Source organism: Ranitomeya variabilis, chromosome 3 (assembly GCF_051348905.1).
Source record: "Ranitomeya variabilis isolate aRanVar5 chromosome 3, aRanVar5.hap1, whole genome shotgun sequence".
Classification (NCBI taxonomy): domain Eukaryota; kingdom Metazoa; phylum Chordata; class Amphibia; order Anura; family Dendrobatidae; genus Ranitomeya; species Ranitomeya variabilis.
Window position 1 is genome coordinate 784379358 of NC_135234.1, and position 144179 is coordinate 784523536.

The following is a 144179-nucleotide window of genomic DNA, read 5'->3' on the forward strand; positions in this document are numbered from 1 at the left end:
AGAAGGTCTCCTTTTTGGGTTTTATTTTTTCTCCTTCTACTGTGGAGATGGACCCAATCAAGGTCCAGGCTATTCATGACTGGACTCAGCCCACGTCTGTTAAGAGTCTTCAGAAGTTCTTGGGTTTTGCTAATTTTTACCGTCGTTTCATCGCTAATTTTTCTAGCGTGGTTAAACCTTTGACGGATTTGACCAAGAAGGGTTCTGATGTGACTAATTGGTCTCCTGCGGCCGTGGAGGCCTTTCAGGAGCTGAAGCACCGGTTTTCTTCAGCTCCAGTCTTATGTCAGCCAGATGTCTCTCTTCCCTTCCAGGTCGCGGTTGATGCTTCTGAGATTGGAGCAGGGGCTGTCTTGTCGCAGAGAAGCTCTGATGGCTCTGTGATGTAGCCATGTGCTTTCTTTTCAAGAAAGTTTTCGCCTGCCGAGCGGAATTATGATGTTGGTAATCGGGAGTTGTTGGCTATGAAGTGGGCATTTGAGGAGTGGCGACATTGGCTCGAAGGAGCTAAACATTGTGTGGTGGTCTTGACTGATCACAAAAATCTGATTTACCTCGAATCTGCCAAGCGCCTGAATCCTAGACAGGCTCGTTGGTCGTTGTTTTTCTCCCGTTTCAACTTCGTGGTCTCATACCTGCCTGGTCCGAAGAACGTGAAAGCTGATGCACTTTCTAGGAGTTTTGTGCCTGACTCTCCGGGAGTTTCTGAGCCGGCTGGTATTCTCAGAGAGGGAGTGATTTTGTCTGCCATTTCCCCAGATTTGCGACAAGTGCTGCAGAAATTTCAGGCGGATAGACCTGACCGTTGTCCACCAGAGAGACTGTTTGTCCCGGATAGATGGACCAGCAAAGTTATTTCCGAGGTTCATTCTTCGGTGTTGGCGGGTCATCCTGGGATTTTTGGTACCAGAGATTTGGTGGCTAGGTCCTTCTGGTGGCCTTCCTTGTCGCGGGATGTGCGTTCCTTTGTGCAGTCTTGTGGGATTTGTGCTCGGGCTAAGCCTTGCTGTTCTCGTGCCAGCGGTTTGCTTTTGCCTTTGCCTGTTCCGAAAAGGCCTTGGACGCACATTTCCATGGATTTTATTTCGGATCTTCCAGTATCTCAGAAAATGTCTGTCATCTGGGTGGTGTGTGATCGTTTTTCCAAGATGGTCCATTTGGTGCCCTTGCCTAAGTTGCCTTCTTCCTCCGATTTGGTTCCTCTATTTTTTCAGAATGTGGTTCGCTTGCACGGCATTCCTGAAAATATTGTGTCTGATAGAGGATCCCAGTTTGTGTCCAGGTTTTGGCGGACTTTTTGTGCTAAGATGGGCATTGATTTGTCTTTTTCGTCGGCCTTCCATCCTCAGACTAATGGCCAAACCGAGCGAACTAATCAGATGTTGGAAACTTATTTGAGATGTTTTGTTTCTGCTGATCAGGATGATTGGGTGATTTTTTTGCCTTTGGCCGAGTTTGCCCTTAATAATCGGGCTAGTTCTGCTACTTTGGTTTCACCTTTTTTCTGCAATTCTGGTTTCCATCCTCGTTTTTCCTCGGGTCAGGTTGAGTCTTCTGACTGTCCTGGGGTGGATTCTGTGGTGGATAGGTTGCAGCAGATTTGGAACCATGTGGTGGACAATTTGAGGTTGTCACAGGAGAAGGCTCAGCGCTTTGCCAACCGCCGCCGCGGTGTGGGTCCCCGACTTCGTGTTGGGGATTTGGTGTGGCTGTCTTCTCGGTATGTTCCTATGAAGGTCTCCTCTCCTAAATTCAAGCCTCGCTTCATCGGTCCTTATAAGATCTTGGAAATCCTTAACCCGGTGTCTTTTCGTTTGGATCTCCCAGCATCGTTTGCCATTCATAATGTGTTCCATAGGTCTTTGTTGCGGAGGTATGTGGTACCTGTGGTTCCTTCTGTTGAGCCTCCTGCTCCGGTGCTGGTCGAGGGCGAATTGGAGTACGTGGTGGAGATTTTGGATTCTCGTATCTCTAGACGGAGGCTTCAGTATTTGGTTAAGTGGAAGGGCTATGGTCAGGAGGATAATTTCTGGGTTGTCGCCTCTGATGTTCATGCGGCCGATTTGGTTCGTGCCTTCCACGCGGCTCATCCTGATCACCCTGGGGGTCTTGATGAGGGTTCGGTGACCCCTCCTCAAGGGGGGGGTACTGTTGTGAACTCTATTTTTGGGCCCCCTCTAGTGGTCACAAGCGGTACTGTGTAGTGTTGTCTTTCTGCAGGTTGCAGCATCAGCTGGTTCGTTATCCTTGGTTGGTTTCTTATTTAGCTCACCTGGATACTCAGTTCCTTGCCTGCTATCAATGTATTCAGTGCTCTTCAGATTCCTTGTGTCTACCTTGCTCCCAGTCTCTCCAAGACAAGCTAAGTTTTTGTTTGATCATTTTTTGATTATCAGTGTTCATTATGTTTTTAGTCCAGCTCGCTAAAATGTGATTTCCTCGCTTGCTGGTTGCTCTAGGGGACTGAGTTTCTCCCCCCACACCGTGAGTTGGTGTGGGGGTTCTTGAAATCTCAGTGTGGATATTTTGTAAGGGTTTTTTACTGACCGCATAGATTCCCTTTTCTATTTTTTGCTATCTAGTATTAGTGGGCCTCATTTGCTGAATCTGCTTTCACCCCTGTGTATGTGCCTTCCTCTTACCTCACCGTTATTATCTGTTGGGGGCTTCTATATCTTTGGGGATTATTTCTCTGGAGGCAAGAGAGGTCTTTCTTTCTCTCTAGGGGTAGTTAGTTCCTCAGGCTGGCTCGAGACGTCTAGGATTTTTTACGCACGTTCACCGGCTACTTCTAGTGTGTTTGGATAGGTTCAGATTTGCGGTCAGTCCAGTTTGCCACCTCCCTAGAGCTTGTCCTACGTTTATTACTTAGCTGGAGTAATTTGTGATCCTCAACCACTAAGGATCATTACAGGGGTCCCTACATACATGACATGTACCTCTCGTGTACGAACACTGATCACAATTGGGATTTATCTTTTGTCAGACCCGGAGTCCTACCCCCACACCCCTCTACAATGACCTCACAGGGTCCATGTCATGAATCCCACTGATATGTCAGTGATCTCACCAATCTGTCACAGTTCACGGGAAAGATACCTTTATCATCCCCAGCACTCACACCAATTTGTCATGATCCGGGGTTGTTTGGTTGCCCCTGGTTCCTTCTGAAGGGGATTTATCTATATCCGACTTCCCAGTTCCGGTTTGGAACTTGCACCCCCCTGTGGTGACCTCATTTAGAGACTGAAACCTCCCCTTTACTTAGAATTATGAAAATTATTTTTATGCCTAGCTCGCTGTATGAATCTTGTATATGAAAGACATGATGATCAGAATGTGCTGCACATCATGGGGATTCTTTTAAGTGTAAACACGGAGTAATTACATGACCCGCTTGCGGAGAAATTCACGCTTTGCACTCGTTGCATTTAGCTGCTAGCGGTTTCAGTGAGTTATAGATCTATCGAGGGACATCCGGAATATATAATTCTTATATCTCTAGCCCAGATCGGTGCCCCTATATATCACTTTAATAGGGCAGTAGAAGCTCATGGTTTCCACACCAGTTTCAACCAGTAACAGGTGAGAGGGGGAATGAGTAGTTTAGGGAGACTAGTCTCCCCGCAGCATAGAACCATATAAATTCTTGTGGGAGGGGTGAAATGAGGGGTTTAGAATTCTCACACACACACAGGCAGCAGGCAGAGTGAGAAGGGGGAGTCGGAATGGCCCACAGCGTGTGTCTGCCATGGAACCCTCTGGAACTAAACTCACAATATGACATTTTTACATTATCGTGACAGTCCCGGTTGTGGGCTGGACTCAGCCCTTCATAATTTTAGGCAATCCCAATTTGTGTAATAACTCCTCATAAGATGACTGCAGAAGTTTGAGACCGATGTCATCTTTCTATCGGGATTTTAGTGACCAAACATAGCTTGTCTGCTGGTGGTTATATGGCCCTTATGGATTTGGGGCCCTTTGGTGTGGGTTATGACTGTGATAAGATATGTGTACGATTGCCTAGTTATCCCGGAGCTGACACTATACGTTTCATTATTATCGTATGGATAGAAATTCCGATATTCCATATTTTCTCCTGGAGACGTGCTGTCTGCGGTCTATTGTAAATGGTGTGAGATCTTATTTTGATCCACTTGGTTCCTAATTACCTTTCCTGTCTCTCTCTGTGGGCATAATAGACTTTCTTATAAGTTACCTGGACACAAAGGGAAATCCTTGCATTTTAATCAGTCTGCTTCTCATAGCTGTGTCACTGCCATTTTGCATAAAGACAGGTGTGATTGCTAGCTCACAGCTCCTCGTGACAAATGGTTTATAACAGAAAAAAAGGAAGATATGAGGGACAGAGAATTTGTAATATTTTCCATGACATGCACAAGTCTCCACACACCAACCTCAGTGATCAGAGGGGCAGGGGCGTAGCTAGAGCTTTTGCCGCCCGGGGCTGTTCCCGAGTTTGGCGCCCCCCCCCCCCCCCAGAATGTATGCGATTTTCACACTTAGTCATGTACCGACGAGCTCCTCGCCCTTAAGCTCCCAATGTTCAGTGAAAAACTGAGAGAAGCAGAAGAGAAGCTCGTTGTTACAGGACCATGAGTATGAAAATCGCATATGAGTGACGTGTCCATGTGTCGACGACTGGAACCTGCAGAGCTGAATCCTGACATCGCAGCTTCTGAATTCTCACAACTCATGCACTGCACACTTTTAGGATTCTCCCTGGCCGGTGGACAGTCATGTCAGCACAAGCATGCGATTTGTATACTTCTGACCACATTCCGACTAGACGTGCCTGGCCTCGCTCAGTTCATTTTCATAGAGTGAGGCCACACGTGTCTAGTCAGCACGTGACCGCATGTATGTAAATCGCCAGCACCAGAGAATCCTGACAGCGTGCAGTGCGCACTGTGAGAACTCAGAAGTCTGCAGTCACAAAGAATGACTGCAGACTCATCACAAACCTGGACATCCCCTTTAATGCTCCTAACATAAATAAAAACATGAGAGTTAGTCGGTATCACAAATAACATTTACATCCAGGTACCTGATAGATGACGTCGTCTCTGGAGTCGTTCTCCTTTTCTTCATCTTGTACAGACCCCATGATGAGTTTTCTCATCCACAGCCATCTCTGCAGACTTCCATCTTCTCCGTTCTTTTGCAGAAAATCTCCACATGATGCCCTTAAAGATACAAGTGTCATTATAATGCTCCTGAATGAAAAATTTCCCCTCACTATATTGTCTGCACAAAATATGACCCCCACACTGTCCCTCTTATGGTACATGCTCTTCACACTGACCTCTCCTTTCTATACCGGCCCCCTCTTCACACTGTCCTCTCACACTGTGTCCCCCCTATAGGGCCCAGTATTTATACTGTACTCTCTCATCACACTCCCCCTCCTTTGTATCATATCCCCTCCTGGCTGTGCCCTTACACTGTCCCCCATGATACGCATGCACACATCCCAACACCCTCACTCCCCGTACTCTGTCCACATACGTTTTTCACATCGCTACTCATACTGTGTCTGCATACATTCCCCTGTTTGACCCCAAGCTGTCTGCACCCATCCCCCATACTGTTTCCTCATATATGCCCCCCATCTCCCCCTTTGCTCTTCATTTTGTGTCCTCAGATCTCCCCCACACATTAAATCCCCCCATTCCCATGACAAATCTCCCCCCACACACATTCAATCCCCCATCTCCACTCACATTTAATCTCCCCCCACAATAAATCCCCCCCATCTCCACTCACAGTAAATCCCCAATCCAATAATATATCCCACTATCCCCACTCACATTAAATCCCCCCCAGTCACAGTAAATCCCCCCCACAATATATCCCCCCATCCCCACTCACATTAAATCCCCCCCACAATATATGCCCCCATCCCCACTCACAGTAAATCCCCCCCACAATATATGCCCCCCATCCCCTCACAGTAAATCCCCCCCACAATATATGCCCCCATCCCCACTCACAGTAAATCCCCCCCACAATATATGCCCCCATCCCCACTCACAGTAAATCCCCCCCCCACAATATATGCCCCCCATCCACTCACAGTAAATCCCCCCCCACAATATATGCCCCCCATCCACTCACAGTAAATCCCTCCCCCACAATATGTGCCCCCCATCCACTCACAGTAAATCCCCCCCCCCCCCCCAATGTATGCCCCCCATCCCCACTCACAGTAAATCCCCCCCTGCACCTTCGGTGTCTTCAGCTCCACTGGAGCACTTACCACTGCTCTATGTCTCCTGCTGGATCTGCATCTCCTGCTCTGCCGCGCAGGTGAGTGACGTCAGCAGCGTGATCACATGACCTGATCACGCTGCTGGCATCGCTCTGACCCGGCAGTCAGAGCTTCAATTGTACTCGCATCTCAGATACGAGTACAATTGAACACTGGGAGCCGGCGCACCGCAGCTTCTCTGTGCCGGCTGTCAGCTTGACAGTCGGCACAGAGAACAGCTGACTCCCAGTGCGGGGGGGGTGGCAGAATGCAGCCGCCGGGGGAGACACTGCGGACCGCCGCTTTAGGCGGCCCGACTGCGCCCCCCTGCCGGCTGCTCCCCCCTAGATACGCCACTGACTCACCCCCACATTGTGACGCCCCCCCGCACTGTGCCGCCCGGGGCGGACCGCCCCCCCCGCACCCCCCTTCCTACGCCACTGCAGAGGGGACAGAAGGACATGACACTTGTATCCAGTGTGGCACCAGATATATTGTCATACACCCATGAGGAGTCAATGACATTAGAACATTAGCACCGATCTCCGCACACCCCCTCAGTGATCAGAGGGGACAGGAGGACATGACACTTGTATCCAGTGTGGCACCAGACATATTGTCATACAACCATGAGGAGTCAATGACATTAGAACATTTGCACTGATCTCCGCACACCCCCTCAGTGATCAGCGGGGACAGGAGGACATGACACTTGTATCCAGCGTGGCACCAGATATATTGTCATACAACCATGAGGAGTCAATGACATTAGAACATTTGCACCAATCTCCGCACACCCCCTCAGTGATCAGAGGGGACAGGAGGACATGACACTTGTATCCAGTGTGGCACCAGACATATTGTCATACAACCATGAGGAGTCAATGACATTAGAACATTTGCACTGATCTCCGCACACCCCCTCAGTGATCAGCGGGGACAGGAGGACATGACACTTGTATCCAGCGTGGCACCAGATATATTGTCATACAACCATGAGGAGTCAATGACATTAGAACATTTGCACCAATCTCCGCACACCCCCTCAGTGATCAGAGGGGACAGGAGGACATGACACTTGTATCCAGTGTGGCACCAGACATATTGTCATACAACCATGAGGAGTCAATGACATTAGAACATTTGCACTGATCTCCGCACACCCCCTCAGTGATCAGCGGGGACAGGAGGACATGACACTTGTATCCAGCGTGGCACCAGATATATTGTCATACAACCATGAGGAGTCAATGACATTAGAACATTTGCACCAATCTCCGCACACCCCCTCAGTGATCAGAGGGGACAGGAGGACATGACACTTGTATCCAGTGTGACACCAGACATATTGTCATACACCCATGAGGAGTCAATGACATTAGAACATTAGCACCGATCTCCGCACACCCCCTCAGTGATCAGAGGGGACAGGAGGACATGACACTTGTATCCAGTGTGGCACCAGACATATTGTCATTATTCTGACTCATGGATATGTAGAACGCAGTGGTGCCTGGATAGGCCTTTCTTTTGGGTGCTTCCGTATTGACCTGTACTCACGTTCATACCGATTTATCAGATAGCTTAACTCAGCCACGATCTCATGTAAGAAGACTCCAGGAAAAGAGGATTGCTTTAACCGAAATTCTTGTATTATGATGAAAGTAGCAGGTAAAAAGGAATATTCAACAGAGTACATGCAGTAGGATGCATACAGATATGGTGATGATGACAAAATGGAGAATAAGGGCGTGAACAAACATACATCACAGGACTACAGTGAGAGAGTTGGGACAAAATACAGGGAAAAGCAAACTTCTGCCTAGAAAGAAGGATAAAACACAAACAATGCAAACATTGAATGATTTCCCAAGTCGTGGGACATGACACTCCCCGTCTGAAATCCTTGGATTTCACGATGTCCGTAATTCTTCGAAGTCGTTCGAACCTGAAAAAACAAGAGGAAGAAAATGTGCATGCAATAATAAAACATAAAAGATTTTTAAGTCCAACTCGTTGTTGTTGACCCGTAGATCACACCGAAAGATAAGTTAAAGTATATAAAACCCATCTTCAGATTGGGGAAGCCGCAAACATGCAAACTCTTCCACCAACCCAGAATCCAATGGGAATGTTAAGGGTTCAATCCAATGGAAAATGTCAACATTCAATAAACTGGGGAATGAGGAGGAATGCTCCCCGCCGTGAACAACGTCCAGGAGCATGTTCAGTTCATGTGATGTCCTCCTTTCGTAGAAGCAAAACACGAGTTCAGTGACCGGGCGGAAGAAGGTTCGGGTAGAGCCCCCTTTTGTCACCTTAACTTCTACCTTACGAGTCTTTCCGTCCTCACTGGGCAGGACCCTGGTGATAAGTCCCACTGGCCAGTCACCACGATGAGCCTCTCCGTCCCCCAAGAGAACAAGGTCTTCTCCCTGGACACTGGGACTGGGCGTCCGCCATCCGTGACGGCCTCGAAGCAAGTGCAAATATTTGGTCTTCCATCGATGCCAAAACACGTTAGCCAGGTGTTGTACTTGCCTCCACTGACGTCTGTAAATGTCCTTGTTATCGAAGTTCCCAGGTGGAACTGTAGCAGCTCCAATCTTCTGTGTGAGAAGTGTGGCTGGAGAAATATCAGAACCCAAGTTGAGGTCCTTTAGGTTTGTGGCGTGGTCCTCAGATGGAAACGCGTTCATTACGTCTTGTACAACTTCAGCAATTTCTACTGCCAATACCGCAGCGCAAAGCTCGAGTCTGGGTACAGAGTGTGCAGGCTTTGGAGTTAACTTGGCTTTACCCAGGATGAAACCACAGTGTACCTTGTTAGCTCCTAAGGTCATCAGATAAGCTACTGCGGCTATGGCTTCGGTAGATGCGTCAGAGAAAATATGAACTTCTCTTCTGATTGCAGTCAAAGGTGATCTTGGAGAATAACAACGTGGGACTTGGAGTTGCTCTAAGAACTTCAGAGACTTCTTCCACGCCTCCCACCTTTGCTGTTTCTGAGTTGGGAGCGGGGTGTCCCAATCCGTGTTCTCGGCCGTAAGCTGTCTTAACAGTATCTTGCCTTGAATAGTGATGGGTGCTACAAACCCGAGAGGATCATAGATGCTATTTATGACAGATAGGACTCCTCGTTTGGTAAAGGGTTTGTCATAGGGTGACACTTGGAAAGTGAAGGTGTCCCGTTTGATATCCCACAGTAGACCAAGGCTGCGCTGTGTTGGAGGAACATCGGAACCCAAGATGAGGTCCTTTAGGTTTGAGGCATGGTCCTCAGATGGAAACGCGTTCATTACCTCTTGACTGTTAGAGATAATCTTGTGGAGTCTGAGGTTTGATGTGGATAGCATTTCCTGTGTTCTGGAGAGTAGGTCAATTGCATCTTCGCTTGTGGGCAAGGACTTGAGCCCATCGTCCACGTAGAAGTTCTTCTCTACAAATTGCCGAGCATCGGAACCGTACTCTCTCTCACCTTCCTGGGCTGTCCGTCTCAGTCCATAGATCGCCACAGCAGGTGAGGGACTGTTGCCGAAGACATGGACCTTCATCCGGTAGTCTATGACCTGATTGTTGACGTTGTTGTCCTTGTGCCATAGGAACCTAAGATAGTTTCTGTTGTCTTCTTTCACAATGAAGCAATGAAACATCTGCTGAATGTCGGCCATTATGGCAACAGGTTCTTGTCTGAAGCGGATCAATACTCCAAGGAGGCTGTTGTTCAGGTTGGGCCCAGTTAGGAGCAGGTTATTGAGAGAGAGGCCTTCAAACTGAGCACTGGAGTCAAACACCACTCTGATCTGATTAGGCTTGCGAGGGTGATAGACACCAAAGGATGGAAGATACCAACATTCTTCTCCCTCCCTCAGTGGTGGCGCAGGTTCAGCATGATTTCTGTCAAAGATGTTCTGCATAAAGTCAATGAAATGCTTCTCCATCTCTGGTTTCCTCTTTAGGGTACGCTTTAAGGATGAGAACCTTGCAGTTGCTTGCTGCAGGTTGTTCGGCAACCTCACTCTTGGGAAACGAAAGGGTAAAGGAGCTACCCAACTGTTGGAGTCGTCTTGAACAAATTCTTTATCCATAACCTTTATAAATTCTTTATCTTCCCTTGTGGGTGCCAACTTGTTGTCATTACTTGTGGAATCGAACACTGATGACCCGAGGTTTTCTTCCCAGGACTGGAGTGTGTTCATGTTGTTGAAGGATTCCTGTTGCCACTTGATGTTGCTCACTTTCTCTTTCACCCAGTAGTGATGTGGGCATGGTTGGAAATGGGTGCTGCGACCATTTGACAAGATGTGTGTCTTGTAAGAGGAGATGTTGTTAGGTCTCTTCATCTTGTGTATGCAAACATTGCCTATGATTACCCAGCCTAGATCTAAGCGTTGGGCAAATGGTGCATCGTGTGGTCCATTAATTTGCTGACGCACCTTGTGCAGCCGGAGGATGTCTCTGCCTAGCAGAATCAGGATATCTGCACTGTTGTTGAGGGCTGGTATCTTGTTTGCTATCCCCTTGAGATGTTGGTGATGAAGAGCAGCCTCTGGCGTTGGGATCTCTTCTCGATTGGATGGAATCTGGTTGCACTCGACCAGTGTAGGTAACGGTATCTCGACGGTGTTCTCGAGAGATGTCGCTGTAAGACCACTGGCCCTTCTCCCATAAACCTCTGTAACACCACTGCAGGTACCTAAGGTGTAAGGGTAGGCATTTCCCTTTAAGTTAAACATATCAAAGAGTTCTGACCTTGCAAGTGATCGGTTGCTCTGATCATCCAGAAGGACGTACACCTTCACGGCTTTCTCTGGGTGACCGTTGGGATATACGTTCACCAGGCAAATCTTCGCACAGGACTTGTCCCAGAGGTCTTCTCCGCAGACTTCTGTGCATGAAGAAGATATTGTGGTATGGCTTGCAGTTTGAGCTGCGTCCTCCCCGCCATGGCTCGTGGTGGGGGAAGGAGTAAGTGTAGAGTCAGGACGGAATGGGTGGAGTGCTTGTACGTGGTCCTCACTGTCACACTCCATGCACTTAATTGTAGTTTTACAGTCTTTAGCAAGGTGTTCAGTAGAAGCACAACATCTGTAGCATACCCCGAACTTCTTTAGAAGCTCCTTGCGTTCTAGGAGCGGTTTCTTCCTGAAGCCGATGCACTTTTTTAAGGGATGTGGCTTCTTGTGGATGGGACATTCACGATTTGGGTTCTCTATCTTTTCACCTTTGTTACTCTTGTCTGGGGCTGGTGTTGGTAAGGGAAGAATATCCGTCTTCTTCACTGACACTGGACCCCTGCGGTTTCTGTCGTTCGAGCGTGCGCTGACGTATTTAGAAGGAGGTGAAGCTGGGCCACTGGATTCTTGGTAGGAAAAGCTTGGGTCGTTCTTGCGCTCTGCCACATCTTTTATAAACTCACAGAAGTAGGAGAACGGAGGAAATGACACTTGATGGTCTTTCTTGTATTTTGACCCTAGTGTAGTCCACTTTTCTTGTACGTTGTACGGTAGCTTGGAGATAATGGGATTTACTCCACGAGCAGTGTCCAGATAGCTGAGGCCAGGTAGGTGGGTGTCTGCCTTGGCCAGATGGAGCTCTAACAGCAAGTCACTGAGCTCCAGGAACTTTGAACTGTCTTTGCTTGATATCTTTGGAAAACTCTGTAGACGCTTGAACAGTGCGTCCTCTATGGCTTCTGGACTGCCAAAGTTTTTCTCTAGTCTTTCCCATGCAGCCATGAGACCAGCCATTGGATTACTGGTATGTACAGACCTGAGTCTCTTGACACGCTCTGTGGATTGTGGTCCTAGCCATCTGATTAGCAGGTCCAGCTCTTCGGCAGCAGTGATGCCAAGGTCACTAGTTACGGTTCTAAAGGCATTTTTCCAACCTCTGTAATTTTCAGGTTGGTCGTCAAACCTTGTGAGACCGGTTTTAGTAAGTTCGCGGCGAATCATGTACCTTGCGAAGTCGGACATGTCTGTTCTTTCTGACTTAGGATGCACGAATGTGGGCTGAGCGGTGTTGTACATAGGAGTGGAGACGTCTTGGCCTTGAAATGTGGGTAAGTATGGAGTGGCATATGCATTTAATCCAGCAACCGGTTTGGTGGGTATAGTCTCTGCTACATGCGGAGCTGGTACTGTGCGGTTGTCGAGAGTATAATGACCTGCCGGTATATTGGGTTGCGTGTAGATAATAGCCTGTGGAGTTTGATGAGATGCAGGGTCTTGGCGCATACTGGAATACGAAGGAAGTTCAAGTTTGGGAGCATTGTACTGACCTTGAGTGTAGGGTTCTGTAAGTGGATCGGCATCCTGGTGTCCTGGAGAAGCATGAACGCCATCAGGAGTGTTAGTGATGATCTGCTGTTCGCCATTTTGGCTTAGCACGTAGTCTCTTGTGCGTTCAATAGGGTCCTCCGCCTCCACTTCACACAAACTGATGCTGTCTCTTTGACTCCCACTGATAGCTCGCTCCAGGATCCTTAACTCCGCCATGGCTGTTGCATGCTCACATTCCTTCTCCAGAGCTTCCTTGCGTGCTGCATCCGCATCCATTTCTGCTCTCTTTTGTGCTGTGGCTGCCTCCATTTCTGCTCTCTTTTGTGCTGTGGCTGCCTCCATTTCTGCTCTCTTTTGTGCTGTGGCTGCATCCATTTCTGCTCTGGCTGCTTCTATTTCTGCTCTCTTTTGTGCTGTGGCTGCATCCATTTCTGCTCTCCTTTGCGCAAAGGTTGCTTGTATCTTAGACGTTTCTGCCTTAGCACGTGCCCTTATAAGCTGCTGGCTGAGAGTGGAATATTTTGATGAACTTGACCTAGATGAGCGTTTTGAGTGCTTAGACGATTTGGATGAGCGAGATGATGCATCTGGTGTCCGTGCAATTTTAGCCTCTATCTTGGTTTTAATGTCACGAACGGTGCAGTCCCTTTCAGAATTAAGCTGCTGGAAACTTTGCAATTCTTTTAAAGTCTCTGGCAGATTCAGTTTCTTCAGGAGAATAATGTATTGGTCAGTCTTCTCCATATACCTTTGGTATGCTGTGCATAATTGTTCTAGGACTCCCTCTAGTGGTAACTCATGAGAAGCAGGCCTTGATACAGTGTCTATGTGACTCAGCACTTTCTCCCACAGTGAAGACACATCACTATATACAACACATTTTTCAGTCTCTAAATTCTCCATGACTTTCCATGTAGGTTTAACTGTACGTTTTCCTCTTTCACTAGCTGGTGGATGGGGATCTAGGTCTCTTTCCTGTGTTTGTAAGTCTGGTAGGGACATTGTATACCTCGCTTCAGACATGATTTGTTTGCAGGCAGGATGAGTGGATGATGAGGGTTATACTTCTCACTGTTTATCTGCAGTGTGTGCTTCTATGCACGCTGGGGTCTGGCTGGGAACTGGGTTACTGTGTATCTGGGAAATGTCCTTTTCCACTGGGGTTCAGCACAGACCTTGAGTTACTGTCTCTGAAGGCAGGATATTCCTTTTTACTATTCTGACTCATGGATATGTAGAACGCAGTGGTGCCTGGATAGGCCTTTCTTTTGGGCGCTTCCGTATTGACCTGTACTCACGTTCATACCGATTTATCAGATAGCTTAACTCAGCCACGATCTCATGTAAGAAGACTCCAGGAAAAGAGGATTGCTTTAACCGAAATTCTTGTATTATGATGAAAGTAGCAGGTAAAAAGGAATATTCAACAGAGTACATGCAGTAGGATGCATACAGATATGGTGATGATGACAAAATGGAGAATAAGGGCGTGAACAAACATACATCACAGGACTACAGTGAGAGAGTTGGGACAAAATACAGGGAAAAGCAAACTTCTGCCTAGAAAGAAGGATAAAACACAAACAATGCAAACATTGAATGATTTCCCAAGTCGTGGGACATGACAGTCATACACCCATGAGGAGTCAATGACATTAGAACATTAGCACCGATCTCCGCACACCCCCTCAGTGATCAGAGGGGACAGGAGGACATGACACTTGTATCCAGTGTGGCACCAGACATATTGTCATACAACCATGAGGAGTCAATGACATTAGAACATTTGCACTGATCTCCGCACACCCCCTCAGTGATCAGCGGGGACAGGAGGACATGACACTTGTATCCAGCGTGGCACCAGATATATTGTCATACAACCATGAGGAGTCAATGACATTAGAACATTTGCACCAATCTCCGCACACCCCCTCAGTGATCAGAGGGGACAGGAGGACATGACACTTGTATCCAGTGTGGCACCAGACATATTGTCATACAACCATGAGGAGTCAATGACATTAGAACATTTGCACTGATCTCCGCACACCCCCTCAGTGATCAGAGGGGACAGGAGGACATGACACTTGTATCCAGTGTGACACCAGACATATTGTCATACACCCATGAGGAGTCAATGACATTAGAACATTAGCACCGATCTCCGCACACCCCCTCAGTGATCAGAGGGGACAGGAGGACATGACACTTGTATCCAGTGTGGCACCAGACATATTGTCATACACCCATGAGGAGTCAATGACATTAGAACATTAGCACCGATCTCCGCACACCCCCTCAGTGATCAGAGGGGACAGGAGGACATGACACTTGTATCCAGTGTGGCACCAGACATATTGTCATACAACCATGAGGAGTCAATGACATTAGAACATTTGCACTGATCTCCGCACACCCCCTCAGTGATCAGCGGGGACAGGAGGACATGACACTTGTATCCAGCGTGGCACCAGATATATTGTCATACAACCATGAGGAGTCAATGACATTAGAACATTTGCACCAATCTCCGCACACCCCCTCAGTGATCAGAGGGGACAGGAGGACATGACACTTGTATCCAGTGTGGCACCAGACATATTGTCATACAACCATGAGGAGTCAATGACATTAGAACATTTGCACTGATCTCCGCACACCCCCTCAGTGATCAGCGGGGACAGGAGGACATGACACTTGTATCCAGCGTGGCACCAGATATATTGTCATACAACCATGAGGAGTCAATGACATTAGAACATTTGCACCAATCTCCGCACACCCCCTCAGTGATCAGAGGGGACAGGAGGACATGACACTTGTATCCAGTGTGACACCAGACATATTGTCATACACCCATGAGGAGTCAATGACATTAGAACATTAGCACCGATCTCCGCACACCCCCTCAGTGATCAGAGGGGACAGGAGGACATGACACTTGTATCCAGTGTGGCACCAGACATATTGTCATACACCCATGAGGAGTCAATGACATTAGAACATTAGCACCGATCTCCGCACACCCCCTCAGTGATCAGAGGGGACAGGAGGACATGACACTTGTATCCAGTGTGGCACCAGACATATTGTCATACACCCATGAGGAGTCAATGACATTAGAACATTTGCACCGATCTCCGCACACCCCCTCAGTGATCAGAGGGGACAGAAGGACATGACACTTGTATCCAGTGTGGCACCAGATATATTGTCATACAACCATGAGGAGTCAATGACATTAGAACATTAGCACCGATCTCCGCACACCCCCTCAGTGATCAGAGGGGACAGGAGGACATGACACTTGTATCCAGTGTGGCACCAGATATATTGTCATACAACCATGAGGAGTCAATGACATTAGAACATTTGCACCGATCTCCGCACACCCCCTCAGTGATCAGAGGGGACAGAAGGACATGACACTTGTATCCAGTGTGACACCAGACATATTGTCATACACCCATGAGGAGACAATGACATTAGAACATTAGCACCGATCTCCGCACACCCCCTCAGTGATCAGAGGGGACAGGAGGACATGACACTTGTATCCAGTGTGGCACCAGATATATGGTCATACAACCATGAGGAGTCAATGACATTAGAACATTTGCACCAATCTCCGCACACCCCCTCAGTGATCAGAGGGGACAGGAGGACATGACACTTGTATCCAGTGTGACACCAGACATATTGTCATACACCCATGAGGAGTCAATGACATTAGAACATTAGCACCGATCTCCGCACACCCCCTCAGTGATCAGAGGGGACAGGAGGACATGACACTTGTATCCAGTGTGACACCAGACATATTGTCATACACCCATGAGGAGTCAATGACATTAGAACATTAGCACCGATCTCCGCACACCCCCTCAGTGATCAGAGGGGACAGGAGGACATGACACTTGTATCCAGTGTGGCACCAGATATATTGTCATACAACCATGAGGAGTCAATGACATTAGAACATTAGCACCGATCTCCGCACACCCCCTCAGTGATCAGAGGGGACAGGAGGACATGACACTTGTATCCAGTGTGGCACCAGATATATTGTCATACAACCATGAGGAGTCAATGACATTAGAACATTTGCACCAATCTCCGCACACCCCCTCAGTGATCAGAGGGGACAGGAGGACATGACACTTGTATCCAGTGTGACACCAGACATATTGTCATACACCCATGAGGAGTCAATGACATTAGAACATTAGCACCGATCTCCGCACACCCCCTCAGTGATCAGAGGGGACAGGAGGACATGACACTTGTATCCAGTGTGGCACCAGATATATTGTCATACAACCATGAGGAGTCAATGACATTAGAACATTAGCACCGATCTCCGCACACCCCCTCAGTGATCAGAGGGGACAGGAGGACATGACACTTGTATCCAGTGTGACACCAGACATATTGTCATACACCCATGAGGAGTCAATGACATTAGAACATTAGCACCGATCTCCGCACACCCCCTCAGTGATCAGAGGGGACAGGAGGACATGACACTTGTATCCAGTGTGGCACCAGATATATTGTCATACAACCATGAGGAGTCAATGACATTAGAACATTTGCACCGATCTCCGCACACCCCCTCAGTGATCAGAGGGGACAGAAGGACATGACACTTGTATCCAGTGTGACACCAGACATATTGTCATACAACCATGAGGAGTCAATGACATTAGAACATTTGCACCGATCTCCACACCCCCCCTCAGTGATCAGAGGGGACAGGAGGACATGACACTTGTATCCAGCGTGGCACCAGACATATTGTCATACACCCATGAGGAGACACGATCCTCCAGTACATTATCAGAAGCCCAGCGCTGTCACAGTTCCGCCCCTCAGAGTGCCTGAGATGCAGTTACTGACAGCTTGGCTGTCCAATCTGGTACAGGGGCATGCTGAAGCGGTCAGTAATTTGATCGACAGCATGACCATCCAGTTTGGTTCAGGGGCGTGCTGAGCTGTCGGTGTGTTTATTGACAGCTCGACTAGCCAATCTGTGACTGGGAGGCATCAGGCGTCTCAGGTGTTCACTATCCCGGGTAATTGCAATGCCTACTTAACTGAGCAGCTTCTCCCAGACCACTGCCACTCACATCTTGTGGTTTGTGCTTTGTGCTCTCCTGTGCCTTGTGTTCTATGTTTGATCTGTTGCCTGACCTTGGACTTTGTTCTGACCATCCTTCTGTTTAACCCCTTCAGCTCTGATCCGTTATCCTCCAAGTACTCTGACCTTGCAACATTATCTGATTACGCTTTTGCCTCTTCCTTCTGTTTACGACTTAAGGCCCCGTCTCACATAGCGAGATCGCTAGCGAGATCGCTGCTGAGTCACAAGTTTTGTGACGCAACAGCGACCTCCATAGCGATCTCGCTATGTGTGACACGTACCAGCGATCAGGCCCCTGCTGCGAGATCGCTGGTCGTGTCGGAATGGCCTGGACCTTTTTTTGGTCGTTGAGGCCCCGCTGACATTGCTGAATCGGTGTGTGTGACACCGATCCAGCGATGTCTTCACTGGTAACCAGGGTAAACATCGGGTTACTAAGCGCAGGGCCGCGCTTAGTAACCCGATGTTTACCCTGGTTACCAGCGTAAATGTAAAAAAAACCAAACAGTACATACTCGCCTTCTGATGTCCGTCAGGTCCCTTGCCGTCTGCTTCCTGCTCTCACTGACTGCCGGCCGTACAGTGAGAAGTGAGAGCACAGCAGTGACGTCACCGCTGCGCTCTGCTCTCAGTGTACGGCGGCTCAGTCAGAGCAGGAAGCAGACGGCAAGGGACCTGGACACCGAAAGGCGAGTATGTACTGTTTGTTTTTTTTTGGTAACCAGGGTAAACATCGGGTTACTAAGCGCGGCCCTGCGCTTAGTAACCCGATGTTTACCCTGGTTACCCGGGTGCTGCAGGGGGACTTCGGCATCGTTGAAGACAGTTTCAACGATGCCGAAGTCGTTCCCCTGATCGTTGGTCGCTGGAGAGAGCTGTCTGTGTGACAGCTCCCCAGCGACCACACAGCGACTTACCAACGATCACGGCCAGGTCGTATCGCTGGTCGTGATCGTTGGTAAATCGCTTAGTGAGACGGGGCCTTTACCCTCCTGGCATCAGACCTTGGACTCCCTGACAACTCTGACTCATGGCTTAGCCATGAGAAGTGACTAGCAACACAGGTACATTCCCCCATACATCATCAGAAGCTCAGCTCTCTGTACGATCAGTCACGTTGCCGCAGCACAATATCAGAAGCCCAGCGCGCTGTACAATGAGGATCATTCCCCGTGCTGTGGAGTCGGTGAGCCAAACCTCCAACTCCTTAATTCCCATGACACCGACTACAACTCCGACTGACTCCCTCACATGGCTCATGTTTAAGTTTAAGTGAGAATTTTTCTGTAGTAAAATGGTAGCATCAGGCTTTTAATCTTTATTATGATCCAATAATCAAGCCATTTAGATAGAACATAAAATATATTTATTGGAATACAACTTTAGAACAAAAAAACTTTGCATATTTACAATGCATTATTCACTCTGCAGTAAGTGGAAAAAAATAGTTTTCAACAAAAACGTACTGAATAGCATTTGTGCAGTCTATGCATTTGTTCTGAGAAATAGTATTTCCTTCATCAGATCCTCCTCCATAGATGACCTCAAATCTGACCTAATTATTTTAAGGCAGGAGAACGACCTCTCTACACTAACTTGGGTTGGTGGCAAAGCAGTAACCACATGGGCAACATCTCTAACAGTCTCAGGGTATAAAGGAATTGCCTCGTGCACAGTCAGTTTTGATTAATGATTGAACTCTTCTAGAGCAAGAGAAAAATTTTGCTGAAATATGGTCAATCTGTTTTCCATGGGAGTAGAATCTTTTTCCCTGCAGTAATGTTTTGCCTGCTCCATATCATCCAAATACTTGTCGAAATCAAACTTCTCATCTGATAAGGATGAAGGAACCGCTGCAGCAGCACTGGCAGGACCCAAGTCCTCTTGCTCTTGGCCGTCCTGTAGCCCATTCTTCCTAACTGCTACCTCAATCAGAGCTTCTTTTTCTTTAATAAGCTGTTGATCATCTAGCAATATATGACTCGGGTCCACATAAACAGCTGCCAGAAGAATGTTATTTTCTAATAGCAGTGTCTCTCTCTGTGTCTTTGAAGCAGCAATGCCATCTGCGATTAAACCTCCTCTTTGGGACAGGCAAAACATCAAGTTCTTCCACTCCTTTATAAAAATGCCAGGAGTTAAATCCTCAGCTTGTAACTTTTTAGTCATTGTAAATGGGTGATGAAGCAATTCCTTCAATTCAGTCACCCGTGTCCATTGACCTTCATGTAGTGTTACTTGAGGGTTGACCATATCTACAAGGAAGGGTTTCAGCTCAAGCCTTGGCTCAATCATTAAATAGATGCTGCTCCACCGAGTGGCTTGATCTACAATTGCCCATTTTCCAGCACGTCTCTTCAAGATGGAATCAATTTTAGCGGATCTGGCAGCAATAGTCAATTTCCTCACTTTGCTAATCAAAGTTCCAGCATGTCCCTCTTGCAGACTATCTCTTATTGCCAGATGCAGTGTGTGCACAACAAAGCGCATGTGATGAATAGGAAAGAGGTGTGAAGCAGCTTCAACAAGATCATCTAATTGTAAAGAATCATTTTGCTGTTCTTCTGTAGTAATATCTGTTTGTTCCTCTATTATGGGAACAGGACTGTGGCCTTCCATCTCCAACATACTGAATGTGAAATGTTCTTCTAGCTGCTGTTCACCTTCATTATTCTCATTCATTAGTTTAACTGTACTTATGTTTGAAGCATTATCAGTTACAATAGCAAGAACCTGTTCTTTTTTTAGTTCATAATTTTGCAGAACTTTTTCCACTAAGGTCTGGAGAAACTGGCTGCCGTGATGAGCTTTAGTATCTTTGCCAGGGTCTTAGTAACAATTTTTTGTTGTCACAAACATATAGAACGTTGATAGCAAAATAGTTCTCTCTGTGACGTGTGCATGCATCCATTTTAAGAAATACAAAGTGTCTCTTGAGAGTCTTTTTAAGATCTTCCTTTTGGTTAAGGGGTTCTTCAATCACTAATAATAATAATCTTTATTTATATAGTGGCAACATATTCCGCAGCGCTTTAAAGTTTCAAACAAGTCATAAGTAACAACGTTAATACATTACTGTAAAGCACAATAAGATGACCCTACTCATGAGAGCTTACAATCTACAATGAGGTGGAGGAGATACAAAGTACAGGAGCTTATTTACAATGATGTATTTACAATGATGGTCCAGCCATCTTCAGGGGTGGGGGATAGATGGGGATAGTGAATTGGGCTACACACACACACACTTACACATAAAATGACTTATTAGGCAACGTGATAGGCCGCTCTGAACAAATATGTTTTGAAGGCGAACCTAAAACTATGCAAATTGTGAATGGTCCTAATTTCTTGGGGTAGAGCATTCCAGAGAATTGGCGCAGCGCGGGAGAAGTCTTGGAGTTGGGAGTGGGAGGTACGGATTACTGCAAAGGTTAGTCAAAAGTCATTTGCAGAGCGCAGCGGTTGGTTAGGCCGATAGACAGAAATAAGGGAGATGTAAGGGGGTGCCGCACCAGTTTTATGACTGGCGAAGAGCGACTGCATCTGAATACCGATTAGCCAGGTAGATTATCTTGGCTGCTGCATTAAGAATAGACTGAAGAGTAGAAAGTCGAGTGAGAGGAAGGCCAATTAATAGAGCATTACAGTAGTCCAGGCGGAAGTGTATCAGGGCAGTGAGGGTTTTTGTTTCCATGGTGAGAAAAGGGCGGATTCTAGAGATGTTCTTTAGGTGTAAGCGGCATGAGCGGGCAAGAGATTGTATATGGGAAGCGAAGGAGAGATTGGTGTCAAACGTAACACCCAAACAGCGTGCCTGCTGCCAGGGTGTTATTATGGTGCCACCCACAGAGAGAGAAATGTCAGGTTTAGGGAGGTTAGTAGATGGTCGGAGCAGAAATTCAGTTTTGGAGAAGTTGAGTTTCAGATAGAGAGCGGACATGATGTTGGAGACTGCGGACAGTCAGTGGCGTTCTGTAGTACAGCAGGAGTAAGGTCAGGGGATGACATATATAGTTGTGTCATCGGCATAAAGATGGTACTGAAAGCCAAATCAATTGATGGTCTATCCAATTGGGGCCGTGTAGAGGGAGAAGAGAAGGGGGCCAAGGACTGAGCCCTGAGGTACCCTGACAGTGAATGAAGGGATGAAGTGGAACCAGAGAACAAAACACTGAAGGAGCGGTCAGATAGGAAGAGAACCAGGAGAAAGCAGTGTCCTTAATGCCAACAGTGTCAAAAGCTGCAGAGAGGTCGAGAAGAATGAGCAGAGAGTGGTCACCATTACACTTTGATGTCAGAAGGTCATTGGTCACTTTGATAAGTGCAGTTTCTGTCGAGTGTAGGGGGCAGAAGCCGGACTGTGAAGGGTCTAGGAGGGAGTGAGTGGAGAGGTAACGGGTTAGGCCGGAGTAGACCAGGCCCTCCAAGAGTGTAGAGATGAAGGGGAGGTTGGGGAAGGATCTGTAGTCATTTGTGTAGGATAGATCGAGAGAGGGTTTCTTTTGAAGTGCTGGTCTCTGGTTTCTTAGTGCTGCTGTGATCTTTTTCAGTCACAGCTTTGTAAACTTCTGGGTGACAGCATTGTAAAAGTCTATTTGGATTGGAATCTCTTGAAGGAGCATTTTTACCACTGCCTGAGTATGCACTGATTTTGGCATCACAGCATTTGTTTTCATCTGGGTCACTTATACACAGACACACAAAATGTTTATTATCTTGAGTCACTGTGAAATGCTCAAATACATCTGACTTCATAAGATGCTTCTTAGATATTTTGTAATTATGTAAATTCACTCTAAAAATGTTGTCCTGTAAAAAAAATAAAGTATATTGTAATTCTTGCAAGAGTAGGGAATCATGCATTGTATAATTTGGGATAGAAATAAAACAATCTTTGCATAAATCAGTAGGACAGATGATAAGTATAAAGTTTGTAAAATGTGTTGTTAAATAGCTTTACTCTTAACGTTCAATGTCAAGGCTTGTCTCAGGGTACAGCTCACTTAATGCTTCACGTCATATTTCTTCACAGTCTATGAAGAGGGGAGGAGAGAGGGAGCATGTTTGCGCTGAATCACATTCCAGAACACACACACACAAATATATATGTCCTAATCGATCCTGTTACTGTATTTCCGAATTTGAGATGTTAGAATATAAGGGGAAAAATGTTTTCTATGTATAGTGTATATAAGTCATCAGAGAAGCTAATTTCTCCAAACATGAGCTAAGAGGAAAAACAAACTAAAACATCAAGCATACAGAGACAACATATACTGGACTATTGATTTATGCACAGTTTATTGAAAGTTTAGATGTGCTTTAGGAAGTACTTACCTTCTTTAATCCTGCTTTCCTGTTCACTTCAAAAATTCTGATATGAATGCAGGCTTTCCTTCCCTGTGTTTATTTTTTCCCCTTATCTGTAGAGAAGGAGCTTCACAACTTATGAACATAAACTGCAGCAGATTCATCTCAGCTAAAAGTCTACACCTTAGATCATACAACAGGAACAGAATAGCCGGTCTCAGGGGCGCAAAAGGAGAACACAGACACCAGTTAAGGTAAAACCACAACGCGTTTCAACGGTGTATGCCGTCTTCTTCAGGTGGATATCAGATATTCCCCATTGAAACGCATTGTGGTTTTACCCTAACTGGTGTCCGTGTTCTCTTTTTGCACTCCTGAGACCGGCTATTCTGTTCCTGTTGTAAGTTTTTCTCCCCCGTTGTGGGGTATCTGGCTGGAGCTGCGGGGACCTGCGCACTTATTTCCTCCTCATTAGGACAGCCGCTAGCGCTCCTTCTACAAACCGCCATTTGTTGTTACAGACCTTAGATCAGGAATAGGACAGATATTTATAGGACATTTCATAACTTTCCCAAATTCTCATGAAAAAAAATATTCCCCACAAACAGCATTGAACGTCTGTGCCCAATTTATTATATATTTTAGGAGTCGGTCCATTTTATATCGACTCCAACTCCACGACTCCACAGCCCTGCTCATTCCCCTGTACATTATTAGAAGCACGTTCCCCGAGTACATTATAATAAGCCCAGCACACTGTACAAGGAGGCTTATTTCCCCATACATTATCAGAAGCCCAGTGCACTGTGTGATGAGATTAGTTTCCCCGTACATTATCAGAAGCCCAGCGCTCTGAACGATGAGGTGCATTCCCTCCATATATTATCAGAAGACCAGCACGCTGTACAATGAGGCACATTCCTCCCATACATTATCAGAAGCCGAGCGCTATACAATGAGGCATGTTCCCCTACATATCAGAAGCCCATATCTACCCTTCTCAATCAATTTTCTACTCAGCATGCCAAAACATGGACTTTCTATTTTGTGGCATATGTGTATTCCGTATTGGCAAAATCAGATGTCGTTTTGTTTTTTGCCTGATTAGCTATGAAGTATCACCTGATTTAGCAAGTTATGGGAAGGTTTTGGACATGGTGTGCCCTAAATATATTTTATTTGTGATGTCTTTATTCATTTTACTGTTATGATCTTATATGTTCATATGACATGTGATCTCACCTATATGAATCCATCTCCGGTGTAGCTGTGGTGCGCATGCGCTGCATGTGGTCCTTTTGTTCCTCATCGGAGCGGCGTCATTCTGGCCTCGCGCACGCGCCGTGGGTCCCTCTACCCGTGACGGCTGTGCGATGCATGACGCCTCCTCCGCGACCTGGGTATCGGCACCCCATGCGCCGTTAATACGGCTTTTCACTGGCTGGGTCGCACCATGTGATGTATCACATGCTCCACAGCCCGCCCTATTTGAAGGTCCTTGTTCTGCTCAGTGTCACTTCCCCTTGAAAAAGCTAATATATCGGAAGGCAAAACGCGCGTCGGAGGTTTCTGCTGGTGGGATCCGACCTGGTGTACATTGCCCTGTTACATTTTATTGGTAAGCGCCCTTTTCTCATTACTATTTTAGGCTGTGGGACACTTTTTACCCACGAGTTGATTAGTACTGTTCACTGAGGGTTGCTTGCCTTTCTAATGTGACGTATGATATATATAGTGGCAATTTCCACTGGGGGATACACACCTTCCTTTTAACCATCCTTTGATACTTTACTATGTATTGACTTGTTATGCACTTTATGCTTGTTAACTTAATAAAATTGATTAATTTTTTCGTTACCTCTACGCTCCGTTGGTACTCCTTTTTCGATCATATCAGAAGCCCAGTGCGCTATACGATGAGGCTCGTTCCACCCTACATATTATCAGAAGCTCAGCGCTGTGTACAATGAGGCACATTCCCCCTGTACATTATCGGAAGCCCAGTGTCATGGATCCCACCGCGCTGCCACCAATATTTCACGGATCCCACCGGCTATGTCAGGGATCCCACCAATATGTCACAGTTCACGGGGAAGATACCTTTATCATCCCAACCACTCACACCAATTTGTCACGAATCGGGGTTGTTTTGGTTGCCCCTGGGTCCTTCTGAAGGGGATTTACCTATATCCCACTTCCCAGTTCCGGTTTGGAACTTGCAGCTCTCTGGCACCCCCCTTACCCTCAGGTCAGTCAGGGTACTGCACCTAGGGTAATTAGTCGCCAGAAAGGCTGCCTGTTATGTACTGGCTATTGGGCTCACTGCAGTGAGGGTGATATAAATTACTCCCACTCAGGCGGGAACAATAATTATCAACGCCGCCGTTGCGACAAAGCCTCTCAAAAGCACAGAACAATGGGTCCGGAGTCAACCTAAATCAGTCGCGTAATTCACTTCAGAGGATGCGACAGTTCGTTTACAGCATGGGGAAGACAAGCTAGTAATTTTTATACTTTACTCCAAAAAGAGGTAGGCAGTGTTTACAAAGTATAAAAACATATAAAGAAGACATCATGTGTACAATACAATTACAAATAAAAGAAGGACTAAAATTTAAAAAAAAAAAAAACACTTACATAGCATTCAGATCATTTCATATCATCATGGCTGGCCTGTGCGCTTTGTAGGATGCACATATCTAGATGCATGTCACATCTATATAGCAGCAGGATGCCAGACACAAAGACACTGAAAAATCCTGCTTCAGTTATTTCCAAGCCTCAAGTCCAGGCACTCCCCCTGTGGTGACATCACTTAGGGGCTGAAACCTCCCCTTTACTTAGAATATGAAAACTGTTTTTACGCATATCTCGCTGTATGAATCTCATATGAAATACACCAGGTTCCCAAGGTGCACCACGTCGGGGCAATTCTTTTAAGTGTAAACCCGAAGTAATTACCTGAATTGCTTACTGAGAAATCCGCACTTTGCACTCGTTAGGTTTAGCTTATAGCGCTTTCAGTGAGTGATAGATCTATCGATGGATATCCGGAATATATAATTCTTATATGCCTAGCCCGGATCGGTGCCCCGATATATCCCGTTAATCGAACAAAGAAATGCCTGCAGATTGGAAGTGGCTATACCAGTTTTGGCTGGTATTGGTTGGGAGAAGGAAATAAGTAGTTTTCACAGAGTCTGGTATTTTCAGGGTAGAACTATAAAACTTCAGTGACTCTACTGAGGGTTTTGAGATACACACATAGGCAGCAGGCAGGGTGAGAAGAGGGGGGGGGGTCGAAATGGCCCACAGCATGTATGTAAAGCCATGTAACCTTCTGAAAAATATAGTTACTTACCGATAATGGTATTTCCCTGAGCCCATGAAGGCACCACAGAGAGGGCATCCGCCCATCAAGGACAGGAAACCTACAGATAAAAAGGCGGTACCTCTCTCCCGCATCAGTTGTTTTCAAATTCAAAAATTCAACATTACTCAAGTTTTAACAGATACCGCAGTTATTTCTTACATAGTAGAGTAATTTCCAACTAGTGTGCACACTCACACGTGAAGGGAGGGAATGTACGGGTGCAGTCATGGGCTCAGAGAAATCCCGCTATCGGTAAATAACTATATTTTTCTCTGTCCCCCATGACAGCACCACAGAGAGAATTGCGACTATACATTTAGGGAGGGACCACCACTTCCAGAACTCTTTCCCCAAAGGTAAGGTCCGAAGAAGAGACTAGGTCCAACTTATAGTGCTTAAAGAATGTAGAGGGGGGAAGACCAAGTAGCAGCTCTACATATCTGATCAATTGAAGCACCGGCTGTTTCCGCCCAGGAGGCTGTCACTGCTCTTGTTGAGTGAGCTCTAATTTTCTCTGGGGCGGACACCCCACTTGATGTATATGACAGGTTGTCGGCATCTGATCCATCTTGCTAATGTGCTTTTGGAGGCTTTTTTCCCCTTCCGAGAACCCTGAAAACATACAAGAGTTCTATCCTCCCTACACTCTCTAGTGGCCTCTAGGTGATGAATCAGGCATCTTCTAACATTTAATGTGTTTAAGGTTTTTTTCCCCCTCATTTTCGGGGTTAGGGCAAAAGGATAGAAGGGAAATCTCCTGTGATCTATGGAAACGAGAAGCTACTTTTGGAAGGTAGGCTGGGTCTGTTTTGAGAACAACCCTATCATCCAAGATCTGCGTGAAAGGGGGGCTAGATGATAAAGCCTGGATGTCACTGACCCTGCGCACTGAAGTAAGAACAACCAATAGGGATGTTTTGAGGGACAGGATTCTCAAGGTAGCATCCACCAAGGGTTCGAAGGGAGATTTATTTAGGGCAGTAAGGACTAAGTTTAAATCTCATTGTGGAGCATTCCGCAAAGGAAGGGGCCTAGACCTTTCTGCAGCTTTAATGAACATGGAAACCCATCGATTTCTTGCTAGATCGTAATTGAACAAAGCCTCTAAGGCTGCGACCTGGACCTTTAGGAAACTTGTGGCCAGACCTTGTTCCAACCTCTTCTGCAGGAACTCTAATATGGCTCTAAGAGGAACTCCCTCATTCACTTTAGAGCCTGAAGATGAAAGGAATTTTTTCCATACTTTACCGTACTGTTTGGTGTTTATCGGTTTCCTGCTTTGTAGAAGGGTTGATACCAGACCTGGCGAGATCCCTTTATCCCTTAGTAGCCCCCTTTCAAATTCCAGGCTGTCATGTGTAAATTTGCTACCTGTGGGTGCGCAACTGGTCCCTGGGAGAGGAAATTTGGATGATCTGGGAGCACCCAAGGGTCGGAGATGGACATCCTCATCACCCATGAAAACCAAATCCTCTATGGCCAGAAGGGGGCTATCAAGACTACACAAGCTCTGTCTTCCCGTATTTTCCTCAGGACAGCTGGTATTAGTGCGATTGGGGGAAATGCATATGCTAGCCGATAGTTGCATTCCTGATTCCATGGAACTAACGCGACAGGGTTCCCTAATGGAGTTATGGAGCAGAAGGTGTCCACCTTCCGAATCAGATTGTTGGCAAACAGATCTATGTCTGGTTTCCCTCATCTTTCTGAGATTTGATTGAATGCTGGTTGGCTTAATTCTCATTCTCCCTGTCTCAAGTGAGATCGACTCAGGAACTCTGCCCTGTAATTGTCCACCCTGTTATGGCTGGACCTGGTGGTTAGGAGCACCAGGAATGACCTGATAGTCAAAACTGCAAAATAGAGCGAGCTCTGGGAAGTGGGAGCTCTGCTGACTGCAGCCCTAATCTATTATCACACACACTAGAATTAGCCGTGGATCGTACCTGACTCTGCTTAGACGACTCTTCACAGCCTGAGAGGTAATTACCCCTAAAGAGAAATATAGCCTCACCTTGCCTCAGAGAAATTCCCCAAAGGAAAAGAGCAGCCCCCCACATATATTGACTGTGAGTTAAGAGGAAGGCACAAACACAGGAATGAGACAGGTTTCAGCAAAGGAGGCCCGACTTACTAAATAGACAGAAGATAGATAAAGGGATCTTTGCGGTCAGCACAAAAAACTACAAAAAGCCACGCAGAGTGAGCAAGAAACCCCCCGCGCCGACTCACGGCGCGGTAGGTGCCACTCTGCAACCCAGAGCTTCCAGCTAGCGAGACAATATCATGATAGCCAGCTGGACAAAACTTAGCAGGTACTCAGAAATATATTCAGCACACAAATGAACAACAAATGAGCTTATCAGGGACTTAGCTTCTGCTGAAGTAGACAGGTCATCAGGAGATCCAAGTGAGATCTGAACCAGTACAGATACATTGACAACTGGCATCAGGTAACGATCTGAGCAGAGTTAAATAGAGGAACCAGCCCAGTCTTAAACGATGCAGCTGAGGAAGCCACCTCCAGCCCAGCAGCTCCACTTTCAGCCACCAGAGGGAACCCACGGACAGAACTCACAGAAATATCATTCCTGACCACAGGAGGGAGCTCGAGAACAGAGTTCACAACACCACCCCTTTTATGTGAAGGGCCATCAAGGAAGATTGATTTTGGTACTTCCATGAGCGACTGTGATCGGGTACCCCCTTGGTGATTTAAATAGGCTACCACTACCCGATTGCCTGAGAATACCGACATGATGTGAGCGAAGGGAATTCAGGAATCTTAAGAGTGCAAATTTCACTGCCAGTAGCTCTTTCATATTGGAAGATGCTGCTCTCAGGTCGTCTGACCAGACCCCCTGTGCTATGAGATCGTTCAGATGGGCCCCCCAACCCCTGGGGCTTGTGTCCGTGGTCACTTTTGAGACCGGAACTACCCATGGGACATCTTGGGTCAAGTTGCTCATCTTCACCCACCGCTCTAGTGAGAGTGCTGTGTTTGATGATATACTGAACCGACCTTCTAAATTTCCTTCTAGTGAAATTTCCTCTGACAAAATCTGCCATTGAAGTTCCCTCGTGTGTAACTGAGCCCATTGAACCGCAGGGATGCATGCTGTCATGGACCCCAGGAGGGACATTGCGTCTCGTAAGGATATGGAGGGGAGATTCCTTGCTCAAGACACCAACCCCATCTTTTGGATTTTTTCTAAGGGTAGACGACACTCCTGATGGACAGAATCTAGTACGATGCCCAGATATTCTTGTACCTGGCTTGGTACTAATTTGGACTTTGTCAGGTTCAAAAGCCAGCCCAAGTTTTTTAAGGAACGCATGACCTTCACTAACTGAGCTTTGCAATGTTGGGGGGAGTTGCCGATTACCAGGAAGTCATCTAGATATGGAATGATTAGGGTGTCTTGCTCTCTTAGGTGGGCCATTACCTCTGTCACTAGTTTGGTGAACACTCGAGGCGCTATGGCCAGTCCAAAGGGAATTGATGCAAATTGGTAATGTCTTATTACCCCCATGACTTGGACTGCTACCCTGAGGAATTTTTGGTAGTCTCTGTGGATGGGGACGTGATAATATGCGTACTTTAGTTTCAAAAAGGTTTTATTGAAATTTCAACTTTTATAAAACGAAATTGCAATGTAAATGAACTCCCTCGCAGGGGAGTCTATAACTAAGATAGAAAAGAACACATATTCCTTATAAATACAAGGGTGGACAAGACAAAGACAACACAAGGGAAGAACATGAAGGAGAGGGGGAACTGTATTTACTTTTTTTATTTATAACAAACATTATCCCCATGGAATCAAATCGCTATGGGGACAGATGAAGAGTCTGACTCAAGTGTAGATTAAGTTGCAGATCCATCCAAGGGCCCCATATCTTAAAGAACTGATCCCACATATCATTTCTAGTAGCCTCAATACGTTCATAGAACATAATGTTATTCATCCTTTCTTTAACCATTCGTAGCGACAATGTGGGGTTCCTCCATTTTGAAGCAATGTGAATTTTAGTAGCCATAAAAAGAAAAGAAACCAACTTAAATAGGTTTTTAGGAAGAGCTAGGTGTCTCGCCCCAAGCAGGAAGACAGAGGCGTCTAGATTGTTTTTTTTCCCCGCCAGTTGGTCAACCAAAAGGTATATCTTTTGCCATAGGTTGGACACCACTGGGCATGTCCACCATATATGTTTCATGTCCCCGGGTAGGTTACATCCCCGAAAGCATACATTTGAGACATTGGGAAATATGCTATGAAGTTTAGTTGGCACTAGATAAGTCCTATGAAGGACCTTGATCGAGGTTTCCACTAGCGATGACTGGTGACTGCCCTTAGTCAGCGTGTCGCAGCACCTCCTCCAATTTTCCAACGTCAGCTCGACACCAAACTCTTCCTCCCACCGTTTCATGAAACCCAACTTCTTCGTATCATGGGGTGGGTTTATAATAGAATAAAGCAAAGATATTGTCCCCCTTCCAATTGGGTCTGAAAGGCATTTTTGTTCATAACCGGAGACAGGAACGGGGCGTTTACCATGGGTTAGGCTACTTGCAAAGTGCAAAATCTGATTAATGTGCATTGTTTCTCTAATCGGGGGTTCAAACTTCCTCACAAAGTCTGCTCTGTCCATCAGGACACCGAAGGGGTCACACAAGTGTTTTATTGTAGTAATCCCTCTCAATATCCACCAAGTGAACAAACGGGAGTCCAAACCGGGAGTGAACATCGGGTTGCCTAATATAGAGGTTAATGGGGAGGGATCTGATTGCAGCGAATATTTGAATCTAGCTCTTCTCCACAAATTGAAAGAGTGAGCAGTATAAGGTGCTGTTATAAATAGTTGTTTGGGGATTTTTCCCGTAGACCACATTAGGCCTGGCAATGAGAGTGGCTTAATAAGATGTGACTCTAGATGAACCCATCTTGGCTTGTTATTTTGTGCGCATATACTTGTTAGTTGTGCTATTTGTGCCGCTTTATAGTATAGGGATAGATTTGGAAGCGAAACTCCACCATGTCTTCTATGGAAGAACATTAATTTTGGGGGGATTCTAGCCCTTTTATTCTGCCATATAAATTTAGAGATCGTGGCTTGAAGTCTTGAAAATGTTTTAGCTGAAATCGGTATTGGGAGAGATCTAAAAAGGTACAAAAACCGCGGGAGGGTCACCATTTTTATTGTGTGGATCCTACCCAGCCAAGATAGGTTCAGCGAAGCCCACTTGGATAGGTCAGTGTGAAGATTCTGGATGAGTGGCGCGTAGTTCCATTTGTAAAGGTTAGCTCTGTTTGTTGTAATATTTATTCCCAAGTAGGTTAAATAATTGTCCCTCTTTGTGAATTTAAATTGGGAGGTGATATTATCCTGCATAGTTTTGCTGGTATTGATAAAGAGAGCTTCCGATTTATCTATATTAATTTTCAGCCCTGAAATGTCTTCAAATATATTAAGCAGAGAAAGGAGGTTGGGGATTGTTGTATGGGGATTGGTAATAGTCAAAAGGAGGTCATCTGCAAACAAGCTAACCTTGTATTGTTCGCCTAAGTTAGTTAATCCAGTAATGTTCTGATTCGTTCTAATGGCTTCTGCCAAAGGCTCCATGGCCAGAGCAAATAACGCCGGGGAGAGTGGGCATCCCTGTCTGGTACCACGCTGAATAGATATGGGAGAAGGGTCCAACGTCGGGAGCTTCAGATATGCTGTGGGAAAGTCATAGAGTAATTTAATACATTCTATAAACTCCCGAGTGAAACCAAATTTAGATAGGACATGAAAGAGATAGTTCCAGGAGAGTGAGTCGAATGCCTTCTCAATGTCTAAGGCTAGTATTAAAAGTTGTTCCCTACGGGAGTTTGCCGTGTGGATAAGGTTAATATTGCGTCTGATATTGTCCAGGGCCTGCCTAGACGGGATAAACCCTACCTGGTCCTTGTGAATAAGAGAGGGCAATATGCAATTTATTCTACTTGTGATAATTGCAGTGAATATTTTTAAATCCACATTTAGTAAAGAAATAGGCCTAAAGTTCTTGGTCAGTAAATGGTCTTTTTTTGGCTTGGGAAGGATTGTAACATGGGAAATCAGAAACTCTGGGGGCATTTTTGTGCCATGAAGTAGGGCATCTCCAAATTTTTTGATATGGGGCGAAAGAATTTCAGCAAATTTTTGGTAATAAATGGCCGTGAGTCCGTCAGGACCAGGGGCCTTTCCCTTTTTCAATGCTTTAATAACAGATTGGATCTCTTCTATAGATATTTCGGAGTGTAGTGGTTTAGCTATTGCGTCTGTGATTTTAGGTAGGTGTAGGTTTTGTATAAATTGTTGAATCGGGTGAGGAGATAGGGGTTTGGGCTGAGTATATAAGTTTTGGTAATATTCGTGGAATGTTCTATATATATTATCTGGGTGGGATGAAATCCTCCCCGAACAATCTTTTATTGAAAAAATCGTGTTGATCATTTCCCTAGAACGTAAGTTGCGGGCTAATAGTTTGCTCGGCCTAATAGTTTGCTCGGCTTGTTAGCGAATTTGTAAAATTTGGCTCGCGTCCAAGTCAAGGCCTTCTCAGTTCTAGTGGTGAGGACGGCATCTAATTGAGTTTTAGTCTCCTGAATTTGTTTGGAAAGGTAAAGAGAGGTGGACATCTGGTTGGCTTGTTCCAATTTTGCTAATTTATTTTCTAATCTGGTTTGTAGTTCAGTTCTCGTTTTTTTCCTTTGAGCAGCCAACTTAATTATTGAGCCCGTTATAAATTTCTTGTGTGCCATCCAAATGGTTCCAGGGGACACATCACCTGAAGTGTTAAATTTAAAATATTCGATTAATTCGTCCTTAATTGTATTTGTGATCACAGGGTCAGTAAGTAGTGATTCGTTAAGTCTCCATCTATATAAGCTAGAGGCGGACACATTGAATTTGAATACTGAGAGTACAGCGTCATGGTCAGACCATGCTGAATGTACGTGGCGTGAGAATAGAACTGTGGGAAGTGAGGCGATTTTTGTCAACTGAAGATCTATTCTGGAGTACGTTTTGTGGGCGGGAGAGTAGTACATATAACCTCTATTATTACCATTCATCTCTCTCCATATGTCTGCTAGGTGATGGTCCTTTAATAATCGGGAAATTTTTTTCCTCTCATTTTTAGTAATGTCAGTACGTCTTATAGCGTTGCTATCTAATGTAGGATTTATCGTGAAATTAAAATCTCCGCACCATATCAAGTGCTGGAAAGAATAGTTATCTAGCTTGTTTAAAATGGACTTAAAGACCTGGACCTGAGAGGAGGCTGGGAGGTAGCTATTTACTAAACACAGATTTTGCCCTTGTAATGTGCCCAGTAGGATTAAGAACCTACCCTCAACATCTGATATGGAATTTGTTATTTGTATTGGAAAATTGTTTTTGAGAAAAATTGCTACTCCTTTTGTTTTACTTGTGCCTGAAGATATAAAAACGCGAGAATGGTTTTGGTCAAAGTACTTTGGGCATGATAAGGTGGAGAAGTGTGTTTCCTGAAGACAAAGGACATCAGGATTCTGTTTTTTATAGTCCAGGAAGGCCTTTTTACGTTTGATGGGGGAATTAAACCCCCTCAATTTATGGGATAAGACCCTACACATAGACGGGTTGAGTTAGTGCTGCATATATAGGCTTACCCCTGAGTACTCTCCCAACCCTGAACATCTCCCGGTATCGATCCACATGGAGTCCAAGTAAAGAGGTAGAGCATTCCGAGCAGACACCTACGAACCTATATAAAGCAAATACAATAGAAGGGGGGGGGGGAGGGAGACAGAACAGGACAACATAGAACAAATATTTAGAATCAAATGGGCTAAAAGCCCATGTAACTTAGTGAACTGGTGGTCCATATTATGTGGAAACTACCAGGCTTCACTAACAATGGGTAACATGTGAAAACCCCTAACAGGTCCAACCCCTTCAGATTGTTAAATGTCACAGGTATCCATATCAAGGTAATAATAAAGTTTCACAAAACCATAGGACCCCGTGAAAGTATTTGCACCGACTATCCAATTCAAATTGAGGGGGAGGGGGAGAAGAGGAGTAGAAGGGTAAAAGAGTGGGGAAGGGGGGGGGAGTGGGGAGGAAGAAGAAAGTAAGAGGGAAAGGTAGGGGGGAGAGGGTGGGGGGGTAGTGTAAGGGGAGGATTAAAGGAGGAGGGGAGAGGGGTAGAGAGGAAGGGGGGAGGTATAGGAGAAGAAAGAAGAGGGAAGAGAAGAAAAAAAAAAAAGGGGGGGGGGGAAGGGAGGAGGGGGGGGGGGGAAGGGAGGGAGGGGGAAAAGGGAGGGAGGGGGAAGGGAGGGAGGGGGTAGGGGAGGAATGTAAGTGAGTTCCTTGGGAGGCATCAAAATCCTCCAACTCCATCCGGACAACTGGAGCCATTCTTTCCCAGATGAGGTTCCACTCTCGTAGGTATTATGCGCAGAGAGAAACAGTGACTGATACAGTTAAATGAGAACGCCGCATTGTTCAATATCTTTCAAATGACGTTTGCACGTTGGCTCCTTGTTACTCTTGGGATCTCCTTCCACTCCCTACTTGGTCTGGGTTTCCTCTGAGGCAGAGGTTGAGTGTCATCTGATATCTTGAAACCCAATTGCTCAATCACACGCCTTCCCTCCTCAAATGATTAACATGTAAAGTGCTTGTTATCATGGGAGAAAGACAGAGCGAATGGGAAACCCCATCTATATCTTATTTTGGCAGCTTGCAAGGTTGTAGTGAGTGGTCTGAACTCCCTGCGCCTGTTCAGAGTGGCAGGAGCTATGTCAGCATATAGATGAACTGAGTTTGGAACACCTGGGAGATTTGGGGAGTCCCGAGCTGCTGTTAAAATGAGGTCTCTGGTCTCTTCATAGTGTAATTTCAGGATTACATCCCTTGGAGTATTATCAGACCTTGGCTTGCCCAGTGCTCTGTGTATCCTAGTGATGTGTAGTGTGGTCGGGTCTGCCTGTGGGAGAAGGGCAGAGAACAGGCTAGATGCAGTCTCTTTTAGTGACACTATGGATTCAGGGAGACCCCTTATGCGGAGATTGCTTCTCCTTGATCGATTTTCATAGTCCTCACACTTAATTTCTAGCTCATGAATGCACTCCATTTGTTGTCTTATTTGTTCCTGATCTTCCTCAAGTGCATCTGCCACTGTGTCCATCTTGTCTTCTAGTGAGGAGGTGCGCTGTAGTATCTCCTGCATTTGTGCTGTGACTGATTTCATGGCAATAGTCAGCTCCTGCCTGAATGTCTCCTGGAGAGTTTTTATAAGAATAGCTGTGGGCACCACTGTGTCATCCTGTGCCAACCCCTCCTCGCCGTCCCCCGCAGTGTCCTGCCGCGCGGCGAGTGTGTTAGTGATATCTGGGGTTGTAGCCGTGGCCACCATTTTGGAGCTGCCAGAATCGGACAGCAGATCTACTATCGAGCGGCCCGCCGGCTGAGAGGAGCCACCTTTCTTTGGCATGATAGCGTGCCTGTGTCCAGGATAGATAAGAGGAACTCCGATGTCCTTTTTTGTAATAGTCGGTGTGCCAATAGGGGTAATTATGGACCTAACGGGGGTCGAAGCTCATTGTCGCCAAACCGCCTTCATCAAGCCTCGAGTTTGTGCCCCCTATTTTAGATCTGATCCACAGAGAAATTTTATCCTCAGTATTGTGTGGAGCAGTTTATTTTAATATGAGAAGTATATGGCACTCCAGCAGTAAGTTGAAGAAAAAAAAAAAAAAAAAAAAAAAAAGGATTTTGTAGAGCAGTTGAATAAAACAATATTGGGTCCTTGTGGTAAAGTTGGTGATAAATTTAAAGTGTAGAATGGCCCCAGTATTCAGTCTCTTGTCACAACAAAAGAGAGTGGAGTATCTAATTTTACTGGGTATGGGGCAGCAGGTGATACAGGTTAGGCAATAGGTGATTGCTTGTTGTTATCCTGGGTATGTGACAGCAGGGGACAAGCTCTCAGTCCAGGGGAGATAGGACTCTCACCCCTATATGTCACAAACATCAGCAGTCCCGCTGTAATATTTTAAGATGGCGGCCAATGGCGGGATGGGGCGAGCTGGGGAGGAAGGAAGGGCCCCCAAGTCTCAACAAGCTATCCTCAACCGGATCCCAGTACCGGGCTCAAGGAGGCCACACACACCGGACCAGGTGGAACACCGACCTGCACTCAGACGCCCGTGCGTCGCCTGTACCTCTGGGACTATGGCGCAGGGAAGCCGAGGGGGAGACCGCGGGGGTCTGCAATGTTCATACCTGCGGGGGACAGACCCTAGGGCTCACACCGCAGGACCGTGAGACCAGCGCTTCCCAGTCTCGGGCGGAGGAAGCGGGGTCTTCTCTCAGAGGCGGCGCGACCGCTCAGTAGCTCCGCTCACCACGAGGCAGGAACCAAGATGGCGCCTCCACGTCCCGCTCACCTCTCTCACCAGCCAGGGAGCGGGGAAAGGCGCCTCCGCGAGGATCGCGGCCAGGTCCGGAAAGTCCCCGGGGCTCCACGGTATGAGGAGACTCCACCTCCGCAGGTCGCTCCGGCACCTCACCTCACACCAGCTAGTGTGGAAAGCAGCTCCCTGGTAGGCCCTGGCGACCGCCTGTGGGTCTAAGGTTTTCACTGTGCCCAGGACACAGGTCCGCGCTTCGGGCAGCAGAAGGCGTTCTCTGGGTGAAGGGCTGCCAGTCAATGTCAATCAGGCTAGTGGATGGGTCATCAAAATCGTGGATTTGAGCAGATTGTTATAGCCGGCAGAGGAGCTCAAGAAACACACGTCCTGCTTCGTTAGCTGCTGGCCACGCCCTCCAATATGCGTACTTTAGATCTAGCACAGCCTTAAAACAGAGTGGAAAAAAACATTTTTACCGATGTTTTTATGGTTTCCATTTTGAATGGCTGCACTCTTAGGTGTTTGTTCAGACTCTTCAAGTTTATAATTGTCCTGTAGGACCCATTCGGTTTCTTTCTGACGAAAAGGGGAGAGAAAAACCCTTTCCCTCTTTCTTGGACGGGAACCTCCAGAAGAACTCGCTTCCCCAACAGTCCCGTGACTTCTTGTTCCAAAGCTAGTTGTTCCTCCATTGAGGATCTCCGAGATGTTATCAGAAAGGATGGCTGAGGGAGGGTGTGGAATTTGAGCTTTAGTCACAATTTTATTATGTCCAGTTTTCAGGAACTGTTGGTTATTTTCTCCCAGGCTGGGAGAAAGAGGGGCAGCCTTCCCCCCACCTGGGGAAAGAGTTCATTGGGAGGGATTTTTTTTATCATCAGTGGGGCCTTTGCTGAACATGAACGCCTTATTCTTATTCTTTTTGTCTTCCCATTTATCTTGTTCTTGGTGGCTTTCTACAGATAAACCTATTAAGGTACCTTCACACGAAACGACTTTACAACGAGAACGACAACGATCTGATCGCTGCAGCGTCGCGGTTTACATCGCTGGAGAGATGTCAAACACAGCAGCTCCAGAACGATGCAGGAGCGATCCTGTGACGTAGCGGTGACGCACTTATCGTTCTCACAGGTCGTTAGCTCCATGTTTAACATTGCTGGCATCGTTGCTTTTGCTGTCAAACACAACGATACACGCCGATCTGACGACCAAAGAAAGTTCTGAACTTTAATCAACGACCAGCGATATCACAGCAGGATCCAGATCGCTGCTGCGTGTCAAACACAACGATATCGCTATCCAGGACGCTGCAACGTCACGGATCGTTGTCGTTCTCGTTGTAAAGTCGTTTCGTGTGAAGGTACCTTAACTCCAAAAGGGAAGCTTGTAGGATGGGTAAGAGAGGATAGGGAAGGACTTTTTCTTATCCCTCTCCTTATCCAGGATGTCATCCAGGTTGGAACCAAATAGGAACTCTCCCTCACAGGGAATGGTACATAGCTTTGATTTAGTCTGAAGATCCCCAGCCAACATTTAAGTCAAAGTGCTTGTCTAGCTGCATTAGAAAAGACTGCTGATTTGGCAAGTCTGACAGTGCCGGCAAACGTATCCGCCAGGAAAGCGGCCGCCCCCCTCATTACTGGCAAGGTTTTCAATATAATCTCAAGATGTTTTCCCTTTAAGCTGGGAATCTAATTGATCCAGCCAGACTATTAGGGAATGGGATGTACAGGCGGCAGCTACTGCTGGTTTCAGTCCTCCTCCGGCTCAAACGGGAGGGCAAACTATTTAGATGCCTTGGCGATGGCCACGTCTAATTTGGGTGCTTTTTCCCAAAAGGAGCATGTCGGGTCCTCAAAGGGGTTTTTCCTTTTGGTAGTAAGTAGGGCCTTCCTTACGGGTTTTTTCCATTCCTTTTTAATCAAGGCCTGGATTTTTTCATTAAGTGGGAAGGCTCTTTTTTTTCTTCTGTTCAAGACCTCCGAACAGAATATCTTGAACCTTTTTTGGGTTGAGGATTAGTTAATCCCATAGTGTTCCCAACTGCCTTGACGAGGCTGTCTGTCTCCTCTAGCGGAAAGCAACTGCGACCCTCAGAGGAAGATGATGTTGATGATGAATTAGAGGTATCTGAATCCCCTTCTACACTATGTGTCACTAGACCTGGGTTCGGGGGACCTGTGTCTGGTCTTCCTTCGCTTTTTAACCTCCTGAAGGGACCTAAAGGTGTCCTCCACATGGGTTTTAATTAGTGATCTAAGTTCTGTTGCAAACCCAGGAAGCCCTTCACAGACTGTCTGTTCTATACATGAGCTGCAAAGTCTTTTTTCCTCACATGGAGGGCAAATCTTCCATACAGAGCGCACAGATCCTGGGTTTGGATTTCCCTGACAAAACAGAAAATTTAGGGCCCCGTTAGCTGCGAACTTTCACAAAGATCACTCACCACCAGGCGGACCAATCAGTACTGGTTAGGGATGATCCGTATCCACTGTAGGATTCTCCCTTACGCCGAGTGCCACGCTGGAGCCTTTGGTGTGCTGGGATCCTGAGCGCCCTTTTCCGGTGGTATCATGTTGTTGGCGGTGGGGAGCCTGTTTCCCTTTCATCTGTGGCCGCCGTTTTTGCTGCTGCTGCTGTGGTGGTGATCTGGACTGTGCGGATTTCAACTCCGGCAGGTCCAGATCGCTTATGGTTACTGGGGAACACTGGCCGAGCTCCATTAGAAGCACCAGGCCAGAGAACTGTCCCCCATAAATAGCGCTGTGACTGGATTACCCAGTCCTGCCCTGTGCCAGCGCGTCATTATGTCCTGCGCGCTGACCGGTTACCCAGTCATGCCTTGCGCCTATTCGTGTCATCGCACTTGAGCATGCGCACTGACCGGCTCCCAGAGGTGCTTTGTGGCGGCGCCGCCGCCCCCAACAAACAGACATTAGGTTCCCAGGACCCCCGGGAGACCCAGTGATGGCAGCCTTCGTTCTGGGGGGAGCAGCTACCTGTTACTGCCTCCCCTTCGCCCGGAGGGACCCCCGTGGTGGCGTGCTGCCGGCGACCTGTCGCCCTGAAGATTTTCAGGAGAGGCGGTCTCGCGGTCTTCTTCCCTGCTGCCTCTGCTCACACATCCTAGAGGCTCACTAACCCCAGCGGTGGCGCTTTGGGTAACCACGCCAGCTGAGGCAGGGAACTCCCGCTGCCTGGAACAGTCTGACTGGCCCCGGCATCCCACAACGATTCAAGGTAAGCTTGCGACAACTGCAGCTTCCCTATCAAGGACAGGAAACCAAACTGATGCGTGAGAGAGGTACCGCCTTTTTATCTGTAGGTTTCCTGTCCTTGATGGGCGGATCCCCTCTCTCCATGGTGCAGTCATGGGGGACAGAAACTAAACTCACAATATGGCATCTTTACATTATCGTGACACCCAGCACTCTGTAGGATGAGGCACGTTCCCCGAGTACATTATCAGAAGCCCAGCGCGCTGTACAATGAAGCAAGTTCCTCGAGTACATTATCAGAAGCCAAGCACTCAGTACGATGAGGCACGTTCCCCCTGTACATTATCAGAAGACTAACGCTGTGTACGATGAGGCTGAATCCCCTCATACATCAGAAGCCCAGCACGCTGTACAATGAAGCACGTTCCCCCCGTACATTATCAGAAGCCCAGCGCTCTGTACGATGAGGCTCATTCCCCGTACATTACCAGAAGCCCAGCGCGCTGTACGATGAGGCACGTTACCCCCGTACATTACCAGAAGACCAGCGCGCTGTACGATGAGGCTCGTTCCCCCATACATTACCAGAAGCCCAGCGCGCTGTACGACGAGGCACGTTACCAGCATAGATTATCAGAAGCCCAGCGCGCTGTACGACGAGGCACGTTACCCCCATAGATTATCAGAAGCCCAGCGCGCTGAACGATGAGGACACTGATCATTGTCAGACGTGCCATGTTTTAGCGATTCCCGTTACATCAGCAGCCCTGGTACTTTATGGACTGTGGCCTGTAACCTCCAGCACTGGGTTATGACTATTATAGTGCAAGTTGTGAATGGTAACCAATTGATCAATTCCTGGAGGCTTTTCAGATGATCAACCTGTTTACTGCAAGGTGATAAGATTATAAGGTAGTATAAAGCTCAAGGCATCCACAAATCGCGGGGCGGGAAGATGTGCAAGGTATTCATTGGCAAACGAAAATATGAATTAAAAAAAATATAATTTATTTGTACAGCAGAGGTGATGTGACGTCTGGATCAAGCCAGGACCGGTGTTCACCTGTACAGCAGAGGTGATGCAATGTCTGGACCAACCCCTGGACCAGTGTTCAGCTGTACAGCAGAGGTGATGCAATGTCTGGACCAACCCCTGGACCGGTGTTCACCTGTACAGCAGAGGTGATGCAATGTCTGGACCAACCCCTGGACCAGTGTTCAGCTGTACAGCAGAGGTGATGTGATGTCTGGAGCAGTCCTAGGACCGGCACTCATCTGTACAGCAGAGGTGATGCAATGTCTGGACCAACCCCAGGACCGGCGCTCAGCTGTACAGCAGAGGTGATGTCTGGACCAACCCTGGGACTGGCCTTCAGCTGTACAGCAGAGGTGATGTGATGTCTGGAGCAGTCCTAGGACCGGCGCTCAGCTGTACAGCAGAGGTGAGGTGATGTGATGTCTGGAGCAGTCCCAGGACCGGTGTTCAGCTGTACAGCAGAGGTGATGTCTGGAGCAGTCCTAGGACCGGCGCTCAGCTGTACAGCAGAGGTGAGGTGATGTGATGTCTGGAGCAGTCCCAGGACCGGTGTTCAGCTGTACAGCAGAGGTTATGTCTGGAGCAGTCCTAGGACCGGTGTTCAGCTGTACAGCAGAGGTTATGTCTGGAGCAGTCCTAGGACCGGTGTTCAGCTGTACAGCAGAGGTGATGTCTGGAGCAGTCCTAGGACCGGCACTCATCTGTACAGCAGAGGTGATGTGATGTCTGGAGCAGTCCCAGGACCGGTGTTCAGCTGTACAGCAGAGGTGATGTCTGGAGCAGTCCCAGGACCGGTGTTCAGCTGTACAGCAGAGGTTATGTCTGGAGCAGTCCTAGGACTGGCACTCATCTGTACAGCAGAGGTGATGCAATGTCTGGACCAACCCCAGGACCGGTGCTCAGCTGTACAGCAGAGGTGAGGTGATGCGATGTCTGGAGCAGTCCTAGGACCGGCGCTCAGCTGTACAGCAGAGGTGAGGTGATGTGATGTCTGGAGCAGTCCCAGGACCGGTGTTCAGCTGTACAGCAGAGGTTATGTCTGGAGCAGTCCTAGGACCGGTGTTCAGCTGTACAGCAGAGGTGATGTCTGGAGCAGTCCTAGGACCGGCACTCATCTGTACAGCAGAGGTGATGCAATGTCTGGACCAACCCCAGGACCGGTGCTCAGCTGTACAGCAGAGGTTATGTCTGGTGCAGTCCCAGGACCGGCGCTCATCTCTTCTTGTACAGACATGGCTTCAGCTGTAGACCTGGATGTTTTGCCGCATCTCGCGCTCGTCCTGTCTTACTGAATTCAAAGAGGTAGAAATGCGAATTCTCTGTGTTCTGGGGACAAGAAATAAATAGAAATTGCCAAATTATTACTTCACCCAAAACGGGATACCCGGCCACCTGCCGGTAATGGGAATCACTATCCCCCAGTAATAAATAGTGCCGCAGTATCTAAGAAACATGCTATTTACTGGCAATTACTGCCCATATGGCGGCACCTTTATAGCAGGTAAAATAAGTACTCAACACATCTATAATTTTCTAAGTAAATCTATTTGGAAAGCTGCTCGTCATGAAATACTCCCCAGATATCAGCGACATCCCACCCAATCCACACAGGAAAAAAATCCCCATAGAAGTCCATAAGTTATGTGTAATAATGAGAGATGCTGCAGGGTAAAGTATTGAACACGTTACTGACATGTAATTAATTCTTCATACTAAAGCCTTTGTTGGTGATGAAGCTTCCAGACTCGTTCTGTATGGAGAAACTAGTCGCAGGCATTGCTCAGGTGGGATTTTGGCCCATTCTTCCACACATACACTTGTCACAACCTGAAGCTTCCGCGGCTTCTTCTCCGATCTCGGAGCTTTAGTTCCTTCCATACATTTTCTGTAGGATTCATGACCGGTGATCGGCTCCGCCATTCTAGCAGATTTGTTTTCTGTCTCTGACTCCAATTGAGAGTTTCCTCGGCCGTGTGTTTGGGATCATTGTCTGGGTGCAATGTCCACTGTTGTTTCATCTCCATCATCCTGGTAGATAGCAGCAGATTCTTATCAGGAATGTCTGGGTACATTGGTCCGTTCATCCTACCTTCTTATATGAAGTTTGCCAGTGACGCATGCTGAAAAAAATCCCCACACCATGATGTTCCCACTTCGCTGCTGGTATGGTATTTTTGGAGTGATATGAGGTGTCTTTTGGCCTCCAAACATGGTGCGTGGTGAGCGTGCACACAGGCCATGGAGGCTGCATGATGAGCATGCACACAGGCCATGGGGGCTGCGTGGTGAGTGTACACACAGACCATGGAGGTTGTGTGGCGAGCGTGCATACAGGCCATGGTGGTTGCTTGGTGAGCATGCATCCAGGCCATGGAGGCTGCGTGATGAGCATGCACACAGACCATGGAGGCTGCGTGGTGAGCGTGCACACAGACCATGGAGGCTGCGTGGTGAGCGTGCATACAGGCTGAGGATGTGTGGTGAGCATGCACACAGGCCATGGAGGTTGCTTGTGAGCATGCACACAGGCCATGGAGGTTGTGTGGTGAGCGTGCACACAAACCATGGAGGCTGCGTGGCGAGTGTACACATAGACCATGGAGGCTGTGTATTGTGAGCGTGCATACAGGCTATGGAGGATGTGTGGTGAGCGTGCATACAGGCCATGGAGGTTGCTTGCATTAATTATAGTTTTCTGTGAAACAAATGTACCTGCTGATTCCAGGTGTTTCTGTAACTCTCCCTCCTCTGTGTGAAATCTTGCGGGGAGCACCTGGTCACGGACGGTTTATGGTGAAATCTCGTGGTGAGCACGTGGATGGTTTATGGTGAAATCTCGCGGTGAGCACGTGGTCGGTTTATGGTGAAATCTCGCAGGGAGCGCCAGGTCGTGGTCGGTTTATGGTGAAATCTCGTGGTGAGCACGTGGTCGGTTTATGGTGAAATCTCGCAGGGAGCGCCAGGTCGTGGTCGGTTTATGGTGAAATCTCGCAGGGAGCGCCAGGTCGTGGTCGGTTTATGGTGAAATCTCGCAGGGAGCGCCAGGTCGTGGTCGGTTTATGGTGAAATCTCGCAGGGAGCACCAGGTCGTGGTCGGTTTATGGTGAAATCTCGCAGGGAGCACCAGGTCGTGGTCGGTTTATGGTGAAATCTCGCAGGGAGCACCAGGTCGTGGTCGGTTTATGGTGAAATCTCGCAGGGAGCACCATGTCGTGGTCGGTTTATGGTGAAATCTCGCAGGGAGCACCAGGTCGTGGTCGGTTTATGGTGAAATCTCGCAGGGAGCACCAGGTCGTGGTCGGTTTATGGTGAAATCTCGCAGGGAGCACCAGGTCGTGGTCGGTGTATGGTGAAATCTCGCAGGGAGCACCAGGTCGTGGTCGGTGTATGGTGAAATCTCGCAGGGAGCACCAGGTCGTGGTCGGTTTATGGTGAAATCTCGCAGGGAGCACCAGGTCGTGGTCAGTTTATGGTGAAAATTCCCCGCAGGGAGCACCAGGTCGTGGTCGGTTTATGGTGAAATCTCGCAGGGAGCACCAGGTCGTGGTCGGTTTATGGTGAAATCTCGCAGGGAGCACCAGGTCGTGGTCGGTTTATGGTGAAATCTCACAGGGAGCACCAGGTAGTGGTCAGTTTATGGTGAAATCTCACAGGGAGCACCAGGTCGTGGCCGGTTTATGGTGAAATCTCACAGGGAGCACCAGGTCGTGGCCGGTTTATGGTGAAATCTCGCAGGGAGCACCAGGTCGTGGTCGGTTTATGGTAAAATCTCGCGGGGAGCACCAGGTCGTGGTCAGTTTATGGTGAAATCTTGTGGAGAGCACCTGGTTGTAGCCGGTTAATGGTGAAATCTTGAGGGGAGCACCTGATCGTGGCCGGTTTATGGTGAAATCTTGTGGGGAGCACCTGATCGTGGCCGATTTATGATGACATCTTGCAGGGAGCACCTGGTTGTGGCCGGTTTATGATTACATTATTTTTCTTTCCAGATTATGACCCCAAGCAGCGCTCACTGGAGCCTTAAGTAGTTTAGAAATTCTTCTGTAACCAATGCCATCAGGATGTTTTACAATAATAAGGTTGTGAAGGTCTTGGGACAGCTAACTGGTTTTCCCCATTATGAGATGTTTCTTGTATGGTCACTTGGTAATGAGACGCCTCTTTATAGGCATCAGGTGAACCTGCTGAAATTATTGGTTACTAAGTGGTAGGATTGGTTTCTAATTACTGATAGATCTCAGCCGGTGTCAGGACTTTCCAGGGTTTTTTGCTCCTCTCTATCTTCTTGTGTTCAGTACTTTTCCTGGTGTCATTCCTCAGTATTACACATAGTTTATGGACATCTCTGGTGATTTCTTTCCTATGTGGATTGGACGGGAAGTTACCGACATCTGGGGAGTATTTCATGACAATTGCAGCTTTACCATAGATTTACTGAGAACACTGGTGACGCGTCCAATCCTTATGTCACCGCTGCATGGATTCTATATCCTGATACATAATCTCCATCGCCCTCCACATCGAGGATCACCCAGACACCTGATGATCTGTAGATTGTGGGTTATAAATCCCAAAAACTGATCAGACTCCACCGATGGATCCCAGGGGGGAAAGTTACCTTATTGACACTTCTGAAGCCCAATTGTGCCATAGCACCAAGGAACTGACGGACATCATCGAACCGACTGCTCACCTCCGCAACAAGTAACACCCCACTGTAAAAAGAGAGCAGGTGAGAGACTGCGGCAACAAGTAACACCCCTGCAACTCATCTCTGTCTACCACCTACCCGTCCTTATCAGTGCTGCACTTACAGTATGCAAGTACCTGGATAAGAATACAGTAATTAACCAGAGCCAGCATGGGTTTGTAGCAAACAAGTAATCCAGACTCATCTAAATCCAGACTCATCTAATTTCCTTCTATCATGGAATCGCTGACTGGGTGTATCAGGGAAATGCGGTAGATATAGTATATATCAACTTCAGCAAAGCACTTGATAAAGTATCTCATACTATCCTTATTGAAAAAATGACCAAGTATGGGATTGACAAGGCTACGATGAGGTGGATTCATAACTGGATCAGTGATCGTACTCAAAGAGTGGTAATAAATGATTGCATATTCAATTGAAAGAGTGTTACAAGTGGGGACCACAAGGCTCTGTCCTGGCCCCTGTGTTACAAGTGGGGTACCACAAGGCTCTGTCGTGGCCCCAATGTTACAAATGGGGTACCACAAGGCCCTGCCATGGCCCCAGTGTTACAAGTGGGGTCCACAAGGCTCTGTCCTGGACCCAGTGTTACAAGTGGAGTACCACAAGGCTCTGTCCTGGCCCCAGTGATGTTCAACATTTTTATAAATGATCTAGATAAGGGAACTGAAGGTAAACTGACCAAACTTGCAGATGATGCAAAGCTAGGAGGGATAGCAAACACTAGAGAAGACAAGAGATAGGATTCAGAAGGAAGGAAGGATTCAGAAGGAAGGATCTAGAGAAGCCTGGAACAATAGGCAGTGACTAATAGAATGGTATTTAAGAGGGAGAAATGCAAGATTCTACATCTGGGCAAGAAAAACGAAAATTACATCTATAGAATGGGAGGAATAGAACTAAGCAACAGCACGTGTGAAAAAAGACTTGGGCATACTAATAGATCACAGACTGTACAGGAGTCAGCAGTGTGATGCAGCAGAAAAAAGGCAAACAGTTCTAGGATGTAATAAGAGAAGCATAGAGTCTAGATCAAGTGAAGTAATTATCCCCCTCTACTCCTCCTTGGTCAGGCCTAATCTGGAATACTGTGTCCAGTTCTGGGCACCACATAAAACTGGAGCAAGTTCAGAGAAGAGCGACCAGGATGGTGAGCGGACTGCAAAGTATGTCCTACGAGGAATGGGTAAAGGATCTGGGAATGTTTAGGTTGCAAAAAAGAAGACTGAGACTTAATAGCCGTCTACAAATATCTGAGGAGCAGAGTCACAGTGCAGAGGGATCATCATTCTCATTTACACATGGAAACACAAGAAGCAATGGAATGAAACTGAAAGGGAGAATATACAATTAGAAAAAACTTTTTGACAGTGAGTATGATCAATGAGTGGAACAGGCGACCACGAGAGGCGGTGACAAGTTTTCCATCAATGGAAGTCTTCAACCACAAGCTGGACAGACATTTGTCCGAGATGGTTTAGTGACTCCTGCATTGAGACAGGGGTGGGGTGGGGTGGGGGGGGGGGTTACGTGGGGTTGGACCAGAAGATCCTGGAGGTCCCTTCCAACTCTAACACTCTATGATACCATCTACCTGTCCTCTCCACAGTGCTGCTCCGCCCTACATCTCCTCTTCTCTGTCTACCATCTACTTGTCCTGTCCACAGTGCTGCACCACCCTACATCTCCTCCTCATATCTGTCTACCATCCTACCGGTCCTCTACACAGTGCTTCACCACCCTACATCCCCTCTTCATTTCTGTCTACCACCTATCCATCATCTCCACAGTGCTGCACCACCCTACATCTCCTCCTACGTCCCTATATACCACCTACCCGTCCTCTCCACAGTGCTGCACCATCCTACATCTCCTCCTCATCTGTCTACCACCTACCTGTCCTCTCCACAGTGCTGCACCACCCTACATCTCCTCCTCATCTCTGTCTACCACCTACCTGTCCTCTCCACAGTGCTGCACCACCCTACATCTCCTCCTCATCTCTGTCTACCACCTACCTGTCCTCTCCACAGTGCTGCACCACCCTACATCTCCTCCTCATCTGTCTACCACCTACCTGTCCTCTCCACAGTGCTGCACCACCCTATATCTCCTCCTCATCTGTCTACCACCTACCTGTCCTCTCCACAGTGCTGCACCACCCTACATCTCCTCCTCATCTGTCTACCACCTACCTGTCCTCTCCTCAGTGCTGCACCACCCTACATTTCCTCTGTCTACCTCTGTTACTAGTGCCACATTCCCAACCAAAGAGGATACAGGGACAAACAACAAATTTGAGAGACAACAATGGTTGGGTGAATGGACTATGATGTGAATGCAGAATAATATCTCACATGACCAATGTGTTGCCAGACAGAAGGAGGCAAGTAACACCCCAAAAGCTAGGTGGAAGAAAGACCTAAGTAGCCCCCCTCCTGACACAGGGCTTACCTGTGTGTGTAGCCCCCCTCCTGACACGGGGCTTACCTGTGTGTGTAGCCCCCCCTCCTGACACGGGGCTTACCTGTGTGTGTAGCCCCCCCTCCTGACACGGGGCTTACCTGTGTGTGTAGCCCCCCTCCTGACACGGGGCTTACCTGTGTGTGTAGCCCCCCTCCTGACACGGGGCTTACCTGTGTGTGTAGCCCCCCTCCTGACACGGGGCTTACCTGTGTGTGTAGCCCTCCTCCTGACACGGGGCTTACCTATGTGTGTAGCCCCCTCCTGACAAACATGGCAGCAGTGACCATGCCTTATACACAGCCACATGGTGATGACATCACAAGTCTGACATCACAGTTACTCACTCCGGCTTCAAGACGCGATTCGCCTCCTGCAGGAAATCAGAGAGATTCTTCCCCATCAGTGAGAGACAAAAGACAGCGACATCCACCGAACCGTCCTTAAGCGGCACCTAAGGAAAGAGACGGTCATAGACAGGCAGGCGGCAGAGATAGCCTCACCCCGTGTGCAGAGTCCCATCTCTGTGGCTATTACGCTGGAGATGTAACGAGACATCACAGGACTCTGGAGTCAACACTTAACCGTTTAGTCCCCGCTCCCTGAACCTAACCTGTTCTGTGGCAGTGAGGCATTCTGGGAGGTCCCTTACCTTAGCCATGTTGCACACAGTCACATGCTCATTCAGGGCCACCAGGTCAAAGGAATGTACTCTGTTCTTCACACTGCGAGCCAGGAGGGCGTCTCCACAGCCGAAATCAGCGACCACCAGGGAGGATGGCCTAGAAGAGAGCAGAGCATCAGCAGGGTGGCCTGGTGACAGAGGGGGCGGCCTGGCGACAGAGGGGGCGGCCTGGCAATAGTTGTGACACTTGACAGATGCTAAATTGACCAGAGTTGGACACCTCCCATAGAAGTACACTTCTCCTAATACAAAATCCTTAGCTTTAGCGACAGCTGACTGGCATTGTGCAGCGTCAGTATATGAACAATGGGTGTTGCCGATAGGAAAGACTCACCGCAGATACACCGATCACTATCAGCAGTCCCATCAGAAGTTTTAGCCCCATGTCACTAGGTCAGGGAGCCAAGGGACCTCCCGCCACAAAAGCTACATTTAGAGGGGTCAGCATATTGGTGGCACTGACCTGTGCTTGATGTACTTGATGATCTCAGTGATGGGGTTGACCGGCCAGCGCTGGACTTGCTGGGAGAAGCCACTGTGGTAGATGGTGAAGGCCTCAGGGTCCTGCTTGAAGAGGATGACAGCGTCCTGACTGTCCGACTCGTACAGCTGTTGGTTGATGTAGCGGAAGCGAGCAGAATTTAGTCTCTGCTCCATACGAGAGCGCAGCTCTGCTGATCGGTCCCTTATAGCCGCACTACTATCAATCTCTGGCTGCTCGCCTTTACTCTTGGCTCCATGGGGATCCTCCTCACTGGGGGTCTCTATGGTCTCACGCTGCATTATCTTCTTCAGCTTTTGCAGTCGGGCTCGATCTTGAGAAGTCACTTGCTGCTTGGGGACAGTGGGATGACTTGGTGTCAGAGCATTTCTGGTGGTCCTCCATTCACCAGCTGTCAGAAGCTGTAACTTAGGCACCCGATTCTTCACAGAGCTCCTCCCAGGGCACAAAGTCTCCTCCTCACCTCCTTTCCCAGACACAAGTCCTTGACTCTTCCCTAGGAACTGCTGGGATTTGGGTTTCTTGCTTCCCTGACTTTGGGAACACTGGTCTTGAGATACTGAGGCCTCTGCTCTCCCATTTCCACCAGAGCTCCCCTCCAGGTCCTCCTCTTCTCCTCCCGTCACTGACACGACCTTGAACTTGTTTCGATTCCTCCTGTTATTCCGCATCTTGTTCCTCCACTGTTGGCGGCTCAGTCGCTCTTCAGATACTGGGGGACGCTCAGACCTGGGGACATCTTCAGAGAGTGACGTGCCTGCAGAGAATTGAAAATTGTCACTTCACCTCCCTTAAAACATGACCGGCGACTTCACCTCCCCTCCTGCCAAGACAGGACCGGCCGCTGCACCACCCTCCCACCCCAGACTGGACCGGCTGCCGCACACCCCCCACATGTGTGAGACGAGATTGGCCATTTCCCCCCTTAACCTCTCCCGGCCCACAAGAAGGGAGCGGCCGCTTCACCTGCCCCAGACAACAGCGTGGTCCCATACAGGCCCCCAGAGCAGTAATACTGGCCCTCCCGGTGACATTGCTTCACTGATCAGACCTGGCGCAGGAGTCTTCCGTTTCTTTGGAGTTGTGGCCTCTGGGGCACTTGGAAGGTCAGGGTGCAGAGAACTGGGGGCGCTGAGGGTGCGGAGAACCTCCAGGAGCCGGTGATTTCTCTTCAGACGCTTCTTTCTGCTGGTATTCACCTGGTGACACGGGGAGGAGAACGATATAGCTATTACCCGACTGTCAAAGTCCTCACCAACAGCGCAGGGCCACCAAGGACGACTGCTATCACAGTGAAATGCAGCAGAAATTTTTAGGATATTTACGAGATCCCAAACAACTTCCTGCCCACGTGATATGGTTAGAATTCTCCTGGAATTTTCCAAAGAGACTTTAAGTCTAAGAAAATCCTTTACTGACATAACCACAAACCTTAGGAGGAAAAATCTCCCACACAGATGGGGAGCTTGATCCTCTTCATCGGGAAAACTTATTGAATAATAGCTCCCAAGGAAGGTTGGACCTCTCCGGAGAAGAAGACCAGGAAGGTGACGGGTAAATTTGTGGCATATTCCAGATTTGTGTCTTTAGAATGGGGATTATTCTCATACTTCCTAGTGACCAGGCTTCTCCGGCAGCTCATTGGCCAGCGTTCTTCCCCCTAATTTTGGGTTCGGTGCTTGGGAATTTTACCTCAACCTCAATCAGTGAATGTGACAAGTGTGTGAAAGTTTTTCTTGGTTTGCAGAAGTTATTGTGTATAACCTGTATTGGTATAACACGGCGATTCTAAAAAAATACTGCAACAATTTGTGCTGTTAATGTTCTGCTGGTCACCAAAGTAATTATTGTTTATTATGTCCTTAATTTCTATCCCTAAATGTCAAAGTTCTTCATAGTCCACGAGGAGAATCACCGCCTGAGAGGAAGCTATGGGGTCACAGGAAGATGTTATAGCCAAGAAACAAAGTTTGTAGAAAAAAAACACCAAAATACAATCAGAAATCTTTCCCATATACTTTTAGATCTTCCTCCTCCACCTAAAAGTCGTAGTATTCACGGCTGAGAGACTACATTTCATAAAAGAAGTTAATGATCCCAAGGGGAGATTCAAAAACTGATCTGTGAACTGGAATCTTCTATATACAAATAATACCAGCAACAACAACATCTGCCCCTAATCGGGGACAAATTACTTATTTAAACAAATTAATGAAAAAAGTTACCAAATTCCAGAGAGGACCGCTTATTATTTTTGGAAACTTTAATGTTATCCCTAACAGAAGCTGTGACCCTACAGCCTCATCCCAAGGTTATACATTATGATCACTCAATAACTGGATAATGAGGGAACAACTTTATGAGGTTTCTTGCAGTCTACCGTAAATTCTACCTGTAGGGAATTCACCTTCACTCCAATCTTCATAGATATTCCTCCAGGATCCACTGGATCCTTATGAACAGATCATCCAAACATTTTGAGAAGCAACAATTGGAAACGTTACAAGGTCTGACCATGACATGATCTATATTATCCTCCCTATAAACCGTCCTCGGGAATGAAGGGGCAAGTGTCGTAAATTGTCCTCCCTATAAGCCGTCCTCAGGAATGGAGGGGCAAGTGTCGTAAATTGTCCTCCCTATAAGCCGTCCTCTGGAATGGAGGGGCAAGTGTCGTAAATTGTCCTCCCTATAAGTCGTCCTCAGGAATGGAGGGGCAAGTGTCGTAAATTGTCCTCCCTATAAGCCGTTCTCTGGAATGGAGGGGCAAGTGTCGTAAATTGTCCTCCCTATAAGCCGTCCTCAGGAATGGAGGGGCAAGTGTCGTAAATTGTCCTCCCTATAAGCCGTCCTCAGGAATGGAGGGGCAAGTGTCGTAAATTGTCCTCCCTATAAGCCGTCCTCAGGAATGGAGGGGCAAGTGTCGTAAATTGTCCTCCCTATAAGCCGTTCTCTGGAATGGAGGGGCAAGTGTCGTAAATTGTCCTCCCTATAAGCTGCCCTCGGGAATGGAGGGGCAAGTCTCGTAAATGGTCCTCCCTATAAGCCGTCCTCAGGAATGGAGGGGCAAGTCTCAAATTGTCCTCCCTATAAGCCGTCCTCAGGAATGGAGGGGCAAGTGTCAAATTGTACTCCCTATAAAGACTAACAGAAGACACTATTGATAAATACTGTAAATAAAGCTCTATACTTAATATCTGCATCTTCCGCTTGTGCGATGCCACAAAGTCAGAATCAAGGGGAAACTCATCCATATTAAATACTATAAACCAAAGAAAACATCCTAGAGATTACAATAAAATACGGAAAAAAACAACAACAACGTAACCGTCATCGCAATTGACAAGATCACAATTTAAATCCCTTTTCTTAAGGATCATGATAAAATGATCAAGATTTCAAGAGAAACATTATCCTTATAATAAAATGTTCACATTAACAGATAACAAATAAAAGACCCCCACATAAAATCCGGAGCGAAAGCCATAAATTCGGGCAAGTCTTCTATCTACCTCCCACAAGATATTACAAACCCATTTAGTACAGTGACACCACCCGACAGAATGTGATAGGCGACCCGATCAGTCCGCAACCGAGAATTGAGATGATGACATTTCTTTCTCGGGTTATTCTTCCCCAACTTCATACAAATCAAACAACTTTTTAAATCTTCCTTTCAATAAAGACGAGATATTCACATTCTGAGAATTGTAGGCCGATAATCCCCGGCTGGCAATAACGAATATCATCACAGTTTAATGTCAGCCCTATCGTCATGTGAAGCTGCCGCCAATGCTTGTTCTTTCCCAGAGGAATCCCTACGTGCCCACATCATGGCCGTCCCTAAACCGGACGGTAACCCAGAGTTCACACTAAATCATCGCCCTCTCTGCTAAACACAGAGGGTAACACTGAGAGATTGAAAGACATTGTAGCCACATTTACACCCTCCCATCTAATAGGACTTGTGGACAAACCTCCGTCGGCGCTTGAAGCTTCATCAGCCCAATATCGATCACTGACGAAAACAAGAGGCCTCCATTCTTCGTCATCATTAGATGCTAAAAAGCTTTTCATAGAACTGAATTTATAGGATGCAATAAAAGTTCGGATTTGAAGGACACATTGTAAATTGTAATCCCACTGCCAAAGTCCTAGGACATGACCAATACTCAAACATTTCCATCGGCACCGGCCACCGAGGTCCACGTCTCCAACCCCATCCATGATATCCATGGAGCCTTGTGTAAACCTCCTCAGATCCCACCCGTCATTAGAGGCCTCCCCCGAGACGTCTTAATACCTAGAACAGACCTTCGCTCTGGGAGATTTCTACAATAAATTCTTTTCTTTGGTTTCATATGACAAAATTAACGAGAAGACGTCAAAAATGCAAGGTTTTAATTTAGACCTAATTAAAATATTCTATGAAAGGTGAATTCCCTTAGTATTGGGAAGATCCTAAAATCTGAGGGATCTACATTACTAATCCTGTAAGTCGGAGTGTGGAAGAAGATATGTTCGGACTTAAAGAAATGCAAAAAATACTCGACCGACCGACACGAGAAAATCCCACCATCATGGACGGGTAGAAGAGCAGCCGATAACATGAGGACCATCCGGAGATTCTATGTTTTTACATCTAGCCCCCTCTATCTACACTCATCTCTAGGATTCAGAAACTTCACAGCCGACGATTCAGATACAAACAGGAAAAGAAACCTCCGAGAAGTGTAAAACCAATGGAGATAGAGGGCACAGATGTGTACCCATAGACGTGCGAGGCTGCACACCCTGGGACGCGGGCCCTCCACCCCCTAGATGTAGCCCTCCACCACATAGACGCGGAGACTGCACCCCTAGACGTGCTGGTCTCCACCCCTAGAGGCGCAAGGCTGCACCCCTAGACGGGGCCCTCCACCCCCTAGACGGGGCCCTCCACCCCCTAGACGGGGCCCTCCACCCCCTAGACGGGGCCCTCCACCCCCTAGACGTGGCCCTCCACCCCCTAGACGTGGCCCTCCACCCCCTAGACGTGGCCCTCCACCCCCTAGACGTGGCCCTCCACCCCCTAGACGTGGCCCTCCACCCCCTAGACGTGGCCCTCCACCCCCTAGACGTGGCCCTCCACCCCCTAGACGTGGCCCTCCACCCCCTAGACGTGGCCCTCCACCCCCTAGACGTGGCCCTCCACCCCCTAGACGTGGCCCTCCACCCCCTAGACGTGGCCCTCCACCCCCTAGACGTGGCCCTCCACCCCCTAGAGGCACGGGCCCTAGATGTGTGCGTCTCCACCCCCTACCTAGGAGGCTGCACCCCTAGACGCGGCCCTCCACACCCTAGATGCGCGGCCCTAGACCGAGCCCTCCACCCCCTAGACGCGGGCTGCCTTTCCACAGAAACCGAATTGTGAAATTACTGATTGGAGCCAAATGGAAAACAGACCTAACCCCAGTATCAGTGAAATCACGATACGTCACAGGTTATTACCAGCATCAGCTCGGACCACTCTGTCCCCCAATATGAACTGCGCCCTTCACAGAGCGTCCGGCTCCACCGCGTCTGACATCTTCACTGTCACCCAGCAGAGAATGCAAACTTCAAACTGGGATGTCACCATCTGATGACACTTTGTATCTTGGCCGCTGACTATTGTCCCCTCCTGCATCCTCTGGCCATGGCTGGGCTTCCCTTACCCTTCTTTATCGATTGCTTCTATAGATAATCCCCGTCACCTTTTCCATCCTATTTATTTTCCTTTCCTCCTTGCAGACGGTTTGGAGACTTTGTGTAATCTCTTTATTCTACTCTATACATTATATATATATATATATATATATATATATATATATATTTTACGAGACAATGGCAGCAGAATAGTGAGTGCAGCTCTGGAGGTGACTGGAGGATAAGACATGATGTAACAGCAGAATAGTGAGCGCAGCTCTGGAGGTGGTCTGTAGATGCACTGCAGTCTCTGCAGGTAGGAGTAACCCAGCAGACTGTGACCCCCGGCTGAGATCGGACCGATCATTACGGTGGACGTCGTACCTTCTCCCGGGAACTGGAGGAGGATTTCCTCTCCGTTATTTCTGGGCTCGGGGTCTGGACATCGCCCCCTTCGTTCCACTCACACGTGTCAAACATGGTGGCGTCTCTGGGGTCACCGGAGAAGACAGAAGGACCTGCGGGAGAAGAACATCAGTCATAAGCTGCCGGGACCTGGGGTGCGGGGACAGCACCCAGAACCCCGCCCCCCCCATGGGAGAGGACGGCACCCAGGACATCTCCCGGGAGAGGACGGCACCCAGGAACCCCCAGGGGAAGAGGACGGCACCCAGGAACCCCCAGGGGAAGAGGACGGCACCCAGGAACCCCCAGGGGAAGAGGACGGCACCCAGGAACCCCCAGGGGAAGAGGACGGCACCCAGGAGAGGACGGCACCCAGGACCCCATGGCAGAATAGGAACTTCAGACCAGTGGGAATAGATCGCTGCTCAACCACTGAGCCGCTCATCATCTGCAGCGCTCCCAGGATCCCCCCTGCGCCAATCAGCGAGTTATCACTCTCCTAAAGATAAGGGGAAACACTGTTTTTCACTGGAAAACCCCTTTAAAGGCGGAGAGCGAGGCTCAGATCAGACTAAGGGTACCGTCTCACAGTGGCACTTTGGTCGCTACGACGGCACAATCCGTGACGTTCCAGCGATATACTTACGATCTCGCTGTGTCTGACACGCTACTGCGATCAGGGACCCCGCTGAGAATCGTACGTCGTAGCAGATCGTTTGAAACTTTCTTTCGTCGTCAAGTGTCCCACTGTGACGGCATGATCGCATCGTGTAACATAGGTGTGCACGATATTGTATACGATGTGCGCACAGTAACCAACGGCTTCTACATCGCAAATTCGTCATGAAATTATCGCTCCAGCGCCGTGCATTGCGAAGTGTGACCGCAGTCTACGACGCTGGAGCGATAATGGAGCGATGCTGGAGCGTCACGGATCGTGCCGTCGTAGCGACCAAAGTGCCACTGTGAGACGGTACCCTAAGGCCAGGTCACATTTGTGAGTTCAACGCAAGAAACTGGCGAGAGTCTCTTGCCTCAATAAACGACACTCGGAGCAGAACGATCAGCTGTATGTGTTTCTTTGCTCCGAGTACCGGGTATTGATGCACGAGTGTGACCCCGGCCTTATGGAGGCTGCAAGAACGAAACAAACCAGAATCCGGGCAAATAACGGAGGACATAGAATATATGGGGTCATCATCACTGAAGGGGAGCTTATCTGTCTCCTCTCGAAATCGCACCTCACCACCTGCGCGCTCGACCCCATCCCATCCCACCTCCTCCCCAACCTCACCACCACACTTATCCCATCCCTAACCCACCTCTTCAACCTATCACTTACTTCTGGCACCTTCCCTTCTGCTTTCATACATGCCACAATCACATCCTTAAAAAGCCAACCCTCGATCCAACTGCTATGTCCAGCTATCGCTCAATATCGCTGCTCCCATTTGCTTCCAAACTCCTGGAGCAGCCCGTCCACGCTGAACTTTCCTCCCACCTCTTATCTAACTTGCTCTTTGACAATCTACAATCTTGTTTCCGCCCCCATCACTCAACTGAGACAGCCCTGACCAAAATTACTAATGACCTACTTACAAACACAGCTAACGGACAATACTCTGTACTCCTCCTTCTAGACCGGTCCTCTGCTTTCGACACAGTTGACCACTGCCTCCTACTACAGATCCTCTCCTCCTTTGGCATCAAAGACCTCGCCCTATCGTGGATCTCCTCATAGCTTTCCAACCGCACATTCAGCAACTCCCACTCCCATACTACCTCCTCATCCCACCCTCTCTGTGTTGGAGTCCCCCAAGGCTCTGTTCTAGGACCCCTACTCTTCTCAATCTATACACTTGGCCTGGGACAACTCATAAAGTCCCATGGATTCCAGTACCACCTTTATGCTGATGACACTCAGATCTACCTTTCTGCCCAGACGTCACCTCTCTGCTGTCCAGAATCCCAGAGTGTCTATCAGCTATATCCTCCTTCTCCTCTTGCTTCCTCAAATTCAATGTGGACAAATCTGAACTCATCATCTTTCCTTCATCTCTCATCTCATAGATCTTCCATACCTGACCTATCTATCACTATTAACGACATCACACTTTCCCCCGTACCGGAAGTCCACTGCCTCGGAGTAACTCTTGACTCTGCCCTGTCCTTCAAACCGCACATTCAAGCTCTTTCCACCTTCTGTCGCCTCCAGCTCAAAAATATCTCCAGAATCCGTCCTTTCCTCAACTGTCAATCTACTAAAATGCTTGTGCATGCCCTCATCATCTCCCACCTCGACTACTGCAACATCCTTTTTCTGTGGCCTCCCTGCTAACACCCTTGCATCTCTCCAGTCCATCCTTAACTCTGCTGCCCGACCAATTAATCTCTCTCCTCACTACTCCTCCGCTTCTCCAGGCTACAAATCTCTTCACTGGCTCCCATTCCCTCAGCGTATCCAGTTCACATTACTAATACTGACCTACAAAGCCATCTATAACCTGTCCCCTCCATATATCTCTGACCTAATCTCCCGATATCTTCTCTCACGTAATCTCTAGTCCTCCAAAGACCTCCTTCTCTCCTCCACACTTATTTGCTCCTCACCCAACCGCCTCCAACACTTCTCGCGAATATCCCCCATCCTCTGGAATTCTTTGCCCCAACACATCCGACAATCAACCACATTCGGATCCTTCAGATGCAACCTGAAAACCCCCCTCTTCAGGAAAGCTTACAGCCTGCACTGACCCCGCTGTCTCCTCACCACTACCGAAGCTACTGCCTCACCAACACCGGAGCTCCTGCAACCCTCAACCTATTGTCGCCATCCCCACCATCCTGTAGAATATAAGCCTGCAAGGGCAGGGTCCTCGCCCCTCTGTATCAGTCTGTCATTGTTAGTTTACTGTAAGTGATATCTGTAATTTGTATGTAACCCATTCTCATGTACAGCACCATGGAAACAATGGTGCTACAGAAATAATTAATAATATGGGGTATTACACCGCCCCGTACCCTGTATACAGTATATATTGGGGTATTACACCGCCCCGTACACTGTATATAGTATTTTTTTACAACTATTGTGGACTTATATTGTTTTAGCCACATGAAGAGACCCAAAATATATGTTTATAAAATTCAATCTTTATTATATTTTTTAACAATAAAACCCATAAACAAACAAAACATAAAATCTTTTAACAGAGTGTCCATGGAATAGAAAAGGGGAAACTCTCACATCGCTACATTGGTTATAAAAATACCAATATCTCCCGCCTGGTATGGTAAGCCCAAAAAAAGATTCTACAGATGCACAAATAGTGGTATATTATAAATCTAATAGCCACCCAAGAGAAATAGGGAAACAGATTTCCACCGCCCCTATGTCACTCGCAGCTTATTTAGCTACCCTCGTACTATAACAATACAAATTTACCTATAGTATATCGATGTCAGAGGTACATAGGTATAAATAATTATAATGGTGCATTACTACTTACAATCAGAGCAAGAACCAGAAAACCGGCAGCAATGTGAAGTGAGAGCCCACCAAATCCTTCCTCGTGCGCCCCGACGCGCGTTTCGCCCGCAAGCTTCTTCCGGCCCCGGAATATAGTATATAGTATATGGGGGTATTACACCGCCCCGTACCCTGTATATACTATATATGGGGGTTTTACACGACCCTCTGTTCTGTATATAGTATATATGGGGGTATTACACCACCCCGTACACTGTACATTATTATTGTACATTTTTATATCGCCATTTATTCCATGGCGCTTTACATGTGAAAAGGGGGCAAAAATAGACAAATACAACTAAACATGAGCAAAAAACAAGGCACACAGGTACATGAGGAGGGAGGACCCTGCCCGCGAGGGCTCACAGTCTACAGGGGATGGGTGAGGATACACTAGGAGAGGATAGAGCTGGTTGTGCGGTGGTTCAGTAGGTGGAGGATCATTGCAGGCTGTCGGCTTGTCGGAAGAGGTGGGTCTTCAGGTTCTTTTTTGAAGGTTTCTATGGTGGGCGAGAGTTTGATGTGTTGGGGTAGAGAGTTCCAGAGTAAGGGGGGAAGTACGGGAGAAGTCTTGGATGCGGATGTGGGAAGAAGAGATGAGAGAGGAGTAGAGAAGGAGATCTTGTGAAGATCGGAGGTTGCGTGTAGGCAAGTTCCGGGAGACAATGTCACAAATGTATGGAGGAGACAGGTTGTGGATGGCTTTGTATGTCATTGTAAGGGTTTTGTACTGGAATCTCTGGGTGATAGGAAGCCAGTGAAGGGCCTGGCAGAGAGGAGAGGCTGGGGAATAGCGGGGGGACAGGCAGATTAGTCTGGCAGCAGAGTGTAGGATGGATTGGAGGGGGTGCCAGAGTGCTAGAGAGGAGGCCAGAGAGTAGGAGGTTGCAGTAGTCAAGGCAGGAAATGATAAGGGCATGCACTAGTGTTTTAGTGGTGTCGCGGTCAAGGAATGCGCGGATCCAGGAGCACGGTGGCTCAGTGGATAGCACTGCAGCGCTGAAGTCCTGGGTTCAAATACCACCAAGGACAACATCTGTAAGAAGTTTGTATGTTCTCCCCGTGTTTGCGTGGGTTTCCTCCGGGTTCTCCGGTTTCCTCCCACATTCCAAAAACATACTAATAGGGATTCTAGATTGTGATCCCCATCGGGGACAGCGATGATAATGTGTGCAAACTGTAAAGCGCTGCAGAATATGTTAGAGCTACATAAAAATAAAGATTATTATTATTATTTTTGAGTTTGAGACAGAAGGAGGAGGCCAGGGCTTGGATATGTGGCTTGAAAGAGATGGCAGAGTCAAGGATCACCCCGAGGCACTGGGGAAAGTGAGCAGCCATTGATGGATAGGTCAGGTGGAGGGGTAGAGTGAGATGGGGGAAAGATGATGAATTCTGTTTTGTCCATGTTCAGTTGTAGAAAGCGAGCAGAAAAGAAAGCTGAAATAGCAGATAGACAGTGTGGGATTTTGTCAAGTAAGGAGGTGAGGTCAGGTCCGGACAGGTAGATCTGCGTGTCATCGGCGTAGAGATGATACTGCATACCGTGGGATTCTATGAGCTGTCCCAGGCCGAAGGTGTAGATGGAAAAGAGTAGGGGTCCTAGAACAGAGCCTTGAGGAACACCGACTGACAAGAGGCGAGGTGAGGAGGTGGTGTGGGGGAGGGAGACACTGAGTGTTCGGTCTGTCAGATATGACGAGATCCAGGATAGGGCCAAGTCTGTGATGCCAAGAGATGAGAGGATCTGTAGGAGAAGGGAGTGGTCCACAGTGTCAAAGGCAGAAGACAGGTCCAGGAGAAGGACAGAGTAGTGTCGCTTGCTCTTAGCGGTTAGTAGATCATTGGTGACTTCAGTTAGGGCAGTTTCAGTTGAGTGATTGTAACCGATCACAGAGGGAGCAGGAGAAGTGAGAGGACAGTTCAAGATGGACATGCTGTTCCAGTAATTTTGAGGCATAAAGGAGAAGAGATATCGGGCTGAACACAGAGGATGGGATGAGAGAGGGCTTTTTGAGGATGGGTGTGATCTTGGCATGTTTGAAGGATGAGGGGAAGACATCTGTTGTGAGTGAGAGGTTAAAGAGGTGCGTTAGGGTTGGGATAAGGTGGGACGGGGGCGAATCAAGCGTGCAAGTGGTGAGATGCGATCTTGACAGGAGGGTGGAAAGCTGATCGTCTGTCATGGTGGAGAAGCTGGTTTTGGAGGAACAGGGTTGAGCAGCTAAAAGGGACAATGGGCCAAAGCTTTCTCTGATTGTATCGATCTTCTGTTTAAAAGAAAGATGCCAAGTCTTCAGCAGAAATGAGAGGGGAGGATATAGTATATATAGAGGTATTACACTGCCCCGTACACTGTATATAGTATATATAGAGATATTACACCACCCTGTACACTGTATATATGGGGGTATTACACCGCCCTGTACACTGTATATAGTATATATGGGGGTATTACACCGCCCTGTACACTGTATATAGTGTATATATAGAGGTATTACACCGCCCCGTACACTGTATATAATATATATGGGGGTATTACACCACCCTGTACACTGTATATGGTAAATATAGAGGTATTACACCGCCCTGTACACTGTATATAATATATCTGGGGGTATTACACCGCCCTGTACCCTGTATACAGTATATATAGAGGTATTACACCGCCCTGTACACTGTATATAGTATATATATAGAGGTATTACACCGCCCTGTACACTGTATATAGTATATATGGGGGTATTACACCACCCTGTACACTGTATACAGTATATATAGAGGTATTACACCGCCCCGTACACTGTATATAATATATATGGGGGTATTACACCACCCTGTACACTGTATATGGTAAATATAGAGGTATTACACCGCCCTGTACACTGTATATAATATATCTGGGGGTATTACACCGCCCTGTACACTGTATACAGTATATATAGAGGTATTACACCGCCCCGTACACTGTATATAATATATATGGGGGTATTACACCACCCTGTACACTGTATATAATATATATGGGGGTATTACACCACCCTGTACACTGTATATAGTATATATAGAGGTATTACACCGCCCTGTACACTGTATATAATATATCTGGGGGTATTACACCGCCCTGTACCCTGTATACAGTATATATAGAGGTATTACACCGCCCTGTACACTGTATATAGTATATATATAGAGGTATTACACCGCCCTGTACACTGTATATAGTATATATGGGGGTATTACACCACCCTGTACACTGTATACAGTATATATAGAGGTATTACACCGCCCCGTACACTGTATATAATATATATGGGGGTATTACACCACCCTGTACACTGTATATGGTAAATATAGAGGTATTACACCGCCCTGTACACTGTATATAATATATCTGGGGGTATTACACCGCCCTGTACCCTGTATACAGTATATATAGAGGTATTACACCGCCCTGTACACTGTATATAGTATATATAGATATTACACCGCCCTGTACCCTGTATACAGTATATATAGAGGTATTAAACCGCCCTGTACCCTGTACACTGTATATATAGAGGTATTACAACGCCCTGTACCCTGTATATAGTATACTAGCTGTACTACCCGGCTTCGCCCGGGTTAATGACTGCTGTTAGCAAAATAGAATGTGTTAACAAAAATTTATTCTGCACACAAAAACCACAAAACAAATAGATAGAAATGTAATTATTAAAAGGCAAAAACGAAGCTAATAGAAGCATTTCACAACATATATTAGCTTTGTTATACTGTCTTTGTTGCCTATATTAACCAATCAGAGCTCAGGTTAATTAACTGTAGCAAAATTGAAGCTTAGCTGTGATTGGTTGCTATTGGCAGCCTGATAAATCCCCAGCCAACAGTAAGCCCTCCCCCCTGGCAGTATATATTAGCTCACACATACACATAATAGACAGGTCATGTGACTGACAGCTGCCGTATTTCTATATGGTACATTTGTTGCTCTTGTAGTTTGTCTGCTTATTAACCCCTTCATGACCCAGCCTATTTTGGCCTTAATGACCTTGCCGTTTTTTGCAATTCTGACCAGTGTCCCTTTATGAGGTAATAACTCAGGAACGCTTCAACGGATCCTAGCGATTCTGAGATTGTTTTTTCGTGACATATTGGGCTTCATGTTAGTGGTAAATTTAGGTCGATAATTTCTGAGTTTATTTGTGAAAAAAACGGAAATTTGGCGAAAATTTCGCAATTTTCACATTTTGAATTTTTATTCTGTTAAACCAGAGAGTTATGTGACACAAAATAGTTAATAAATAACATTTCCCACATATCTACTTTACATCAGCACAATTTTGGAAACAAATTTTTTTTTTGCTAGGAAGTTATAAGGGTTAAAATTTGACCAGTGATTTCTCATTTTTACAACAAAATTTACAAAACCATTTTTTTTAGGGACCACCTCACATTTGAAGTCAATTTGAGGGTTCTAAATGGCTGAAAATACCCAAAAGTGACACCATTCTAAAAACTGCACCCCTCAGGCCATGTGCACACGTTCAGGATTTTTAGCGTTTTTTTCGCGTTTTTTCGCTATAAAAACGTGATAAAAACGCGAAAAAAACGCTAACATATGCCTCCTATTATTTACAAGGTAATCCGCATTTTTTGTGCAAATGTTGCGATTTTTTCCGCGAAAAAATCGCATAGCGGAAAAAAAAGCAACATGTTCATTAAAAATGCGGAATTGCGGGGATTCCGCACACCTAGGGGTCCATTGATCTGCTTACTTCCCGCACGGGGCTGTGCACACCATGCGGGAAGTAAGCAGATTATATGCGGTTGGTACCCAGGGTGGAGGAGAGGAGACTCTCCTCCACGCACTGGGCACCATATAAGTGGTCAAAAAATAAGAAATAAAATAAAAAACAGTCCTATACTCACCCTCGATGTCCAGCGCAGTGTTCCCGCCTCTGTGCTGCACGCTGGCTGGTTCCTGTAGCTGGTGTGCGGAGAAGGACCTTGCCGAATGACGTCACTGTCCTGTGATTGGTCGAGACCGCTCACGTGACCGTGACGTCATGGAAGGCCCTGCGCGCACACATCAGCTATAGGAATGGACGCCGGTGAGTATAAGCATTTTTTTTATTTTTTTTATTATTTTTAAACGTTCTATCTTTTACTATAGATGCTGCAAAAGCAGCATCTATAGTAACAAGTTGGTCACACTTGTCAAACGCTATGTTTGACAAGTGTGACCAACTTGTCAGTCAGTTTTCCAAGCGATGCTACAGATCGCTTGGAAAACTTTAGCATTCTGCAAGCTAATTACGCTTGCAGAATGTTAAAAAAACGCAAAAAAACCGGAAAAAAAACGCAAAAAAAAAAATGCGGATTTCTTGCAGAAAATTTCCGGTTTTCTTCAGGAAATTTCTGCAAGAAATCCTGAACGTGTGCACATACCCTCAAGGTGCTCAAAACCACATTCAAGAAGTTTATTAACCCTTCAGGTGTTTCACAGCAGCAGAAGCAACATGGAAGTAAAAAATGAACATTTAACTTTTTAGTCACAAAAATGATCTTTTAGCAACAATTTTTTATTTTCCCAAGGGTAAAAGGAGAAACTGGACCACGGACGTTGTTGTCCAATTTGTCCTGAGTACGCTGATACCTCATATGTGGGGGTAAACCACTGTTTGGGCGCACGGCAGGGCTCGGAAGGGAAGGAGCGCCATTTGACTTTTTGAATGAAAAATTATCTCCATCGTTAGCGGACACCATGTCGCGTTTGGAGAGCCCCTGTGTGCCTAAACATTGGAGCTCCTCCACAAGTGACCCCATTTTGGAAACTAGACCCCCCAAGGAACTTATCTAGAGGCATAGTGAGCACTTTAAACCCCCAGGTACTTAACAAATTGATCCGCAAAAATGAAAACGTGCTTTTTTTTCACACAAAATTTCTTTTAGCCTCAATTCTTTCATTTTCACATGGGCAACAGGATAAAATGGATCCTAAAATTTGTTGGGCAATTTCTCCTGAGTACGCCGATACCTCATATGTGGGGGTAAACCACTGTTTGGGTGCACGGCAAGGCTCGGAAGGGGAGGCGTGCCATTTGAATGGAAAATTAGCTCCAATCGCTAGCGGACACCATGTCGCGTTTGGAGAGCCCCCGTGTGCCTAAACATTGGAGCTTCCCTACAAGTGACCCCATTTTGGAAACTAGACCCCCCAAGGAACTTATCTAGATGCATAGTGAGCACTTATAACCCCCAGGTGCTTCACAGAAGTTTATAACGCAGAGCCGTGAAAATAAAAAATAATTTTTCTTTCCTCAAAAATGATTTTTAGCCCAGAATTTTTTATTTTCCCAAGGGTAATAGGAGAAATTGGACCCCAAATGTTGTTGTCCAGTTTGTCCTGAGTACGATGATACCCCATATGTGGGGGAAAACCACTGTTTGGGCGCACGGCAGGGCTCGGAAGGGAAGGCACGCCATTTGGCTTTTTGAATGGAAAATTAGCTCCAATCATTAGCGGACACCATGTCGCGTTTGGAGAGCCCCTGTGTGCCTAAACATTGGAGCTCCCGCACAAGTGACCCCATTTTGGAAACTAGACCTCCCAAGGAACTAATCTAGATGTGTGGTGAGCACTTTGAACCCCCAAGTGCTTCACAGAAGTTTATAACGCAGAGCCATGAAAATAAAAAATAATTTTTCTTTTCTCAAAAATGATTTTTTAGCCCACAATTTTTTATTTTCCCAAGGGTAACAGGAGAAATTGGACCCCAAAAGTTGTTGTCCAGTTTCTCCTGAGTATGCTGATACCCCATATGTGGGGGTAAACCACTGTTTTTGCACACGTCGGGGTTCGGAAGGGACGTAGTGACGTTTTGAAATGCAGACATTGATGGAATGCTCTGCGGGCGTCAGGTTGCGTTTGCAGAGCCCCTGATGTGCCTAAACAGTAGGAACTCCCCACAAGTGACTCCACTTTGGAAACTAGACCCCCAAGGGAACTTATCTAGATGTGTGGTGAGCACTTTGAACCCCCAAGTGCTTCACAGAAGTTTATAACACAGAGCCGTGAAAATAATAAATGTGTTTCCTTTCCTCAATAATATTTTTAAGCCCAGAATTTTTTATTTTTGCAAGAGTAACAGGAGAAACTGGACCCCAAAAGTTGTTGTCCAGTTTCTCCTGAGTACGCTGATACCCCATATGTGGCGGTAGACCACTGTTTGGGCATATGCCAGGGCTCGGAAGGGAAATAGTGGCATTTGAAATGCAGACTTTGATGGAATGGTCTGCGGGCGTCACGTTGCATTTGCAGAGCCCCTGATATGCCTAAACAGTAGAAACACCCCACAAGTGACCCCATTTTGGAAACTAGACCCCCCAAGGAACTTATCTAGATGTGTGGTGAGCACTTTCAACCCCCAAGTGCTTCACAGAAGTTTATAACGCAGAGCCATGAAAATAAAAAATAATTGTTCTTTCCTCAAAAATTATGTTTTAGCAAGTAATTTTTTATTTTTGCAAGGGTAACAGGAGAAATTGGACCCCAACAGTTGTTGCCCAGTTTGTCCTGAGTACGCTGGTACCCCAAATGTGGGGGTAAACCACTGTTTGGGCGCACGTTGGGGCTTGGGAGGGAGGGAGCACCATTTGACTTTTTGAACGCAAGATTGGCTGGAATCAATGGTGGCGCCATGTTGCGTTTGGAGACCCCTGATGTGCCTAAACAGTGGAAACCCCTCAATTCTAACTTCAACACTAACCCCAACACACCCCTAATCCTAATCCCAACTGTAGCCATAACCCTAATCACAACCCTAACCCCAACACACCCCTAACCACAACCCTAACCGTAACACACCCGTAACCCTAATTCCAACCCTAACCCTAATCCTAACCCTAATCCCAACCCTAACCCTAACCACAACTGTAACCCCAACACACCCCTAACCCTATCCGTAAGCCTAACCACAAGCCTAATCTTAACCCTATTTCCAACCCTAGCCCTATTTCCAACCCTAACCCTAAGGCTATGTGCCCACGTTGCGGATTCGTGTGAGATTTTTCCGCACGATTTTTGAAAAATCTGCAGGTAAAAGGCACTGCGTTTTACCTGCAGATTTACAGCAGATTTCCAGTGTTTTTTTGTGCGGATTTCACCTGCGGATTCCTATTGAGGAACAGGTGTAAAACGCTGCGGAATCCGCACAAAGAATTGACATGCTGCGGAAAATACAACGCAGCGTTTCTGAACGGAATTTTCCGCACCATGGGCACAGCGGATTTGGTTTTCCATAGGTGTACATGGTACTGTAAACCTGATGGAAAACTGCTACGAATTTGCAGCGGCCAATCCGCTGCGGATCAGCGGCCAATCCGCTGCGGATCCGCGGCCAATCCGCTGCGGATCCGCAGCCAAATCCGCACTGTGTGCACATGCCATAACCCTAACCCTACCCCTAACCCTAACCCTACCCGTAACCCTAACCCTACCCCTACCCCTCGTTCTAACCCTAACCCTAGTGGAAAAAAAAATATTTTCTTTTATTTTATTATTGTCCCTACCTATGGGGGTGATAAAGGGGGGGGTTTATTTATTATTTTTTTTATTTTGATCGCTGTGATAGAAGCTATCACAGCGATCAAAATGTACTTGTAAGGAATCTGCCGGCTGGCAGATTCGGCGGGCGCACTGAGCATGAGCCCGCCATTTTGGAAGATGGCGGCGCCCAGCGAGGAGACGTATGGACACCGGGAGGATCGGTAAGTATGAAGGGGTGGTGGGGGGGTGGATCGGAGCACAGGGGGGGGTGATCGGACCACAGGGGGGGTGAATGCAAACAAGGAGGGAGCGGACAGCAGGACGGGGGAGCCGGCAGGCGGACGGGGGGGACCGGACCCCATAACGGAGGACTGGGGGGGCGATCGGTGGGTGTGGGGGGGGGTCACTTTAGTATTTCCAGCCATGGCCGATGATATTGCAGCATCGGCCATGGCTGGATTGTAATATTTCACCAGTTTTTTAGGTGAAATATTACAAATCGCTCTGATTGGCAGTTTCACTTTCAACAGCCAATCAGAGCGATCGTAGCCACGGGGGGGTGAAGCCACCCCCCCTGGGCTGAAGCACCACTCCCCCTGTCTCTGCAGGTCGGGTGAAAATGGAGTTAACCCTTTCACCCGATCTGCAGGGACGCGATCCCTCCATGACGCCACATAGGCGTCATGGGTCGGATTGGCACGGGTTTTCATGACGCCTACGTGGCGTCAAAGGTCGGGAAGGGGTTAATCAGATTTTTATTTTTGAAGGATAATACCAGACTTGTGTGTGTTTTAGGGCGAGTTTCGTGTGTCAAGTTGTGTGTGTTGAGTTGCGTGTGGCGACATGCATGTAGCGACTTTTGTGAGATGAGTTGTGTGGCGACATGCGTGTAGCAACTTTTTGTGTGTTGAGTTGCATGTGACAGGTTAGTGTAGCAAGTTGTGTGCAGCAAGATTTGTGCATGGCGAGTTTTGCGCGTGGCGAGTTTTATGTGTGGTGCCTTTTGAGTATGTGCAAGTTTTGTGTGAGGCAACTTTTGCATGTGTTGCAACTTTTGTGCATGTGGCAATTTTTCTGCGTGTGGCAATTTTTCTGCATGTGCAAGTTTTGCGTGTGGCGAGTTTTCCATGAGGTGAGTTTTGCACGTGTGGCGAGTTTTGAATGTGGAGAGTTTTGCGCGTGGCGAGTTTTGAGCGGCAACTTTTGTGTTTCTACTTTTATGTGGCGAGGTTGGTGTATGTGTGGTGAAATGTGCGCTGAGGGTGGTATATGTGTTCGAGCATGTGGTAGTGTGTGGCGCATTTTGTGTGTGTGTTCATATCCCCGTGGTGGTGTGGTGATTATCCCATGTCGGGGCCCCACCTTAGCAACTGTACAGTATATACTCTTTGGCGCCATCGCTCTCATTCTTTAAGTCCCCCTTGTTCACATCTGGCAGCTGTCAATTTGCCTCCAACACTTTTCCTTTCACTTTTTCCCCATTATGTAGATAGGGGCAAAATTGTTTGGTGAATTGGAAAGCGCGGGGTTAAAATTTCACCTCACAACATAGCCTATGACGCTCTCGGGGTCCAGACGTGTGACTGTGCAAAATTTTGTGGCTGTAGCTGCGACGGTTCAGATGCCAATCCCGGACATACACACATACATACACACATTCAGCTTTATATATTAGACTAGACTGTGGCCCGATTCTAACGCATCGGGTATTCTAGAATATGCATGTCCCCGTAGTATATGGACAATGATGATTCCGACTGTGCCCGTCGCTGACTGGTCGAGGCAACCTTTTTGACATCGTCGCCATGGCAACCATTATGACATCTACGTCGATACTGTGCCCGTCCGAGGCCCAGGCGGCCTCGACCAATCAGAGAATGAATAAACGGGACAGACAGACAGAAAAACCCTTAGACAATTATATATATAGATATGGGGGATTACATCGCCCTGTATACAGTATATATAGAGGTATTACACCGCCATGTACCCAGTATACAGTATATATAGAGGTATTACACCGCCCTGTACACAGTATATATAGAGGTATTACACCGCCCTGTACACTGTATATAGTATATATAGAGGTATTACACCGCCCTGTACCCTGTACACAGTATATATAGAGGTATTACACCACCCTGTACCCTGTACACAGTATATATAGAGGTATTACACCGCCCTGTACCCAGTATATAGTATATATAGAGGTATTACACCACCCCGTACCCTGTATACAGTATATATAGAGGTATTACACCGCCCTGTACCCTGTATATAGTATATATAGAGGTATTACACCGCCCTGTACCCTGTATACAGTATATATGGGGGATTACACCGCCCTGTATACATAGTTACATAGTTATTAAGGTTGAAGGAAGACTGTAAGTCCATCTAGTTCAACCCATAGCCTAACCTAACATGCCCTAACATGTTGATCCAGGGGAAGGCAAAAAAACCCATGTGGCAAAGAGTAACTCCACCATGGGGAAAAAAATTCCTTCCCGACCCCACATACGGCAATCAGACTAGTTCCCTGGATCAATGCCTTATCAAGGAATCTAATATATATACCCTGTAACATTATACTTTTCCAGAAATGCATCCAGTCCCCTCTTAAATTTAAGTAATGAATCCCTCATTACAACATCATACGGCAGAGAGTTCCATAGTCTCACTGCTCTTACAGTAAAGAATCCGCGTCTGTTATTATGCTTAAACCTTCTTTCCTCCAGACGTAGAGGATGCCCCCTTGTCCCTGTCTCAGGTCTATGATTAAAAAGATCATCAGAAAGGTCTTTGTACTGTCCCCTCATATATTTATACATTAAAATAAGATCACCCCTTAGTCTTCGTTTTTCCAAACTAAATAGCCCCAAGTGTAATAACCTATCTTGGTATGGCAGACCCCCCAGTCCTCTAATAACCTTGGTCGCTCTTCTCTGCACCCGCTCCAGTTCAGCTATGTCTTTCTTATACACCGGAGACCAGAACTGTGCACAGTATTCTAAGTGTGGTCGCACTAGTGACTTGTATAGAGGTAAAATTATGTCCTCCTCATGAGCATCTATGCCTCTTTTACTGCATCCCATTATTTTATTTGCCTTTGTAGCAGCTGCCTGACACTGGCCACTGAATATGAGTTTGTCATCCACTCATACACCCAGGTCTTTTTCATTGACGGTTTTGCCCAGAGTTTTAGAATTAAGCACATAGTTATACATCTTATTACTTCTACCCAAGTGCATGACCTTACATTTATCCCCATTAAAGCTCATTTGCCATTTATCAGCCCAAGCTTCTAGTTTACATAAATCATCCTGTAATATAAAATTGTCCTCCCCTGTATTGATTACCCTGCAGAGTTTAGTGTCATCTGCAAATATTGAAATTCTACTCTGAATGCCCCCTACAAGGTCATTAATAAATATGTTAAAAAGAAGAGGGCCCAATACTGACCCCTGTGGTACCCCACTGCTAACCGTGACCCAGTCCGAGTATGCTCCATTAATAACCACCCTTTGTTTCCTATCCCTGAGCCAGCTCTCAACCCACTTACACATATTTTCCCCTATCCCCATTACTCTCATTTTATGTAACAACCTTTTGTGTGGCACCGTATCAAAAGCTTTGGAAAAGTCCATATATACTACGTCCACTGGGTTCCCTTGGTCCAGTCCGGAACTTACCTCTTCATAGAAGCTGATCAGATTAGTCTGACATGATCGGTCCCTAGTAAACCCGTGCTGATACTGGGTCATGAGGTTATTCCTCTTCAGATACTCCAGCATAGCATCCCTTAGAATGCCCTCCAGGATTTTACCCACAGTAGAGGTGAAGCTTACTGGCCTATAATTACCGAGTTCAGTTTTTGTCCCCTTTTTGAATATTGGCACCACATTTGCTATACGCCAGTCCTGTGGTACAGACCCTGTTATTATGGACTCTTTAAAGATTAATAATAATGGTCTATCAATGACTGTACTTAGTTCCTGCAGTACTCGGGGGTGTATCCCATCCGGGCCGGAGATTTATCAATTTTTGTGATTTTTAGACGCCGCCGTACTTCCTGCTGGGTTAAGCAGGTGATATTTAATGGGGAATTTTTGTTATCACTGATCATATTGTCGCCATGGGATTTTCCTGTGTAAATACTGATGAAAAAAAGTCATTTAGCAGATTGGCTTTTTCCTCATCCTCATCCACCATTTCACCCAGACTATTTTTAAGGGGCCAACACTTTCATTTTTTACTTTCTTACTATTTATGTAGAATATTTTGGGATTATTTTTACTCTCTCTGGCAATGAGTCTCTCTGTCTCAATCTTTGCTGCCTTGATTTGCTTTTTACAGAATTTATGTAATTTTCTGTATTTATTTAATGCCTCCTCACTACCTACTTCCTTTAATTCTCTAAATGCTTTCTTTTTGTCCCTTATTGCGCCCCTTACAGCTCTATTTAGCCATATTGGTTTCCTCCTATTTCTAGTATGTTTATTCCCATACGGTATATACTGTGCACAGGTCCTATCCAGGATGCTAATAAATGTCTCCCATTTTCTTTGTGTATTTTTGTGTCTCAGGATATCGTCCCAGTTAATTGCACCAAGATCATCTCTCATCCGTTGGAAATTTGCCCTCCTGAAGTTTAGTGTCCTTGTCACCCCCCTACTACCCATCTTATTAAAGGTTACATGAAAACTTATTATTTTGTGATCACTATTCCCCAAGTGACCCCCAACCCTTATATTTGATATGCGATCTGGCCTGTTGGTTAATATTAGGTCTAGCAGTGCCCCCCTTCTTGTTGGGTCCTGAACCAGTTGTCAGAGGTAATTGTCTCTCATAGTTGTCAGACCCCGATTACCTTTACTGGAACTGCAGGTTTCTGTTCCCCAATCTATTTCAGGGTAGTTGAAGTCCCCCATAATAATGACTTCTCCTTGAGTCGCAGCTTCATCTATTTGCTTTACGAGGATATTCTCCATTGCTTCCATTAGTTTTGGAGATTTATAACAAACCCCTATCAGTAATTTATTATTTTTTCCCCCTCCCCTTATCTCCACCCACAGGGACTCTACATTTTCATTAAATTCACCTATATTATCACGCAGGATGGGTTTTAAGGAAGATTTTACATATAGACACACCCCCCCCCCTCGCTTATCTGTACGGTCATTTCTGAACAGGCTATAGCCCTGCAAGTTAACAGCCCAGTCATGGCTCTCATCCAGCCACGTCTCCGATATCCCCACCATGTCATAATTATGCTCCAACAACATTAGTTCTAATTCATCCATGTTGTTGGCGAGGCTTCTGGCATTAGTATACATGCACTTGATGTTACTCTCTGTACCTCTATTCTTTCTTAAATTACTAACTGTTCTAACCCCACCCCCCATGCCACCGCCACCCCCAACTTCCTTATTTGTGCCCAGGTCTCTATCTGCACTATCTTCCCCTCCTATAAAATGAATACCCTCCCCCCCAATCCCTAGTTTAAACACTCCTCCAACCTTCTAACCATTTTCTCCCCCAGCACAGCTTTCCCCATTGAGGTGCAGCCCGTCCCTAGCGTAGAGCCTGTAGCCCACTGAGAAGTCAGCCCAGTTCTGAAGGAACCCAAACCCCTCCTTCCTACACCAATTCTTCAGCCACTTATTAACCTCCCTAATCTCCCGTTGCCTCTCTGGCGTGGCACGTGGTACAGGCAGTATTTCGGAAAATACCACGTTGGAGGTCCTTGCTTTCAGCTTGCAGCCTAATTCCCTGAAATCATCTTTAAGGACCTTCCACCTACCTCTAACTTTGTCATTTGTGCCAATGTGCACCATGACCGCTGGGTCCTGTAGAGATTAGACTGAAAGAATCCATTGTATCTTTCTCTTGAGACGTCTGGCTTATCAGCAAGAAACTTGAGCAAGTTGACATTTCCTTTTTATGCACGCATTCCTTCTGTTATTATAGCCTTTTACCTACATACTAGAGGTTGTAAATTTCACAGTATAGATAAGCTTTGTAAGAGAATGTGAAATAATGAGCGCTTGTGCGCATGTCTGCAAATGCATAACTCTTTTTCTTTATAAAGGAGGGGTAAAGCCCAGAGAGTCAGACGCGCTCCTGAGCTTCCCCTGTATATGATCACACAATACTTTGTTTGCGTGTCATTTACCTGGAAGCTTACCTCCAGTAAGCCAGGGACTGAGAAGGACTTAACATTTCTTTGGCGCCCGAACAGGGACCTGAGATAAGAGTATTTGCTCGAGATTTACCTGCGGATACGGACAACGGAGATCTGGGATAATGGACGGCAAATGAACTGAAAAACCTGGCCAGGTAAGAGACATTATTAGTTCTCTTTTATCTGCCCTGTATTATCCGAAAGATCTCTATGAGCCGTGTCATGCTGGGTTAGTCTAGTAGTGAGTAGATACCTATAAAACTCGGGTTACCATATTGTATAGACTTATGAGTCCTGTCCCTGGCAGTGTGTGAACAGTGTGAAGGTTGTGGTATGTTGTGAAAGAAGAGCAAAAGTGCATAGAAAAATAAGCCGAAATAGTTGGGGTATAAGCCTTATACACGGAAGTCAGCCTAACTGGGTCATGTGGTTGCGTTCTTCTCCTCCGCCCATGCTTGACTATTCATTAAGTGCTTAACCTCCTTCATTTCTGGATAAGGTTTGATAGAATGAGCCCAGGACGCGGAATCATGAGCCTGGGACAAGTATGCTAACTGACACAGAAAGTTTTGTGATCTGTATGGTGTTGATGGGTCTGTTTGCGTGCATAATAGCACTTAAGTACGTCCTGCATATTAGAAGAAACGGAGCAGACAAGCCCTTCAATATTTTAGCTCCCTAGGAGAGAAGGCAACGAGACATCACCATAGAGTAAGTGATTGTCCAAACGTCACCTAGGGTAGTCATAGCTAATATTGAAAAGAAAAATGGGAAATAAACAGACCAAAACTGTCTTAGGACAAGTGGAAGCAGCAGATATCATACAGGAAAGATGTGGAAAGACAGTCAGAAGGCAGATTAGAAGGGTAAGAGGAAAATTGGGAATTTCAGAAGCACTTATGTTCAGTACAGAATGGGAAAGACTGAGTAAAGAACGAGGTGGAATTATCAAAGACAATGGGTGGGAAGAAATCATACATTGTATGATAGAGGTCTCATTAGGACCTAAATGTTTTGCATCCAGATTTTTGTATGCCAGAGGTGCCCCAACATGTCTGTTAGGAACTGATGTACTAAAGAAATTAGAAGCTAACATCAATTTTAGGGAAGATGGCACAGTTATGCTGACTATCCCTGATGATGCAGAATCATTAGAACAATATGTCAGAATTCAGGCTTTTGAGGATTATACTGAAGAAAAAGAGTACAACACAGATCTAGACCTCTCAACGGTCCCAGAAACACTGTGGGCACAGGGTGACACTGATGTGGGATTATTGCATATTTCTCCTGTAAAATTATCTGTGCAACCAGGAGCTGTTCTCCCACAGCTCAGACAATACCCTGTGAGTGCCCAGCAGGAATTAGCGATCACAAAACAGATAGAGGGATATAGAGAGAAAGGAGTTCTGGTAGAGATACAATCACCTGCTAACACTCCTCTGTATCCAGTCAAGAAGAGAACTCTTGATAAGGGTTCTATGCCCAAATATCGTATGGTACATGATCTAAGAGAAATAAACAAAGTTCTAGATCCAATCACCCCAGTTGTACCCAATCCTCATACGTTATTATCACAGATACCAGTCAGTTCTCAAGTATTTACTGTAATAGATCTTTCAAATGCATTTTTCTCGGTTCCTTTACACCAAGACAGTTGGCATTTGTTTGCATTTACATTTAAGGGCAAACAGTTGGCGTGGACACGCCTTCCACAGGGAATGATACACTCCCCTACTCTTTATTCAAATGCCCTACAAACAGTTCTTCAAAGGTTTGAACCTGAATCACAGGTAGTAATTTTGCAGTATGTGGATGACCTACTACTTTGCTGCCCAGATCTAGAAACTGCAGAAAGGTCCACTGTGAGTTTACTATGTTTTCTAGAAAAAGAAGGGTGTAAAGTGAATAGACAAAAGCTACAAGTTTGTCGGATCAAAGTGGTCTTTCTAGGTCATTGCATTTCTCAAGGTAAAAAGCATCTTACACCTCAAAGAACTGAAGCAATAAGACAGATGAATGAGCCTAGAAATCATAAACAGCTACGAGCATTTTTAGGAATAGTGTCTCATTGTAGACAATGGATTATACATGCCAGTGAACTAATGCAATCACTGTATGACTGTGTAAAAAGTGAACCTTACTTGTTGACAAAAGAAGGTCAGATTTCGTTCCAACAATTAAAAGATGCCCTTGTTTCAGCTCCAGCGTTAGGGCTACCAGACTACACAAAACCATTTCAGCTTATGGCTGCAGAAGTTGATTCCCATGCTACAGGAGTTCTTACCCAGAAGCATGCAGGGAAACAAAGACCAATTGCATATCTTTCAGCAAGGTTAGATCCAGTAGCCAGGGCAGCGCCAACCTGTGTACGTGTAGTTGTTGCTGTCTCACTATTGTTGGACAAAGCATCAGAAATTGTCCTAGAATATCCACTCACAGTTCAAACCACACATGATGTTTATGGGATATTAAACCAGGTCCAACCAAAACACATTTCCATGGCCAGACATTTGCGGCTACAGTGTTCTTTGCTGCTTCCCTCTACTATCACATTTGCAAGGCTTCAGACTCTCAATTTAGCTACACTGCTACCTCTCGAGTCTGAAGGGGGGAATAAGGACACTGATCCACACGCAAATTTTTTCCCTACAGACACACATGATTGTACAGAGCTCATTTTACAAGAAACAGCAGGCTTACCCAATGTATCCGAAACACCACTTCAAAATCCAGATTTAGAGCTGTTTATAGACGGTAGTAGGTTTGCAGATGACACAGGTAACTTTCATACAGGGTATGCAGTTGTGTCAGAATCTGAAACTCTCAAAGCAGAACCTCTTCCACCGAAACAGTCTGCACAAGAAGCAGAACTAACAGCATTGATTGAAGCGCTAAAAATAGCTGAGAATCAGACAGCTAATATATACACTGATTCTAGGTATGCACATGGTATTGTGTTTGACTTTGGAGTAATCTGGAGAGCTAGAGGTTACATGACAGCGTCAGGACAACCTGTAAAACATGCTTCTCTGATCAAACAGATCTTAGAGGCTGCACAAGAAACAAAAGAAGTAGCAGTAATTAAGGTAGCTGCACATGTGAGACTCGACACTAGGGAATCTAGGGGAAATGATAGGGCTGACAAAGCAGCCAAAGCAGCAGCAGTCAAACCCTTATGACAGGTTCATACTGTAAACCTCACAGAAAATACTGAAGATAGACTGAGACAAGCACAGGAAGATGCAGGAGAAGAGGAGAGGGACAGGTGGAAAAAGGAAGGGGCAGAAGAACAAGCAGGAATTTGGAAGAAAGATGGACTAATATGTCTACCTAGAGCCTGGTACCCAATTGTAGTTGGTGGACTACACCACCCTACTCATGTGTCTGCAAATGCAATGACACTACTGGCAAAGCAAGTCTGGTTGGCTCCAGGTTTTGGCAACTACGCAAGAGACTATTGTGCTCCATGCGCTATATGCCTGGCACATAATCCCGGACAGACAACAAAGACCCCTATGAAGCACCACGTCCGACCTCTCTACCCGTTCCAGCGATTACAGATAGACTTTATCCAGCTGCCAAAAAGTAATGGGTATGAGTATGTGTTGGTGTGTGTGGACATGTTCTCGGGGTGGCCAGAGGCCTATCCAGTTCGGAAGGCTTCAGCTAAAAACACTGCTGTAAAGCTAGTTGCCGAACTGATACCCCGTTACGGTCTCCCTGAAGTGATCGAGTCAGATAGGGGTACTCATTTTACTGGAGAAATATTTCAAAATGTACTGAAAATGTTGGGTGTTGAAAGTCAGTTACACACTCCATACCATCCTCAAAGTTCCGGTAAGGTGGAACGCATGAATGGAACTTTAAAATTAAAAATACAGAAAGCCATGGCTGAAACAGGAAAGCCTTGGACAGAATGCCTTCCACTGGCCCTTTACTCAATACGCAATACCCCAAGGGGTAAGACTAAACTGTCTCCATATGAAATTTTGTTTGGCAGGACTGCCAATTTAGGATGTTATTTTCCACAACAACTTGTGTTAAATATTGAGTCATTGACTTCTTATGTGCAAAACCTCCAGAAACAATTAACTAAGGTGCATGCACAAGTTTTTGCTTCCCTTCCAGATCCTGACAACACTGAAGGAAGTCACAAGTTGGAACCAGGTGATCAAGTCTATGTAAAAAGACACACCAGAAAGGCTCTTGAACCAAGATTTGACGGACCCTTCCAAGTCCTGTTGACAACACCTACATCAGTCAAGCTTGAAGGAAAGGCATCATGGATACATGCAAGCCACTGCAAAAAAAGCAGTATAAACTCATGATATTGATGTTAATAATGTTAACACAGATGTGGGATAAATTAGTTAGAGCCACGGATTATCTAGATGATCAGATCTGGGATATATTGGATATACTAAACACTAGTATAGCTGTACAGAATCAGCTTATAATAGTCATCAACCAACATACTCTGGTATTGGATTACCTAACTGCCTCACAAGGAGGTATGTGTCAAATCATCGGACCCACCTGCTGTCATTATATAGACCCGAATAGTACTATGAGTATGACATTTAAATTAAAGGACGTACAACGACTCAGAGATCAGTATGACAAAGATAATGACCAGAATAAGGATAGCTGGTGGTCAGATACTTTCTCTTTTCTTAACCCAGCCAACTGGTTCAGAGGAATCGGTGGGTGGGTTGCTGGGATCATGCAGAGCATAATACATATAGTTATAATTATTGTAGTCATATACGTACTATTCCAGATTGTGCTCAAGGGTATCTCAGTATGCACAGATAAACTTTGTGTAATAGATGCAAGAGTATAAAGTTTTGTTTTTTTTTTTTTCTTCCTTCTTATGTTATCCTCTAGTGATTCTGATTAATATTACTGTACTAATTTTTGTTTTTATATTTTAGTATACTGCTAAAGAAGAAAATAATTTGCGATAGAAGAATTAATACTAGATTTGATTCTCTTATTAATAATATAAGTGTGTGCATGTGTAATACCAAAAATAAAGGCTTTGTCTTTGGCCCTATGGTAATAAATAAAAGGAATATGTCAAAGGGGGGAATTGTAGAGATTAGACTGAAAGAATCCATTGTATCTTTCTCCTGAAACATCTGGCTCATATCAAGAAACTTGAGCAAGTTGACATTTCCTTTTTATGCACGCATTCCTTCTGTTATTATAGCCTTTTACCTACATACTAGAGGTTGTAAATTTCACAGTATAGATAAGCTTTGTAAGAGAATGTGAAATAATGAGCGCTTGTGCGCATGTCTGCAAATGCATAACTCTTTTTCTTTATAAAGGAGGGGTAAAGCCCAGAGAGTCAGACGCGCTCCTGAGCTTCCCCTGTATATGATCACACAATACTTTGTTTGCGTGTCATTTACCTGGAAGCTTACCTCCAGTAAGCCAGGGACTGAGAAGGACTTAACATTTCTCACCAGCCCCTCCCAGTAATCTGTCCACCCGATCAGCGATGTGTCGGACTCGAGCGCCAGGTAGGGAGCACACCGTCCGACGATCCCTGTCTTTGTGACAGATTGCCCTATCTGTTCCCCTAATAATTGAGTCCCCCACTACCAGCACCTGTCTGGCCTGCCCTGCTCTCCTATTTCCCCCCTTACTGGAGCAGTCACTCCTCCGGCTTTCCGAGGACATGCCTGGCTGCAGCAGTGCTACCCCTGTACTGGCACCCCCCTCATCTGCCAACTTAGCAAACTTATTGGGGTGTGCCAGATCAGGACTAGCCTCCCTGGCACTCTTCCCTCTACCCCGCCTTCTATCTGTCACCCAGCTAGCTACTTCACTGTCCTGCAGCTCCATCCTACCATCCCCCTCCTCATCTATCCCATTGAGCGTCTGCTCTGTGAGCAGAAGACTCCTCTCCATATTGTCTATGGATCTCAGTGTTGCCAGCTGCACATTTAGATCCAGTATCTGGGTTTCCAAATGCACAATGTGCTCACATCTCGCACAGCAGTATGCACCCTCGACCGGCTGGTCAAGGACTGCATACATGTGGCAAGATGTACACTGGATGGCATTAACAATTGTGGAGCACATTTCCTAATGGGGATTGCACCACACAAACGTTAATTAAAAATAAATACAAAGTATTAATTAAACCAAAAAAAAACAAACAAAAAAAAAAAAACAGAAGCAATTCCTCCCTTGGAAACTCCCTGATTCCAAAGTCACTGAATCACAAGTCACACACTTACCGCCGTTCACACTTACGCTCAGGTCACACTCAGCTCGCTCACACTCGCTGTGCTGAAGATTTATAGATTTTTCTTTTTTCCCTCTATCTCCCCTCAACAGCAATCCACCTTGCTGTTCAGATGCACTTCCAAAAAGCAGTATATATAGAGGTATTACACCGCCCTGTACCCTGTATATAGTATATATAGAGGTATTACACCGCCCTGTACCCTGTATACAGTATATATGGGGGATTACACCGCCCTGTACACTGTATATAGTATATATAGAGGTATTACACCGCCCTGTACCCTGTATACAGTATATATAGAGGTATTACACCGCCCTGTACACTGTATATAGTATATATAGAGGTATTACACCGCCCTGTACCCTGTATATAGTATATATAGAGGTATTACACCGCCCTGTACCCTGTATACAGTATATATGGGGGATTACACCGCCCTGTACACTGTATATAGTATATATAGAGGTATTACACCGCCCTGTACCCTGTATACAGTATATATAGAGGTATTACACCGCCCTGTACCCTGTATACAGTATATATGGGGAATTACACCGCCCTGTACACTGTATACAGTATATATGGGGGATTACACCGCCCTGTACACTGTATATAGTATATATAGAGGTATTACACCGCCCTGTACCCTGTATATAGTATATATAGAGGTATTACACCGCCCTGTACCCTGTATATAGTATATATAGAGGTATTACACCGCCCTGTACCCTGTATACAGTATATATGGGGGATTACACCGCCCTGTACACTGTATATAGTATATATAGAGGTATTACACCGCCCTGTACCCTGTATATAGTATATATAGAGGTATTACACCGCCCTGTACCCTGTATACAGTATATATGGGGGTATTACACCACCCTGTACACTGTATATAGTATATATAGAGGTATTACACCGCCCTGTACACTGTATATAGTATATATAGAGGTATTACACCGCCCTGTACCCTGTATACAGTATATATGGGGGATTACACCGCCCTGTACACTGTATATAGTATATATAGAGGTATTACACCGCCCTGTACACTGTATATAGTATATATAGAGGTATTACACCGCCATGTACCCAGTATACAGTATATATGGGGAATTACACCGCCCTGTACACTGTATATAGTATATATAGAGGTATTACACCGCCCTGTACACTGTATATAGTATATATAGAGGTATTACACCGCCCTGTACACTGTATACAGTATATATGGGGGTATTACACCGCCCTGTACCCTGTATACAGTATATATATAGAGGTATTACACCGCCCTGTACACTGTATATAGTATATATAGAGGTATTACACCGCCCTGTACACTGTATATAGTATATATAGAGGTATTACACCGCCCTGTACACTGTATATAGTATATATAGAGGTATTACACCGCCCTGTACACTGTATACAGTATATATGGGGGTATTACACCGCCCTGTACCCTGTATACAGTATATATAGAGGTATTACACCGCCCTGTACCCTGTATACAGTATATATGAGGGATTACACCGCCCTGTACACTGTATATAGTATATATAGAGGTATTACACCGCCCTGTACAGTGTATACAGTATATATAGAGGTATTACACCGCCCTGTACCCTGTATACAGTATATATAGAGGTATTACACCGCCCTGTACCCTGTATACAGTATATATGGGGGATTACACCGCCCTGTACACTGTATATAGTATATAGTATATATAGAGGTATTACACCGCCCTGTACCCTGTATATAGTATATATAGAGGTATTACACCGCCCTGTACTCTGTATATAGTATATATAGAGGTATTACACCGCCCTGTACACTGTATACAGTATATATAGAGGTATTACACCGCCCTGTACCCTGTATACAGTATATATAGAGGTATTACACCGCCCTGTACCCTGTATACAGTATATATGGGGGTATTACACCGCCCTGTACACTGTATATAGTATATATAGAGGTATTACACCACCCTGTATACAGTATATATAGAGGTATTACACCGCCCTGTACACTGTATACAGTATATATAGAGGTATTACACCGCCATGTACCCAGTATACAGTATATATGGGGAATTACACCGCCCTGTACACAGTATATAGTATATATAGAGGTATTACACCGCCCTGTACCCTGTATATAGTATATATGGGGGTATTACACCGCCATGTACCCAGTATACAGTATATATAGAGGTATTACACCGCCCTGTACACAGTATATATGGGGGATTACACCGCCCTGTACACTGTATATAGTATATATAGAGGTATTACACCGCCCTGTACCCTGTATATATGGGGGTATTACACCGCCATGTACCCAGTATACAGTATATATAGAGGTATTACACCGCCCTGTACACAGTATATATGGGGGGATTACACCGCCCTGTACACTGTATATAGTATATATAGAGGTATTACACCGCCCTGTACACAGTATATATAGAGGTATTACACCGCCCTGTACACAGTATATATATATATACTAGATTGTGGCCCGATTCTAACGCATCGGGTATTCTAGAATATGCATGTCCCCGTAGTATATGGACAATGATGATTCCAGAATTCGCGGCAGACTGTGCCCGTCGCTGATTGGTCGAGGCAACCTTTAGGACATCATCGTTGCCATGGCAACCATTATGACATCTACGTCGATACTGTGCCCGTCGCTGATTGGTCGAGGCCTGGCTGCCTCGACCAATCAGAGACGCGGGATTTCCAGAACAGACAGACAGACAGAAAGACAGACAGATGGAAAAACCATTAGACAATTATATATATAGATTACACCGCCCTGCACCCTGTACACAGTATATATAGAGGTATTACACCGCCCTGTACACTGTATATATAGAGGTATTACACCGCCCTGTACACTGTATACAGTATATATAGAGGTATTACACCGCCCTGTACCCTGTATACAGTATATATAGAGGTATTACACCGCCCTGTACCCTGTATACAGTATATATAGAGGTATTACACCGCCCTGTACCCTGTATATAGTATATATAGAGGTATTACACCGCCCTGTACACTGTATATATAGAGGTATTACACCACCCTGTACCCTGTATATAGTATATATAGAGGTATTACACCGCCCTGTACCCTGTATACAGTATATATAGAGGTATTACACCGCCCTGTACCCTGTATACAGTATATATAGAGGTATTACACCACCCTGTATACAGTATATATGGGGGTATTACACCGCCCTGTACCCTGTATATAGTATATATAGAGGTATTACACCGCCCTGTACCCTGTATACAGTGTATATATATATATATATATATATATAGAGGTATTACACCGCCCTGTACCCTGTATACAGTATATATAGAGGTATTACACCGCCCTGTACCCTGTATATAGTATATATAGAGGTATTACACCGCCCTGTACCCTGTATACAGTATATATATATATATAGAGGTATTACACCGCCCTGTACCCTGTATACAGTATATATAGAGGTATTACACCGCCCTGTACCCTGTATACAGTATATATAGAGGTATTACACCACCCTGTACACTGTATACAGTATATATATAGAGGTATTACACCGCCCTGTACCCTGTATACAGTATATATAGAGGTATTACACCGCCCTGTACCCTGTATACAGTATATATAGAGGTATTACACCGCCCTGTACACTGTATACAGTATATATAGAGGTATTACACCGCCCTGTACCCTGTACACCGTATATATAGAGGTATTATAGAAGGTACGAAAGGCTAGCACTCGACTGTTGAGGATATGACGGTGCAAGTGAACGGAACCAGTAGTCCCATCAACCATCCAAATATATAATCACTGCACACGTACTATGGAATATGCTTGATGCAGGTGAACAAGTTTATTGAAATAATTGTTGCAGTAAGGTGAACTGAAGAAGCGATAGGCGTAAAGACGTTTCGGCCAGCTCGTGGCCTTGATCACATCATCGCTAAAAATAAATCATATAGAAAGTAATGAATAACTATATACAAAAAGTAATAAATAGCAATATACACAACATATCTACATATATACAATTCTAGAATACATGTCAAAATCACCATAGTCAGAGTGATTCATATGATGCCAAAACTAGTACATCTACCATGTATGGTGAAATGGACGAAAAATAGAACAACAAGGAGAACTGGAGGTAGATATGGCGTGCATTGGAGCTGGAGAGTAAGGAGATGATAAACATAATGTAACATACCCTGGTGAAAGGTTCCTTGTATACTGCCGTATTAGAGTGTTTACTAAGGGTATCAGCCAAAGATAGAGGAATAAGGTAATCCTATAAAGAATGATGGAATATAGTCAGTAGTGGCCATGGTATAAAAAGGCTGAAACGTACTCGCAGATCTATACTTTTGCTGCTACTCATAAACGTGGCCGTATAATGTAAGAATGGGGCTTACGTGCACCCATTGCTGTAAAACAGACAGGAATACGATATCCGCTAGGTTCATAATGAGTATACTTGCCAATTGAGTGCCTGTGTTGTAACAATTGTACCAGGCTGGTCGTTGTAGTATGCGGCACCTGTATAGGTATGGCTATGGGGATATACAGACATATAGTGAGATGAATCTGTAGGTTCAGTTCATAAAAGGTCAGAACAGAGAACTATAGTATACTTGCCAATGTGATTTTAATGTTGTATGTTCTATAGTCCATCAGATGCCCCGAATAGATGGATCGTGTACATAAGTATAGCTGTGGGAATAGACATACACGGGGTAAATGAGTAGTCAGATAGGCTTATAAGGTAATTGTATGTTATGTGCGCTACCTGCCAGTATGCAGACCCAGTCCTGGCCCAATTATACGGATCCCCTGCTCTAGAGTCAGTGAGAGCTGTGGTGCACGGATGTTTTGCTATAAGAGAAAAAGATGTAAGAGAAAAAGATGTAAGGATGGGGTTTAATGGATGTCCCAAGTAACTTATCTGGTAAGTGAAGTCTCACATCCGCAGTCCGCTGGTGGCGTTCGTGGCTGGGAGGCAGCGTAGGTGGCCAGGTGGAGGATGCAGACACAGACAGTGTCGTTGCTGAGGAATGGCTGCCATGTTCAGTCTGGCAGTACTCTATAAATCCCCGGCCGGTCAGCTGACCGGATGTGATATGGGACGCCCACGCATGCGCTATTGGTATAGGATCCTGGGAGGTGAGGAGCCCGACATATCCGACGCCTGCGCAGTGCACAAAAGGCCAGTGTGCGCTTGTTCACAAGGCAGAGGGAAAAACCTGTATCCATATTGTAGCAGGAGCTGCAAGATGACGCCCGCGCATGCGCAATGCGTATTGTGGGTTGGACTGTCACGGAGGTAGAATGAATGTGTGACGTAGCAGTGTTATGTACGCTACAGAGTGCCTATACTGCACAAAACAGATAAGAAAGGGGATGCACCAGCGTTACTAAAAGGGAGGCGCTGGACAGGCCGAGTATGTCACACTACTGTATAAGATGCTGATTCAAAGAAAAAACTCTGCAGATACATAGTGAATATACATACATTTATAAATACATGGTAGGAGTCCAAACTGAAAAAGGAAATAAGAAATAAAGGAAAATAAATGAAATAAAAGCGGAACTAAGGGAAAATGAATGAGGGAGACTAAAATGAAAAGAAGATTTCTATGAGATAAAAATGGGGTATAAAGGGAAAATGAAGAAATAAATTTGAAAAAATATATCTGAAAAAATTGAATGAAAAAATAATAATTAAAAAAAAAAAAATAAAAAAAAATAATAAAAATAATAATAATAAAAAATTAAAAAATTAATGGGATGTAAGTCAAGGAACCCAGGGTGTATGAATCTTACCATCTCGAAAGTGCACGCTGTCGAAGCTATCAGTGCAGTGGCTCAACTCGTCTAGGAAAAATAGATAAGGTTGTTTATGTTAGCCAGTCAATCTCACGATTTAACCCCCTTGGGTGGAGGGTATCTAGGGTATAAATCCAAAATGTTTCCCTTTGCTTTAAGAGTTGGATGTGGTTGCCACCCCTTCTCGGGCGGGGTACTTTTTCAACTATCTGAAACCTGAGTTGGGCGATATTGTGTCTCGCTTCCTTAAAATGTGCAGGTAAAGGTAGCCATAACTTCTCACGCCTGATGGTAGATTTGTGGCTGGATATTCGATCCCTAATCGCCTGGGTGGTCTCCCCCACATATAACAACCCACACGGGCATTTTATAATATACACCACAAAGCTTGTTGCGCAGGTGTAATAATCCTTAATGGGATATGATTTCCCAGTCCGTGGATGGATTACTTCGTTGCCTTTAATGATGTTTGAGCAACTCATACAACTCAAGCAGGGAAAGGTGCCCGTTCTTCTTTGATCAGTCAGGGTTCTGGTAAGTGGTGGTTTATGTGACCCTAGATCAGCTCTTACCACCTTGTCCCGTATGTTCCTGGGTCGTCTGGTGCACATTAATGGAGGATCCCTAAAGATAGATATATTGGGATAGGCCTTAATGAGGAGGGGCCAATGTCCTCGAATGAGATTGTGTATTTTGTGCATAGTAGGATGGTGGTTATGTACAAAAGGGAGTCTTGGGTTTTTTTGTACGCTAACCGCCCCATTATCTGGGTCACTAGTGGCTCGAGCTGATTCCATCTGGAGAAGGTTGGATGGGTAATTGCGGGCTTCAAAATTTTTGTGTCATTTCCCAAATTCTGGTCTCTCTAGTTGGGGGGTCTGAAACGATTCTGGTGACCCTTTTAAATTGTGATCTGGGAAGGCTGTTTTTGATCGATTTAGGATGACAGCTGTTGTATAGCAAAAGGCTGTTACAATCAGTCGGTTTTGTGTAAATATCCGTGCTAAGATAGCCGTTGACATCCTTGAGTACCTTAGTGTCTAGAAATGTTACCTCGTTACTGTGGTGTATCAGTGTAAAAGACAGCTCTGACCTAACAGCATTGATGGTAGCATAGAATTCAAGGAGACTTGTTAGGTCTCCTTGCCATATACAAAAAATATCATCAATGTACCTATACCAGGTACGTGCGTGCTTCTGAAAGGCGGGGTCTGGGTATACGTGTTCTTTTTCGAACCGGTCCATGTACAGATTGGCATAAGCTGGGGCCACATTTGACCCCATGGCAGTACCACATATCTGCACGAAAAAATCATCCTCAAATAGAAAGAAATTCTCTCTAAGTACTAGGTTTAATAAGTCTGTACATAGTTCCTGGGAACCTTTGTCCACGTTGGCCTCATTGAGTGTCAGAGATACTGCCTCAATCCCCTTATCATGAGTGATTGACGTATACAGACTATTTACGTCAAAGGTGCATAGGATGCTAGCGCATGGGATATTGTTAATATTACGTATTTTTTTAAGGAAATCTCCAGTATCTAATATGAACGATTTTGTAAGTTTGGTATACGGTGTGAGTAGTTTTTCCAAAAACATGGACAAAGGATTTAATATTGAATCAGTTGAAGCCACTATAGGGCGACCGGGGGGATTCTGGAGATTCTTATGGATCTTAGGTAAAATGTAGATTACAGGAGTCACCGGATGGTTATTGGTAAGGTATGCTTTGGTTTTATTGTCAATAGTATTCAATAGTAAGTGTTTATCCAACACCCCCTTGATTTTTCGTTGTATGGAATAGGTTGGATCGGTCTGTAATATTTTATACGTAGTTGTGTCAGAGAGCTGTCTTCTCACCTCACCCACATAGAAGCTCTTATCCATGACAACGATAGCTCCCCCCTTGTCCGCTGGTTTAATGATGATATTTTTGTTCTCACTAAGTGAGTCCAAGGCCTGTTTTTCCAGGGGATCAAGATTGTGGCGGACAGGGAGGAAGCCTAATCGCTGTTCATGGAGTGTCTTTTTGACATCTCTGTCAAGTAGATTAACAAAGGTCTCAACCGCGTGATTAGATTTAGGTGGAATGAAAGTGCTGCGATTGCGTAAGCCAAGCTGCTCAATAGTAATGGTGGGTCTCTCTGTTTGGGCTGGTGTAGAAACAGGTCTAAGGGGATTAGTGGATTCCTCAAAGTGTACTTTGAGCCTAATACTTCTATAGAACCGTTGTAAATCCCTCTCCAGTTGGAAAGAATCCCATTTTGGGGTGGGACAGAATGATAGACCCATATTCAAGACCTTTAGTTCTAGAGGAGAAAGGGTATAGTTAGAGATATTGACTACAGAGTTTGGACTCCTACCTGAGATCTGAGCGTCATGTGACGATCCCCGTCTCTTCTTCCTGGACCTCCGAGTTGGCGTGTGTTTTGTCCTAAAAAACGAAGTCCAGATGTTTGAGCCCCACCAGTCTCGCTGCCGGATCCTGCAGAGGAACCCCCGGCAGGTGAGGAGCCCCCTGAGTGGTAGTTCCCTCCTGGGGTACGGCGATATCTGGGTCTTGGACGTCTGGGGAAGGGGTCCTCCCATTTATAAACGTTATTGGTCAAATAGTCCTCAGTGTCTCTTTGGAATTTGGTGCGTTTCCTGTCTTCCAAGACTTTTTGGTGTGTTGTTAGAATAGAGTCCACTTTATTCTTTAGTGTGGTAAATTCGGTACCGCTCAAAGTAGATGTTAACTGTGTCTCAATACTCTCTATTTTTTCCTCCGTAGTTTTGATGGCTTCTTGAAGGTACTCAATGGTTAGTAGTATAATGTCAAATGAGCATTTGTTCAAAATTTTTTGAAAAGTTGCACAATACTTATCGTTGTCCGAAAATAAGGTTGGGCGAAGATTGCAACGTAGTCCTCGTGGTATTTTTCCTTGACGATGGTATTCCCCCAAGGTGGCACAATGTAGGTCGTAGCCGATGAGTCTTTTTTTCTCCTTCTCCCAATCCCTCGATTTAACGTCCTTGCTGGGTAGATGTAGGAAGTCTGTATTAGTTTTTATTTTAGACAGAATGGTAGAGCCTGTGGCATCATCGTAGACGTGGGTCTCAGTTGACATGGATTCGGTCGGTGCTTAAAACCAAAATTAGTCAATGTAGAAGGTACGAAAGGCTATAAATATATGTTATAAATGTATGTATATTCACTATGTATCTGCAGAGTTTTTTCTTTGAATCAGCATCTTATACAGTAGTGTGACATACTCGGCCTGTCCAGCGCCTCCCTTTTAGTAACGCTGGTGCATCCCCTTTCTTATCTGTTTTGTGCAGTATAGGCACTCTGTAGCGTACATAACACTGCTACGTCACACATTCATTCTACCTCCGTGACAGTCCAACCCACAATACGCATTGCGCATGCGCGGGCGTCATCTTGCAGCTCCTGCTACAATATGGATACAGGTTTTTCCCTCTGCCTTGTGAACAAGCGCACACTGGCCTTTTGTGCACTGCGCAGGCGTCGGATATGTCGGGCTCCTCACCTCCCAGGATCCGATACCAATAAGCGCATGCGTGGGCGTCCCATATCACATCCGGTCAGCTGACCGGCCGGGGATTTATAGAGTACTGCCAGACTGAACATGGCAGCCATTCCTCAGCAACGACACTGTCTGTGTCTGCATCCTCCACCTGGCCACCTACGCTGCCTCCCAGCCACGAACGCCACCAGCGGACTGCGGATGTGAGACTTCACTTACCAGATAAGTTACTTGGGACATCCATTAAACCCCATCCTTACATCTTTTTCTCTTACATCTTTTTCTCTTATAGCAAAACATCCGTGCACCACAGCTCTCACTGACTCTAGAGCAGGGGATCCGTATAATTGGGCCAGGACTGGGTCTGCATACTGGCAGGTAGCGCACATAACATACAATTACCTTATAAGCCTATCTGACTACTCATTTACCCCGTGTATGTCTATTCCCACAGCTATACTTATGTACACGATCCATCTATTCGGGGCATCTGATGGACTATAGAACATACAACATTAAAATCACATTGGCAAGTATACTATAGTTCTCTGTTCTGACCTTTTATGAACTGAACCTACAGATTCATCTCACTATATGTCTGTATATCCCCATAGCCATACCTATACAGGTGCCGCATACTACAACGACCAGCCTGGTACAATTGTTACAACACAGGCACTCAATTGGCAAGTATACTCATTATGAACCTAGCGGATATCGTATTCCTGTCTGTTTTACAGCAATGGGTGCACGTAAGCCCCATTCTTACATTATACGGCCACGTTTATGAGTAGCAGCAAAAGTATAGATCTGCGAGTACGTTTCAGCCTTTTTATACCATGGCCACTACTGACTATATTCCATCATTCTTTATAGGATTACCTTATTCCTCTATCTTTGGCTGATACCCTTAGTAAACACTCTAATACGGCAGTATACAAGGAACCTTTCACCAGGGTATGTTACATTATGTTTATCATCTCCTTACTCTCCAGCTCCAATGCACGCCATATCTACCTCCAGTTCTCCTTGTTGTTCTATTTTTCGTCCATTTCACCATACATGGTAGATGTACTAGTTTTGGCATCATATGAATCACTCTGACTATGGTGATTTTGACATGTATTCTAGAATTGTATATATGTAGATATGTTGTGTATATTGCTATTTATTACTTTTTGTATATAGTTATTCATTACTTTCTATATGATTTATTTTTAGCGATGATGTGATCAAGGCCACGAGCTGGCCGAAACGTCTTTACGCCTATCGCTTCTTCAGTTCACCTTACTGCAACAATTATTTCAATAAACTTGTTCACCTGCATCAAGCATATTCCATAGTACGTGTGCAGTGATTATATATTTGGATATATAGAGGTATTACACCGCCCTGTACCCTGTATACAGTATATATAGAGGTATTACACCGCCCTGTACACAGTATATATAGAGGTATTACACCACCCTGTACACTGGATATAGTATATATAGAGGTATTACACCGCCCTGTACCCTGTATATAGTATATATAGAGGTATTACACCGCCCTGTACCCTGTATACAGTATATATAGAGGTATTACACCGCCCTGTACACAGTATATATAGAGGTATTACACCACCCTGTACACTGGATATAGTATATATAGAGGTATTACACCGCCCTGTACCCTGTATATAGTATATATAGAGGTATTACACCGCCCTGTACCCTGTATACAGTATATATGGGGGTATTACACAACCCTGTATACAGTATATATAGAGGTATTACACCGTCCCCTGTACCCTGTATACAGTATATATAGAGGTATTACACCGCCCTGTACACTGTATACAGTATATATAGAGGTATTACACCGCTCTGTACCCTGTATACAGTATATATAGAGGTATTACATCGCCCTGTATACAGTATATATAGAGGTATTACACCACCCTGTACACTGTATACAGTATATATAGAGGTATTACACCGCCCTGTATACAGTATATATAGAGGTATTACACCGCCCTGTACACTGTATACAGTATATATAGGGGTATTACACCGCCCTGTATACAGTATATATAGAGGTATTACACCGCCCTGTACCCTGTATACAGTATATATAGAGGTATTACACCGCCCTGTACCCTGTATACAGTATATATAGAGGTATTACACCGCCCTGTATACAGTATATATAGAGGTATTACACCGCCCTGTACACTGTATACAGTATATATAGGGGTATTACACCGCCCTGTATACAGTATATATAGAGGTATTACACCGCCCTGTACCCTGTATACAGTATATATAGAGGTATTACACCGCCCTGTACCCTGTATACAGTATACATAGAGGTATTACACCGCCCTGTACCCTGTATACAGTATACATAGAGGTATTACACCACCCTGTACCCTGTATATATAGAGGTATTACACCGCCCTGTACCCTGTACCCTGTATATATAGAGGTATTACACCGCCCTGTACCCTGTATACAGTATATATGGGGGTATTACACCGCCCTGTACACTGTATATAGTATATATAGAGGTATTACACCGCCCTGTACCCTGTATATATAGAGATATTACACCGCCCTGTACACTGTATACAGTATATATAGAGGTATTACACCGCCCTGTACCCTGTATATAGTATATATAGAGGTATTACACCGCCCTGTACCCTGTATACAGTATATATAGAGGTATTACATCGCCCTGTATACAGTATATATAGAGGTATTACACCGCCCTGTACCCTGTATACAGTATATATAGAGGTATTACACCGCCCTGTATACAGTATATATGGGGGATTACACCGCCCTGTACCCTGTATACAGTATATATGGGGGATTACACCGCCCTGTACCCTGTATACAGTATATATAGAGGTATTACACCGCCCTGTACCCTGTATACAGTATATATAGAGGTATTACACCGCCCTGTACCCTGTATACAGTATATATAGAGGTATTACACCACCCTGTACACTGTATACAGTATATATAGAGGTATTACACCGCCCTATACCCTGTATACAGTATATATGGGGGTATTACACCGCCCTGTACACTGTATATAGTATATATAGAGGTATTACACCGCCCTGTACACTGTATACAGTATATATAGAGGTATTACACCGCCCTGTGCCCTGTATACAGTATATATGGGGGTATTACACCGCCCTGTACACTGTATATAGTATATATAGAGGTATTACACCGCCCTGTACACTGTATACAGTATATATATATAGATATTACACCGCCCTGTACCCTGTACATAGTATATATAGAGGTATTACACCGCCCTGTACCCTGTATACAGTATATATAGAGGTATTACACCGCCCTGTACCCTGTATATAGTATATATAGAGGTATTACACCGCTCTGTATACAGTATATATAGAGGTATTACACCGCCCTGTATACAGTATATATAGAGGTATTACACCGCCCTGTACCCTGTATACAGTATATATAGAGGTATTACATCGCCCTGTATACAGTATATATAGAGGTATTACACCGCCCTGTACCCTGTATACAGTATATATAGAGGTATTACACCGTCCCCTGTACCCTGTATACAGTATATATAGAGGTATTACACCGCCCTGTATACAGTATATATAGAGGTATTACACCGCCCTGTACACTGTATACAGTATATATAGGGGTATTACACCGCCCTGTATACAGTATATATAGAGGTATTACACCGCCCTGTACCCTGTATACAGTATATATAGAGGTATTACACCGCCCTGTACCCTGTATACAGTATATATAGAGGTATTACACCGCCCTGTATACAGTATATATAGAGGTATTACACCGCCCTGTACACTGTATACAGTATATATAGGGGTATTACACCGCCCTGTATACAGTATATATAGAGGTATTACACCGCCCTGTACCCTGTATACAGTATATATAGAGGTATTACACCGCCCTGTACCCTGTATACAGTATACATAGAGGTATTACACCGCCCTGTACCCTGTATACAGTATACATAGAGGTATTACACCACCCTGTACCCTGTATATATAGAGGTATTACACCGCCCTGTACCCTGTACCCTGTATATATAGAGGTATTACACCGCCCTGTACCCTGTATACAGTATATATGGGGGTATTACACCGCCCTGTACACTGTATATAGTATATATAGAGGTATTACACCGCCCTGTACCCTGTATATATAGAGATATTACACCGCCCTGTACCCTGTATACAGTATATATAGAGGTATTACATCGCCCTGTATACAGTATATATAGAGGTATTACACCGCCCTGTACCCTGTATACAGTATATATAGAGGTATTACACCGCCCTGTATACAGTATATATGGGGGATTACACCGCCCTGTACCCTGTATACAGTATATATGGGGGATTACACCGCCCTGTACCCTGTATACAGTATATATAGAGGTATTACACCGCCCTGTACCCTGTATACAGTATATATAGAGGTATTACACCGCCCTGTACCCTGTATACAGTATATATAGAGGTATTACACCACCCTGTACACTGTATACAGTATATATAGAGGTATTACACCGCCCTATACCCTGTATACAGTATATATGGGGGTATTACACCGCCCTGTACACTGTATATAGTATATATAGAGGTATTACACCGCCCTGTACACTGTATACAGTATATATAGAGGTATTACACCGCCCTGTGCCCTGTATACAGTATATATGGGGGTATTACACCGCCCTGTACACTGTATATAGTATATATAGAGGTATTACACCGCCCTGTACACTGTATACAGTATATATATATAGATATTACACCGCCCTGTACCCTGTACATAGTATATATAGAGGTATTACACCGCCCTGTACCCTGTATACAGTATATATAGAGGTATTACACCGCCCTGTACCCTGTATATAGTATATATAGAGGTATTACACCGCTCTGTATACAGTATATATAGAGGTATTACACCGCCCTGTATACAGTATATATAGAGGTATTACACCGCCCTGTATATAGTATATAGTATATATAGAGGTATTACACCGCCCTGTACCCTGTATACAGTATATATAGAGGTATTACACCGCCCTGTACCCTGTATACAGTATATATAGAGGTATTACACCGCCCTGTACCCTGTATACAGTATATATAGAGGTATTACACCGCCCTGTACCCTGTATATAGTATATATAGAGGTATTACACCGCCCTGTACCCTGTATACAGTATATATGGGGGTATTACACCGCCCTGTACACTGTATATAGTATATATAGAGGTATTACACCGCTCTGTATACAGTATATATAGAGATATTACACCGCCCTGTACCCTGTATACAGTATATATAGAGGTATTACACCGCCCTGTACCCTGTATACAGTATATATAGAGGTATTACACCGCCCTGTACCCTGTATACAGTATATATAGAGGTATTACACCGCCCTGTACATAGTATATATAGAGGTATTACACCGCCCTGTACCCTGTATACAGTATATATGGGGGTATTACACCGCCCTGTACACTGTATATAGTATATATAGAGGTATTACACCGCTCTGTATACAGTATATATAGAGGTATTACACCGCCCTGTACCCTGTATACAGTATATATAGAGGTATTACACCGCCCTGTATACAGTATATATAGAAGTATTACACCGCCCTGTATACAGTATATATAGAGATATTACACCGCCCTGTGCCCTGTATACAGTATATATGGGGGTATTACACCGCCCTGTACCCTGTATATATAGAGGTATTACACCGCCCTGTACCCTGTATACAGTATATATAGAGGTATTACACCGCCCTGTACACTGTATACAGTATATATAGAGGTATTACACCGCCCTGTACCCTGTATACAGTATATATAGAGGTATTACACCGCCCTGTATATAGTATATATAGAGATATTACACCGCCCTGTGCCCTGTATACAGTATATATGGGGGTATTACACCGCCCTGTACACTGTATATAGTATATATAGAGGTATTACACCGCCCTGTACCCTGTACACAGTATATATAGATATTACACCGCCCTGTACCCTGTATACAGTATATATAGAGGTATTACACCGCCCTGTACCCTGTATATAGTATATATGGGGGTATTACACCGCCCTGTACACAGTATATAGTATATATAGAGGTATTACACCGCCCTGTACCCTGTATATATGGGGGTATTACACCGCCATGTACCCAGTATACAGTATATATAGAGGTATTACACCGCCCTGTACACAGTATATATAGAGGTATTACACCGCCCTGTACCCTGTATATATGGGGGTATTACACCGCCCTGTACACTGTATACAGTATATATAGAGGTATTACACCGCCATGTACCCAGTATACAGTATATATAGAGGTATTACACCGCCCTGTACACAGTATATATAGAGGTATTACACCGCCCTGTACCCTGTATATATGGGGGTATTACACCGCCATGTACCCAGTATACAGTATATATAGAGGTATTACACCGCCCTGTACACAGTATATATGGGGGGATTACACCGCCCTGTACACTGTATATAGTATATATAGAGGTATTACACCGCCCTGTACACAGTATATATATATACTAGATTGTGGCCCGATTCTAACACATCGGGTATTCTAGAATATGCATGTCCCCGTAGTATATGGACAATGATGATTCCAGAATTCGCGGCAGACTGTGCCCGTCGCTGATTGGTCGAGGCAACCTTTAGGACATCATCGTTGCCATGGCAACCATTATGACATCTACGTCGATACTGTGCCCGTCGCTGATTGGTCGAGGCCTGGCTGCCTCGACCAATCAGAGACGCGGGATTTCCAGAACAGACAGACAGACAGAAAGACAGACAGATGGAAAAACCATTAGACAATTATATATATAGATTACACCGCCCTGCACCCTGTACACAGTATATATAGAGGTATTACACCGCCCTGTACCCTGTATACAGCATATATAGAGGTATTACACCGCCCTGTACCCTGTATACAGTATATATAGAGGTATTACACCGCCCTGTACCCTCTATACAGTATATATAGAGGTATTACACCGCCCTGTACCCTGTATACAGTATATATAGAGGTATTACCCCGCCCTGTACCCTGTATACAGTATATATAGAGGTACTACACCGCCCTGTACACTGTATACAGTATATATAGGTATTACACCGCCCTGTACACTGTATACAGTATATATGGGGGTATTACACCACCCTGTACACTGTATATAGTATATATAGAGGTATTACACCGCCCTGTACCCTGTATACAGTATATATAGGTATTACACCGCCCTGTACACTGTATACAGTATATATGGGGGTATTACACCACCCTGTACACTGTATATAGTATATATAGAGGTATTACACCGCCCTGTACCCTGTATACAGTATATATAGGTATTACACCGCCCTGTACACTGTATACAGTATATATGGGGGATTACACCACCCTGTACACTGTATATAGTATATATAGAGGGGCAGGGGGCATTCGTGCACTATTATTCGTGTACATTTTTTTTTCAAAGTACTTTTTTTTCTAAGTATTCAGCAGTTATAACATGGCAGTTAGACAGGGCAGGAGACAGGTAAGACAATCAAAATCTATTCCCTATTCAGTTGGCACACAGCAAATACTCACCATATGTATTTGTATAATCTATATCATGGCTGCTGCTTTCACACACAATCACCGCCCTTGCATCAACTCTTTACACTCCATCCATATTGGCCCCTCTGTCCTGGCCTCTCCTATGTATAGCACTCATGCTCTGTTCACATTGCTTAACAGTACAGATCCATTCAGTCCCACCATCCAACACAAGAGACGCTCTCACAAATCACTTAACCATCTGCTCACTCTTTCTATCCTCCTTCTCCTAGTTGCTGGAGACATCTCTCCGAACCCCGGCCCCCCATGTTATAGCCAGTCAAACCTCCCAACTGCTACACCCAGAAACCCCTCTAACCTTATTAATATTCCATGCATGCCTTCTGTCTCTTTCAATTGTGCTCTTTGGAATTCTCGCTCTGTGTGTAATAAACTCTCCTCCATCCATGATTTCTTCCTTTCTAACTCTCTTAATCTCCTGGCTCTTACTGAAACCTGGATCCAGCAGTCAGACACCACCGCTGCTGCTGCTCTCTCATATGGTGGACTACACTTTTCTCATACCCCAAGATCGGACAACAGAGCAGGTGGAGGCGTTGGTCTGCTCCTTTCACCCAAATGTACCTTCCAAATTATCCCCCAAGTACCCTCACTTGTATTCCCTTCCTTTGAGGTCCATGCTGTCAGACTCTACGTCCCCTTCTCCATGCGAGTGGCGGTGGTGTATCGTCCTCCCGGCCCCTCTCACCAGTTCCTGGATCATTTTGCCACCTGGCTTCCACACTTTCTCTCTTATGACACCCCCACCCTCATCATGGGTGATTTCAAGATCCCAATTGCTTCTCCCCTCTCCCCATCTGCTTCTCACCTTTTATCTCTAACCTCCTCTTTCGGCCTCTCGCAGCATACTAACTCTCCAACACATGATGATGGAAACTCCCTTGATTTGGTCTTCTCCCGGCTTTGCTCACTGGATGATTTCACAAACTCCCCTCTCCCGCTCTCTGACCACAACCTTCTTTCATTCTCTATCAAGAACTGCCATCCCGCTCAGGTCATCCCCACTTTCCACACTTATAGAAACATACAGGCCATTAACACCCAGAAACTTATGAAGAACTTGCAGTCTTCATTGGCCCCAATCTCCTCCATCTCTTGTCCTGATTCTGCTCTGAAGCATTACAATGAAACCATGCAAAGTGCCCTGGATGAAGCTGCACCTCCTATACATAGAACAACTCGGCACAGACGCCGACAACCGTGGCACACGCTGCAAACACGTTTCCTGCAGCGGTGCTCCAGGTGCGCCGAACGTCTGTGGAGAAAATCTAATCTGCCCGAAGATTTCATCCATTATAAGTTCATGTTAAAAACATACAACTCTGCCCTTCACCTCTCCAAACAAACCTATTTCAACACCCTCATCACCTCGCTGTCCAATAACCCTAAACGTCTCTTTGACACTTTCCGGTCCCTACTCAACCCAAGAGAGCAGGCCCCAACCACAGATCTCCACGCTGACGATCTGGCCAATTACTTCAAAGAAAAAATTGACCACATTCGACAGGAAATCATCTCCCAATCTCTTCATACCAGGCACTGTCCTCCCTCCCCCACTGCATCTAGTTCACTCTCTGACTTTGAACCAGTTACAGAAGAAGAAGTAAGCAGGCTCCTTGCATCTTCTCGCCCGACCACTTGCAGCAGTGACCCCATTCCGTCACATCTCCTCCAGTCCCTTTCCCCGGCTGTCACCTCTCACCTAACAAAAATATTCAACCTTTCCCTCACTTCCGGTATTTTTCCCTCCTCATTTAAGCATGCCATCATACATCCACTACTTAAAAAGCCCTCCCTCGATCAAAATTGTGCCGCTAATTATAGACCTGTCTCTAATCTTCCCTTCATCTCTAAACTCCTGGAACGCCTGGTCCACTCCCGTCTTACCCGCTATCTCTCAGATAACTCTCTTCTCGACCCTCTTCAATCTGGTTTCCGCTCTTTACACTCTACTGAAACTGCCCTCACTAAAGTCTCTAATGACCTACTAACAGCTAAATCTAATGGTCACTACTCCATGCTAATTCTCTTGGATCTTTCCGCAGCATTCGACACTGTGGATCATCAGCTCCTCCTCACTATGCTCCGCTCCATCGGCCTCAAGGACACCGTTCTCTCTTGGTTCTCCTCCTATCTCTCTGACCGATCCTTCACTGTATGTTTTGCTGGTTCCTCCTCCTCTCACCTTCCCCTTACTGTTGGGGTTCCTCAAGGATCAGTCCTAGGCCCCCTCCTCTTCTCTTTGTATACTGCCCCTATTGGACAAACAATCAGTAGATTTGGTTTCCAGTACCATCTCTATGCTGACGACACCCAATTATACACCTCTTCTCCTGCTTTCACTCCGACCTTTTTAGAAAACACCAGTGATTGTCTTACCGCTGTCTCTAACATCATGTCCTCCCTCTGTCTGAAACTGAACCTGTCAAAAACTGAACTCCTCGTGTTCTCTCCCTCTACTAACCTACCTTTGCCTGACATTGCCATCTCCGTGTGCGGTTCCACCATTACACCCAAGCAACATGCCCGCTGCCTTGGAGTCATCCTTGATTCCGAGCTTTCATTCACCCCCCACATCCGATCACTGGCTCGCTCTTCTTATCTGCATCTCAAAAACATTTCCAGAATTCGCCCTTTTCTTACTTTCGACTCTGCAAAAACTCTTACTGTCTCACTTATTCATTCCCGTCTGGACTATTGTAACTCTCTACTAATTGGCCTCCCTCATACCAGACTCTCCCCGCTCCAATCTGTCCTGAATGCTGCTGCCAGGATCATATTCCTCGCCAACCGTTACACCGATGCCTCTACCTTGTGCCAGTCATTACACTGGCTACCCATCCAATCCAGAATCCAGTACAAAACTACTACCCTCATCCACAAAGCACTCCATTGCTCAGCACCACCCTACATCTCCTCTCTGGTCTCAGTCTACCAACCTACCCGTGCCCTCCGCTCTGCTAATGACCTCAGGTTAGCATCCTCAATAATCAGAACCTCCCACTCCCGTCTCCAAGACTTTACACGTGCTGCGCCGATTCTTTGGAATGCACTACCTAGGTTAATACAATTAATCCCCAATCCCCACAGTTTTAAGCGTGCCCTAAAAACGCATTTGTTCAGATTGGCCTACCGCCTCAATGCATTAACCTAACTATCCCTGTGTGGCCTATTAATAAAAAACAACAACATAATCACGTTCCTCCATCATGTTCTCATACACTTTATGCAGTTAATAGCCTCTGTGTCTGTACTGCTACATACTTAGGCAGTTAACTGGTTCATGCAGCTTTACATGAACACCCGAGCCTTACACTATGGCTGGTCCAAATAACTAAAGCAATTGTTACCATCCACCTCTCGTGTCTCCCCTTTTCCTCATAGATTGTAGCTTGCGAGCAGGGCCCTCATTCCTCCTGGTATCTGTTTTGAACTGTGATTTCTGTTATGCTGTAATGTCTATTGTCTGTACAAGTCCCCTCTATAAGTTGCAAAGCGCTGCGGAATATGTTGGCGCTATATAAATAGAATTATTATTATATAGAGGTATTACACCGCCCTGTACCCTGTATACAGTATATATAGAGGTATTACACCGCCCTGTACCCTGTATACAGTATATATAGAGGTATTACACCGCCCTGTACACTGTATACAGTATATATAGAGGTATTACACCACCCTGTACACTGTATATGGTAAATATAGAGGTATTACACCGCCCTGTACCCTGTATATAGTATATATAGAGGTATTACACCACCCTGTACCCTGTATACAGTATATATAGAGGTATTACACCGCCCTGTACCCTGTACACAGTATATATAGAGGTATTACACCGCCCTGTACCCTGTATACAGTATATATAGAGGTATTACACCGCCCTGTACCCTGTATACAGTATATATAGAGGTATTACACCGCCCTGTACCCTGTATACAGTATATATAGAGGTATTACACCACCCTGTACCCTGTATACAGTCGCCCTGTACCCTGTATACAGTATATATGGGGGATTACACCGCCCTGTACCCTGCATACAGTATATACACGCGCTCGGCCATCACTCACGGTTCAGCGTTGCTTCCTGCCGCTCTCAGGATCCTCCATGTGTGATGACCATAGAGTGGCCGGGCAGACAGAGCGGCTGTACACTATAATCATAGAGCTCCAGATATATAGAGCAGCTCTGTGCCGTGCGGCTCCCCCTGCTGGTGGAGGATCGCACTGGTTTATTCCCAGAAGTTGCGGGAATGTTGGCGCTGCAGGGAGGGTGACGTCACTCGGTCACGTGGCTGCTCATAGCGATCTGCTCACTTCTCACTCATTGCTGAGAAAAACTGCAAAGATCAGATCCCCATAACAGTCACCACAGATCCCCCATAACAGTCACCACAGATCCCCATAACAGTCACCACAGATCCCCATAACAGTCACCACAGATCCCCATAACAGTCACCACAGATCCCCATAACAGTCACCACAGATCCCCATAACAGTCACCACAGATCCCCATAACAGTCACCACAGATCCCCATAACAGTCACCACAGATCCCCATAACAGTCACCACAGATCCCCATAACAGCGTCACCACAGATCCCCATAACAGTCACCACAGATCCCCCATAACAGTGTAGCCACAGATCCCCATAACAGCGTCACCATGGATCCCCCATAACAGCGTCACCACTGATCCCCCATAACAGTCACCACAGATCCCCCATAACAGTGTAGCCACAGATCCCCATAACAGCGTCACCACAGATCCCCCATAACAGTCACCACAGATCCCCATAACAGCGTCACCACAGATCCCCATAACAGTCACCACAGATCCCCATAACAGAGTCACCACAGATCCCCATAACAGTCACCACAGATCCCCATAACAGTCACCACAGATCCCCATAACAGCGTCACCATGGATCCCCCATAACAGTCACCACAGATCCCCCATAACAGTGTAGCCACAGATCCCCATAACAGCATCACCATGGATCCCCCATAACAGTCACCACGGATCCCCCATAACAGCGTCACCACTGATCCCCCATAACAGTGTAGCCACAGATCCCCCATAAAAATGTCACCACAGATCCTCATAACAGTGTAGCCACAGATCCTCATAACAGTGTAGCCACAGATCCCCCATAACAATGTCACCACAGATCCCCATAACAGCGTCACCACAGATCCCCATAACAGTCACCACAGATCCCCATAACAGTGTAGCCACAGATCCCCCATAACAATGTCACCACAGATCCCCATAACAGCGTCACCACAGATCCCCATAACAGTCACCACAGATCCCCATAACAGCGTCACCACAGATCCCCATAACAGTCACCACAGATCCCCATAACAGAGTCACCACAGATCCCCATAACAGAGTCACCACAGATCCCCATAACAGAGTCACCACAGATCCCCATAACAGTCACCACAGATCCCCATAACAGTCACCACAGATCCCCATAACAGTCACCACAGATCCCCATAACAGTCGCCACAGATCCCCATGACAGCATCACCACAGATCCCCATAACAGTCACCACAGATCCCCCATAACAGTCACCACAGATCCCCCATAACAGTCACCACAGATCCCCATAACAGTCACCACAGATCCCCATAACAGTCACCACAGATCCCCATAACAGAGTCACCACAGATCCCCATAACAGTCACCACAGATCCCCATAACAGTCACCACAGATCCCCATAACAGTCACCACAGATCCCCATAACAGTCACCACAGATCCCCATAACAGTCACCACAGATCCCCATAACAGCGTCACCACAGATCCCCATAACAGTCACCACAGATCCCCCATAACAGTGTAGCCACAGATCCCCATAACAGCGTCACCACGGATCCCCCATAACAGCGTCACCACTGATCCCCCATAACAGTGTAGCCACAGATCCGACATAACAGTGTAGCCACAGATCCCCATAACAGCGTCACCACAGATCCCCATAACAGTCACCACAGATCCCCATAACAGCGTCACCACAGATCCCCATAACAGTCACCACAGATCCCCATAACAGAGTCACCACAGATCCCCATAACAGTCACCACAGATCCCCATAACAGTCACCACAGATCCCCATAACAGTCACCACAGATCCCCATAACAGCGTCACCATGGATCCCCCATAACAGTCACCACAGATCCCCCATAACAGTGTAGCCACAGATCCCCATAACAGCGTCACCATGGATCCCCCATAACAGTCACCACGGATCCCCCATAACAGCGTCACCACTGATCCCCCATAACAGTGTAGCCACAGATCCCCCATAAAAATGTCACCACAGATCCTCATAACAGTGTAGCCACAGATCCTCATAACAGTGTAGCCACAGATCCCCCATAACAATGTCACCACAGATCCCCATAACAGCGTCACCACAGATCCCCATAACAGTCACCACAGATCCCCATAACAGTGTAGCCACAGATCCCCCATAACAATGTCACCACAGATCCCCATAACAGCGTCACCACAGATCCCCATAACAGTCACCACAGATCCCCATAACAGCGTCACCACAGATCCCCATAACAGTCACCACAGATCCCCATAACAGAGTCACCACAGATCCCCATAACAGAGTCACCACAGATCCCCATAACAGAGTCACCACAGATCCCCATAACAGTCACCACAGATCCCCATAACAGTCACCACAGATCCCCATAACAGCATCACCACAGATCCCCATAACAGAGTCACCACAGATCCCCATAACAGTGTCACCACAGATCCCCATAACAGTGTCACCACAGATCCCCATAACAGTCACCACAGATCCCCATAACAGTCACCACAGATCCCCATAACAGTCGCCACAGATCCCCATGACAGCATCACCACAGATCCCCATAACAGTCACCACAGATCCCCCATAACAGTCACCACAGATCCCCCATAACAGTCACCACAGATCCCCATAACAGTCACCACAGATCCCCATAACAGTCACCACAGATCCCCATAACAGTCACCACAGATCCCCATAACAGCGTCAACACAGATCCCCATAACAGTCACCACAGATCCCCATAACAGCGTCACCACAGATCCCCATAACAGCGTCACCACAGATCCCCATAACAGCGTCACCATGGATCCCCCATAACAGTCACCACAGATCCCCCATAACAGCGTCACCACAGATCCCCATAACAGCGTCACCACAGATCCCCATAACAGCGTCACCATGGATCCCCCATAACAGTCACCACAGATCCCCATAACAGTCACCACAGATCCCGATAACAGCGTCACCATGGATCCCCCATAACAGTCACCACAGATCCCCCATAACAGTCACCACAGATCCCCATAACAGTGTAGTCAGATCCCCATAACAGTGTAGCCACAGATCCCCATAACAGTCACCACGGATCCCCCATAACAGCGTCACCACTGATCCCCCATAACAGTGTAGCCACAGATCCCCCATAAAAATGTCACCACAGATCCTCATAACAGTGTAGCCACAGATCCCCCATAACAGTGTAGCCACAGATCCCCCATAACAATGTCACCACAGATCCCCATAACAGCGTCACCACAGATCCCCATAACAGTCACCACAGATCCCCATAACAGTGTAGCCACAGATCCCCCATAACAGTGTAGCCACAGATCCCCCATAACAATGTCACCACAGATCCTCATAACAGTGTAGCCACAGATCCCCCATAACAGTGTAGCCACAGATCCCCCATAACAATGTCACCACAGATCCCCATAACAGCGTCACCACAGATCCCCATAACAGCGTCACCACGGATCCCCCATAACAGTGTAGCCACAAATCCCCATAACAGCGTCACCACAGATCCCCATAACAGAGTCACCACAGATCCCCATAACAGAGTCACCACAGATCCCCATAACAGTCACCACAGATCCCCATAACAGTCACCACAGATCCCCATAACAGAGTCACCACAGATCCCCATAACAGAGTCACCACAGATCCCCATAACAGAGTCACCACAGATCCCCATAACAGTCACCACAGATCCCCATAACAGCATCACCACAGATCCCCATAACAGAGTCACCACAGATCCCCATAACAGAGTCACCACAGATCCCCCATAACAGTCACCACAGATCCCCATAACAGCGTCACCACAGATCCCCCATAACAGAGTCACCACAGATCCCCATAACAGCGTCACCACAGATCCCCATAACAGTCACCACAGATCCCCATAACAGTCACCACAGATCCCCATAACAGTCGCCACAGATCCCCATAACAGCGTCACCACAGATCCCCATAACAGCGTCACCACAGATCCCCATAACAGTCACCACAGATCCCCATAACAGTCACCACAGATCCCCATAACAGTCGCCACAGATCCCCATAACAGCATCACCACAGATCCCCATGACAGCATCACCACAGATCCCCATAACAGTCACCACAGATCCCCCATAACAGTCACCACAGATCCCCATAACAGTCACCACAGATCCCCATAACAGTCACCACAGATCCCCATAACAGTCACCACAGATCCCCATAACAGCGTCAACACAGATCCCCATAACAGTCACCACAGATCCCCATAACAGTCACCCCAGATCCCCCATAACAGTCACCACAGATCCCCATAACAGTCACCACAGATCCCCATAACAGTGTCACCAGAGATCCCCCATAACAGTCACCACAGATCCCGCATAACAGAGTCACCACAGATCCCCATAACAGTCACCACAGATCCCCATAACAGCGTCACCACAGATCCCCCATAACAGAGTCACCACAAATCCCCATAACAGTCACCACAGATCCCCATAACAGTCACCACAGATCCCCCATAACAGCGTCACCACAGATCCCCATAACAGTCACCACAGATCCCCATAACAGCATCACCACAGATCCCATAACAGTCACCACAGATCCCCATAACAGTCACCACAGATCCCCCATAACAGTGTCACCACAGATCCCCATAACAGTCACCACAGATCCCCCATAACAGCGTCACCACAGATCCCCATAACAGCATCACCACAGATCCCCATAACAGCGTCACCACAGATCCCCCATAACAGCGTCACCACAGATCCCCATAACAGAGTCACCACAGATCCCCATAACAGAGTCACCACAGATCTCCATAACAGAGTCACCACAGATCCCCATAACAGTCATCACAGATCCCCATAAGTGTCACCACAGATCCCCATAACAGAGTCACCACAGATCCCCATAACAGTGTCACCACAGATCCCCATAACAGTGTCACCACAGATCACCATAACAGTCACCACAGATCCCCATAACAGCGTCACCACAGATCCCCCATAACAGTCACCACAGATCCCCCATAACAGCGTCACCACAGATCCTCCATAACAGTCACCACAGATCCCCCATAACAGCGTCACCACAGATCCCCATAACAGTCACCACAGATCCCCCATAACAGCGTCACCACAGATCCCCATAACAGTCACCACAGATCCCCATAACAGAGTCACCACAGATCCCCCATAACAGCGTCACCACAGATCCCCCATAACAGCGTCACCACAGATCCCCATAACAGCGTCACCACAGATCCCCATAACAGCGTCACCACAGATCCCCATAACAGTCACCACAGATCCCCATAACAGTCACCACAGATCCCCCATAACAGTCACCACAGATCCCCATAACAGCGTCACCACAGATCCCCCATAACAGCGTCACCACAGATCCCCATAACAGTCACCACAGATCCCCATAACAGCGTCACCACAGATCCCCATAACGGCGTCACCACAGATCCCCATAACGGCGTCACCACAGATTCCCCATAACAGCGTCACCACAGATTCCCCATAACAGCGTCACCACAGATCCCCCATAACAGTCACCACAGATCCCCCATAACAGCGTCATCACAGATCCCCATAACAGTGTAGCCACAGATCCCCCATAACAGTCACCACAGATCCCCCATAACAGTCACCACAGATCCTCCATAACAGCGTCACCACAGATCCCCCATAACAGCGTCAACACAGATCCCCATAACAGTCACCACAGATCCCCCATAACAGAGTCACCACAGATCCCCATAACAGAGTCACCACAGATCCCCATAACAGAGTCACCACAGATCCCCATAACAGCGTCACCACAGATCCCCATAACAGAGTCACCACAGATCCCCATAACAGAGTCACCACAGATCCCCATAACAGAGTCACCACAGATCCCCATAACAGAGGCACCACAGATCCCCAAAACAGCGTCACCACAGATCCCCATAACAGCGTCACCACAGATCCCCATAACAGTGTAGCCACAGATGCCCATAACAGTGTCACCACAGATCCCCCATAAAAGCGTCACCACAGAATCCCCATAACAGTGTAGCCACAGATCCCCATAACAGAGTCACCACATATCCCCATAACAGTGTAGTCACAGATCCCCATAACAGCGTCACCACAGATCCCCATAACAGAGTCACCACAGATCCCCATAACAGCATCACCACAGATCCCCCATAACAGTGTAGCCACAGATGCCCATAACAGTGTCACCACAGATCCCCCATAACAGAGTCACCACAGATCCCCCATAACAGAGTCACCACAGATCCCCATAACAGTGTCACCACAGATCCCCATAACAGCGTCACCACAGATCCCCCATAAGTGTAGCCACAGATGCCCATAACAGTGTCACCACAGATCCCCCATAACAGTATCACCAAAGATCCCCATAACAGTGTCACCACAGATCCCCATAACAGTGTCACCACAGATCCCCATAACAGTGTAGTCACAGATCCCCATAACAGCGTCACCACAGATCCCCATAACAGAGTCACCACAGATCCCCATAACAGAGTCAACACAGATCCCCCATAACAGTATCACCACAGATCCCCATAACAGTGTCACCACAGATCCCCATAACAGTGTAGCCACAGATGCCCATAACAGTGTCACCACAGATCCCCCATAACAGAGTCACCACAGATCCCCCATAACAGTATCACCACAGATCCCCATAACAGTGTCACCACAGATCCCCATAACAGTGTCACCACAGATCCCCATAACAGTGTAGTCACAGATCCCCATAATAGCGTCACCACAGATCCCCATAACAGAGTCACCACAGATCACCATAACAGAGTCACCACAGATCCCCATAACAGCGTCACCACAGATCCCCCATAACAGTGTAGCCACAGATGCCCATAACAGTGTCACCACAGATCCCCCATAACAGAGTCACCACAGATCCCCCATAACAGTATCACCACAGATCCCCATAAGTGTCACCACAGATCCCCATAACAGTGAAGCCACAGATCCCCCATAACAGAGTCACCACAGATCCCCATAACAGCGTCACCACAGATCCCCATAACAGCGTCACCACAGATCCCCATAACAGTGTAGCCACAGATGCCCATAACAGTGACACCACAGATCCCCCATAACAGAGTCACCACAGATCCCCCATAACAGTATCACCACAGATCCCCATAACAGTGTCACCACAGATCCCCATAACAGTGTCACCACAGATCCCCATAACAGTGTAGTCACAGATCCCCATAACAGCTTCACCACAGATCCCCATAACAGAGTCACCACAGATCACCATAACAGAGTCACCACAGATCCCCCATAACAGTGTAGCCACAGATGCCCATAACAGTGTCACCACAGATCCCCCATAACAGAGTCACCACAGATCCCCCATAACAGTATCACCACAGATCCCCATAACAGTGTCACCACAGATCCCCATAACAGTGTCACCACAGATCCCCATAACAGTGTCACCACAGATCCCCATAACAGTGTAGTCACAGATCCCCATAACAGCGTCACCACAGATCCCCATAACAGAGTCACCACAGATCACCATAACAGAGTCACCACAGATCCCCATAACAGTGTCACCACAGATCCCCATAACAGTGTAGTCACAGATCCCCATAACAGCGTCACCACAGATCCCCATAACAGAGTCACCACAGATCACCATAACAGAGTCACCACAGATCCCCATAACAGCGTCACCACAGATCCCCCATAACAGTGTAGCCACAGATGCCCATAACAGTGTCACCACAGATCCCCCATAACAGAGTCACCACAGATCCCCCATAACAGTATCACCACAGATCCCCATAAGTGTCACCACAGATCCCCATAACAGTGTCACCACAGATCCCCATAACAGTGAAGCCACAGATCCCCCATAACAGAGTCACCACAGATCCCCATAACAGCGTCACCACAGATCCCCATAACAGCGTCACCACAGATCCCCCATAACAGTGTAGCCACAGATGCCCATAACAGTGACACCACAGATCCCCCATAACAGAGTCACCACAGATCCCCCATAACAGTATCACCACAGATCCCCATAACAGTGTCACCACAGATCCCCATAACAGTGTCACCACAGATCCCCATAACAGTGTAGTCACAGATCCCCATAACAGCTTCACCACAGATCCCCATAACAGAGTCACCACAGATCACCATAACAGAGTCACCACAGATCCCCCATAACAGTGTAGCCACAGATGCCCATAACAGTGTCACCACAGATCCCCCATAACAGAGTCACCACAGATCCCCCATAACAGTATCACCACAGATCCCCATAACAGTGTCACCACAGATCCCCATAACAGTGTCACCACAGATCCCCATAACAGTGTCACCACAGATCCCCATAACAGTGTAGTCACAGATCCCCATAACAGCGTCACCACAGATCCCCATAACAGAGTCACCACAGATCACCATAACAGAGTCACCACAGATCCCCATAACAGCGTCACCACAGATCCCCCATAACAGTGTAGCCACAGATGCCCATAACAGTGTCACCACAGATCCCCCATAGCAGAGTCACCACATATCCCCCATAACAGTATCACCACAGATCCCCATAACAGTGTAGTCACAGATCCCCATAACAGAGTCACCACAGATCCACATAACAGAGTCACCACTGATTACCATAACAGAGTCACCACAGATCCCCATAACAGTGTCACCACAGATCCCCATAACAGCGTCAATACAGATCCCCCATAACAGTGTAGCCACAGATGCCCATAACAGTGTCACCACAGATCCCCCATAACAGAGTCACCACAGATCCCCCATAACAGAGTCACCACAGATCCCCCATAACAGTATCACCACAGATCCCCATAACAGTGTAGTCACAGATCCCCATAACAGTGTCACCACAGATCCCCCATAACAGAGTCACCACAGATCCCCATAACAGAGTCACCACAGATCACCATAACAGAGTCACCACAGATCCCCTGTTGTGAACTATATTTGTTGGCTCCCTCTTGTGGTCACTAGCAGTATGGCACTTGGATTATCCTTCCCCAGGTTGGTACCCACCTGGTTCGTTAGGCCTTGGGTGTTCCTATTGAGACTTCCTGGAAACTCAGTCTAGTGCCTGGAATCGATGTACAGTCTATGTCGGTTTTCCTCCTGACTCCTGGTCCCTGAGTTTTGCAAGATAAGCTAAGTTCTGCTTTCTTATTTTTGTCCTTTTGCATTTGCTCTTATTTTGTTCCAGCTTGTTCAAAATGTGATTTCTGTTTTTGCTGGAAGCTCTAGGGGGCTGATATTCTCCCCCCACACCGTTAGTCGGTGCGGGGGTTCTTGGATCTTCAGTGTGGATATTTTTGTAGGGTTTTTGCTGACCGCATAAGTCCGCTTCATATTTTCTGCTATTAATTAGTGGGCCTCTCTTTGCTAAATCTAGTTCATTCTTACGTTTGTCTTTTCTTCTTACCTCACTGTTATTATTTGTTGGGGGCTTGTATTATAACTTTGGGGTCCTTTCTCTTGAGGCAAGTGAGGTCTTATTTTCTCTGAAAGGGTTAGTTAGTTCTCCGGCTGGTGCGAGACGTCTAGAATCAACGTAGGTACGTTCCCCGGCTACTTCTAGTTGTTGTGCCAGGATCAGATATGCGGTCAGCCAAGTTACCACTTCCCTATGAGCTGGTTTTTGTGTTTGCAGACTTAGCTGGAACTCCTGAGATCCTCTACCACTAGGATCATAACTGTATTCCAGGCCTAAAAAAAAGAATATTTAATGCATTGCTGAAGCGGGATTAAAAGAAAAAAAAAAAAAAGTTCTGAGGTTTTTTTTTTCTCCTTCCCCTTTTTCCTCTGAGTGGCTTGAAGCTCTGCTGCAGACATGAATGTTCAGACTCTGATTACTAGTGTGGATCAGCTTGCTGCACGTGTGCAGGGCATTCAGGATTTTGTTACTTGTAGTCCTATGTCAGAGCCTAAGATACCTATTCCTGAGCTGTTCTCTGGAGATCGATTTAAATTTAGGAATTTTAGGAATAATTGTAAATTGTTTCTATCTTTGAGACCGCGTTCGTCTGGAGACTCAGCTCAGCAAGTTAAAATTGTTATCTCCTTCTTGCGTGGCGACCCTCAGGATTGGGCCTTCTCATTGGCACCAGGAGATCCTGCATTGGCAAATATTGATGCGTTTTTTCTGGCGCTCAGATTGCTTTATGAGGAGCCTAATCTTGAAAATCAGGCAGAAAAAGCGTTGCTGGCTATCTCTCAGGGCCAGGATGAAGCTGAGGTGTACTGCCAAAAATTTCGGAAATGGTCCGTGCTTACTCAATGGAATGAGTGTGCTCTGGCCGCAAATTTCAGAAATGGCCTTTCTGAAGCCATTAAGAATGTGATGGTGGGGTTTCCCATCCCTACAAGTCTGAATGATTCTATGGCTCTGGCCATTCAGATTGATCGGCGGTTGCGGGAGCGCAAATCTGCTAATTCTCTGGCAGTATTGTCTGAACGGACACCTGACTCAATGCAATGTGATAGAATTCAGAGTAAAACTGAACGACAAAATCATAGACGTCAGAATGGGCTGTGTTTTTACTGTGGTGATTCTACACATGTTATATCAGCATGCTCTAAACGCCTAACAAGGGTTGTTAGTCCTGTCGCCATTGGTAATTTGCAACCTAAATTTATTTTGTCTGTGACTTTAATTTGCTCATTGTCTTCCTACCCTGTTATGGCGTTTGTGGATTCAGGTGCTGCCCTGAGTCTTATGGACTTGTCGTTTGCCAAGCGCTGTGGTTTTGTCCTGGAGCCTTTGGAAAATCCTATTCCTCTTAGAGGAATTGATGCTACGCCATTGGCGGAAAATAAACCGCAGTATTGGACACAAGTGACCATGTGCATGACTCCTGAACATCGGGAGGTGATTCGTTTTCTTGTTCTGCATAAAATGCATGATTTGGTCGTTTTAGGTCTGCCATGGTTACAGACCCATAATCCAGTTTTGGATTGGAAGGCTATGTCTGTGTCAAGTTGGGGTTGTCAGGGAATTCATTGCAATTCTCCGCCGGTGTCTATTGCTTCCTCTACTCCTTCGGAAGTTCCGGAGTATTTGTCTGATTACCAGGATGTATTCAGCGAGGCCAGGTCCAGTGCTCTGCCTCCTCATAGGGACTGTGACTGCGCTATAGATTTGGTTCCTGGTAGTAAATTTCCTAAGGGACGATTATTTAATCTGTCTGTACCTGAGCATGCTGCGATGCGGAGTTATATAAAGGAGTCTTTGGAGAAGGGACATATTCGCCCATCCTCCTCCCCTCTTGGTGCGGGATTCTTTTTTGTGGCCAAGAAAGACGGGTCTTTGAGACCTTGTATTGACTATCGGCTTCTGAATAATATCACTGTCAAATTTCAGTATCCTTTGCCACTATTGTCGGACTTGTTTGCTCGGATTAAGGGTGCCAGTTTGTTCACCAAGATAGATCTTCGTGGTGCGTACAACCTTGTGCGCATTAAGCAGGGAGATGAATGGAAAACTGCGTTCAATACGCCCGAAGGCCATTTTGAGTACTTGGTGATGCCTTTTGGTGTTGTGAACTGTGTTTCTGGGCTCCCTCTGGTGGTCACTAACGGTATTGTGTTAGGCATGTCTTGTTGCAGGCCTGAGCTCCAGCTGTGTCGTTAAGCAGCGGGTGTTCCCTATTTGAGTCTCCTCTGGACTCAGTCTCTTGCCTGGCATCGTTGTATCCAGACCTATATGGTCTCCTCCGGATTCCTTTCAGTCTGTCTCATGCAAGAAAAGCTAAGTCCGTTTTGTATAATTTGGATCGTTTGCATTTTTTCAGTGTTTTAGTCCAGCTTGCTTAATATTAGATTTTCTGGCTCGCTGGAAGCTCTAGGGGGCTGATATTCTCCCTCCGCACCGCCAGTCGGTGTGGGGGTTCTTGAATGTTCAGCGTGGATGTTTTTGTAGGGTTTTCTGCTGACCACATAGTCCACTATCTATTTTCTGCCTATCTAGACTAGTGGGCCTCACTTTGCTGAATCTAGTTCATCTCTACGTTTGTGTTTTCCTCTTGCCTCACCGTTATTATTTGTTGGGGGCTTTCTATATCTTTGGGGTTCAATTTCTCTGGAGGCAAGTGAGGTCTTATTTTCCCTCTAGGGGTAGTCAGTTCTCCGGCTGGCTCGAGACGTCTAGAATCAACGTAGGCACGTTCACCGGCTACTTCTAGTTGTTGTGTTAGGATCAGGTATGCGGTTAGCCCAGTTTCCACCTCCCTAGAGCAGTATTTATGTTTTTGCTATCTTGCCGGAATATCAGAGATCCTCTACCACTGGGATCATAACAGAATGCCAGGCCAAAAGAAAATGTTTATTGCATCGCAGAAGCGGGATTAAAAAGAAGTTCTGAGTTTTTTTTTTTTGTTTTTTTTTGTTGCTGCAGTTTGCCTAGCTTCTTCCATCCCCTTTTTCTCTGAGTGGCTGGAACTCTGCTGCAGATATGAATGTCCAGACTCTGACTTCTAGTGTGGATCAGCTTGCTGCTAGGGTGCAAAGCATTCAGGATTTTGTTATCCATAGCCCTATGTCTGAACCAAAAATACCTATTCCTGAGCCGTTTTTTGGAGATAGATCTAAGTTCCTGAATTTTAGGAATAATTGCAAATTGTTTCTGTCTCTGAAACCTCGTTCCTCTGGTGATTCCGCTCAGCAAGTTAAGATTGTTATTTCCTTCTTGCGCGGCGACCCTCAGGATTGGGCCTTCTCTCTGGCGCCAGGAGATCCTGCATTGGTGAATGTTGATGCGTTTTTCCTGGCACTTGGTTTGCTTTATGAGGAGCCTAATCTTGAAAATCAGGCTGAAAAAATGTTGCTGGCTATCTCTCAGGGTCAGGACGAAGCTGAGGTATATTGTCAAAAATTTCGGAAATGGTCCATGCTTACTCAATGGAATGAGTGTGCACTGGCCGCAAATTTCAGAAATGGTCTTTCTGAAGCCATTAAAGATGTGATGGTGGGGTTTCCTATCCCTACAGGTCTGAATGATTCAATGGCTCTGGCCATTCAAATTGATCGACGTTTGCGGGAGCGCAAATCTGTTAATCCTTTGGCGGTGCTGTCTGAACGGTCACCTGATTCTGTGCAATGTGACAGAATTCTGACCAGAGTCGAGCGACAAAATCATAGACGTCAAAATGGGTTGTGTTTCTACTGTGGTGATTCAACACATGTTATCTCAGCATGCTCTAAACGTTTAAAGAAAAAAGTTAATCCTGTCGCCATTGGTACTTTTCAGCCTAAGTTTATTTTGTCTGTGACTTTAATTTGTTCATTATCTTCTTACTCAGTTATGGCTTTTGTGGATTCTGGTGCTGCTTTAAGTCTGATGGATTTGTCGTTTGCCAAGCGCAGCGGTTTTGTCCTGGAGCCTTTGGAAAATCCTATTCCTCTTAGAGGAATTGATTCTACGCCATTGGCAGAGAATAAACCTCAGTATTGGACGCAAGTGACCATGTGCATGACTCCTGAACATCAGGAGGTGATTCGTTTTCTGGTACTGCATAAAATGCATGATGTTGTCGTTTTGGGTCTGCCATGGTTACAGGCCCATAATCCAGTTTTAGATTGGAAAGCTATGACTGTGTCTGGTTGGGGGTGTCAGGGGATTCATGGCGATTCTCCATTGGTGTCTATTGCTTCTTCTACTCCTTCTGAGATCCCTGAGTTTTTGTCAGACTTTCAGGATGTATTTAATGAGCCCAGGTCCAGTGCCCTTCCTCCTCATAGGGACTGTGATTGTGCTATAGATTTGATTCCTGGCAGTAAGTTTCCTAAGGGACGACTCTTTAATTTATCTGTGCCAGAGCATGCCGCGATGCGGAGTTATATAAAGGAGTCTTTGGAGAAGGGACATATTCGCCCATCCTCTTCTCCTCTTGGTGCAGGATTCTTTTTTGTGGGCAAGAAAGACGAGTCTTTGAGACCGTGTATTGATTATCGTCTTCTGAATAAGATCACGGTTAAATTTCAGTATCCTTTGCCATTGTTGTCTGATTTATTTGCTCGGATAAAGGGATCCAGTTGGTTCACCAAGATAGATCTTCGTGGTGCGTATAACCTTGTGCGCATAAAGCAGGGAGATGAATGGAAATTTAATACGCCTGAGGGTCATTTTGAGTACCTGGTGATGCCTTTTGGATTATCGAATGCCCCTTCTGTGTTTCATTCCTTCATGCATGACATCTTCCGGAAATATCTGGATAAATTTATGATTATTTATCTGGATGATATTTTGTTTTTTTCGGATGATTGGGAGTCCCATGTGAACCAGGTCAGGATGGTGTTTCAGGTTCTGCGGGAGAATGCTCTATTTGTGAAGGGCTCCAAATGTATCTTTGGGGTACAGAAGGTTTCTTTTTTGGGTTTTATTTTTTCCCCTTCTACTGTGGAGATGGACCCAGTCAAGGTCCGTGCCATTCATGACTGGACTCAGCCCACGTCTGTTAAGAGCCTGCAGAAGTTCTTGGGCTTTGCTAATTTTTACCGTCGTTTTATCGCTAATTTTTCCAGCGTGGTTAAACCTTTGACGGATATGACCAAGAAGGGTTCTGATGTTGCTAATTGGTCTCCTGCGGCCGTGGAGGCCTTTCGGGAGCTGAAGCGTCGGTTTACTTCAGCGCCAGTCTTGTGCCAGCCGGATGTCTCTCTTCCTTTCCAGGTTGAAGTTGATGCTTCTGAGATTGGTGCAGGGGCTGTTTTGTCGCAAAAAAGTTCTGATGGCTCCGTGATGAAGCCATGCGCCTTCTTTTCAAGAAAATTTTCGCCTGCTGAGCGGAACTATGATGTTGGTAATCGGGAGTTGTTGGCTATGAAGTGGGCATTTGAGGAGTGGCGACATTGGCTCGAGGGAGCTAGACATCGTGTGGTGGTCTTGACTGATCATAAAAATCTGATTTACCTCGAGTCTGCCAAGCGCCTGAATCCTAGACAGGCTCGTTGGTTGTTGTTTTTCTCCTGTTTTGACTTTGTGGTCTCGTACCTGCCTGGTTCGAAGAACGTGAAGGCTGATGCACTTTCTAGGAGTTTTGTGCCTGACTCTCCGGGAGTCTCGGAGCCGGCTGGTATTCTCAGAGAGGGAGTGATTTTGTCTGCCATTTCCCCAGATTTGCGACGAGTGCTGCAGAAATTTCAGGCTGATAGGCCTGATCGTTGCCCACCAGAGAGACTGTTTGTCCCTGACAGATGGACCAGCAGAGTTATTTCTGAGGTTCATTCTTCAGTGTTGGCGGGACATCCTGGGATTTTCGGTACCAGAGATTGGGTGGCTAGGTCCTTTTGGTGGCCTTCCTTGTCGCGGGATGTGCGTTCTTTTGTGCAGTCCTGTGGGATTTGTGCTCGGGCTAAGCCTTGCTGTTCTCGTGCCAGCGGGTTGCTTTTGCCCTTGCCTATCCCGAAGAGGCCTTGGACGCACATTTCCATGGATTTCATTTCGGATCTTCCGGTATCTCGGAAGATGTCTGTCATCTGGGTGGTGTGCGATCGTTTTTCTAAAATGGTCCATTTGGTGCCCTTGCCTAAGTTGCCTTCCTCCTCTGATTTGGTCCCTTTGTTCTTTCAGAATGTGGTTCGTTTGCACGGCATCCCTGAGAATATTGTGTCTGACAGAGGATCCCAGTTTGTGTCCAGATTCTGGCGATCCTTTTGTGCTAAGATGGGTATTGATTTGTCTTTTTCGTCGGCTTTTCATCCTCAGACTAATGGCCAGACCGAGCGAACTAATCAGACGTTGGAGACTTATTTGAGATGTTTTGTTTCTGCGGATCAGGATGATTGGGTGACCTTCTTGCCATTGGCTGAGTTTGCCCTTAATAATCGGGCTTCCGTGGTGGATAGGTTGCAGCGGATTTGGAATCATGTGGTGGACAACTTAAAGTTGTCACAGGAGAAGGCTCAGCGTTTTGCCAACCGCCGCCGTGGTGTGGGTCCCCGACTTCGTGTTGGGGATTTGGTTTGGTTGTCTTCTCGGTTTGTCCCTCTGAAGGTTTCCTCTCCTAAGTTTAAGCCTCGCTTTATTGGTCCTTATAAAATTTTGGAAGTCCTTAATCCGGTGTCTTTTCGTTTGGATCTTCCTGTGTCGTTTGCCATTCACAATGTGTTCCATAGGTCTTTGTTGCGGCGGTACGTTGTGCCTATGGTTCCTGCTGTTGAGCCTCTTGCTCCGGTGTTGGTTGAGGGCGAGTTGGAGTACGTGGTGGAGAAGATCTTAGATTCTCGTCTCTCTAGACGGAGGCTTCAGTATCTGGTCAAATGGAAGGGCTATGGTCAGGAGGATAATTCCTGGGTGGCCGCCTCTGATGTTCATGCGGCCGATTTGGTTCGTGCCTTTCACGCTGCTCATCCTGATCGCCCTGGTGGTCTTGGTGAGGGATCGGTGACCCCTCCTTAAAGGGGGGGTACTGTTGTGAACTATATTTGTTGGCTCCCTCTTGTGGTCACTAGCGGTATGGCACTTGGATTATCCTTCCCCAGGTTGGTACCCACCTGGTTCGTTAGGCCTTGGGTGTTCCTATTTAGACTTCCTGGAAACTCAGTCTAGTGCCTGGAATCGATGTAATCAGTCTATGTCTGTTTTCCTCCTGACTCCTGGTTCCTGAGTTTTGCAAGATAAGCGAAGTTCTGCTTTCTTATTTTTGTCCTTTTGCATTTGCTCTTATTTTGTTCCAGCTTGTTCAAAATGTGATTTCTGTTTTTGCTGGAAGCTCTAGGGGGCTGATATTCTCCCCCCACACCGTTAGTCGGTGCGGGGGTTCTTAGATCTTCAGCGTGGATATTTTTATAGGGTTTTTTGCTGACCGCATAAGTCCTCTTCCTATTTTCTGCTATTAATTAGTGGGCCTCTCTTTGCTAAATCTAGTTCATTCTTACGTTTGTCTTTTCTTCTTACCTCACCGTTATTATTTGTTGGGGGCTTGTATAATAACTTTGGAGTCTTTTCTCTGGAGGCAAGTGAGGTCTTATTTTCTCTGAAAGGGTTAGTTAGTTCTCCGGCTGGTGCGAGACGTCTAGAATCAACGTAGGTACATTCCCCGGCTACTTCTAGTTGTTGTGCCAGGATCAGATATGCGGTCAGCCAAGTTACCACTTCCCTATGAGCTGGTTTTTGTGTTTGCGGACTTAGTGGGAACTCCTGAGATCCTCTACCACTAGGATCATAACAATCCCCATAACAGAGTCACCACAGATCCCCATAACAGTGAAGCCACAGATCCCCATAACAGTGAAGCCACAGATCCCCATAACAGTGAAGCCACAGATCCCCATAACAGTGTAGCCACAGATCCACATAACAGTGTCACCACAGATCCCCATAACAGAGTCACCACAGATCCCCCATAACAGAGTCACCACAGATCCCCATAACAGTGTAGTCACAGATCCCCATAAGTGTCACCACAGATCCCCATAAGTGTCACCACAGATCCCCATAACAGTGTCACCACAGATCCCCATAACAGTGTAGCCACAGATCCACATAACAGAGTCACCACAGATCCCCCATAACAGAGTCACCACAGATCCCCATAACAGTGTAGCCACAGATCCACATAACAGCGTCACCACAGATCCCCCATAACAGTGTCACCACAGATCCCCATAACAGTGTCACCACAGATCCCATAACAATGTCACTGACTCCCAGCTATATATTTGTGGTCTCCCCCTGATGACACACATGGTACCGCCCACACCCCTCCTCTCCTCACACTCCTCTCTCCCGCCCTGACTCCCAGCTATATATTTGTGGTCTCCCCCCGATGACACACATGGTACCGCCCACACCCCTCCTCCCCTCACACTCCTCTCTCCCGCCCTGACTCCCAGCTATATATTTGTGGTCTCCCCCCGATGACACACATGGTACCGCCCACACCCCTCCTCCCCTCACACTCCTCTCTCCCGCCCTGACTCCCAGCTATATATTTGTGGTCTCCCCCTGATGACACACATTGTACCACCCGCACCCCTCCTCTCCTCACACTCCTCTCTCCCGCCCTGACTCCCAGCTATATATTTGTGGTCTCCCCCCGATGACACACATGGTACCGCCCACACCCCTCCTCCCCTCACACTCCTCTCCCGCCCTGACTCCCAGCTATATATTTGTGGTCTCCCCCAGATGACACACATGGTACCTCCCACACCCCTCCTCTCCTCACACTCCTCTCTCCTGCCCTGACTCCCAGCTATATATTTGTGGTCTCCCCCTGATGACACACATGGTACCGCCCACACCCCTCTTCCCCTCACACTCCTCTCTCCCGCCCTGACTCCCAGCTATATATTTGTGGCCTCCCCCCTGATGACACACATGGTACCGCCCATACCCCTCCTCCCCTCACACTCCTCTCTCCCGCCCTGACTCCCAGCTATATATTTGTGGTCTCCCCCCCTAATGACACACATGGTACAGCCCACACCCCTCCTCTCCTCACACTCCTCTCTCCCGCCCTGACTCCCAGCTATATATTTGTGGTCTCCCCCTGATGACACACATGGTACCGCCCACACCCCTCCTCTCCTCACACTCCTCTCTCCCGCCCTGACTCCCAGCTATATAGTTGTGGTCTCCCCCCTGATGACACACATGGTACCACCCACACCCCTCCTCTCCTCACACTACTCTCTTCCGCCCTGACTCCCAGCTATATATTTGTCGTCTCCCCCCTGATGACACACATGGTACCACCCACACCCCTCCTCTCCTCACACTCCTCTCTCCCGCCCGGACTCCCAGCTATATATTTGTGGTCTCACCCTGATGACACACATGGTACAGCCCACACCCCTCCTCTCCTCACACTCCTCTCTCCCGCCCTGACTCCCAGCTATATAGTTGTGGTCTCCCCCCTGATGACACACATGGTACCACCCACACCCCTCCTCTCCTCACACTACTCTCTTCCGCCTTGACTCCCAGCTATATATTTGTCGTCTCCCCCCTGATGACACACATGGTACCACCCACACCCCTCCTCTCCTCACACTACTCTCTCCCGCCCTGACTCCCAGCTATATATTTGTGGTCTCCCCCTGATGACACACATGGTACCGCCCACACCCCTCCTCCCCTCACACTCCTCTCTCCTGCCCTGAATCCTAGCTATATATTTGTGGTCTCCCCCTGATGACACACATGGTACCATCCACACCCCTCCTCCCCTCACACTCCTCTCTCCCGCCCTGACTCCCAGCTATATATTTGTGGTCTCCCCACTGATGACACACATGGTACCGCCCACACCCCTCCTCCCCTCACACTCCTCTCTCCCACCCTGACTCCCAGCTATATATTTGTGGTCTCCCCCCCCGATGACACACATGGTACCGCCCACACCCCTCCTCCCCTCACACTCCTCTCTCCCGCCCTCCCAGCTATATATTTGTGGTCTCCCCCCCCCCCGATGACACACATGGTACCGCCCACACCCCTACTCCCCTCACACTCCTCTCTCCCGCCCTCCCAGCTATATATTTGTGGTCTCCCCCCTGATGACACACATGGTACCGCCCACACCCCTATGTTATGATCCGGTGGTAGGATCACAAAACTGACCTGACCTGTAAACCAGAATATTAGGATAAGTTCTGGGGATGTGGAAGCTATACTGACCGCAATCCTGATCCTATCCACACACACTAAAGGCAGCCGTGGAGCGTTACCTAAAAACCTAGACGCCTCTTCACAGCCTGAGAAACTGGCTACCCCTAGAGAGAAAGCAAAGACCTCACTTGCCTCAGAAAAATAACCCCAAAGTTTTAGACAGCCCCCCACAAATAATAACGGTGAGTTAAGGGGAAAATACAAACGTAGAAATGAAACAGGTTTAGCAAATGAGGCCCGCTAACACTAGACAGACTGAAGATAGCTAGGAATCTGTGCGGTCAGTACACAAACTGTCAAAAACAAACCACGCAGAGAATACAAGAACCCCCACACCGACTCACGATGTGAGGGGCGCACTCTGCATGGTACCGGTACCATGGTACCGCCCACAACCCTCCTCTCCTCACACTCCTCTCTCCCGCCCTGACACCCAGCTATATATTTGTGGTCTCCCCCCTGATGACACACATGGTACCGCCCACACCCCTCCTCTCCTCACACTCCTCTCTCCCGCCCTGACTCCCAGCTATATATTTGTGGTCTCTCCCCTGATGACACACATGGTACCTCCCACACCCCTCCTCCCCTCACACTCCTCTCTCCCGCCCTGACTCCCAGCTATATATTTGTGGTCTCCCCCCTGATGACACACATGGTACCGCCCACACCCCTCCTCCCCTCACACTCCTCTCTCCAGCCCTGACTCCCAGCTATATATTTGTGGTCTCCCCCCTGATGACACACACATGGTACAGCCCACACCCCTCCTCTCCTCACACTCCTCTTTCCCGCCCTGACTCCCAGCTATATATTTGTGGTCTCCCCTGATGACACACATGGTACCGCCCACACCCCTCATCCCCTCACACTCCTCTCTCCCACCCTGACTCCCAGCTATATATTTGTGCTCTCCCCCCTGATGACACTCATGGTACCGCCCACACCCCTCCTCCCCTCACACTCCTCTCTCCCGCCCTAACTCCCAGCTATACATTTGTGGTCTCCCCCCTGATGAATGGTACCACCCACACCCCTCCTCCCCTCACACTCCTCTCTCCCGCCCTGACTCCCAGCTATATATTTGTGGTCTCCCCCCTGATGACACACATGGTACCGCCGACACCCCTCCTCTCCTCACACTCCTCTCTCCCGCCCTGACTTCCAGCTATATATTTGTGGTCTCCCCCCTGATGACACACATGGTACTGCCCACACCCCTCCTCTCCTCACACTCCTCTCTCCCGCCCTAACTCCCAGCTATATATTTGTGGTCTCCCCCCTGATGACACACATGGTACTGCCCACACCCCTCCTCTCCTCACACTCCTCTCTCCCGCCCCGACTCCCAGCTATATATTTGTGGTCTCTCCCCTGATGACACACATGGTACCGCCCACACCCCTCCTCCCCTCACACTCCTCTCTCCCGCCCTGACTCCCAGCTATATATTTGTGGTCTCCCTTTTGATGACACACATGGTACCGCCCACACCCCTCCTCCCCTCACACTCCTCTCTCCCGCCCTGACTCCCAGCTATATATTTGTGGTCTCCCCCCTGATGACACACATGGTACCGCCCACACCCCTCCTCTCCTCACACTCCTCTCTGCCGCCCTGACTCCCAGCTATATATTTGTGCTCTCCCCCGCCCGATGACACACATGGTACTGCCCACACCCCTCCTCCCCTCACTCTCCTCTCTCCTGCCCTGACTCCCAGCTATATATTTGTGGTCTCCCCCCTGATGACACACATGGTACTGCCCACACCCCTCCTCCCCTCACACTCCTCTCTCCTGCCCTGACTCCCAGCTATATATTTGTGGTCTCCCCCCTGATGACACATATGGTACTGCCCACACCCCTCCTCCCCTCACACTACTCTCTCCTGCCCTGACCCCCCGCTATATATTTGTGGTCTCCCCCCTGATGACACACATGGTACCGCCCACACCCCTCCTCTCCTCACACTCCTCTCTCCCGCCCCGACTCCCAGCTATATATTTGTGGTCTCTCCCCTGATGACACACATGGTACCGCCCACACCCCTCCTCCCCTCACACTCCTCTCTCCCGCCCTGACTCCCAGCTATATATTTGTGGTCTCCCCTTTGATGACACACATGGTACCGCCCACACCCCTCCTCCCCTCACACTCCTCTCTCCCGCCCTGACTCCCAGCTATATATTTGTGGTCTCCCCCCTGATGACACACATGGTACCGCCCACACCCCTCCTCTCCTCACACTCCTCTCTGCCGCCCTGACTCCCAGCTATATATTTGTGCTCTCCCCCGCCCGATGACACACATGGTACTGCCCACACCCCTCCTCCCCTCACTCTCCTCTCTCCTGCCCTGACTCCCAGCTATATATTTGTGGTCTCCCCCCTGATGACACACATGGTACCGCCCACATCCCTCCTCCCCTCACACTCCTCTCTCCTGCCCTGACTCTCAGCTATATATTTGTGGTCTCCCCCTGATGACACACATGGTACCGCCCACACCCCTCCTCCCCTCACACTCCTCTCTCCTGCCCTGAATCCTAGCTATATATTTGTGGTCTCCCCCTGATGACACACATGGTACCATCCACACCCCTCCTCCCCTCACACTCCTCTCTCCCGCCCTGACTCCCAGCTATATATTTGTGGTCTCCCCACTGATGACACACATGGTACCGCCCACACCCCTCCTCCCCTCACACTCCTCTCTCCTGCCCTTACTCCCAGCTATATATTTGTGGTCTCCCCCCTGATGACACACATGGTACCGCCCACACCCCTCCTCCCCTCACACTCCTCTCTCCTGCCCTGACTCCTAGCTATATATTTGTGGTCTCCCCCTGATGACACACATGGTACCGCCCACACCCCTCCTCCCCTCACACTCCTCTCTCCCACCCTGACTCCCAGCTATATATTTGTGGTCTCCCCCCTGATGACACACATGGTACTGCCCACACCCCTCCTCCCCTCACACTCCTCTCTCCCGCCCTGACTCCCAGCTATATATTTGTGGTCTCCCCCCTGATGACACACATGGTACCGCCCACACCCCTCTTCCCCTCACACTCCTCTCTCCCGCCCTGACTCCCAGCTATATATTTGTGGTCTCCCTCCTGATGACACACACATGGTACAGCCCACACCCCTCCTCTCCTCACACTCCTCTCTCCCACCCTAACTCCCAGCTATATATTTGTGGTCTCCCCCCTGATGACACACATGGTACCGCCCACACCCCTCTTCCCCTCACACTCCTCTCTCCCGCCCTGACTCCCAGCTATATATTTGTGGTCTCCCTCCTGATGACACACACATGGTACAGCCCACACCCCTCCTCTCCTCACACTCCTCTCTCCCGCCCTGACTCCCAGCTATATATTTGTGGTCTCCCCCCCTGATGAATGGTACCGCCCACACCCCTCCTCCCCTCACACTCCTCTCTCCCGCCCTGACTCCCAGCTATATATTTGTGGTCTCCCCCTGATGACACACATGGTACCGCCCACACCCCTCCTCTCCTCACACTCCTCTCTCCCACCCTAACTCCCAGCTATATATTTGTGGTCTCCCCCCTGATGACACACATGGTACTGCCCACACCCCTCCTCCCCTCACACTCCTCTCTCCCGCCCTGACTCCCAGCTATATATTTGTGGTCTCGCCCCTGATGACACACACATGGTACAGCCCACACCCCTCCTCTCCTCACACTCCTCTCTCCCGCCCTGACTCCCAGCTATATATTTGTAGTCTCCCCCCTGATGACACACATGGTACTGCCCACACCCCTCCTCCCCTCACACTACTCTCTCCTGCCCTGACCCCCAGCTATATAATTGTGGTCTCCCCCTGATGACACACATGGTACCGCCCACACCCCTCCTCTCCTCAAAATCCTCTCTCCCGCCCTGACTCCCAGCTATATATTTGTGGTCTCCCCCCTGATGACACACATGGTACCGCCCAAACCCCTCCTCCCCTCACACTCCTCTCTCCCTCCATGACTCCCTGCTATATATTTGTGGTCCCCCCTGATGACACACATGGTACCGCCCACACCCCTCCTCTCCTCACACTCCTCTCTCCCGCCCTGACTCCCAGCTATATATTTGTGGTCTCCCCTGATGACACACATGGTACCGTCCACACCCCTCCTCCCCTCACACTCCTCTCTCCCGCCCTGACTCCCAGCTATATATTTGTGGTCTCCCCCCTGATGACACACATGGTACTGCCCACACCCCTCCTCTCCTCAATCTCCTCTCTCCCGCCCTGACTCCCAGCTATATATTTGTGGTCTCCCCCCTGATGAATGGTACCGCCCACACCCCTCCTCCGCTCACACTCCTCTCTCCCGCCCTGACTCTGAGCTATATATTTGTAGTCTCCCCCCTGATGACAGACATGGTACCGCCCACACCCCTCCTCTCCTCACACTCCTCTCTCCCGCCCTGACTCCCAGCTATATATTTGTGGTCTCCCCCCCCGATGACACATGGTACCGCCCACAACCCTCGTCCCCTCACACTCCTCTCTCCCGCCCTCCCAGCTATATATTTGTGGTCTCCCCCCCGATGACACACATGGTACCTCCCACACCCCTCCTCCCCTCACACTCCTCTCTCCCGCCCTCCCAGCTATATATTTGTGGTCTCCCCCCTGATGACACACATGGTACCGCCCACACCCCTCCTCCCCTCACACTCCTCTCTCCTGCCCTGACTCCCAGCTATATATTTGTGGTCTCCCCCCCCGATGACACACATGGTACCGCCCACACCCCTCCTCCCCTCACACTCCTCTCTCCTGCCCTCCCAGCTATATATTTGTGGTCTCCCCCCCCCCCCGATGACACACATGGTACCGCCCACACCCCTACTCCCTTCACACTCCTCTCTCCCGCCCTCCCAGCTATATATTTGTGGTCTCCCCCCTGATGACACACATGGTACCGCCCACACCCCTCTGTTATGATCCGGTGGTAGGATCACAAAACTGACCTGACCTGTAAACCAGAATATTAGGATAAGTTCTGGGGATGTGGAAGCTATACTGACCGCAATCCTGATCCTATCCACACACACTAAAGGCAGCCGTGGAGCGTTACCTAAAAACCTAGACGCCTCTTCACAGCCTGAGAAACTGGCTACCCCTAGAGAGAAAGCAAAGACCTCACTTGCCTCAGAGAAATAACCCCAAAGTTTTAGACAGCCCCCCACAAATAATAACGGTGAGTTAAGGGGAAAATACAAACGTAGAAATGAAACAGGTTTAGCAAATGAGGCCCGCTAACACTAGACAGACTGAAGATAGCTAGGAATCTGTGCGGTCAGTACAAAAACTATCAAAAACAAACCACGCAGAGAATACAAGAACCCCCACACCGACTCACGATGTGAGGGGCGCACTCTGCATCCCAGAACTAACCAGCAAGCGAAAAATCACATTAAAGCAAGCTGGACTGAACTCATCATATACTGAGAAACGTTTTCAAGGAAATAATGAGCAAAATGAACAAGCAAGACTTAGCTTCTCCAGTAGGAGACAGGTCACAAGGAAAGTCCAGGAGTGATCAGAATCAGGACTGAATACAACGACAGCAGGCAACAAGTGAAGGTCCAGGTGAGTTAAATAGGAACAGCAAAGCAGGAAATGAAGCAGCTGAACCCAGCCACAGACCAGCCATATCACTAAAGGCCACCAGAGGGAGCCCAAGAACAAACTCACGCAGTACCACTCATGACCACAGGAGGGAGCCCGAGAACGGAATTCACAACAGTACCCCCCCTTGAGGAGGGGTCACCGAACCCTCACCAGAGCTCCCAGGCCGATCAGGACGAGCCGAATGAAAGGCACGAACCAAATCGGCCGCATGGACATCGGAGGCGACAACCCAGGAATTATCCTCTCGACCATAGCCCTTCCATTTAACTAAGTACTGAAGCTTCCGTCTCGAAATACGAGAATCCAAGATCTTCTCCACCACATACTCCAACTCCCCCTCGACCAAGACCGGAGCAGGAGGATCAACAGAAGGGACCACAGGCACCACATATCTCCGCAACAATAACCTATGGAACACATTATGAAGGGCAAACGATGTTGGGAGGTCCAAACGAAATGACACAGGGTTGAGGATTTCCAAAATCTTATAAGGACCGATGAAACGAGGCTTGAACTTAAGAGAGGAAGCCTTCATCGGGACATAACGAGAAGACAACCATACCAAATCCCCCACACGAAGTCGGGGACCCACACAGCGACGGCGGTTAGCAAAGCGCTGAGCCTTCTCTTGTGACAACGTCAAATTGTCCACCACGTGGTTCCAAATCTGCTGCAACCTATCCACCACAGAATCCACCCCAGGACAGTCAGAGGGCTCAACCTGACCCGAGGAAAAACAAGGATGAAAACCAGAATTGCAAAAGAAAGGTGAAACCAAAGTAGCAGAACTAGCCCGATTATTGAGGGCGAACTCAGCCAATGGCAAAAATGTCACCCAATCATCCTGATCAGCAGAAACAAAACATCTCAAATAAGTTTCCAAGGTCTGATTAGTTCGTTCGGTTTGGCCATTCGTCTGAGGATGGAAGGCCGACGAAAAAGACAATTCAATGCCCATCTTAGCACAAAAGGACCGCCAAAATCTGGACACAAACTGGGATCCTCTGTCAGACACAATATTTTCAGGAATGCCGTGCAAGCGAACCACATTCTGAAAAAACAGTGGCACCAAATCGGAGGAGGAAGGCATCTTAGGCAAGGGCACCAAATGGACCATTTTAGAAAAACGATCACAAACCACCCAGATAACTCCGCATAGAGGCATGTTCTGGTACAGATAAATTAAAAAGTCGTACCTTAGGGAACTCACTACCAGAAATCAAATTTATAGCACAATCACAATCCCTATGAGGAGGTAGGGCACTGGATTTGGGCTCATCAAATACATCCTGGTAGTCCGACAAAAATTCAGGGACTTCAGAAGGAGTAGAAGAAGCAATTGACACCAAAGGAGCATCGCCATGAATCCCCTGGCAACCCCAACTTGACACAGACATTGCTTTCCAATCCAGGACTGGATTATGAGCCTGCAGCCATGGCAGACCCAACACGACAACATCATGCAAATTATGTAGCACAAGAAAGCGAATCACCTCCTGATGTGCAGGAGCCATGCACATAGTCACTTGAGTCCAGTACTGAGGCTGATTCTTGGCCAATGGCGTAGCATCAATTCCCTTTAGTGGAATAGGAAATTGCAAAGGCTCCAAGATAAAACCACAGCGCCTGGCAAATGACAAATCCATCAAATTCAGGGCAGCACCTGAATCCACAAAAGCCATAACTGAATAGGATGACAGAGAGCAAATCAAAGTAACAGACAAAATGAATTTAGGTTGTACAGTACCAATGGTGACAGATTTAGTGAACCTATTTGTGTGCTTAGAACAATCACAGATAACATGAGCAGAATCACCACAGTAAAAGCACAACCCATTCTGACGTCTGTGATTTTGCCGTTCAATTCTGGTCAGAATCCTGTCACATTGCATTGGCTCAGGCTTCTGCTCAGAAAATACCGCCAGATGGTGCACAGGTTTGCGCTCCCGCAAACGCCGATCAATCTGAATGGCCAAAGACATTGACTCATTCAGACCCGCAGGCGTGGGGAACCCCACCATAACATCCTTAAGGGCTTCAGAAAGACCCTTTCTGAAAATCGCTGCCAGGGCACACTCATTCCATTGAGTGAGCACAGACCACTTCCTAAACTTCTGACAGTAAACCTCTGCTTCATCCTGACCCTGAGAGAGAGCCAGCAAAACCTTTTCTGCTTGGTCTACCAGATTAGGTTCCTCATAAAGCACTCCAAGCGCCAGAAAAAACGCATTCACATTTAGCAATGCAGGATCTCCTGGCGCCAGAGAGAATGCCCAATCTTGAGGGTCACCACGTAACAAAGAAATAACAATTTTAACTTGCTGAACAGAGTCACCAGAGGAGCGAGGTCTCAGAGAAAGAAATAACTTGCAATTATTCTTAAAGTTCAAAAACCTAGATCTATCTCCGGAGAACAGCTCAGGAATTGGTATTTTAGGCTCTGACATAGGACTGCGGACTACATAATCCTGAATGCCTTGTACCCTTGCAGTGAGATGATCCACACTAGAAGACAGACTCTGAAAGTCCATATCTGCAGCTGAATTCAGAACCACCCAGAGATTAAGGGGAGGAGAGAGGCTAAACACAATGCAGAGGAAAAAAAAAATGACCTCAGGACTTCTCTTCTCCCTCTTCTGCTGCATTAACACTTTGTGGGCCTGCTGTACTGTTATGATCCGGTGGTAGGATCAGAAAACTGACCTGACCTGTAAACCAGAATATTAGGACAAGTTCTGGGGATGTGGGAGCTATACTGACCGCAATCCTGATCCTATCCACACACACTAAAGGCAGCCGTGGAGCGTTACCTAAAAACCTAGACGCCTCTTCACAGCCTGAGAAACTGGCTACCCCTAGAGAGAAAGCAAAGACCTCACTTGCCTCAGAAAAATAACCCCAAAGTTTTAGACAGCCCCCCACAAATAATAACGGTGAGATAAGGGGAAAATACAAACGTAGAAATGAAACAGGTTTAGCAAATGAGGCCCGCTAACACTAGACAGACTGAAGATAGCTTGGAATCTGTGCGGTCAGTACAAAAACTATGAAAAACAAACCATGCAGAGAATGCAAGAACCCCCACACCGACTCACGATGTGAGGGGCGCACTCTGCACCCCAGAACTAACCAGCAAGCGAAAAATCACATTAAAGCAAGCTGGACTGAACTCATCATATACTGAGAAACGTTTTCAAGGAAATAATGAGCAAAATGAACAAGCAAGACTTAGCTTCTCCAGCAGGAGACAGGTCACAAGGAAGATCCAGGAGTGATCAGAATCAGGACTGAATACAACGACAGCAGGCAACAAGTGAAGGTCCAGGTGAGTTAAATAGGCCCAGCATAGCAGGAAATGAAGCAGCTGAACCCAGCCACAGACCAGCCATATCGCTAAAGGCCACCAGAGGGAGACCAAGAACAAACTCACACAGTACCACTCATGACCACAGGAGGGAGCCCGAGAACGGAATTCACAACACCCCTCCTCCCCTCACACTCCTCTCTCCCTCCCTGACTCCCAGCTATATAGTTGTGGTCTCCCCCCTGATGACACACATGGTACTGCCCACACCCCTTCTCCCCTCACACTACTCTCTCCTGCCCTGACCCCCCGCTATATATTTGTGGTCTCCCCCCTGATGACACACATGGTACCGCCCACACCCCTCCTCCCCTCACACTCCTCTCTCCCTCCCTGACTCCCAGCTATATATTTGTGGTCTCCCCCTGATGACACACATGGTACCGCCCACACCCCTCCACCCCTCACACTCCTCTCTCCTGCCCTGACTCCCAGCTATATATTTCTGGTCTCCCCCTGATGACACACATGGTACCGCCCACACCCCTCCTCCCCTCACAATCCTCTCTCCCGCCCTGACTCCCAGCTATATATTTGTGGTCTCCCCCTGATGACACACATGGTACTGCCCACACCCCTCCTCTCCTCATACTCCGCTCTCCCACCCAGACTCCCAGCTATATATTTGTGGTCTCCCCCTGATGACACACATGGTACCGCCCACACCCCTCCTCTCCTCACACTCCTCTCTCACGCCCTGACTCCCTGCTATGTATTTGTGGTCTCCCCCTGATGACACACATGGTACCGCCCACACCCCTCCTCCCCTCACACTCCTCTCTCCCGCCCTGACTCCCAGCTATATATTTGTGGTCTCCCCCCTGATGACACACATGGTACCGCCCACACCCCTCCTCCCCTCACACTCCTCTCTCCCGCCCTGACTCCCAGCTATATATTTGTGGTCTCCCCCCTGATGACACACATGGTACAGCCCACACCCCTCCTCCCCTCACACTCCTCTCTCCTGCCCTGATTCCCAGCTATATATTTGTGGTCTCCCCCCTGATGACACACATGGTACAGCCCACACCCCTCCTCCCCTCACACTCCTCTCTCCTGCCCTGACTCCCAGCTATATATTTGTGGTCTCCCCCCTGATGACACACATGGTACCGCCCACACCCCTCCTCCCCTCACACTCCTCTCTCCCACCCTGATTCCCAGCTATATATTTGTGGTCTCCCCCCTGATGACACTGATGACACACATGGTACCGCCCACACCCCTCCTCCCCTCACACTCCTCTCTCCCGCCCTGACTCTGAGCTATATATTTGTGGTCTCCCCTGATGACACACATGGTACCGCCCACACCCCTCCTCCCCTCACACTCCTCTCTCCCGCCCTGACTCCCAGCTATATATCTGTGGTCTCCCCCCTGATGACACACATGGTACCACCCACACCCCTCCTCCCCTCACACTCCTCTCTCCCACCCTGACTCCCAGCTATATATTTGTGGTCTCCCCCCTGATGACACACATGGTACCGCCCAAATCCCTCCTCTCTTCACACTCCTCTCTCCCTCCCTGACTCCCAGCTATATATTTGTGGTCTCCCCCCTGATGACACACATGGTACCGCCCACACCCCTCCTCCCCTCACACTCCTCTCTCTCACCCTGACTCCCAGCTATATTTCTGTGGTCTCCCCCCGATGACACACATGGTACCGCCCATACCCCTCCTCCCCTCACACTCCTCTCTCCCGCCCTGACTCTGAGCTATATATTTGTGGTCTCCCCCCGATGACACACATGGTACCGCCCACACCCCTCCTCCCCTCACACTCCTCTCTACCGCCCTGACTCCCAGCTATATATTTGTGGTCTCCCCCCTGATGACACACATGGTACCGCCCACACCCCTCCTCTCCTCACATTCCTCTCTCCCTCCTTGACTCCCAGCTATATATTTGTGGTCTCCCCCTGATGACACACATGGTACCGCCCACACCCCTCCTCCCCTCACACTCCTCTCTCCCACCCTGACTCCCAGCTATATATTTGTGGTCTCCCCCCTGATGACACACATGGTACCGCCCACACCCCTCCTCCCCTCACACTCCTCTCTCCCGCCCTGACTCCCAGCTATATATTTGTGGTCTCCCCCCTGATGACACACATGGTACCGCCCACACCCCTCCTCCCCTCACACTCCTCTCTCCCACCCTGACTCCCAGCTATATATTTGTGGTCCCCCCCTGATGACACACATGGTACCGCCCACACCCCTCCTCCCCTCACACTCCTCTCTCCCACCCTGAATCCCAGCTATATATTTGTGGTCTCCCCCCTGATGACACACATGGTACCGCCCACACCCCTCCTCCCCTCACACTCCTCTCTCCCACCCTGACTCCCAGCTATATTTCTGTGGTCTCCCCCCCCGATGACACACATGGTACCGCCCACACCCCTCCTCCCCTCACACTCCTCTCTCCCGCCCTGACTCCCAGCTATATATTTGTGGTCTTCCCCCGGATGACACACATGGTACCGCCCACACCCCTCGTCTCCTCACACTCCTCTCTCCCTCCCTGACTCCCAGCTATATATTTGTGGTCTCCCCCCTGATGACACACATGGTACCGCCCACACCCCTCCTCGCCTCACACTCCTCTCTCCTGCCCTGACTCCCAGCTATATATTTGTGGTCTCCCCCCTGATGACACACATGGTACCGCCCACACCCCTCCTCCCCTCACACTCCTCTCTCCCACCCTGACTCCCAGCTATATTTCTGTGGTCTCCCCCCGATGACACACATGGTACCGCCCATACCCCTCCTCCCCTCACACTCCTCTCTTCCGCCCTGACTCTGAGCTATATATTTGTGGTCTCCCCCCGATGACACACATGGTACCGCCCACACCCCTCCTCCCCTCACACTCCTCTCTACCGCCCTGACTCCCAGCTATATATTTGTGGTCTCCCCCCTGATGACACACATGGTACCGCCCACACCCCTCCTCTCCTCACATTCCTCTCTCCCTCCTTGACTCCCAGCTATATATTTGTGGTCTCCCCCTGATGACACACATGGTACCGCCCACACCCCTCCTCCCCTCACACTCCTCTCTCCCACCCTGACTCCCAGCTATATATTTGTGGTCTCCCCCCTGATGACACACATGGTACCGCCCACACCCCTCCTCCCCTCACACTCCTCTCTCCCGCCCTGACTCCCAGCTATATATTTGTGGTCTCCCCCCTGATGACACACATGGTACCGCCCACACCCCTCCTCCCCTCACACTCCTCTCTCCCACCCTGACTCCCAGCTATATTTCTGTGGTCTCCCCCCCGATGACACACATGGTACCGCCCACACCCCTCCTCCCCTCACACTCCTCTCTCCCACCCTGATTCCCAGCTATATATTTGTGGTCCCCCCCTGATGAGACACATGGTACCGCCCACACCCCTCCTCCCCTCACACTCCTCTCTCCCACCCTGACTCCCAGCTATATATTTGTGGTCTCCCCCCTGATGACACACATGGTACCGCCCACACCCCTCCTCCCCTCACACTCCTCTCTCCCACCCTGACTCCCAGCTATATTTCTGTGGTCTCCCCCCCGATGACACACATGGTACCGCCCACACCCCTCCTCCCCTCACACTCCTCTCTCCCGCCCTGACTCCCAGCTATATATTTGTGGTCTTCCCCCGGATGACACACATGGTACCGCCCACACCCCTCGTCTCCTCACACTCCTCTCTCCCTCCCTGACTCCCAGCTATATATTTGTGGTCTCCCCCCTGATGACACACATGGTACCGCCCACACCCCTCCTCGCCTCACACTCCTCTCTCCTGCCCTGACTCCCAGCTATATATTTGTGGTCTCCCCCCTGATGACACATATGGTACTGCCCACACCCCTCCTCCCCTCACACTCCTCTCTCCCGCCCTCCCAGCTATATATTTGTGGTCTCCCCCCTGATGACACACATGGTACCGCCCACACCCCTCCTCCCCTCACACTCCTCTCTCCCGCCCTGACTCCCAGCTATATATTTGTGGTCTCCCCCTGATGACACACATGGTACTGCCCACACCCCTCCTCCCCTCACACTCCTCTCTCCCGCCCTGACTCCCAGCTATATATTTGTGGTCTCCCCCCTGATGACACACATGGTACCGCCCACACCCCTCCTCCCCTCACACTCCTCTCTCCTGCCCTGACTCCCAGCTATATATTTGTGGTCTCCCCCCTGATGACACACATGGTACCGCCCACACCCCTCCTCCCCTCACATTCCTCTCTCCCGCCCTGACTCCCAGCTATATATTTGTGGTCTCCCCTGATGACACACATGGTACCGCCCACACCCCTCCTCCCCTCACACTCCTCTCTCCCGCCCTGACTCCCAGCTATATATTTGTGGTCTCCCCCCTGATGACACACATGGTACTGCCCACACCCCTCCTCCCCTCACACTCCTCTCTCCCTCCCTGACTCCCAGCTATATATTTGTGGTCTCCCCCTGATGATACACATGGTACCGCCCACACCCCTCCTCCCCTCACACTCCTCTCTCCCGCCCTGACTCCCAGCTATATATTTGTGCTCTCCCCTGATGACACACATGGTACTGCCCACACCCCTCCTCCCCTCACACTCCTCTCTCCCACCTTGACTCCCAGCTATATATTTGTGGTCTCCCCCCTGATGACACACATGGTACCGCCCACACCCCTCCTCCCCTCACAATCCTCTGTCCCGCCCTGACTCCCAGCTATATATTTGTGGTCTCCCCCCTGATGACACACATGGTACCGCCCACACCCCTCCTCTCCTCACACTCCTCTCTCCCGCCCTGACTCCCAGCTATATATTTGTGGTCTCCCCCCTGATGACACACATGGTACTGCCCACACCCCTCCTCCCCTCACACTCCTCTGTCCCGCCCTGACTCCCAGCTATATATTTGTGGTCTCCCCCCTGATGACACACATGGTACCGCTCACACCCCTCCTCTCCTCACACTCCTCTCTCCCGCCCTGACTCCCAGCTATATATTTGTGGTCTCCCCCCTGATGACACACATGGTACCGCCCACACCCCTCCTCCCCTCACACTCCTCTCTCCCGCCCTGACTCCCAGCTATATATCTGTGGTCTCCCCCCTGATGACACACATGGTACTGCCCACACCCCTCCTCCCCTCACTCTCCTCTCTCCTGCCCTGACTCCCAGCTATATATTTGTGGTCTCCCCCCTGATGACACACATGGTACCGCTCACACCCCTCCTCCCCTCACACTCCTCTCTCCCGTCCTGACTCCCAGCTATATATAGTTGTGGTCTCCCCCCTGATGACACACATGGTACTGCCCACACCCCTCCTCCCCTCACACTCCTCTCTCCCGCCCTGACTCCCAAGCTATATATTTGTGGTCTCCCCCTAAAGACACACATGGTACTGCCCACACCCCTCCTCCCCTCACACTCCTCTCTCCCACCCTGACTCCCAGCTATATATTTGTGGTCTCCCCCCTGATGACACACATGGTACCGCCCACACCCCTCCTCCCCTCACACTCCTCTCTCCCGTCCTGACTCCCAGCTATATATAGTTGTGGTCTCCCCCCTGATGACACACATGGTACTGCCCACACCCCTCCTCCCCTCACACTCCTCTCTCCCGCCCTGACTCCCAAGCTATATATTTGTGGTCTCCCCCTAAAGACACACATGGTACTGCCCACACCCCTCCTCTCCTCACACTCCTCTCTCCCGCCCTGACTCCCAGCTATATATTTGTGGTCTCCCCCCTGATGACACACATGGTACTGCCCACACCCCTCCTCCCCTCACACTCCTCTGTCCCGCCCTGACTCCCAGCTATATATTTGTGGTCTCCCCCGATGACACACATGGTACCGCCCACACCCCTCCTCTCCTCACACTCCTCTCTCCTGCCCTGACTCCCAGCTATATATTTGTGGTCTCCCCCCTGATGACACACATGGTACCGCCCACACCTCTCCTCCCCTCACACTCCTCTCTCCTGCCCTGACTCCCAGCTATATATTTGTGGTCTCCCCCTGATGACACACATGGTACTGCCCACACCCCTCCTCCCCTCACACTCCTCTCTCCCGCCCTGACTCCCAGCTATATATTTGTGGTCTCCCCCCGGATGACATATATGGTACCGCCCACACCCCTCCTCTCCTCACACTCCTCTCTCCTGCCCTCCCAGCTATATATTTGTGCTCTCCCCCTGATGACACACATGGTACCGCCCACACCCCTCCACTCCTCACACTCCTCTCTCCCGCCCTGACTCCCAGCTATATATTTGTGGTCTCCCCCCTGATGACACACATGGTACCGCCCACACCCCTCCTCCCCTCACACTCCTCTCTCCCGCCCTGACTCCCAGCTATATATTTGTGGTCTCCCCCCTGATGACACACATGGTACCGCCCACACCCCTCCTCCCCTCACACTCCTCTCTCCCACCCTGACTCCCAGCTATATATTTGTGGTCCCCCCCTGATGACACACATGGTACCGCCCACACCCCTCCTCCCCTCACACTCCTCTCTCCCACCCTGACTCCCAGCTATATATTTGTGGTCTCCCCCCTGATGACACACATGGTACCGCCCACACCCCTCCTCCCCTCACACTCCTCTCTCCCACCCTGACTCCCAGCTATATTTCTGTGGTCTCCCCCCCGATGACACACATGGTACCGCCCACACCCCTCCTCCCCTCACACTCCTCTCTCCCGCCCTGACTCCCAGCTATATATTTGTGGTCTTCCCCCGGATGACACACATGGTACCGCCCACACCCCTCGTCTCCTCACACTCCTCTCTCCCTCCCTGACTCCCAGCTATATATTTGTGGTCTCCCCCCTGATGACACACATGGTACCGCCCACACCCCTCCTCGCCTCACACTCCTCTCTCCTGCCCTGACTCCCAGCTATATATTTGTGGTCTCCCCCCTGATGACACACATGGTACCGCCCACACCCCTCCTCCCCTCACACTCCTCTCTCCCACCCTGACTCCCAGCTATATTTCTGTGGTCTCCCCCCGATGACACACATGGTACCGCCCATACCCCTCCTCCCCTCACACTCCTCTCTCCCGCCCTGACTCTGAGCTATATATTTGTGGTCTCCCCCCGATGACACACATGGTACCGCCCACACCCCTCCTCCCCTCACACTCCTCTCTACCGCCCTGACTCCCAGCTATATATTTGTGGTCTCCCCCCTGATGACACACATGGTACCGCCCACACCCCTCCTCTCCTCACATTCCTCTCTCCCTCCTTGACTCCCAGCTATATATTTGTGGTCTCCCCCTGATGACACACATGGTACCGCCCACACCCCTCCTCCCCTCACACTCCTCTCTCCCACCCTGACTCCCAGCTATATATTTGTGGTCTCCCCCCTGATGACACACATGGTACCGCCCACACCCCTCCTCCCCTCACACTCCTCTCTCCCGCCCTGACTCCCAGCTATATATTTGTGGTCTCCCCCCTGATGACACACATGGTACCGCCCACACCCCTCCTCCCCTCACACTCCTCTCTCCCACCCTGACTCCCAGCTATATATTTGTGGTCCCCCCCTGATGACACACATGGTACCGCCCACACCCCTCCTCCCCTCACACTCCTCTCTCCCACCCTGACTCCCAGCTATATATTTGTGGTCTCCCCCCTGATGACACACATGGTACCGCCCACACCCCTCCTCCCCTCACACTCCTCTCTCCCACCCTGACTCCCAGCTATATTTCTGTGGTCTCCCCCCCGATGACACACATGGTACCGCCCACACCCCTCCTCCCCTCACACTCCTCTCTCCCGCCCTGACTCCCAGCTATATATTTGTGGTCTTCCCCCGGATGACACACATGGTACCGCCCACACCCCTCGTCTCCTCACACTCCTCTCTCCCTCCCTGACTCCCAGCTATATATTTGTGGTCTCCCCCCTGATGACACACATGGTACCGCCCACACCCCTCCTCGCCTCACACTCCTCTCTCCTGCCCTGACTCCCAGCTATATATTTGTGGTCTCCCCCCTGATGACACATATGGTACTGCCCACACCCCTCCACCCCTCACACTCCTCTCTCCTGCCCTGACTCCCAGCTATATATTTGTGGTCTCCCCCCTGATGACACACATGGTACCGCCCACACCCCTCCTCCCCTCACATTCCTCTCTCCCGCCCTGACTCCCAGCTATATATTTGTGATCTCCCCTGAAGACACACATGGTTCCACCCACACCCCTCCTCCCCTCACACTCCTCTCTCCCGCCCTGACTCCCAGCTATATATTTGTGGTCTACCCCTGATGACACACATGGTATCACCCACACCCCTCCTCCCCTCACACTCCTCTCTCCCGTCCTGACTCCCAGCTATATATTTGTGCTCTCCCCCTGATGACACACATGGTACCACCCACACCCCTCCTCCCCTCACACTCCTCTCTCCCGCCCTGACTCCCAGCTATATATTTGTGGTCTCCCCCCTGATGACACACATGGTACTGCCCACACCCCTCCTCCCCTCACACTCCTCTCTCCCGCCCTGACTCCCAGCTATATATTTGTGGTCTCCCCCCTGATGACACACATGGTACTGCCCACACCCCTCCTCCCCTCACACTCCTCTCTCCCTCCCTGACTCCCAGCTATATATTTGTGGTCTCCCCCTGATGATACACATGGTACCGCCCACACCCCTCCTCCCCTCACACTCCTCTCTCCCGCCATGACTCCCAGCTATATATTTGTGGTCTCCCCCCTGATGACACACATGGTACTGCCCACACCCCTCCTCCCCTCACACTCCTCTCTCCCGCCCTGACTCCCAGCTATATATTTGTGGTCTCCCCCTGATGACACACATGGTACTGCCCACACCCCTCCTCCCCTCACACTCCTCTCTCCCACCTTGACTCCCAGCTATATATTTGTGGTCTCCCCCCTGATGACACACATGGTACCGCCCACACCCCTCCTCTCCTCACACTCCTCTCTCCCGCCCTGACTCCCAGCTATATATTTGTGGTCTCCCCCCTGATGACACACATGGTACTGCCCACACCCCTCCTCCCCTCACACTCCTCTCTCCCGCCCTGACTCCCAGCTATATATTTGTGGTCTCCCCCCTGATGACACACATGGTACTGCCCACACCCCTCCTCCCCTCACACTCCTCTCTCCCTCCCTGACTCCCAGCTATATATTTGTGGTCTCCCCCCTGATGACACACATGGTACCGCCCACACCCCTCCTCCCCTCACACTCCTCTCTCCCTCCCTGACTCCCAGCTATATATTGGTGGTCTCCCCCCTGATGACACACATGGTACCGCCCACACCCCTCCTCTCCTCACACTCCTCTCTCCCGCCCTGACTCCCAGCTATATATTTGTGCTCTCCCCTGATGACACACATGGTACCGCCCACACCCCTCCTCCCCTCACACTCCTCTCTCCCGCCCTGACTCCCAGCTATATATTTGTGCTCTCCCCTGATGACACACATGGTACCGCCCACACCCCTCCTCCCCTCACACTCCTCTCTCCCGCCCTGACTCCCAGCTATATATTTGTGCTCTCCCCTGATGACACACATGGTACCGCCCACACCCCTCCTCCCCTCACACTCCTCTCTCCTGCCCTGACTCCCAGCTATACATTTGTGGTCTCCCCCCTGATGACACACATGGTACTGCCCACACCCCTCCTCCCCTCACACTCCTCTCTCCCTCCCTGACTCCCAGCTATATATTTGTGGTCTCCCCCTGATGATACACATGGTACCGCCCACACCCCTCCTCCCCTCACACTCCTCTCTCTCGCCCTGACTCCCAGCTATATATTTGTGCTCTCCCCTGATGACACACATGGTACTGCCCACACCCCTCCTCCCCTCACACTCCTCTCTCCCGCCCTGACTCCCAGCTATATATTTGTGGTCTCCCCCTGATGACACACATGGTACTGCCCACACCCCTCCTCCCCTCACACTCCTCTCTCCCACCTTGACTCCCAGCTATATATTTGTGGTCTCCCCCCTGATGACACACATGGTACCGCCCACACCCCTCCTCTCCTCACACTCCTCTCTCCCGCCCTGACTCCCAGCTATATATTTGTGCTCTCCCACTGATGACACACATGGAACCGCCCACACCCCTCCTCCCCTCACACTCCTCTGTCCCGCCCTGACTCCCAGCTATATATTTGTGCTCTCCCCCTGATGACACACATGGTACCACCCACACCCCTCCTCCCCTCACACTCCTCTCTCCCGCCCTGACTCCCAGCTATATATTGGTGGTCTCCCCCTGATGACACACGTGGTACCACCCACACCCCTCCTCCCCTCACTCTCATCTCTCCTGCCCTGACTCCCAGCTATATATTTGTGGTCTCCCCCCTGATGACACACATGGTACCGCCCACACCCCTCCTCCCCTCACACTCCTCTCTCCTGCCCTGACTCCCAGCTATATATCTGTGGTCTCCCCCCTGATGACACACATGGTACTGCCCACACCCCTCCTCCCCTCACTCTCCTCTCTCCTGCCCTGACTCCCAGCTATATATTTGTGGTCTCCCCCCTGATGACACACATGGTACCGCCCACACCCCTCCTCCCCTCACACTCCTCTCTCCCGTCCTGACTCCCAGCTATATATTTGTGGTCTCCCCCCTGATGACACACATGGTACTGCCCAAACCCCTCCTCCCCTCACACTCCTCTCTCCCGCCCTGACTCCCAGCTATATATTTGTGCTCTCCCCTGATGACACACATGGTACCGCCCACACCCCTCCTCTCCTCACACTCCTCTCTCCCGCCCTGACTCCCAGCTATATATTTGTGGTCTCCCCCCGGATGACATACATGGTACCGCCCACACCCCTCCACTCCTCACACTCCTCTCTCCCGCCCTGACTCCCAGCTATATATTTGTGGTCTCCCCCCTGATGACATACATGGTACCGCCCACACCCCTCCTCTCCTCACACTCCTCTCTCCTGCCCTCCCAGCTATATATTTGTGCTCTCCCCCTGATGACACACATGGTACCGCCCACACCCCTCCACTCCTCACACTCCTCTCTCCTGCCCTGACTCCCAGCTATATATTTGTGCTCTCCCCTGATGATACACATGGTACCGCCCACACCCCTCCACCCCTCACACTCCTCTCTCCTGCCCTGACTCCCAGCTATATATTTGTGCTCTCCTGTTATGACCCCAATGGCGAGGGTCTCAGAGGAACGTGGAAGTCTGCAGAATACAAAAATCCAGCTCATAGGGCAGTGGTAACTGGGTTGACCATATATCTACTCCTAACGCCAACACTAGAAGTAGCCGGGGATCATTCCTACGTTGATTCTAGATGACACGCGCCAGCCGGAGAATCTAGCTACCCCTAGTAGAGGAAAACAAAGACCTTTCTTGCCTCCAGAGAAGGGGACCCCAAAGCTGGATAGAAGCCCCCCACAAATAATGACGGTGAGGTAAGAGGAAATGACAAACACAGAAATGAACCAGGTTTAGCACAGAGAGGCCCGCTTACTGATAGCAGAATAAAGAAAGGTAACTTATATGGTCAACAAAAACCCTATCAAAATCCACACTGGAAATTCAAGAACCCCCGAACCGTCTAACGGTCCGGGGGGAGAACACCAGCCCCCCTAGAGCTTCCAGCAAAGGTCAGGATATAGATTTGGAACAAGCTGGACAAAAATACAAAACCAAAACAAATAGCAAAAAGCAAAAGGCAGACTTAGCTGATATAACTGGAACCAGGATCAGTAGACAAGAGCACAGCAGACTAGCTCTGATAACTACGTTGCCAGGCATTGAACTGAAGGTCCAGGGAGCTTATATAGCAACACCCCTAACTAACGACCCAGGTGCGGATAAAAGGAATGACAGAAAAACCAGAGTCAAAAAAACTAGTAACCACTAGAGGGAGCAAAAAGCAAATTCACAACACTCTCCCCCTGATGACACACAAGGTACCACCCACACCCCTCCTCCCCTCACACTCCTCTCTCCCGCCCTGACTCCCAGCTATATATTTGTGGTCTCCCCCCTGATGACACATATGGTACTGCCCACACCCCTCCTCCCCTCACACTCCTCTCTCCCGCCCTGACTCCCAGCTATATATTTGTGGTCTCCCCTCTGATGACACACATGGTACTGCCCACACCCCTCCTCCCCTCACACTCCTCTCTCCCGCCCTGACTCCCAAGCTATATATTTGTGGTCTCCCCCTAAAGACACACATGGTACTGCCCACACCCCTCCTCCCCTCACACTCCTCTCTCCCACCCTGACTCCCAGCTATATATTTGTGGTCTCCCCCGATGACACACATGGTACCGCCCACACCCCTCCTCTCCTCACACTCCTCTCTCCTGCCCTGACTCCCAGCTATATATTTGTGGTCTCCCCCCTGATGACACACATGGTACCGCCCACACCTCTCCTCCCCTCACACTCCTCTCTCCTGCCCTGACTCCCAGCTATATATTTGTGGTCTCCCCCTGATGACACACATGGTACTGCCCACACCCCTCCTCCCCTCACACTCCTCTCTCCCGCCCTGACTCCCAGCTATATATTTGTGGTCTCCCCCCGGATGACATATATGGTACCGCCCACACCCCTCCTCTCCTCACACTCCTCTCTCCTGCCCTCCCAGCTATATATTTGTGCTCTCCCCCTGATGACACACATGGTACCGCCCACACCCCTCCACTCCTCACACTCCTCTCTCCCGCCCTGACTCCCAGCTATATATTTGTGGTCTCCCCCCTGATGACACACATGGTACCGCCCACACCCCTCCTCTCCTCACACTCCTCTCTCCCGCCCTCACTCACAGCTATATATTTGTGGTCTCCCCCCTGATGACACACATGGTACCGCCCACACCTCTCCTCCCCTCACACTCCTCTCTCCTGCCCTGACTCCCAGCTATATATTTGTGGTCTCCCCCTGATGACACACATGGTACTGCCCACACCCCTCCTCCCCTCACACTCCTCTCTCCCGCCCTGACTCCCAGCTATATATTTGTGGTCTCCCCCCGGATGACATACATGGTACCGCCCACACTCCTCCTCTCCTCACACTCCTCTCTCCTGCCCTCCCAGCTATATATTTGTGCTCTCCCCCTGATGACACACATGGTACCGCCCACACCCCTCCACTCCTCACACTCCTCTCTCCCGCCCTGACTCCCAGCTATATATTTGTGGTCTCCCCCCTGATGACACACATGGTACCGCCCACACCTCTCCTCCCCTCACACTCCTCTCTCCTGCCCTGACTCCCAGCTATATATTTGTGGTCTCCCCCCTGATGACACACATGGTACTGCCCACACCCCTCCTCCCCTCACAATCCTCTCTCCCGCACTGACTCCCAAGCTATATATTTGTGGTCTCCCCCTGATGACACACATGGTACTGCCCAAACCCCTCCTCCCCTCACACTCCTCTCTCCCTCCCTGACTCCCAGCTATATATTTGTGGTCTCCCCCCTGATGACACACATGGTACCGCCCACACCCCTCCTCCCCTCACACTCCTCTCTCCTGCCCTGACTCCCAGCTATATATTTGTGGTCTCCCTCCTGATGACACACATGGTACCGCCCACACCTCTCCTCCCCTCACACTCCTCTCTCCTGCCCTGACTCCCAGCTATATATAGTTGTGGTCTCCCCCCTGATGACACACATGGTACCGCCCACACCCCTCCTCTCCTCACACTCCTCTCTCCCGCCCTGACTCCCAGCTATATATTTGTGGTCTCCCCCCTGATGACACACATGGTACCGCCCACACCTCTCCTCCCCTCACACTCCTCTCT

General features: G+C 47.8%; 1 protein-coding gene across 1 annotated transcript; it reads right to left on the reverse strand.

Moving 5' to 3' along the window:
* Positions 1 to 40897: 40897 nt before the first annotated feature.
* On the reverse strand, positions 40898 to 101421 carry RRP8 (ribosomal RNA processing 8). Its single transcript, XM_077298995.1, has 8 exons — positions 101269 to 101421; positions 55487 to 55620; positions 50487 to 50634; positions 49397 to 50192; positions 48901 to 49030; positions 48596 to 48702; positions 45690 to 45786; positions 40898 to 42397 (listed from the first exon to the last, which is right to left on the reverse strand). The coding sequence occupies exons 2-8, from the start codon at positions 55580 to 55582 to the stop codon at positions 42284 to 42286; spliced, it is 1488 nt and encodes a 495-aa protein (XP_077155110.1). The 5' UTR covers positions 55583 to 55620; positions 101269 to 101421; the 3' UTR covers positions 40898 to 42283.
* Between the last annotated feature and the right edge of the window lie 42758 nt (positions 101422 to 144179).

Bases quoted from the DNA above. Each gene is read 5' to 3' on its own strand.
- RRP8 (XM_077298995.1), bottom strand. From the start codon at position 55,582: ATGTTTGACACGTGTGAGTGGAACGAAGGGGGCGATGTCCAGACCCCG. The intron at 50,635-55,486 runs GTACGACGTCCA...CCGTGTCACCAG, and splicing joins CCTCCAGTTCCCGGGAGAAG to GTGAATACCAGCAGAAAGAA. The intron at 42,398-45,689 runs GTAACTTTCCCC...TCTTGTCCCCAG, and splicing joins GCTTCAGAAGTGTCAATAAG to AACACAGAGAATTCGCATTT.